At 40.7% G+C, this 118297-nt stretch overlaps 7 protein-coding genes, 1 long non-coding RNA gene, 1 other non-coding gene and 1 pseudogene across 12 annotated transcripts; 6 read left to right on the top strand and 4 right to left on the bottom strand.

The window, feature by feature from the left end:
• Positions 1 to 8590: 8590 nt before the first annotated feature.
• On the top strand, positions 8591 to 12956 carry LOC121744910 (hydroxymethylglutaryl-CoA synthase-like). Its single transcript, XM_042138615.1, has 12 exons — positions 8591 to 8918; positions 9359 to 9465; positions 10033 to 10165; positions 10600 to 10743; positions 10971 to 11129; positions 11335 to 11408; positions 11479 to 11554; positions 11666 to 11721; positions 11803 to 11890; positions 12005 to 12145; positions 12257 to 12406; positions 12509 to 12956. The coding sequence occupies exons 1-12, from the start codon at positions 8856 to 8858 to the stop codon at positions 12698 to 12700; spliced, it is 1383 nt and encodes a 460-aa protein (XP_041994549.1). The 5' UTR covers positions 8591 to 8855; the 3' UTR covers positions 12701 to 12956.
• Positions 12957 to 33954: 20998 nt separating this feature from the next.
• LOC121744952 lies at positions 33955 to 34944 on the bottom strand. The gene is made up of 2 exons (XR_006038726.1): positions 34638 to 34944; positions 33955 to 34576 (listed from the first exon to the last, which is right to left on the bottom strand). It is a non-coding gene; the product is annotated as an uncharacterized LOC121744952 (long non-coding RNA).
• LOC121744949 (cucumisin-like) lies at positions 34177 to 37344 on the top strand. Its single transcript, XM_042138661.1, has 10 exons — positions 34177 to 34254; positions 34330 to 34409; positions 34494 to 34591; positions 34668 to 34808; positions 34879 to 34978; positions 35077 to 35593; positions 35676 to 36007; positions 36088 to 36199; positions 36267 to 36480; positions 36550 to 37344. Exons 1-10 carry the CDS (start codon positions 34177 to 34179, stop codon positions 37182 to 37184), a joined length of 2307 nt encoding a protein of 768 aa, XP_041994595.1. The 3' UTR covers positions 37185 to 37344.
• A 1458-nt stretch (positions 37345 to 38802) lies between these two features.
• Positions 38803 to 42705, top strand: LOC121744913 (sucrose-phosphatase 1-like). Of its 3 annotated transcripts, none has more exons than XM_042138619.1 (9): positions 38803 to 38942; positions 39703 to 39786; positions 39864 to 40163; positions 40240 to 40341; positions 40571 to 40765; positions 40853 to 41143; positions 41527 to 41713; positions 42305 to 42351; positions 42432 to 42705. In XM_042138619.1, exons 2-9 carry the CDS (start codon positions 39727 to 39729, stop codon positions 42525 to 42527), a joined length of 1278 nt encoding a protein of 425 aa, XP_041994553.1. In that variant the 5' UTR covers positions 38803 to 38942; positions 39703 to 39726; the 3' UTR covers positions 42528 to 42705. The 3 variants fall into 3 exon arrangements, with proteins under 3 accessions (XP_041994553.1, XP_041994554.1, XP_041994555.1); XM_042138620.1 differs by lacking the exon at positions 38803 to 38942 and adding an exon at positions 38944 to 39024; XM_042138621.1 differs by lacking the exon at positions 38803 to 38942 and having other exon boundaries at positions 39034 to 39786; positions 39844 to 40163.
• A 901-nt stretch (positions 42706 to 43606) lies between these two features.
• On the bottom strand, positions 43607 to 48520 carry LOC121744884 (phospholipase D beta 1-like). Of its 2 annotated transcripts, XM_042138562.1 has the most exons (11): positions 47309 to 48520; positions 46962 to 47221; positions 46479 to 46592; positions 45879 to 46073; positions 45375 to 45617; positions 45238 to 45306; positions 45009 to 45156; positions 44761 to 44909; positions 44454 to 44630; positions 44164 to 44361; positions 43607 to 44017 (listed from the first exon to the last, which is right to left on the bottom strand). In XM_042138562.1, exons 1-11 carry the CDS (start codon positions 47889 to 47891, stop codon positions 43724 to 43726), a joined length of 2430 nt encoding a protein of 809 aa, XP_041994496.1. In that variant the 5' UTR covers positions 47892 to 48520; the 3' UTR covers positions 43607 to 43723. The 2 variants fall into 2 exon arrangements, with proteins under 2 accessions (XP_041994496.1, XP_041994495.1); XM_042138561.1 differs by having other exon boundaries at positions 46962 to 48520.
• Positions 48521 to 56430: 7910 nt separating this feature from the next.
• LOC121745992 lies at positions 56431 to 58210 on the bottom strand. The gene is made up of 3 exons (XM_042139936.1): positions 57298 to 58210; positions 56917 to 57158; positions 56431 to 56730 (listed from the first exon to the last, which is right to left on the bottom strand). Exons 1-3 carry the CDS (start codon positions 58208 to 58210, stop codon positions 56431 to 56433), a joined length of 1455 nt encoding a protein of 484 aa, XP_041995870.1.
• LOC121746301 lies at positions 57714 to 57820 on the top strand. The gene has a single exon (XR_006039000.1). It is a non-coding gene; the product is annotated as a small nucleolar RNA R71 (small nucleolar RNA).
• Positions 58211 to 77370: 19160 nt separating the features above from the next.
• On the top strand, positions 77371 to 79120 carry LOC121744930 (expansin-A7-like). The gene is made up of 3 exons (XM_042138643.1): positions 77371 to 77542; positions 78344 to 78659; positions 78808 to 79120. Exons 1-3 carry the CDS (start codon positions 77371 to 77373, stop codon positions 79118 to 79120), a joined length of 801 nt encoding a protein of 266 aa, XP_041994577.1.
• Positions 79121 to 79712: 592 nt separating this feature from the next.
• On the top strand, positions 79713 to 81109 carry LOC121745991. Its single transcript, XM_042139935.1, has one exon. It carries the CDS (start codon positions 80051 to 80053, stop codon positions 80951 to 80953), a length of 903 nt encoding a protein of 300 aa, XP_041995869.1. The 5' UTR covers positions 79713 to 80050; the 3' UTR covers positions 80954 to 81109.
• A 3159-nt stretch (positions 81110 to 84268) lies between these two features.
• LOC121745990 lies at positions 84269 to 108286 on the bottom strand (annotated as a pseudogene).
• Positions 108287 to 118297: the final 10011 nt, after the last annotated feature.

Genomic DNA, 118297 nt, shown 5'->3' with positions numbered 1-118297 from the left:
CATTTAATTGCGACAATCAAAGCAATAAATACAATCATCTTAGGGTTCGAAAAGTGGGGCGTTACAACCGTGGTGGTTCTAGGTCATTTACTGCTGTGTAACACCGCCCGCGTGGGTGAAGAAACAATATTTTACCTTGCTTTGTTTAGTTCTCGTTTTCTTAAGTACTTGTTGGTTTCAGCTTCGTAATTTCTGTTTCTGACTTGGATCAGTTGGAATCAAGCTTAGTTTTATATATTATGGAAGTTTCTGTTGGTTTTTGTTGGATCTCGTGAAGTTGATGTTTGTTTGTTGCTTTTCTATTTCGTTTTTGTTGTTTGTTGGATGTTTGGAGATGGGATCTGTTGGTTTGTTGTTGGAATTGTTGGATCTGATTATGGAGACGTTGGGATTTTGGAGAATCGTGGTGGATCTGGAGTTTGCTGTTTGAATTTTGCATGATTATGGCTGTTTACTGTTTGTTCTCGCATCTGCTAGGCCCAGTAGTTAGATCTGTCGAGTTTGGCCTTAAATTTCTTGTTTAGATTCAGATCTGGAACTTGCTCTGTTTTCATGGTGATTTATGCTCTGTTTTACTCTGTTATTCCCGTTGATTCATGAGGAAGGTGAAGTTTGTTGGTAGTTAGGATCAGATTTGTTCATGTTTGTGCTTTCTATTTGTCTTTTGTGCTTTCTGCAGCTTTCCAGAAGCAAGTCACTTGGGGAAATTTGGTCCCCATTTTCTGTGCTAGTTTGTTGGGCCATTTTAAGAAAGTCAGTTTAGTCTCCAGTTGTTGATTTTTCTCCCCAAGTTAATTTTTATGTTCGGAGTCATGCATGTGCCATACGTGCCCATTTCCTGGACCCAGTAGATAGTGTAGTCTAACTTTCATTTCCCAAGTCTAGTAGTTTAAATTCTCAACCCACTTGTTGCGTGGCAGTAGCCAAACCCCTCCCGAAACATCTTGAATGCAGTTTCGTAGCACATCCGTCCTCCTGGGATCGATCCTTTACTTCCCTATACTAGCCAATAGTATAGTGAGTTGAGGTTTTGAAGCAGAAAAAACGTATTCAACGACAATTTCTGATAGATTCATGATCTCCTAGACCCTGTGATCTAGTGAATCCTCTGGACCTACTGGATTGAGAAACATCAATTGCACACGCTCTTTCTAGCTACTTCAACCAACTAGATCAAATCGCCGATACATCCCTCGTGACTGGGAGGGAGCCCACGAAAGGCTCGTTGCCGACTATTTTTCCGACGAGCCGCGGTTTCCGAAAGATTACTTTCGGCGCCGTTTTCGCATGTCAAAACGGTTGTTTATGCGTATTGTCAGCACATTGTCCACCCGTGTTGAATACTTTAAATCACGTAGAGATGCAACCGGTTGGCAAAGTCTCTCGGCGTTGAAGAAGTGTACTTGTGCCATCCGACAACTTGCTACTGGGCAAACGGCTGACCTCTTCGATGAGTATTTGTATGTGGGTGAGTCAACTGGAATCGAATTCCACAAAAATTATTGCGACGGCGTTCATTCTGCTTTCGGTGAGGAATTCCTTCGGGCACCTACCACCGAATATTGTCAACGGTTGCTTCATCTTCACGAAACAGTTCACGAATTTCCCGGTATGCTTGGCAGCATTGCCTGCATGCATTGAAAGTGGAAGAATTGCCCAAATGCTTGGAGGGGGCAACACTTAAGCGGCCACAAAGGCGGCGGCCCAACGCTTATCCTTGAAGTGATCGCCGACTACTGCCTATGGATTTGACATGCATATTTTGGTGTTGCCGGATCCAACAACGACTTGAACGTGCTCTATTCTTCACCACTCTTCAATGATGTTTTAAATGGTGTAGCACCAGTGATCGACTTCACCGTCAACGGAAATCCATACCACATGGGTTACTATCTCACCGATGGTATCTACCCAAGGTGGTAGACTTTCGTGAAGACGCTCAACAATCCGCAAGACCTGAGACGGGTTCTTTATGCGCAGCGTCAAGAGGCTGCTCGGAAAGACGTCGAAAGAGCTTTTGGGGTCCTCCAAGGCCGATTCAACATTGTGAGGGCCCCGTCTCGGCTGTGGTACGTTAGGAATATTGCCGACGTCATGTACACGTGTATTATCTTGCAAAACATGATTATAGCTGACGAAGGACCGATGACGGCTAACTTTATCGGCGAGGATGAAGCCGGAAGCTCAACCGCAAGGTTTTCCCCACGCCGAGGTATGCATTCGACGGTGCGCGAGAGGATCCAAACAAGACACATTACGCGATACCAAAACCCACACTGAGCTACAAGATGACTTAATCAAACACATTTGGGCCAAATTCGGTAACGAGTAGTGGGTTTTTTAAATTTTTATGAATTTAATTATGTAATTTTTAATTTTTAGAATTTAAATTATGTAATTTTTATTTTTTAGACTTTATTATGAAAATTTTAATTTTTAAGCTTTTAATTATGTACTTTTTAATTTTTTAGTAATTAGTAATAGTATTTTGGATATTTTTAATGCATTTTAATATTGTGAAAATATTTTTATTTAAATTGAATAATAGAATGGTGGGACCCTTGAGCATGTCCTTGCGGAAGAGCATGGATGGGGGTGTTGTGCTCTTGGGGAAGAGCATGGAGTAAAAAATTAATAAATATGGGGTCATGCCCACATCCATGCTCTTTGGCAAAAGCATGATTGGGGATGCTCTAAGATGCATATTTGATAGGTGTGCATTTATTCTTAACCTAGGCTAACTACCTTAATTTGTTTCATCTTCTTAAGACTAAATGCGAGTAAGGCGGGAAACTCCTGTGCGAAGCTTAGAATGCGTGCAAAGTGAGTTTTATATCCAACACGTAGAGGGAGGATATAACTAATTACTACTCCCTCTGTCCCAAGTTACTTGAGTCGTATTATTTTTGGGTTCATTTCACTTTTTGGCTAAAAACAAAACATCTAATCTCACCTACTTTATTCTTTCTTTTTACTTTACTTTCTCTCATCTCTCTTACTTTATTCTCTCTTCTACTTTAGGCCATCCACAACGCTGTCTCTTATCCGTCTCTTAACTGTCTCATCTCTTCACTATTTATGGGCCCCACTGTACTTTTCACCCCATCTCCTAACTAAGAGACAACCCTGCATCCCTCCATCTCTTAACCATCTCTTAACCATCTCATCCCTTAACTATTCATTCAATTTCATTTTTATTTTTATTTCCAACAAATTCAATTAATAAAAACACACTTCATTAAATAAAATAAAATTACAACTTAAAATTCTAAAAAATAAAAAACTACATTAATAAAATCCTTAAAAAAATAAAAAATACATAATTTAAAATCTTCCGTCCACTCTCTCTAAATTCAAAATCTCAAAACTGAAAGAAGCAGAAGAAGATATCATCAGTTGCGACGTCTTATTCCGTGGGATCAAAGCTCGAGGCAACAAAAATTCGCAGTGATAGACTTGGGGAGGTGAAGGATTTTATTTCGAATTTGGGAGAGAGCTCCGACGAACTTTTAGTCTGTGGATTCCAACGATACTTGAAAATTCAGGGTCTTTGATTTTTTTTAATCGACGCATTTGCTCAAATGGATCCATGAATAGATTAAATTTGGGAGAAGAATAATGTTTTGAGATGAAGAATGTAGAGTTTTGAGTGAGAATAGAGAGTTTTTTATGGTGGATTAATTTGTGGGAATGATTTGATATTTATAGAAGTGATTGGGGACTAAAAAAATTAAACAAAAAATAAAAAATTTGCAAAAAATGGCTAAAACGGCTAGTATATTTTTTGGGATTTTTTTTAATTTTCGAAATTTTCCTGAATTTTTAAAAAAAAATAAAAAAAAATATTTTTTCGGATAAAAACGACGCCCACTCGCGGGCCGGCGAGTGGGCGTCACGGACGAACCGGAGCTCGCCACGTCGCCAACGCGCGTGGCGAGCTGTCTCGCGAAACTTCCCTCGCAGTGAGACAAGAGACGGGATGGGGACGGGCTGGGGACGAGACGGAGCCCACAACGCTGTCTCGATGCGGTCTCATCTCTCCGAGACGAGATAGAGCCCGCAACGAGACGCGTTGCGGGTGCCCTTATTTTACTTTATTTAACTCATTATACAAAACTTTCTTAAATCCCGTGACGAAAAGAAATGCCTCAAGTAATGTGGGACGGAGAGAGTATTAAAGATTAAAGATTAAAGATTTTAATTTTTCTTTAAAAACTTCCTCATAAGTTTGGTTCAAGTTATTGGCTTGCCATAAATGATTTGTTTTGAGATACTTGTCTGTTTGGCTATGTCAAAATGAATACAAATCCTACTCGATCTAGTGTACACCAAGATCGTGTGTCATCGAGAAGGTTGGCGGCCAGTGTGTCCATGGAAGGTGGTCTCTTTCCTGGCTCAAGGAGTTATGATATGATCTCAAGAAAAACATATAATTAAAAATGACAAAATTACCTATCGTGATTTGTATCAAATCCACTTTAAAAAGGGATGATTTTTTTGAGAAGATAGTATATAAAATGAAAGTGAAAACAAAGTTGTATGTATAAGGTCTTGAATTTGGAATAAAAGTAGGCCTGCTTAATCGGTTCTCCGGTTCTCGGGTACCCGGAATCGGAATCGAAACCGATCGGGTAATTGAGGAACCGGGAACCGGTTCTAATGTTTTCAAAATTTCCGGTTCTGGTTCTACCCGGAACCAATTGGTTCTTACCCGGAACCGAATAATAAATCAATTTTCAATTTTCAATTTTAGATTTTATAAGATATTAATTAGTATCCAATTATCTAATAGGGGTTGTGTGTGTATATGTCGTGTGCGTCTCTGTGTTGAGGCTGTGTGTGTGCATGGGGCTGTGTGTGCGTGTAACGTGTTGTGTATGTGTGTTTTAGGTGCTGTGTGTGTGTTTGTTTAAGGTGTTGTGTGTCTGTGTATAGTGTTGTGTATGTGTGTGTGTTTAACATGTTGTGTGTGTATTTTGTTTAGGTGTATACTTGTTACTCCCTCCGTCCCAATTTAAGAGTCACATTTTGTCATTTATGTCCGTCCCAGTTTAAGAGTCACATTTAGAATCTTCCATATTTGGACATAAAATTTTACCCCATTATTCATCAAAATTACACTCAAATGCTATTATTTACATAAAAATAAACAAAAAAATGAAAAACATAACATGCCCCCCCAACCCCCTTAAACGCCACCCCTCATTTGACTTTCATCTATCTCTCTCCACCTTCTCGTCTCTCCTCACTCTCATCCGGCGAAACCCTAATCGGCGCCTCCTATAATCTCCTCTCTATATCCGCCATTATTCCATCACCGTTCGATTCTCATGGCCGATGAATGGGATGCAACGCCGGATTTTGAATCGTTGCCATCTTTGGATACCATCGTCCCTGATACACCACAGGAGGTCATTGACAGGTGGGAAATTGAACGAGCTGTCGATTGGTACCACCGATCGGGAAATCCACAACCGTTTGGGGGCATTGACGGGTCTGAAACTCTTCCACCATCTGAGGTCGTCGACGGATCTGAAACTCTTCCACCGTCTAAGGTGTTCGACGGATCTGAAACCTAATCACCGTCTGAGGGCTTTCACGGATCTGAAAATCAACCACCGTTCCAGCCCTATGACGACTCTGAAACGCAGGCACCATCCCAGCCCTATGACGACTCTGAAACGCAGGCACCGTCCCTGCCCTTTGACGACTCTGAAACTCAACCACCGTTCCACCCCTTTGACGACTCTGAAACTCAACCATCGTCTTCATCAAAGGTGGAGTACACCGAGAATGAAAAAGCAATGTTGTTGATATTGTAGCCTAGTCTCAAGGATTTCATCTAATCTGCGAGTATTTTTTCAATTCTAACCCCCCTGTGTAGGGTTTGGAGGCTGTTATTAGGGAATTGATTGAGGGTCATTACTGCCTTGGCTATGTTGGTTTGTATGCTCCTCTATGATGAAGTTTTTCTGAGAGTAAAGCATGCTAATATATGTATTCTCTGCATTGGTTGGATTATTGTGAATTTAGCCACCCCTGTGATGGTTTGGAGGCTCTGACTTGCAATGTTTGTGGCCTTTGAATGGTTTGTTGGCTCTGATTTTGTGTTATTGCTCCTCTGTGATGAAGTTTTTCTAAGAGTAAAGCATGCTAATCCATGTATTCTATGCATTGGTTGGATTATTGTGAATTTAGCCACCCATGTGATGGTTTGGAGGCTCCGAGTTGCAATGTTTGTGGCCTTTGAATGGTTTGTTGGCTCTGATTTTGTGTTATTGCTCCTCTGTGATACAGTTTTTCTGAGAGTAAAGCATGTTAATCCATGTATTCTCTGCATTGGTTGGATTATTGTGAATTTAGCCACCCCTGTGATGGTTTGGAGGCTCTGATTTGCAATGTTTGTGGCCTTTGAATGGTTTGTGGCCTTTGAATGGTTTGTTGGCTCTGATGTTGTGTTTTTACTCCTCTGTGATGAAGTTTTTTTGATGATAAGCCACCCCTGTAATAGGTTTGGAGGCTTAAGCCATATGATGAAGCTTTTCTGATGGTTTTTAAACAAAAACACACACCTACATCACTTACACCTAGAATTCATACAAAATGCAGCTTATAGAGCTATAATGCAGCCTAGTTACCTTAACCCAGAATGCAGGCAATAATCCAAAAAACAAGTTTACATCCTAAACACCAACCTATTTTGATGTTTGTACAGTAAACCCCATGACCCAAATGGCCTATCTAGAAACCTAAAACATTGCTTAGATGCCCTATGTCATATGAAGCACCCACATCATTATCAGGGAATAGTAGATACTCTAAGCTTTCCCTTACCGAATTCTCTTCAACTTCAAGTGAGGTAGGAAGCCCCACTGTCCTACTCAACCTATCTTTGTTCAAGTGGGGGATTTTGTAGTTGTTGCCCTCATGGACTTCTAGGATTTTGCTGAAACAACTTTGCAATGTTAAGAAAACATTGTTCAGAGTTTGTGGTGTGAGTTCCTCAAAAGAACTTCAAACATTACCCAACAATTCATCTATATTGGTGGCTAGTTTGTCATCTTGTAGTGATTGTATGGCCCTAAAAAAGCCAAGGTCCAATACATTGGTGTCTGGGGAGTTGTGACATGCAAGTAAAATTGCTTCTTCAATTTTTTATATTAACTTTTTTTAAATTGAATAAAGTACTTTTCTTTAATAATAAAAATTGAATAAAGATCTTTTCTTGCATGTCACAAAATTAAATGATAATATTGAAGGTCAAATTATATTTAGAAAATTTGTCAAAAATATATTGTAAAGATATTTATAAAAAGATCTTTATTCAATTTTTTATTATTAAAGAAAAGTTCTTTATTCAATTTTTTTAAAAATAATATAAAAAATTGAAGAAGCAATTTTACTTGCATGTCACAAAATTAAGTGATAATACTTAAGGTAAAATTTTATTTAGAAAATTTGTCAAAAATATATTGTAAAGATATTTATAAAAAATATGAGTATATGATAAATTTATTAAAAATATATACACTTTAAGGTATTGAGGGTATTTTCGTCCAAAAAAACTTGGAAATAGTAAAAAGTACCTCAAATGATACTAACTCAAAGTTCATGGATCTAAAATGATAGTTTCAAAGTTCACCGACCTAAAATGATACTTTAGCAAAATTCGTGGACTAAAAATGATGTTCCCTCTTATACTTATGAAAGTAGGTACAATTAGCAATAAAATCATACATTTAGTATAAAACTTTTAATAAGAGCACAAAATAAGAAATTGACCCCCCAAGCTTCGCATTAAATGAGCGCTACCAATCAAAACTCTAGTGTGAATGTTTTAAGATTATGTTTTCAGTTACAACTCGAAAGAAAGGACAAACAAATGTTGAACAAAAAATTAATATAGCTTATCCAATATCTTTAAACTACCCTATTACAAATTATTTTGGAACAAATATTAAATTAGTTATTGTGATCTAAAAACTAATCACCATGATGGTTTTTACTTAGACCGTTGAACTTCAACAGAGAAGTAATAAAATCTCTTTCTTTAATAGTAAAAAAATTTAGAAATAAATATCTACGTCCTATTCTCCACAAAAGTAAATATGATAATTTTATAGACCTTTTTCTGTTTACCACCTCCCTTAAATTCGGCCACCATTAAGAATCTTGTTGACTCTACACTCATTTTATAATAATAATAATAATAATAATAATAAATAATTAAAATAAATAAAGGGTAAAATAAGAGAGAATAATATAGACATAGAGATATTAGGTCGAAATCAACGTAATATATCGTATTCTAAAATATTCTTTTCGTCTGATTACAAATGAATAACATTCTTTTTTCGATTGTTTTATAAGTGATCTATTTTATTTTTAACAAAAAATAATTTATTTATTACTTCTACTTTATTTTTTTCTCCAATTTGTACTCTTAACTTTTTTGCTATTTAATTCAATAAATTTTATTTTTATAATAATGTATTAAAAAACTCTATTACTCACGGTGTAATAAATACTCCATAAAAGAAAAAGAGAAATGGTAATAGAAAGAGAATGTTGGTAAAAGAAAGAATATAAAATGAATAATATGGTTGGTGAGTGGAAATTCACGAAGTCTGCATTTTGGGGCTGTGGAAGCAAAGAAATTCGGAAATACTGAATCCACCACCATCTCTTCCTCCCTATATATATTCACATACGCATCACCACCTTCCAATTCACATACGCCCCATTCTCTCTCTCTCTCTACTTCCTCTCTCTCTGATTGCTGAACCTCTGCTACTCCTGTGTGGCTGTTTAACTGATCCGCTATTTCCTTCATTTCCTCAACTTAAAAAATCGAGATGGCCAAGAATGTCGGGATCCTCGCCATGGAAATCTACTTCCCTCCCACTTGCATCCAGCAGGTTAGATACCTCTCCGAAATTCTCCCTTTTTTCACCATATTTTGATGCCTAAAGATTGCAGTTTGTTTCGTGTTCATAGTGCTTGCTCTCTACGTGTTTGTTTTTTTTGCGTGTGTATCTGTTTCTGGGTTTTTTAGTTATAGAAATTTGGGAGTTGTGCTGAAATGCGTCACTGTTTGTTTAGATTGATTTCTGTGATTGCTTATAGGGTGGAGTGGAGTGGGCCCACCTCTTAATTTCAAACTTTCTCTGCTCCAGCTCTCTTTCTCTATCTCAATCAATCTCTTTAGTTTCATTTTTATAGTATAAAAATTTAAACTTGAGGGTTTTAGATAAAAGCAAAATCTCAGATTCACTTGGGAGGAAAAACAGATCTTAGTTTAGAGACTCATCTGCAGAATTTATTTTGTTGACTTAAGGTGTTATATGATGCGTTGCAGGAGGTGTTGGAAGCTCATGATGGAGCAAGCAAAGGAAAGTACACAATTGGGCTTGGGCAAGATTGCATGGCATTTTGTTCCGAGGTCGAAGATGTCATTTCCATGAGGTAATTAATCTATATTTAATAAAAAATAGGGATTGAGCAGAATAACATTTCTTTATCGTTCTTCGTGTCTGGTTGATTGTATTATTATGCAACATGTATTGAGAGTTTATGGTTATCGTATTACAAATTACAATAGCCTTTTTTCGGTAGTTAAATGCTTTTGTGGCTTAAAACATGATATATCATCTGATTTCCTGTTGAAAAAGTGAATATTCACTATTGATCAATTAGGTAGTACATTGGTTACGATTAAGTTGGGAAGTATTCTGTGTTTTTTCCTTTTTTGCTCAATCTTGGTTCACAAAATTTTAAGTGTGTTCATCATAAACTTTATGTTCTCTGAATTTTTTATATATTGCTCAAACTCAAAATGTATCCGAATGGGTAAATACTTCACAAATCTATTGCATTAGTTAATAATTATGATCTGGGAAAGATCTGTAAGACTGTAACGCTTAGACTGAATATTCTGACTTTTCCACTTGCTTACTAACTCATCAAAGTATAGTAAATAGGAACTTGGTTACCTTGAATTTTCTAACTATTGTTAACCTTTTGAACTTTCAGCATGACGGCAGTAACTTCACTTCTAGAAAAGTACAATGTTGATCCTAAGCAGATTGGACGCCTTGAAGTTGGAAGTGAGACTGTACTCGACAAGAGCAAATCCATTAAGACATTTTTGATGCCGATCTTTGAGGTGCTTGGCTATTTTATCTGCACTTAAACTACAATAACATTTTCTATGGGTCTGCTTTATCATGTATATATGAGACGTTATATTATGGTGTAGCTGTGGGCATCCTAGAGTTAATAGAAAGGTTACATATCATCAATAAGCCCCCCTTGGCTTTTCTGTTGGAAATACCTTTCACCACAGTATGTTCATGGCAAATCTTAAGAGTCATTAGTAGTTCCATGACTGGATGTGACTATATCATTTACTTTCTATGTATTTTTTTGATTGATTAATATTCTAATTTCAATTCGATCAAAGCCTTTTTATATCCTTGCGGTCCATATCCGACTACTACCCTCGACAATTCTTTGCATTTACCATTTACTCTACATGTGCTGTTATAAATTTCTCTAACACAATAATGATTCTTATAATTTCTCCATGTGCATGAACAGAAATGTGGCAATACTGATATCGAAGGTGTTGACTCAAGCAATGCTTGCTATGGGGGGACCGCAGCACTATTTAACTGTGTCAATTGGGTGGAAAGTAGTTCTTGGGATGGAAGATATGGGCTTGTTGTCTGCACCGACAGCGCGGTATGATCATCATCTCTATAGCCATGTATATTTGGATTTAAAGTTGCTAAAGTGATGAAGTGATAAGTAAAAGGAGCCAAAAATAAATAGTTACGATTATGCTAATGAAGCAGGATCCTTTATATATTTTGATCTTTGTCTATCCCATCAATTAACATGGGTGCTGCTTTAGATTATATTAAACACAACATCTTGTTTAGATATTGACCCTTTTGCTTTGTTGACAGGTATATGCAGAGGGACCAGCTAGACCTACTGGTGGGGCTGCAGCCATTGCCATGCTAATAGGACCAAATGCGCCTGTTGCTTTTGAAAGCAAGCTTAGGTCGAGTCACATGGCTCATGTTTATGATTTTTACAAGCCCGACCTTGCCAGTGAATATCCAGTAATTTTCTTCTGAATCCCTTTTTTCTTACATGTTCTATTGTTGTCAATCATACCTTCAAAGTTGTGCTTAAGCATGTAGCGTTCTGTCATATATCTTTTATGATGGTTAAATTCTTGTAGCCAGTGTTATGAAAATGATGTCCTGCTACAATTCTCAATGCATTTTTTGTTTGTTTCACTTATGATCGAATCTATGCTTGTAGGTTGTTGATGGCAAGCTTTCACAGACTTGTTACCTCATGGCCCTGGATGCTTGTTACAAAGGCTTCTGTCAAAAGTAAGCTCAGTTGACAATTGATTTTGCACCTATGCTTTTTTATCACTGGTATTAACTTTTATGACAATAGGTTTGAGAAGCAGGAGGGCAAGCAGTTCTCGATCTTGGATGCTGACTACTTTGTATTCCATTCCCCATACAACAAGGTACTTGTGTAAACCAGGGTCCTGCCTAATAGGGTATAGAGTTTTCAATGTACCAGTTTTCTCCTACGAATAAAGAATAAGCATTGTTGACATTTTTCTTGAAACCTGCAGCTTGTACAAAAAAGTTTCTCAAGATTGTTGTTCAATGACTTTTCGAGGAATGCCAGGTGAGCATTATCATCATCTATACAGCATTGACTTACTTGTCACAAGTTTCTTCCTACCTGACTCTTTGGATGAATTTTCAGCTCCATCGACGAGGCTGCAAAAGAAAAGCTTGCACCATTTTCGTCATTAAGCAACGAGGAAAGCTACCAAAGTCGTGATCTTGAGAAGGTGTGAATCATCTTTCCCTTTTCTCAGTTTATGTTGGTGATATACTCTGTTGCTATACCATTCTTTGTGCTAAAGATACAAAAACTCTTTGGGCTAACAGTCATCTTTTCACAGGCATCTCAACAAGTCGCAAAACCTTTCTTTGATACCAAGGTGCAACCATCTACGCTCATCCCAAAACAAGTTGGGAACATGTATACCGCGTCACTCTATGCTGCATTTGCTTCTCTCATTCACAACAAAAGTAGCACTCTGGTAAACATCTGTTGATCGTATGGGATTGGCTTGCTCGGCTTTATGAATGATGTCAGACACAAAATATGAGATATTTTCTTGATGGATTTTTCCTTTATTTTATTAAATCAGGCTGGGCAGAGGGTCATCTTGTTTTCCTACGGGAGTGGTCTCGCAGCCACCATGTTCTCTCTCCGTTTCACCAAGGGAGAAAAACCTTTCAGCCTGTCCAACATTGCATCTGTTATGAATGTGTCAGAGAAGTTGAAGTCAAGGAATGAGGTACGTTGGAAGTGCAGTCTTCTTGGATTCCAGAAGCAGTGCTTGGTTAAATGTTTATTCTTGGTAGAGATTGTTGTTAATAAACACTCTCCCCTTATGCAGTTCCCGCCAGAAAAATTTGTCGAACTGATGCAGCTAATGGAGCACAGGTATGGAGGCAAAGACTTCATCACAAGCAAGGACTGCAGCCTTCTTGCACCAGGTACATACTATCTCACTGAAGTCGACTCCAAATACCGAAGATTCTATGCCAAGAAGGCTGTTACGAATGGAACTGTTGCAAATGGCCAGTGAAGATATCATATGCCGTAAAATTGGCTCTTCTTTTGTGTAGTTAATTCAGCACATAGACAAATAATCTATTATCATTGTTTGGTACAAGCATCTGAGTTTGTTTGAGAGATGAATTATTAGTAGTCAGAGTTTCATTTTCTGTCTTTCTATTTCTTGGATTCTGTAAAAGAAGCAGGTGTATTCAGTGTTCTGTTCTACATCTTAAAGAATTCAATTTAGCCCTAGCAGGCATACATCTTTACTTTCCTATTCTTAATCATATTGTGTTTTACTTTCAATCCAATTCTACTTACTCTTGTGGTGCAAATTGTGTTTTAGTTTCTATCCTAACACCACTTTATAGTCTAAGAATGGAGTGTTTTGAAGTAGCAAATGGTGGGACAAGCATCTCTCCAATTCCAGGTTGTTGAAGATTTTATATATTTCAGCCTTTAGATTCATGTTTCAGCTAAAAGTTAGTGCTGACAGAGTAAACATGTGTTGTCGTCCCAATTTTAGATGCCAATAATTGCAAAAAGCTAGAGATAAAAATGAGTATTTTGTCAAGGACTTACTTTTAACAAGGATGGAATGGAGATAAGATTGACATGATAATTTTTACATTTATTTCATTTAGTATGAAATTTTTGCTGCGATCTTATTCAATTTGTTTATAAACTAAAATATTTTTTGAATGAGTTATGATCAATGTCGAACCAATTTTAAAGACCGAACTAGAGATCGAATAGGGCCATTAGATCTAATTTTTTGATGAGATGTGCTGCTGTGTAAATTTTTTTCAGTCTTCATTACAAGTCCATTTTACTTCATTGTATTAGGTTTTTACTTCATTCCGTACGTAATACCTTGAAACTACAACATGTTTTTACTTGCTTCCAATAGGTTTTGAAATGATTCAACATATGCTTCATTCGAATTCATTGACCTGAGTTTTTACTTTATTCAATTTAAAAAATGCACTTTATTCAAGTGGATTTATTACTTCATTCAGAAACGTTATTAATTTATTGGATAAGGTTTTTTTACTTCATTCCAGTAGGACTTCAAATGCTCTACACATACTTCATTCAAATATTACATCATTCCATGTGTTATTACACCATATCAGTGTCGTGGCGGTGGTGATAGACATTGTAGAGAGAAAGAATGGTACGCGACGGTGAAACCGCATGTACGTACTGGAATGAAGTAATGATCCTAATGGAATGAAGTAATATATTCTGGAATGAAGTTAAATCTTCGTAACATGTTAGTATGACTTATTTGCCTTCGGATGAATTAAAATAGGCTGTGATGAAGGCGAAAATAATTTATAAATGTGTGTATCTCATCCATAAAAAACTAGATCTAAAAGCTCTAATTTAGTATGGTTCTGTGGTTCGGCAATAAGGAGTGGATTTGCATATAATGAGACTCTTTTTTAAATAACTTATTAATATTACTGATTAATAATTTATTTTCACTATTAAATTTACCTTTTATGTTAAAGAATAAAATAACAGAAATAAATATTACTCCTACTCCATAACTTATCATTTATAATTTTTAATAAAATACGAACAATGATTAAATTAATTTATATTACAAAATAAAGTGTATTTATATGTTCACAAAATATGATATAATAAAAATTATAACTTGGTAAAATTGTTCAAAGTAAATTATTTAAATACACAAACTATAACTTTTTATAAGATTAACATATAAATTGTATTTCATCATTATATGAAGATAGCAGCAATACACGAAATACTATTTCATCATATCATCATTCAATGCCTAACTTCATTCAATTCCGATATAATACTATTCATTTGCTAAAAGTAAAATGATTAATACTTGACTTGTTTGATAAAAAAATAAAAATGGGATATGAGAAGATATGTAAAATAATATAAGAAATAAGCTTAACAATGATATCAAACAATTAAAAATATTCATATATAATTCCCTATCTTAGTATTACTAACTTATCAAACACCTCCTTAGAGTTATTTATTATCACAGCCGCTAAGTATTTATAGCAAGGCACGGAAAACTACGAGTAGGGGTGAAGATTAAGAAGAAAAGATAGAAAGGAGAAAAATCAAGGATCAAACATTGGTATTGGAGGAACTTTCAAGATAGAGAAAAGAAGTGTTGGTGGAAAAGATGAAGACAATTTTCTCTTGTCTTCATTACTCAATGAAAGAATAGTTGAGTTGCCATGACTTTGTTGTCAAAATTAAGCCAAAAAAATTAGGCATCTCATTAATTTTATTATTTCTTCACTTGGGCATATGCATATTTATTTTGTCTCACATCATATTTTATTTGGACACGAACCAAATTTTACACAAATTAATACTTTGATATCTTTAATTGTAAGAGTGCATTATTTAATCATCTTTTTTATAAATTTTCCATGCTAAATTATTTCTAATGGTCATTTAATTAATGATAATCATTAGTTTTTTATTTTCTTAAACCTTCATTATTTCAAGTTCTGTTTCATATATTTCCAATTCCATTCCAATGTCAAAGTACGAAGCAGATTCTTAGTATTTTGGTGGAAATTCGCAACAATGTATGGGGCTATGGGTTGTTTAACGAGAAGTGATTTATATATTATAGGAAATAATTTTGAATGATTAGTATAGGAAGTTGAAAAATTTGCACAAAACTTAGAATAGAAACTTGGACTAAAAATTATATTTCCATACGCCAAATTGAGATGTAATTATCAAGTTTGAGCATCCAAATTTACATCAATTTGTCTGATCTTATTTCTCTAATAATCTCCTTACGTTTTTGTTTGAGTTGTTGCACTTGCCATTAGGCTCAAACTGTGATTAGAAATAATCTGTTATCTGTCATTAAAATACATGCCTTTCTTAGTTTATGATAAGGCTAAATTCATTCATCGGTCTAGGGGTTTTATTTCGTGAAATTACTGGGTCTAACGCATGTTTTAAGCCAGGTGTGTGAAGGTTTTCGCTAGATCCAGGAAAAGAAGAGGACGCTTGCATAGTCCTAGGAAACTGGCGAAAAAGTGGACATTATGAAAGACATTGCTTGACGGAGGAAGCCTCGGAGTTGAAGGGTAGAATAGGGATTTCTACGAAGACTCTAGAAGGCTATGTCCGCATCTATAAAAGGAAGAAGCATGCAAGCTGGAGGGACCTTCTCGGTGGAGGCCTCACGAACAGCCTGTTGCTCAGTTCACTTTTCACATACTTGGATCTAATTCGCGGAGGATCTCGGGTTCGCGCTGGGGTTCACATTTAGCTTTCCGATAGTGTTTGAGGGTTGTAACACCGTCCTTCTTTGGGGCGAAGAAACAATTTATTTCTTTTGTTTCTGCTGAATTCGCCGAGCTTCGCTGTTCGAAGCTCGGTCCACTTTTGTTTCTGGATATTTCTCTACTTTTATGCAAGTTTCGTTTTCGCTTACGTAGATCGTGATGATTTTCGTTGATTGATTGTGTTTACTTGAATTCTGGAGTTGGATTGTTGGAGTTAGGTGTTTTCGTGGTTAATTTCAGGATTATTGCAGGTTAATGGTGAGATCTGGAAGAATGGAGTTTGTTTGTGGATGAATCGGGGTTTTGTTTTGCTGACGTTGTGGAGTTGTTTGTGATTGTTGGAATTTGGAGTTGATCGGAGCAGATCTGTGAGAATCGGAGTTATGGAGTTGATTTTATTGGTTGTTGAGTTCGGATGGCTTGGATCCGGAGTGGATTAAGCGTCTGAAGTGATTCTGAGCAGGAGTGTTTTAATTTTATGCCTAGCTTACGTGTTTTCATTTCATTTCGCCTAGTTTATGTAGATCTGATGTATTTCCGATTCATAGCAAGTTTCCGGCGTCCAAATCTTTATATTCTGTTTGAATCTAGGTGTGTGCTCTGTTTTCTTCATCTGCGAGTTTAGTTAAGTTGCGAAGGTGCATGTCGTAGTTAGTTGGAGCAAGGGTTGGTTATCTGCAGCTTTTTACCGTACTTGCTATTTTTGGAGATATGGTCCCCACTGTTATTTGCTTACTGTTTAGCTAGATTAGGTAGTCGTTTGCTTAGTCTAGGGAGTAATTGTGTCTTTCGGTATTGATGTCTGAATCCAGTAAGTTTTCTGTGTTCTAGGTCTAGCGTTTACATTTCTTGCCTAGATCTAGTGGTAGTTTAAATCTCAACCCCTTTGCGTGGCAGCAGCCGTTTGTTTCCATAGTCTCTTAGCACTACTTTGCGAATCCATCTCTGTGGGATCGACCCCACTTCCCTATACTAATTCATAGTATTCGGGTTGAGGGATTTATTTTTTAAGGGGAGTCGAGTGTGTCCAACGACAAAAACACTGTAGTTCTCTAGAGTTCCTGGACCCAGTGATCCAGTGGATTTAAGGAGCGTTGTGTCTGGACCGAGCTTTGCATTAATTCTCAAATGTGCACACTCGCTTACTCCTGAGTCTAGTCATTCGACATTAGAGTCGAGGTAGACCCAACACTTCAAATGGCGCCGTTGCCGGGGATGGATGGCGTGCTTAGTGTTAGTGTTCAGAGTCTGTGGTGTAAATAGTTTTGATTTGTTTTCTTTCTCTTTTGTTTGCAGTTTATGATCAGAGGCTCAAGATCTACCTACTCGACCAACTCATCTGGGTGGAAACACGGTCAGTTTGGTTGGCAAGTTAAGGATACAGTCTCTACTGTGACCACCGGATCAGGGTTCACCACGGGAGGTCCGTTTCCGAGTGAATCCACTAGCGACGAATCTTGGACGTCATCAGGATGCGAAGATCCAGAATCACCACCCGAATCAAAAACAGAGTCAGAAACAGGGGAATCAGAGGAAGTAGTCATGGCGCAGGTGGTAGACCCGGATCCAGAAATCGGCTCTCTCACTGCCCATTTAGATGGAGAACCAGCTCAAGCTATAGTGATGAATCCACGCCAGAGGACTATCGAGATCAAGACAAATGTACTCGGCATCTTGCCGACGTTCTCTGGGCGTAGAAATGAGTGTCCGTATGAGTTCTTAAATGAATTCAGTAAGTTATGTGGTATTCAGAAGAGGCCGAATGATGCAACAGAGGAGGATTATCGCCTACGAGCGATTCCGTTTACCTTGAAGGGGGAAGCTAATACGTGGCTATTGAGGTTGCCTCCGGATTCTATCCGCACGTGGAGGGACTTCAAGTTAGAATTCTTAGATTATTTCTTCCCATCCAACAAGACGAATGCACTTAAGAAAGAAATACTAGAGTGTAAGCAAGATTACGATGAATCGTTGAGTCAGTATTGGTCGAGATTTAAGGGGTTGTTGGATGCATGCCCGAATCACCGAATGATAGAGGCAGAGACCTACTCTCTGTTTTACGAAGGAGCCACTCCCGAGTCAAAGGACTTAATGAACTCCTCGAGTGGGGGAAATTTCACAAGAAAAAGGGGAAGTGAGGCAAGAGAGATCCTAGGGAAGTTGATTGACGCTAAGAAGACGTACGATAACCCTAGGAATGCAGTGAGAAGAGGATCGGTGCATGCTGTGAGAGAACAAGAAGATGACAAAGTCGAAGCAAGGATTGATAGGCTCGAGAAGGCTCTTTTGAACGCGATTGAAAGGGCGATTCCACTGGCTTCACAAGGGAAGGAGAAATCTCCTGGTCCAGGAGATACTCAAATTCAACAATATTACGGGACCCAGGAAGGAGATTATCAGGTCCAGGTCAATGCAATGGGAAGTTGGAATCCCGATGGGAGCTGGAATCCAGGGAGACAGAGAGATGCGCCCTGGAGAAACCATCCAAATTTCAGATGGACTGACAATGAACAGAATCAGCCGGCACCGCAACAAAGTCAGCAGTTTGCACCTCAGCCCGAAAGACAAGGTAATTGGTCAGGAAGGAATCAAGAGGGGCAGGGCAACTGGATTAATCGGAACCAAGGAGACCACTCGAGCTGGGGAAACAGGAATCAGAGCAGTCAAGGGAACTCTTATGTACCCCCACACCAAAGGAATTTTCAGAACAATTACCAGGGCCAAGGAAATCAATACAATAACTCTTCAGGCGGCAAGGAAACGCTCGTCAGAATCAAGCAAGTGGACCGACTCTAAGTATCGGCCCAGGACCCAGTCAGCCACCGAAACCACCAAAAAGTATCGATGATATGGTGCACGACCTCGTCAGTTCTCAGCAACATATGCAAAACAACCTGCAATCGAACAATGACGTAGTGCACAAGCTTCAAGATGCTCAACAGGAGCAGAAAGCAGCCATGGATATGCTGGCTAAGCAATTGTCCCAGATAGCTACTTCTTTGTGTGATATGAGGGGAAATGAAGGGAAGATTCCCGCCTCCGTAAGGCCACCGGACAGAGCTAATATAAGTCAGATCACCTTGAGATCCGGGAAGGGATATGATGGGCCAGTGGTAAGAACAAAGGAGGTGGCAGATCCCAAGGAAGACAGAGAAAAAGAGGATACAATTTCTAGGCCAAGACACTTGGAGGGAGGAAGTCCCTTGGTCAAGGATGACCTTAAGACAGGAGATTTAGAGAAACCTTTGCCTAGATCAACTGAACCATTCTTCCTCGATCCAGAGCCGGATTTGGAAGATGAGGCAGTGGGAAAAGAAACTGGAGAGTTATCAGCTGAAAGTTCTACCGGAGCAGGGAAGCAACTGAAACCCTTTCCGAGTCGGGGGGAAGCCAAGAAACAGAAGGAGGAACCGGTAGACTTCATGGACATTTTTGGGAAGTTGGAAATCAATCTGCCATTCTTACAGGCCCTGAAGATGCCAGTATTTAGCAAGTTCATCAAGGAATTTATAGCTGGGAAGGTTAGGCCCAGTGGGAAAATTCTGATAGGCGAGAACGTCTCCGCAGTGATTCAGAAGAGGAAGATGCCTTCTAAATGCAATGACCCAGGTATGTTCACCTTGCCCATCTCTATTGGTGATGTGAGAATCGAGCACGCTATGTGTGATTTGGGTGCGTCGATAAATGTGTTACCACTTTCCATATACAAGAAATTAGTGGGGGTAGGCATGGTAGACACGAGGGTTGTGATTCAACTGGCGGACAGGTCATGCATCTGTCCTGAAGGGGTGCTTGAGAATGTGATTGTCAAGGTACATGACTTCTTGTACCCTGCTGATTTCCATGTGATTAAGATGAGTGATAATGAGTCTGCAGAGTCGGGCGGAGTACTTTTAGGGAGACCCTTCCTACGTACCGCTAGACTATCGTTGATGTTTTTGATGGAACAATTTGCCTTGATTACAATGGGGAGAAATACACATTCAGCATTGATGAGGCAATGAAGAAACCTCTTGACGTTGAAAATCTGCATGCTATAGATGTTATTAACCCTTTGGTCCAAGAATACCTTGAGACGGAATTAATGCAGGAACAGATTGAGAACTCCGGGATGAGTCATGCCATTGATAGAGAAGTGGTCAGTTGGTGTCAAGCAATGAACACAAGCGAGTTATCAGATGAGGAGCTAGCTGAAGCAATTCTAAAATTCTGTGCAAATCCGGAGCTAGCTAGGTCAAGGAATACACCTTATGTGGCGAGTGTGGAAGGTTCTGCTGGGTCGAGGAAGGGAATGACAACGGAAGTAACAGAGAAAAATCCCTCGCCCCAGGAAAAAGATGTTCCCAAGAAAGAGTTGAAAACACTTCCACCAGGCCTAAAGTATGCGTATCTAGAGGAGAACGAAACTTTCCCGGTGATTATCAACAGCAGCTTGACCGAGGAACAAGAAGAGGGACTGCTGAAGGTAATCCGAAGAAACAAGAAGGCTATTGGGTGGACACTCTCTGACTTGGTAGGAATTAGTCCAGATTTGTGCATGCATCACATCCGCTTGGAGGAAGGAGCAAAAGCCTGCAGAGATCCTCAACGCAAATTGAATCCTAACGTGAGGGAGGAAGTGCTGAAAGAAGTATTGAAACTACTCTTCCTAGGAATCATTTATTCCATACCCGACAGTGAATGGGTGAGTCCAGTCCATATGGTACCCAAGAAGTCAGGAATACAGGTGGTCAAGAACGACAAGAATGAATTGGTGCCCACCAGACTAGTTACTGGGTGGAGGATGTGCATCGATTATAGGAAGTTAAATGAAGCGACCAAGAAAGACCATTTCCCTCTACCTTTCATTGACCAGATGCTGGAGAGGCTAGCAGGCAAGCAATACTTCTGTTTCCTAGATGGGTATAGTGGGTATTTTCAAATCTATGTGGATCCCGAGGACCAGGAGAAGACAACTTTCACGTGTCCTTTCGGCACGTATGCTTACAGGAGGATGCCGTTTGGCCTGTGCAATGCGCCAGGCACTTTTCAGCGGTGTATGATGAGTATCTTCTCGGATCTTTTGGAGGACTGCATCGAGATTTTTATGGACGACTTCACTGTGTAAGGGAATTCATTTGACTCATGTTTGGCTAGTTTGGATATAGTATTGAGAAGGTGCCGGGAAAAACATTTGGTTTTGAACTTCGAGAAATGCCACTTTATGGTCCCTGAGGGAATTGTCCTAGGGCACGTAGTCTCGGAAAGAGGTATACAGGTAGACTAGACAAAGATTGAAGTGATCTCAAAACTGCCTTACCCAACGAATCAGAAGGAGGTGAGAGGATTCCTACGGAATGCAGGATTTTATAGGAGGTTCATAAAAGATTTCGCAAAAATTGCTCAGCCACTCACCCACTTGTTGCATAACGATGTTGATTTTGTCTTTGATGAGGAATGCAAAAAGGCGTTTCAGTTGTTAAAAGACAGGCTAGTATCTACGCCTATTATTAGAGCGCCCGACTGGAATCTACCCTTTGAGATTATGTGTGACGCAAGCGATTATGCCGTGGGAGCGGTGCTAGGTCAAAGAGTTGATGGGAAAAGCTATGTGATCTTTTATGCTTCAAAAACGCTAAATCAAGCTCAGAGAAATTATGACACTACTGAAAAAGAAATGCTGGCAGTAGTATACTCATTTGAGAAATTTCGCCCGTACTTGCTTGGGTCGAGGGTGATAGTCTTCACCGACCACGCGGCTATAAAGTACCTGTTGGCAAAGAAAGAATCCAAGCCGAGATTAATCCGATGGGTGTTGCTTTTGCAGGAATTCGATTGGGAAGTCAGAGACAAAAAATGAACAGAAAATGAAGTAGCCGACCATCTGAGCAGGATATTTCAAGGGGAGACCGAGGAAGCAATACTGGATGCATTCCCAGAGGAACATTTGTACTACGTAAAAAAAATTCCTCGACCTATCAGCTGGGAAGAGATTATGGTGTTAACAGGTCCAGGGGATGCCGAAAAAGGGAAATGTCATCAAAACGCTGAGCCATGGTTCGCAGACCTGGCAAATTACTTAGTCACTGGAGAGGTGCCCAGTTCGCAAGTAATTTCCCGGGCCCAGAAGATGAAATTGAAAAGCGAGGCCAAGAACTATTTCTGGGATGACCCGTATTTGTGGCGAATGAGAGCCGACCAAGTAATTCGGAGGTGTATTCCGGAGTGGGAACAGAGGGATGTGCTGAATCATTGCCATGCCCTAGCTTGTGGAGGTCACTTTGGACCTAGGAAGACCGCAAGAAAGGTGTTAGATAGTGGTTTTTACTGGCCTACATTGCATAAGGATGCGTTCGAGTTTTGTCAGAATTGTGAGAGGTGTCAACAGACTGGGGGAATCTCCAGAAGAGATGAAATGCCGCAAGTCCCGGTGATCGTTTGTGAAATGTTTGATGTTTGGGGAATGGACTTCATGGGTCCATTTCCATCTTCATACGGGAATACATACATACTAGTGGCAGTGGATTATGTTTCGAAATGGATAGAAGCCAAGGCGACCACATCTTGCGAAGCTAAGGAGGTATCGAAGTTTCTTAGAGCTAATATCTTCAATCGGTACGGAGTGCCCAGAGCTATAATATCTGACAATGGGACGCATTTCCGCAACCGGACTATTGAAGCTTTGATGAGAAAGTATGGCGTCCACCACCGACTGTCTACACCTTATCATCCTCAATCAACGGCCAGGCGGAAATATCCAACAGAGAGATAAAGGCTATACTGGAAAAGACGGTTAATCCGTCTAGAAAAGACTGGAGTAAGAGGCTTGGAGACGCACTATGGGCTTACCGGACGGCGTACAAGACGCCTATTGGGATGTCACCATATAGGCTTGTGTTCGGCAAAATGTGTCACTTGCCCGTGGGAGTAGAACACCGAGCATATTGGGCGGTCAAGGAGATAAACATGAGACCCGAATCTTGCGAGGAAGAGAGGAAATTGCAGCTGCAGGAGTTGGAGGAGCTAAGGCTGGAGTCATATGAATCGGCAATGTGGTACAAAGAGAAAACAAGACTTTGGCATGACAAGAACCTCCGAGTCAAGGAATTGCAAGTTGGGCAGAAAGTTCTCCTATTCCATTCCCGGCTCAAGTTGATGCCTGGTAAGCTGAAGTCCAAATGGGTCGGACCATACACTGTTGTGAGTCTTCGTGCAAATGGAGCAGTAGAGATCCAGGGAAGTGCTCCAAACTCTACTCCATTTCTTGTCAATGGCCATATGGTGAAGGTATTTAGGGATAATTCAGAGATGTGTGTAGTGGACGAAATGCCACTACGCGCACTCCCTGATATCGCCTAATCGGTCTGGGAAGTGAGTGTTCTTAGAGAATTTCCTAGGTCCTGTATCCAAGAAGTTTTAACATGTCCTGACCTAGGGAATCTTGAGAACACTTGAACATAAAATGTAAATATTTAATCGTTTTCTTTAAAATCAAGAAAAACCCAAACAAATCAGAAAAAAATAATCTTCCAAAAATATTTTCGAAATACTAGACTCCTTAAGGAATGTTTTTGATACTGTCATACCCTAGACCCGGGGAGTCTGGCGTTTCAATTTTTTTTTAGTTTAGTGTTTTTCTCTAAGTGTGATTTTGCAGAAGGAAGTTACTTAGGCAGGGAATTGAGAAGTAAAATTTTGGAGGGAGTTGGCACCGGCTCGGATTTCAAAGGACACCTTTATGGGAGGCGTACAGTCGCTGGCGTCATGCCTGCAACCCGCTTGCAAAATCGTCCTCGCCTATACTTATCGGATAATAACCGTGTTCTTTTATTTTTACTTACTTACTCTCTCTCTCTACATCCCAAACTCTCTCTAGGTTTTCTTTTCTAACCCTAATCAAAGAAGTTTCCATCCAAGTCTTTGTCGAAAAAAAAAAATTTCTGCAGAATTCTCCATGGATAACAAGCAAAGTGCCGGGAACACCTCAGGATCCGCCGATTCAAGTGCGGCGGTGTTTATGGAAGACATGCTACAAAAATTTGGGGGACCAGAAAAGGCGATGGAGGCGTTTGCCATGTTCGCGGCTGTAATGGGGAAATCCGTACCAACCGCCTCAACATCCTCCGCACCACCACCAGAGACCGTTCAAGAAACTACCGCTGAGCCGGAGGACGTCGCAGAACCCACTGCCTCCGTTTCAGAACCAACCGCTGCAGAAACTCGCGAAGACGAAGCAGATCTGGCCGCGGGGTTGGAGTTGTTGGCCGTAAGTGCACCCAGGTTAGGATCTGCCACTGAGGGGGAAACCCCTATTACTGATAGCCGTGTTGAGGGGGAAACCCCTGTTTTGGAGGAGTTTGTTGAGGGGGAAACCCCTGTTGATGGAGCTGAAATTCCAGAGGGCAACGAAGCCCTAGATGCTGAAAGAAATGTGGAGGGGGAAACCCCAGAAGTGGTTGGGGGTGACGAAGCCCTAATTACTGAGGAAGTTGTCAGAGAGGCGGAAACCCCTGAGAAGTCTGCGGGTACAGAAACCCACGTTGGAGAAGGCTTGGAGGGGATAGAGACCCCTGTTTATTTTTCAGGGGCAACCCCATTGTTGAACGAGGAAGGAGAAGCCCTCGGTGCTGAGAATGTCCAAGAACCCGTCGATGTCGGGTTGGATTTGATAGTGGATCTGACTGATGTCCCCGAAGGGACCGATTCACCGGTTAACGCTAGGGAAGCGCGGAGACAGGCTCGTCGGAGCCTGCTTGATGAGATCGATGAAACCGTCCAGCAGACGGAGGAAGAAATGCTGGGTCCAGAAGCCACAGCACCTGAGCAGGCAGAATCTCCCAGACCGAGTAGAGGGGAGAGTGATGCAGAGGAACGCCGCCACGCGGCCGAGAAAAAAAGGAAGGGGAAACAAATTGCTCCTTCCAAGACCAAGAAGGCGAAAGGGAAATCCACTGAATCCTCACTTCCTCGACCTGCCAAGGTACCATACGCTGCAGAGCCCGAGGATTCTGCTGTGTCTAGAGACTCTGAAGAAGAACAAGAAGAGGAGCTCAACTTTGAGCCAACTGAGATCTGGATTACAAGAGAGCTCCTGGACGATATGAGAAAGTTTAACGACCCGAAACGCGCAACCATCCACAAGGAGAAGAGTGCCCAGGGCAAGTACGCTAAGTCTGGAAAAATGTACAGCTCATCGGAGCTCAAGCAGATCGCTTGTAATGATGAATTCCGAACTTATATCGACGCAATCGGCTTTGATTGGCTGCTCAAGCACAGCACCGCCGAAGTTCCAATAGACCTGGCAAGGGAATTCTTCTCCACCTTCCGATTTAAGTCCACCACCGATCTGAATGCTGACTCCATCAAATTCCGGCTCTTCAATGAAGAGCATGTGATGAGCATCCGTGAATGGACTCTACGGATGGGACTGCTTACGCGCACAGAGGATGATGAGGGTTTGTGGAGCGAGAGAATGATTGGTCCGCCGAAGCTGACGCCGGGATTCAAGACGCAGAACGCATGGGAGTTTGTGGCTCACCCTAGGGTAGGTCAGTTCAAAACCAGCTGGTCGAAGGCCCACCATATTGAGAACAGGGTCCTGCGATTCGCCCAGACTTTCATTAGCTACAACCTGATGGGCACAGCCAACAACGCTCTGACGACCCCCGACTTGTACTTCACTTGGTGCATGGCCAAGGGAGTACGTGTTCACTTGGGCTATTGGTTAGCCCAAGCCTGCCATCAAGTAACAGCCAACCCTTCCCGACATCTTTACACATGCCACCTTCTAGGGGCTTACCTGCAACGCAACGTTATTATGAAAATCCACAAGTCCTGCAGAGAAGTGAAGATGTGTCTACCCCCGGAGGTGTTCAACGTGGACTACTTTTTCAATAAGGGGCTGCTCATTACACAGGGAAGGGACATGTGCTTTTATGAGGTTGGTCAGTCGGAGGCGCAGACGAAGCAGGAGCCTGAGATGGTGGAGGCGAAGGATACTGCTGACATGGAAGCCGGAGCCAGGATAGAAGTAGAACAAGTAAGGAAAAAGATTGGATGGATGAGGTCAGAGATGAAAATGGTCTTGGAGGGGATTGTGGCCCTACGGGGTAAAGGAAAGGACAGTGCTGAGGATGCAGAAGTCAGGAAGTTAGTTGAGGAAGTGAGAAACGAAGTAGAGAATGTGAGGAAGGAGGTAATCGGTGTACGAAAAGAAGTGACGGAGATACGGAGGGAAATGGGGAGAAGTAGAGAGGAGGTCGTAGCCTTGAAGGGGCGTATCACCGACCTAGTGGCAGAATCGTCAAGGCGTTCCGACAAGATGGCGGAGGCCGTCGCACTGATGATGAAGATGACGAAGTGGCTTCAAGCGAAGTTCCCCGAGACACCGATGGGACTTCCTGAACCTAGCGGCGGTTCCAAGACACCGGGTCAAGGGAGTCTAGCTGTGCAGAAGCCGCCACAAGCCCAAAGGCCTCAGACCACCCCGTCTTCCTCCAGGCCCGTGCTTTTGAAGAAAACCGTACCCCGACCCATAGAAGATCAGAAGGAGACGCCGGAGTCACCAGCACGAAAGAAAGTTAAAGTGACCCAACAGACAGTGTTTGTATGTATGGTGTTTGTGTTCTTTCTGTTTTAAGAGTTTTTAGGATTTGTGTTTCGCATGAGCTAGTGAGATAATAAGGCAGGTTTCCCTTAGTGAGAGCAATTGAAGAGAGAATACATGTCAACTTTGACACCTTCTTCCTTAATAAACCAAAGGCGGTCTGAATGAAGTTGGGACGATGGAAAAAGCCTTAGATAACCCAGCTGTGCAGCCCTACTATAAGAGCAAGTTATAAGCCTAAACACTTTTTTGTGCTAGCATGCAAATTGGGCTGCCACTTGATGCTTAGGGAGTAGAGTATGAAGGAGAAAAAATGGGTTTCAGAGGTATAAGCTGGACGAAGTCCAGGAAAAGGAGGTATAAGCTGGACGAAGTCCAGGAAATGGAGGTATAAGCTGGACGAAGTCCAGGGGAGAAATAAACTAAAAATTCGGAGGTATAAGCTGGACGAAGTCCAAGGGAAAAAATATATATATAAAAGGGGGAATAAAAAAAAAAGGGAATCTAAGGGCATGAAGCAATAGTAACCTGACCCAGGATTTAAAAGGAAAAAGGGGACTGTAGAAAGGAGAAACTCTCATAACCCAACGCATCAGTGGCATAACTTTAACTGGGGAGCGTTTTGATCCTAACATACCTGGTGAGGAATGAGTGATCGAGCGAACCTAACAGCTGGGGTGTCAATAGGCTATCTTGACGAACTGACGGACCGTTTAGGTAGAAGAGGGAAGGGGGAAGATTTGAAGACTGTAGACGATCGGATTGAACTTAAGCTTGTGGGGACGGTTGCCTAAAAGTCGAACCTGGTTCATGCTTGTTTGTGTTTTGATTCTTTGTGTTGTTTTCTTTTATAAGTCTGTTTTTTTTATTTTGCCAGTTGTCTAGGTCTAGGAGTCTGTTTTTGTTTTTGTTTGTAGAGTCGTTCTTGGGGACCGTGCATTGAAATTCACCTTATTTCTTTCTCTTGTCTTTTATACTTGAGGACAAGCATGGTTTAAGTGTGAGCAGTCAGGGGGGAGTAAGTATGGTGTTTGTGTTCTTTCTGTTTTAAGAGTTTTTAGGATTTGTGTTTCGCATGAGCTAGTGAGATAATAAGGCAGGTTTCCCTTAGTGAGAGCAATTGAAGAGAGAATACATGTCAACTTTGACACCTTCTTCCTTAATAAACCAAAGGCGGTCTGAATGAAGTTGGGACGATGGAAAAAGCCTTAGATAACCCAGCTGTGCAGCCCTACTATAAGAGCAACTTATAAGCCTAAATATTTTTTTGTGCTAACATGCAAATTGGGCTGCCACTTGATGCTTAGGGAGTAGAGTATGAAGGAGAAAAAATGGGTTTCGGAGGTATAAGCTGGACGAAGTCCAGGAAAAGGAGGTATAAGCTGGACGAAGTCCAGGAAATGGAGGTATAAGCTGGACGAAGTCCAGGGGAGAAATAAACTAAAAATTCGGAGGTATAAGCTGGACGAAGTCCAAGGGAAAAAATATATATATAAAAGGGGGAATAAAAAAAAAAGGGAATCTAAGGGCAGGAAGCAATAGTAACCTGACCCAGGATTTAAAAGGAAAAAGGGGACTGTAGAAAGGAGAAACTCTCATAACCCAACGCATCAGTGGCATAACTTTAAATGGGGAGCGTTTTGATCCTAACATACCTGGTGAGGAATGAGTGATCGAGCGAACCTAACAGCTGGGGTGTCAATAGGCTATCTTGACGAACTGACAGACCGTTTAGGTAGAAGAGGGAAGGGGGAAGATTTGAAGACTGTAGACGATCGGATTGAACTTAAGCTTGTGGGGACGGTTGCCTAAAAGTCGAACCTGGTTCATGCTTGTTTGTGTTTTGATTCTTTGTGTTGTTTTCTTTTATAAGTCTGTTTTTTTTTATTTTGCCAGTTGTCTAGGTCTAGGAGTCTGTTTTTGTTTTTGTTTGTAGAGTCGTTCTTGGGGACCGTGCATTGAAATTCACCTTATTTCTTTCTCTTGTCTTTTATACTTGAGGACAAGCATGGTTTAAGTGTGAGCAGTCAGGGGGGGAGTAAGTATGGTGTTTGTGTTCTTTCTGTTTTAAGAGTTTTTAGGATTTGTGTTTCGCATGAGCTAGTGAGATAATAAGGCAGGTTTCCCTTAGTGAGAGCAATTGAAGAGAGAATACATGTCAACTTTGACACCTTCTTCCTTAATAAACCAAAGGCGGTCTGAATGAAGTTGGGACGATGGAAAAAGCCTTAGATAACCCAGCTGTGCAGCCCTACTATAAGAGCAAGTTATAAGCCTAAACACTTTTTTGTGCTAACATGCAAATTGGGCTGCCACTTGATGCTTAGGGAGTAGAGTATGAAGGAGAAAAAATGGGTTTCGGAGGTATAAGCTGGACGAAGTCCAGGAAAAGGAGGTATAAGCTGGACGAAGTCCAGGAAATGGAGGTATAAGCTGGACGAAGTCCAGGGGAGAAATAAACTAAAAATTCGGAGGTATAAGCTGGACGAAGTCCAAGGGAAAAAATATATATATAAAAGGGGGAATAATAAAAAAAGGGAATCTAAGGGCAGGAAGCAATAGTAACCTGACCCAGGATTTAAAAGGAAAAAGGGGACTGTAGAAAGGAGAAACTCTCATAACCCAACGCATCAGTGGCATAACTTTAACTGGGGAGCGTTTTGATCCTAACATACCTGGTGAGGAATGAGTGATCGAGCGAACCTAACAGCTGGGGTGTCAATAGGCTATCTTGACGAACTGACGGACCGTTTAGGTAGAAGAGGGAAGGGGGAAGATTTGAAGACTGTAGACGATCGGATTGAACTTAAGCTTGTGGGGACGGTTGCCTAAAAGTCGAACCTGGTTCATGCTTGTTTGTGTTTTGATTCTTTGTGTTGTTTTCTTTTATAAGTCTGTTTTTTTTATTTTGCCATTTGTCTAGGTCTAGGAGTCTGTTTTTGTTTTTGTTTGTAGAGTCGTTCTTGGGGACCGTGCATTGAAATTCACCTTATTTCTTTCTCTTGTATTTTATACTTGAGGACAAGCATGGTTTAAGTGTGAGCAGTCAGGGGGGGAGTAAGTATGGTGTTTGTGTTCTTTCTGTTTTAAGAGTTTTTAGGATTTGTGTTTCGCATGAGCTAGTGAGATAATAAGGCAGGTTTCCCTTAGTGAGAGCAATTGAAGAGAGAATACATGTCAACTTTGACACCTTCTTCCTTAATAAACCAAAGGCGGTCTGAATGAAGTTGGGACGATGGAAAAAGCCTTAGATAACCCAGCTGTGCAGCCCTACTATAAGAGCAAGTTATAAGCCTAAACACTTTTTTGTGCTAACATGCAAATTGGGCTGCCACCTGATGCTTAGGGAGTAGAGTATGAAGGAGAAAAAATGGGTTTCGGAGGTATAAGCTGGACGAAGTCCAGGAAAAGGAGGTATAAGCTGGACGAAGTCCAGGAAATGGAGGTATAAGCTGGACGAAGTCCAGGGGAGAAATAAACTAAAAATTCGGAGGTATAAGCTGGACGAAGTCCAAGGGAAAAAATATATATATAAAAGGGGGAATAAAAAAAAAAAAGGGGAATCTAAGGGCAGGAAGCAATAGTAACCTGACCCAGGATTTAAAAGGAAAAATGAGACTGTAGAAAGGAGAAACTCTCATAACCCAACGCATCAGTGGCATAACTTTAACTGGGGAGCGTTTTGATCCTAACATACCTGGTGAGGAATGAGTGATCGAGCGAACCTAACAGCTGGGGTGTCAATAGGCTATCTTGACGAACTGACGGACCGTTTAAGTAGAAGAGGGAAGGGGGAAGATTTGAAGACTGTAGACGATCGGATTGAACTTAAGCTTGTGGGGACGGTTGCCTAAAAGTCGAACCTGGTTCATGCTTGTTTGTGTTTTGATTCTTTGTGTTGCTTTCTTTTATAAGTCTGTTTTTTTTATTTTGCCAGTTGTCTAGGTCTAGGAGTCTGTTTTTGTTTTTGTTTGTAGAGTCGTTCTTGGGGACCGTGCATTGAAATTCACCTTATTTCTTTCTCTTGTCTTTTATACTTGAGGACAAGCATGGTTTAAGTGTGAGCAGTTTGATAAGGCTAAATTCATGCATCGGTCTAGGGGTTTTATTTCGTGAAATTACTGGGTCTAACGCATGTTTTAAGCCAGGTGTGTGAAGGTTTTCGCTAGATCCAGGAAAAGAAGAGGACGCTTGCATAGTCCTAGGAAACTGGCGAAAAAGTGGACATTATGAAAGACATTGCTTGACGGAGGAAGCCTCGGAGTTGAAGGGTAGAATAGGGATTTCTACGAAGACTCTAGAAGGCTATGTCCGCATCTATAAAAGGAAGAAGCATGCAAGCTGGAGGGACCTTCTCGGTGGAGGCCTCACGAACAGCCTGTTGCTCAGTTCACTTTTCACATACTTGGATCTAATTCGCGGAGGATCTCGGGTTCGCGCTGGGGTTCACATTTAGCTTTCTGATAGTGTTTGAGGGTTGTAACACCGTCCTTCTTTGGGGCGAAGAAACAATTTATTTCTTTTGTTTCTGCTGAATTCGCCGAGCTTCGCTGTTCGAAGCTCGGTCCTCTTTTGTTTCTGGATATTTCTCTACTTTTATGCAAGTTTCGTTTTCGCTTGCGTAGATCGTGATGATTTTCGTTGATTGATTGTGTTTACTTGAATTCTGGAGTTGGATTGTTGGAGTTGGGTGTTTTCGTGGTTAATTTCAGGATTATTGCAGGTTAATGGTGAGATCTGGAAGAATGGAGTTTGTTTGTGGATGAATCGGGGTTTTGTTTTGCTGACGTTGTGGAGTTGTTTGTGATTGTTGGAATTTAGAGTTGATCGGAGCAGATCTGTAAGAATCGGAGTTATGGAGTTGATTTTGTTGGTTGTTGAGTTCGGATGGCTTGGATCCGGAGTGGATTAAGCGTCTGAAGTGATTCTGAGCAGGAGTGTTTTAATTTTATGCATAGCTTACGTGTTTTCATTTCATTTCGCCTAGTTTATGTAGATCTGATGTATTTCCGATTCATAGCAAGTTTCCGGCGTCCAAATCTTTATATTCTGTTTGAATCTAGGTGTGTGCTCTGTTTTCTTCATCTGCGAGTTTAGTTAAGTTGCGAAGGTGCATGTCGTAGTTAGTTGGAGCAAGGGTTGGTTATCTGCAGCTTTTTACCGTACTTGCTATTTTTGGAGATATGGTCCCCACTGTTATTTGCTTACTGTTTAGCTAGATTAGGTAGTCGTTTGCTTAGTCTAGGGAGTAATTGTGTCTTTCGGTATTGATGTCTGAATCCAGTAAGTTTTCTGTGTCCTAGGTCTAGCGTTTACATTTCTTGCCTAGATCTAGTGGTAGTTTAAATCTCAACCCCTTTGCGTGGCAGCAGCCGTTTGTTTCCATAGTCTCTTAGCACTACTTTGCGAATCCATCTTTGTGGGATCGACACCACTTCCCTATACTAATTCATAGTATTCGGGTTGAGGGATATATTTTTGAAGGGGAGTCGAGTGTGTCCAACGACAAAAACACTGTAGTTCTCTAGAGTTCCTGGACCCAGTGATCCAGTGGATTTAAGGAGCGTTGTGTCTGGACCGAGCTTTGCATTAATTCTCAAATGTGCACACTCGCTTACTCCTGAGTCTAGTCATTCGACATTAGAGTCGAGGTAGACACGACCCAACACTTCAGTTTCAAATGAACTAATGGTGGTTTATTAAGTAATGTTTCGTTTTACTCACAAATTTCACTAAACAAACCTCAAAGAAATTTTTTTGTCCAGAGCCTTTGTCCTAGCGGCAAGGGGCTTAGACATTATTGCATGAGGTGTCGAGTTTAATTTCCTACTCCTATCTATAGTATAGGAGTTTATTTGTAATTTGTAATCTCTTGACAAGTTTATTTGTAATTTGTAATCTCTTGACATCAGTGATAATTTCCCCCTATCTATAATTTCCTCCTATCTATAGTATAGGGATAAGAGTTTATTTGTAATTTGTAATCTCTTGACATCAGTTGTAATTTCCTCCTATCTATAATTTCCTCTTATCTATAGTATATGAGTTTATTTATAATTTGTAATTTCCTCCCTTATAGTATAGGAGTTTATTTGTAATTTGTAAATTCCTCCCTTATATAGGATATCTATAGTAAAGGAGTTTATTTGTGAGTTTATTTGTAATTTATAATTTCCTCCATTATATAGGATATCTATAGTATATGAGTTTATTTGTAATTTGTAATCTCTTGACATCAGTTGTAATTTCCTCCTATCTATAATTTCCTCATATCTATAGTATAGGAGTTTATTTGTAATTTATAATCTCTTGACATCAGTTGTAATTTCCTTGTAATTTGTAATCTCTTGACAAGTTTATTTGTAATTTGTAATCTCTTGACATCAGTTGTAATTTCCTCCTATCTATAATTTCCTCTTATCTATAGTATAGGAGTTTATTTGTAATTTGTAATTTCCTCCCTTATAGTATAGAAGTTTATTTGTAATTTGTAATCTCTTGACATCAGTTGTAATTTCCTCCTATCTATAATTTCCTCCTATGTATAGTATAGGAGTTTATTTGTAATTTGTAATTTCCTCCCTATAGGAGTTTATTTGTAATTTGTAATTTCCTCCCTTATATAGGATATCCTATCTATAGTATAGGAGTTTATTTGTAATTTGTAATTTCCTCCCTTCTATAGGATATCTATAGTATAGGAGTTTATATGTAATATGTAATCTCTTGACATCAGTTGTAATTTCCTCCTATCTATAATTTCCTCATATCTATAGTATATGAGTTTATTTGTAATTTGTAATTTCCTCCCTTATATAGGATATCTATAGTATATGAGTTTATTTGTAATTTGTAATCTCTTGACATCAGTTGTAATTTCCTCTTATCTATAGTATAAGAGTTTATTTGTAATTTGTAGGAGTTTATTTGTAATATCTATAGTGTAATTTCTTCCTATCTATAGTATAGGAGTTTATTTGTAATTTCTTTCCTTATATAGGAGTTAATTAAAAAAAAAACCTCAAAGAAATTTTTGTTATCACCACGTTCCAAGTAACAAGTGAGTAGCTTAATTTACTTACATAAAAACTTTCAAGAGAATCTTGGCTAACTTACACCTCACCTATCAATACTACTATTCAAATTGAATCAATTTTCTTATTTCTACTATATTAAGCTTAGAGATATTTCAACATCATCTCACATGCAAGTTAAAACAACACAATCTCCCAGTTGTTTGAGCACAAAAATATTAACCGCACATTTTCACAACGTCAACAGTATTCATAAACAATGCATATCTGATTAGGATTGTAATCACTAAAATATATGAGTTAAATTTTGTTAGAAACAAAGGAATCCAACCGCTCTTTTAGCAAAAGCTTATGCCCAAGAAAATCCTATATTTGGACATATTTGCTAATCATTGCCGCCAAAGATGTTGATGTTCATCAAACACAACAAATAGTTTAACAATGCAAGGCTATCATCTACTTCTGTCTTTTCTTCCTCACAACAATGCTAAGCGGAGAAAGCAATTCTCAAGCTAAACCATATAAAAACACTTGTATCTAAGATACTCTAACTACATTGCATTACCTCATCACAATGGCGAACGCCGTGACTTTGTACACCTTGCTTCTCGCGTGCTTCGTGCTCACCTGCCACTGTGACGATGAGCGCAAGGTACGTTAATTTTCTATTTGTCAGTTGCTCCTCATTCACCTAAGCACCTACCCTTATCTCCTTTTTCATGATTAGCTGCACGTCGTGTACATGGGGGACCGACCTCAAGATAGCGCTTCCACGCATCACAACATGCTGCAGAGTGTGCTAGGAAGGTTGCTCATATTCTTCTTGACTGGCATTGAAATCACTACTTGTTGAAAAATGAGTATAATTTATTAATTTTCCATTTTTTGCAGTGCTTCCGCAGCAGAGGGTTTATTGGTCCATAGTTATGGAAAGAGTTTCGATGGATTTGCAGCCAAGCTTAGTGAGGTTGAAGCTGCAACCATTGCAGGTATATAAGACTAGCTACAAGTTTACTTAAAAAAGAGTTCACTTACATTTACATATATGTATATGTCTGGTGGCAGAGATGGAAGGAGTTATCTCTGTATTCCCTAGCCGCAAGCTAAGCCTTCACACGACGCGATCATGGGACTTCATGGGATTCAGCGGAGGCGTGCTTGAGCCAGGGCAAGAAGGAAATGTCATTGTTGGATTAATAGACACCGGTGAATAATCAAATATACATAGTAAGTTATGATTAAATCAACGAGTTCTGATGCCTTACTCCATATGTAGGAGCCTGGCCGGAGCATCCTAGCTTCAACGACACAGGCTATGGCCCTCCACCACCCAAGTGGAAAGGGACATGCCAGACCAAAAATTTCACATGCAACAAGTATGCATAATCTTAATAAGTACTACTACTTACATTCTTTTGATCAAGAATAGCTCCTCACTCCTCCCTATATTTGAATCTTGTTTATGTCATGACAGCAAGCTCATTGGTGCGCGCTACTACAACAGTGACAATGACTACGATGATGGGGACATCCCATCTCCGAGAGACACTATAGGGCATGGCACCCACACGGCATCAACAGTTGCCGGCAATGAGATAGCTGGAACGAGCTTCCAGGGATTAGCGGAGGGCGTAGCAAGGGGTGGAGTTCCAAACGCGAGAATTGCAGTGTACAAAGTATGCTGGGAGGGTGGCTTCTGTGGCGATGCAGACATCCTTAAAGCCTTTGACGATGCAATTGCAGATGGAGTTGATGTACTATCAGTTTCGTTGGGGTACACGGGGATTTCTGATTACTTTGAAGACTCCGTTGCAATCGGATCTTTCCACGCCATGAGAAACGGGATCCTGACCTCATGTTCAGCTGGAAACGAAGGTCCTGATCCTGTTTCGCTCGCCAACTACGCGCCTTGGATCCTCACTGTTGCTGCAAGCACCATTGACAGGAAATTTGTTGCTAACTTAGCACTTGGAGATGGACAAATCTTGACAGTGTGCAACTTTTCTAATCACTACTTGACATTCTTCCTTATCATGCTATACTCCTACTAATGACTTTGTGTGTGAAATGAAGGGAATCGCGGTTAATAGCTTTGACCTGAATGGGACATCATATCCTTTGATGTGGGGAGGAGATGCCGTGAACTATACCTTTGGTTCGAGTCAAGCTTATGCTAGAAGTTGTGATGAAGAAGGGATCAACCTTGCCATGATACCGGGGAAGATAGTGATGTGTGAAGGTTACCGACAGGATGGGTCGACCATTCTGCTGTCGAAGGGTGTAGGAAGTGTTATAGTAGGTGAGGATGAGATAAACCCGGACTGCGCCTTCACGTATCCATTACCAGCAACGCTGATAAGCCCAGACGACGCCAAGAAGGTGATGGCCTACATAAGATCCACCAAGTGAGAAAAACTCGACTCGAGCTTCACACACCTCCATACTAATAGTACTAGTCTTGTGTTAAGATTTGATGCGTCTTCAGATATCCCATGGCGACCATCCTGGTTGGGGAGACGTGGAAGGACGCTGTTGCTCCAAAGGTGGTTTCATTTTCATCAAGAGGACCTAGCCCTGTCACCCCGGATATTCTCAAGGTTTGAAATTAAGCTTGCACATTCATCTTCATGAGCCTTGCTCTAACTATACTTGTGTATTTATTAGCCTGATGTTACCGGACCTGGTGTGAATATCCTTGCCGGGTGGTCCCCTCTGGCTTCACCTTCTTCCTACGACGGAGACACCAGAAGCGTCTTATTCAAACTGGTCTCCGGGACATCCATGGCGTGCCCCCACGCGAGCGGGACTGCAGCCTATGTTAAAGCAGCACACCCTGATTGGTCCCCTGCTGCCATCAAGTCTGCTATTATGACAACAGGTTTGTTAGTTTGTTAGTTACATTTCTAAACAGTTATTGGATTTATGGTTTGTTGATAATGTCAAACAGCTTATATAATGGATCCAAGACTAGAGAGTAGCCTTGAGTTCGCCTACGGCTCCGGCCACATCAACCCAAACGCCACACTTGATCCGGGGCTAGTCTTCAACGCATCCGAGACAGACTACATCAACCTACTCTGCAAGCAGGGCTACAACACGACGACATTGAGACTAGTGACGGGAGACAACAGCAGCTGCGCCACGACCACACCGGGGAGGGCATGGGATCTCAACTACCCGTCCTTCTCACTCTACGTGGAGGACGGGCAGCAGATCATGGCTACCTTCACCAGAACCGCAACCAACGTGGGGACGCCAAACTCGACATACACTGCCAGCATGCACATGCCGGCAATGATCAACACCAAAGTGGAGCCATCAGTCCTCACATTTTCGTCTAGCGGGGAGACGCAGGGGTTCACGGTCAGTGTGAGCGGACCGGCCATCACGCAGCAGCCAATCATGTCAGGCGCCATTACGTGGAGCGATGGGATACATTCAGTTAGGATGCCTCTGGTGGTCTACAACTACTACCCCGGGGCTCCTTACGTTACACATTCACAGAATTCTATCACCGTGCCGGGAAAGAGAGGCAAGCTGAACGCCTCCTCTTCCAAGCGTCACGTCAATGGAATGCTCTGATAAGCCTCTTCTGCTTGGAAAATAAAATACATATTTTAAAATAAGATGTAGGAGAATAGGAGATTGTTCACAAGGATGAGATAAAAAAATGGATGGGTTCCACTGCTGGAGATCGTGTGATTTAGAAATCACATAAGCTTGTGTCTTTTCACTAATAAAAGTCTAATGGTTGTCATCTGAAGCCAATCACAACTATACAAATATGGTGTAAATAAAGCACTGTCAATCCTATCCAAAGCATTCAAATGTATACAAAACCAAATTCACAATTGGATATTTTAATGAATATAACTCACTTTATACCCAAAAAATGAATATTTACAAGCCTAAACACAAAATTCAGCTTAGTTGTTTTTGGCCTAATTCATGCACATCATTCAAGATAGATATCTCTGTAAAAACTCCAAATAGTTCTTGCACAGAGAGATGCATAATGTTTTTGGAGCACTTAAAATCATGATAGCAATCACACAATCCGATTTAAGGAATGAAATTTTAGGCACATCGATCCAAATTCAATAATACTCCCTCCATTCCAATTAAGTTGAGTCGTATTCCTTCTTCAGATGCCCCAACTAAATTAAGTCATTTACTTTTTTTCACAAAATATAAATTCATTCACTCTCATCTATTTTGCTATCTCTTTATCTTTGATATTTTATTCCTCTTTCTTACTTTTCAACACAATTTGTTAATTTTTGCGCCCAAATTTTTTTACTCAACTTAATTAAAATGAAGGAAATAGAAAGAACGAAGAAAGTAGAAAACAATTACTTCATCCGTCCGCGAATAGGAGTCCCGGTCCACTTTTACCATAAATAATAATAGAGTCTCACGTTCCACTAACTCATTCCACTCACATTTTATTTAAACTAATATATACAAGTGAGACCCATATTCCACTAACTTTTTCCACTCAGTTTTCTTAACATATCTTAAAACTCGTGGCGCAAAGAAATGTGACTTCTAATGGCTGACGGAGGGAGTAAATGTCACCTAAACTTACTTTGTAGATTTCAAGTATGATTGATTGGCTGGATCTGAATAGTATTATACTCCCTCCGTCCCATAAAAATATGTGCATTGGATATGACATAGGAATTAAGATAAAATTGGTAAAGTAAGAGAGATGAAGAGAATGGTATGGTAAAGTAAGAGAGACGTAGAGAATGATAGTTAAAGTAGAGTTAGTGGATAGTGAGACCTACATTATTTAATTGATATAACTTTCCAAAAATGGAATGTACATATTTTTGTGGGACAAAAGAAAATAGAAAGTGCACGTACTTTTATGGGACATAGGGAGTACTAATAATACATTTTAAATAGTAATTTATTTTTCTAAAACAACTCCATAAATCAAAAGTACTCCTATCAAACATTATCAATTTTCAATTTTTATTAATATATTAAGTGTAAATCAAGATCACTCTCCGTTGCATCACATGCATTTTTCAGTCTTGGAATATATGCCAAAGATTTCTATTACTCCCTTCTCGGCTGAAGTTATTCGCATCATTTCTTTTGGATACCAATGATGCAAAAAAATGCAAAATGAAATATTATGAAAGTTACATATTTGTTAAAAAAATAAAATGTTTGAGAAATGGACAAATTTACATTTTCCTGAATAAATAAAATGAAAAGCATCAACTGCCAAACAAAAATTGAAAGGCCGAGATCCAAATTAACGGAATCATTACTCCTCTCTCAATTCTCATCACCTTTCCAACGCAGCGCGCATTTGTCAATTGTCAGGTATCACCATCGACGCCGCTTCTTCTTTCAATCTATTCCTTCTTCTCTCTCAATTTTATAAAGGAAAAGCCATTTATGTTAGGTGCTAATTGCTCATTCTCTTATGCAAATGTTTCAGATATTTGCCTTAATTATTTTTTTTTCTTCTTCCTCTTATTTTTCTGATCTCTGTCTCTACTTAAAAACCTTTAAACTTTTATTCCGCAAATTTCCCCTTTGCACATGTTGTAGATTTAGCAGATCTTAATCAATTCATACTTTTTTTATTTGTTTTATGTATTGTGTTTTAATTTTCCATGAGGATACCTCGCTGAAGAGAATACGCCAGTGATTTTACCTTATTATGATAAATATGATATGTTGCTGAAAAAGATGGTTATATTTTGTAGATAAATTCACAAGTTGCAATAAATTTCGTGCAATTTAAGCGATTTATGAAAATATCCCTAATAAACTGGACTGCTTTTAAACTACTGTTCTCAAACTGTGTTTCAATAATCTAGTGAATTGACACAGATAATTATGACTGTTCTGTTTCAGTGTTGTGTATGGAAAAATAAATGCTTCGTCTCTAAATCATATTTTGTGAAGCATGATTCGATTTGTCAAACCATACAGCTACAATTGAGCACTCATCTTGTTGTGCTTCTTCTACGTTATAGAAATTCTGTATATGTTAGGATGATCGTTGGCTAAATTGCTAAGCCGATCCCTTGTGATGTTTAACCAATAATATCAATGGATTATCGTTTCATTTCAGAGTGAATCGAGCCTTAGAAAAGCAATGGACCGGCTAACTGAGAATGCTAATCTCATGATTGTCTCTGATCTTGATCATACAATGGTGAGTTATAGAAGTTAATCTTGTCATTCTGTTCAGAGGGGCCGTACTAATGAGTAGTGAGTGACAATATGCTACAGGTAGATCATCATGATCTTGAGAATCTCTCCCTGCTTAGATTCAATGCCTTGTGGGAAGAAAATTACCGTAGTAACTCTTTGCTAGTTTTCTCCACTGGGAGGTCACCCACACTATACAAGGAATTGAGGAAAGAGAAGCCCATGCTAACCCCTGATATCACAATAATGTCTGTGGGAACTGAAATAACTTATGGTAACTCTATGGAACCAGATAACGGTTGGGTTGAATATTTAAATCAGAAATGGGATAGGAATATAGTTTTTGAAGAGACAAGCAAGATTTCAGAGCTTACTCTTCAGGTATGGCTATTGGAATATCTTACACCTTGGTTATTCCATATTTGATGACACTCTTTTATTCTATGACATGATGCAGTCTAAGACAGAGCAACGGCCACACAAAGCGAGCTTTTATGTTCAGAAAGACAAGGCTGAAGATATTACAAGATCTCTTTCGACTTGCTTAAAAGGACGTGGGGTATGAAGAGTCTTTACCCTTCCAGAATAATCGTGTAAACTTGCATGGTGTCATTTCTCTATCGTCTTGGTTTTTAGTCTCATTACCTGAAACTTTTCCATTTTGTGCTTGCTTTCAAATATACATCTATTACATTATAGTCATTTCTGCTAGTTAGCATGTCAGTCCCTACCTCGGGCTTTCTTTTCCTGGTCTCACTAGTTACAGCTTTTTCATGTTGATTTTTCAGTTGGATGTCAAAATAATATATAGTGGAGGTATGGACTTGGACATTTTGCCTCAAGGTGCTGGAAAAGGGCAAGCACTTGCTTATTTGCACGATAAGTTCAAGGCTGAGGGAAAATTACCTAAAAATACACTTGTTTGTGGTGACTCTGGAAATGATGCTGATCTGTTTACTGTCCCAGATGTACATGGTGTCATGGTTAGTATTTCACCTAAAGTTGTGGAGCAATCTTGTGTCATTCAGTAAAGGGATATTTTCCTAACCATCTTTTTTTTGAGTCTGAAGGTCAGTAATGCCCAGGAGGAATTACTGCAGTGGCATTCTATATATGCAAAAAACAATCCTAAAATAATTCATGCAAAGGAGAGATGTGCAGCGGGTATTATACAAGCCATCGGTCACTTTAATCTTGGTCCAAGTATATCTCCTAGAGATGTTACTGACTTATCTGATACTAAGTTGGAAAACTTTGACCCTGCGTATGAAGTTGTGAAGTTTTACTTGTTTTATGAGCGGTGGAGACTTGCTGAAGTTGAAAACTCGGAGCTTTATTTGGAAAACCTGAAGGCAGTTTGTGTATGTTTTGCTTTGTTATTCAATTTCAGTTTCTAGTCCAAATGCACACTCACATTATCCTTTTGAATTGCTGTTTTTCTGTGAAGTGTGAAAAAGAAGACCAATTTTATTAACCTTTTATCATGTGCAGTAGTTAAACTGTTTGATTCCTGTCATATACATACGTTGGAGCTCTGTGTCTTTACATGTTCTTTCAACATTATTACTTTAAAAGGAACTTATATTCTGTTTGTTTCTTCATTAGACCAATCCTGCTATGATAATTTTATTCAACTTATTCAAATTTGCAACTGACTTTAGTCTGCAAGATATTTCCTGCTTATTTAATGCTTTCGCTTTATAGTCCTATACCATAAGCTTCATCTTCAATTTTTTTCTTGCAGAGTAAGTCTGGGAATTTTGTTCACCCATCTGGAATTGAAAAGCAGCTTCATGACTGTGTGGACTCACTAAGACCCTCTTATGGGGACAAAAAAGGCCAGCCCTTTCGTGTTTGGGTAGATCAGGTCTTACCTGTTCAGGTTGGGTCAGACTCATGGCTGGTGAGATTTAAGAAATGGGAGCAATCAGGTGATCATTTGATCCTGTTGTGTTTGCACCAAATCCTTTCTCGAAAAGTGCTAGCCTTTTCTTCATAGCTGTTCAGTTATCTATGCTAAATATCCATGTATTCCCACACTCCACGTATTTTGACCATCACTCGAGTCTTCATCTGGAGCTTCTTGATGCAAGCCCCATCTTATTATAGAGCGTGTGAGGAAATGAAGGGTGTTGGCGTCAAACTCAACTTTAGACCGTCTCACATTTTCTGCTGTTTGTTGGTTTTCTTTATAATCATAGTTCTGGTTGACTGTACATAGCAGAGGTTCTTATTCATGCCAAAGTTATAGTAAAGGCCATTAGAAATCCTTAATTGTTTGTTCTAATACCTTATAGTATTATTCCCTTACTTCATGAACACAAATATCAGACAGATGCTTTAAAAATATATGAAGAGATATTTGTAAATCATAAAGCTGCGATATTCATAGGCATTAGGAACATACCTTTGAGATGAATATATATCTGAGATAACCAATAGGTGTTGGATGATATTGGCGCATTTTAGGTCTACAAATTCTTGAATGCTCATTGTTTTCATCTTCCCTTCATCTCTTGCAGGCGGAGAACGGCTATGCTGTTTGACCACTGCTTTATTAAGTTCAAAAGTAAGTTCGCTAATCTCATTCCGACCTTTATCTCTTTTGATATGCCTCAGCTTTCATTATTTTGTTATATTTGGGCTCAGGATGTGACTGTGGCCGATGGGTTAACCTGGGTGCATGTCCATCAAACATGGTTGAAAGAAGCAGGCCCAAGCAGTGACGCAGAGTGGTTGTTCTAGTCTGGCTCTCTCTCTCCAAATAAGTGCAAAAGATACACAATTATTTAGAGGTGTTAATTCCCTATTGCTATTGCTATTGCTGATGTTGATGTATTCAGTTATCCATTCAACCATGTGAGGATGGATTAACAGAAAATACGCTACTTTTCTATATACAGACTAAATAATTTACTCGGAAGTTGCCAACTCTTGCTTAGTTTTGTCTTTATTACTGATGGTTCACTTGTAACAACCACCAATGTGAAGATGGATAGACAATTATATCTACGTTTTCATTAGCTTTTTTGAGCTCAGCTGCTAGCCCTTGTTGGATTAGCATCGTTCGAATTTTCATCCACCATAGCCCAAAATCGTTTCCCCGGGTGAATTTCTCAGTTTCTAATCTTGACACCATAGCTTGTTGATCAATTCCTCTTTTCCAATCTGATCTTGAATCGCACTTCTTGTGCTTCACACACACGGTGCCACTGGTAGGTATAAACAAGGAATTGATACACACACAACAATGAAGAACTGATGACTAAGTTGAACACTTGGTTGAGAAAAGAATGAACAATTATTGAAAATGAACGCATAAACTCTCATGCTTGAGATGAACTACAAACTAAACTTATATGAGAGTGAAGGAAGTAGTAACCGCTCCACAACAAACTACACCACACACTTGAGCTCTAACTGCTCTATTTGCAAGTAACAGAAAATAACAAACTTGTCGGCGCTACTTCCTGGCCTAGCTGCACCGAGCTGCTGTGAGCACTCCTTCGAGCTGAGCTGCTCATTCAACTCTCACATTAAGAGAAAGAGTACCTTTAATATATGTTCAACAAAAATAAAAGTAATAATAAAAGATTTGTAGAACAGTAAAATATAGATATAAGCGGAAAAGTAAATAGACATAGTAGAGAAAGTAGTAGTGTATTTGGTGTACGTGTTGGTGTTGGTGTTGGTGTGGGACAGAGTACTAATATTCTTAACAAGATTAATAATAGCCTTACACTATCATAAGAATAAAAAGTGAATAAAGCCAAGAACTTGAGGCACATCAAATTCTTACACTAGACATGAATAAATGCATTTCTGTATCTTACAAATGAATATATATGTACACAAGCCTAAGTTTGACTAAGTATGAGATATGTTTGTTAGGAATAAGAAGAACAACAACAAAATTCCATTGCTAGCAAACAATGCCATGATCAAATTGTGAGATTTTCTTGAATCCCAGCGAATGTTCCGATTATTTTGCCACCCATGTCGGGGAATGTCTCACAGCCGGGGAGAGGAATGACCTTCCCTGTTGCATCTACTTGTACAGGATACTTCAGCAAATGACCTCTCAATGGGGTCATTTCCTCAGACTCAAACTCTTGCCAGTTGAGATGCCCCATCCATCTAATGCGTTTCACACATTCCAAACTCTCTGGATTCTCAAAGCACGGCTCCAAAGTACCCGTGTGCTCTGCCCAGAGTGACATTCTGTATCCATATATCTGCACCGAAAAGTTACCAACTTTGTATCACTGCCAAATGCTATATTAGCCTGATTTTTTTAGTCATGCTGATAGTTTAGAGAAGGTAGCTCAAGTGTTTTGTAAGATTGGATTATTTCCAGCCTACACAAAGAAGGTAGGTTTACCTGTGCTTTCGGGTGAGCTTGTTGGCTAGCCCATTTATGATTTGGCTGATATGCACCGATTGCGATTTCAGTATCTCTGGTTCCTTCCAACGATCGTTGATTGATGTTGGCAGAACCCAATATTACATATTCGTCATCCACTATCATTCCCTTTGAGTGGACATAGATCATGAAGCGACGGTTTCTCCGAGCTAGGGCCTGGGCAGTGATACATACATCCAGAAAATCAGAAGATAGGGCCTGAAGCACAGTAGCTTGAGTCATTACAATGTGAAGGATAGCTAGTGTACCTGTGGAGTATTACCAGAGGTGTTTTTGATATTTGATGACTCCCGCCGACCATAATCGGGTTCACGATTGCCAAGGCAAAAGAAATTCAAATAGTCCTGAGGCTCTTGCTCTTTGTCAAGCCCTACTTCTACTAAAGCATTGTAGATTGTTTCATACATCATTTGCATTGTATTATACTGCAATGATGTAGAGCGTGTGAGACGAAATGCAAACCGACCAAGTAAAACCTTAGAATTACAGATAATATTAGCATTACATAAACATTTAAAGAATCATAAACCTTTTATATTGGATACAAGAGCCCACCTGCCAAAAGAGAATTCTTTGGGTGGCCGTGCTGGAGGGAACTCCTTCGGGCCACATTGGAATGACAATGTACACAGCGAACCTCTCCTTTGCTCGGATCTTCTTAGCAATCTTCAGAGCAATTTCCATAGGAATTAGATTGTTTGCACCTAAAAAAGGAGAAACTGATTCATCTTGTACTTGCTGATAGACAAAAGATGTAGAGATGAATACACAACCCTTTTTCACTGCCACAATGAGTTCCTTACCCAAGTTCTTGTAAGTAGCCCAATTGTATGATGACCCAAGGAAGTACTGGTTCTCAATGTAAATGAAGTGTTGAGCAGCACGAATTGCCTTTACGTAGGCTGTATGTATACTCATGTCTATAAATACATTCTTCCCGCATACTAGGTTCTGTTTAATGGAATCAACTATTAATTCTTTCATTACAACCATGGTTGGAAAGATAATAAATAAGACTAAGATATTGTTTACCTTTTCTGTGGCCTTTCTTGGATCCTTGGGGAATCCTCTAACAGAGTTGGAGTCAATCGAACGGAAAACCTATATACGTGGTAAATTTAGCTCCATCGTGGGATACAAAAAGACCTCATAATGTAATTTTGTCCTACCTGGACGTTCCAAGCCTCTGGATCGCCTTCTGTAACTTTGGCGGACTCTTCTAATCCTAAGATATCCGGAATTCGTTTAAGCTTGAGTAAAGAATCATCATGTGAAAGCTTCAGTTGGCCATGGCGCTTTGAGGCCTTTAACCATCGTTCTTCAAAGTTTCTCAAGATGTCACATGCTGCTTGACCATCAAACCTGCAATGTAAATCATGCCATGCCTCTCTTGGACAACCCAAAGTAGGTCCCTGTTTAATTATATGAAACATTCATAATGAAATGAAGAATACAGAGGAACTATATTTCAATTAGAAAAGTTAATTTCTTCTACCTCCCTTAATCTTTTGTCACTTAATCCCTTTTGAGATTAAGTACCAGTTACTTATTTTATCAGAAAAATATACGTTCGGTGTTTCAACCTCCATACATATGCACTACCGAACTAATATGCATTTGCAAAGTTGAAAAAGATAATATGCTGTAAATAAATGATTAGAGAAAGCAATTACCACAAAATTAGGATTGTGGTAGTCATCTTTGTGAATACTTAGCAATGTGCTAAATATTGGGTGTTGTGGAGTATCATATCTTCCCTTGCATAAGTCAAGTCCCCCAACAAATGCTATTATCTTTCTTCTATTATCACCAGCGACAGCATCTACGATCACACTTTTCTGGTGATGAGTATAGATTGTTTCTGTTTCCTAATGATATAACAAAACATTCAAGTCACACTTGATTCGGAATCTTAGGATGAACACAAGTGTAGAAAATGTTCATTTTATGAAAACTTGAGCACTTTTTTTGCTTTTAAAATAATCTCACATGTATTAAGATCTCAAAACACACAACCTCAAGCTAACATCAACAGGAAAAATGGTGTATAAAAAATTCCATTTGCAGGCATATGAGATCAGTAGTTCGGAAGAACCAGATTTATAGCTTTCTCTACCGAAATTATTTCTTTTTGACTCAGAAAAATTCTAGCTCCGGACTGTAAGTGTACCAAAGGTCTTGCAAGGAAACTCTTCTTATATGGCTCACAACTTTTTACAGATGAAAGTTTAGGAATCAAGTCATTATCAGCAGAGTAGGATTCAGAAACCAACCTGCTTTTTGGCCCAGCTACCTCTCCCAGCACTTCTTGGACATAATAGTACTTTCACGCATGAATGCTTAAAATAGCGGCGCGTTTCATCATCCCCGGTATTCATTACCCCTTCCTGTTGTAATAAGCAGTAAATAAAGTTATGATGTTTAAACTAGAAGCTTGAAAATTCATCATTAGATTTATGCATATTACCAAATACATAAATTCATAGAGCATTGAACTTCTGAATCATGGAACACCTTTAAACTAGAAGCTTGAAAATTCATCATTAAAGTAATGCACATTAACAAATGCATAAATTTATAGAGCATTGAACTTCTGAATCAAGGAACACCTCGATTTAGTTTAAGTTATCAAAACATGGCAAAAAATATGTGCTATGAATAGCATGACAAGAAAACAGTAAGCCATTTCACCCCTGACACCCACTAATATTATCTTGAAATACAAACATAAGTACACAACAGAGATGGTTCCTTACAGTTTTATACCCCAATATGGTCGTAGAAGTAGGATCATCCCATACAAGGAGCAGTATTCTCACCCCTTCTTGAGACTTGGATTTAAGAAGCTCTCCCAAGCTACTGTTTGTTACAAGAGGATCGTCCCTAACTAGTTGAACTAGGTGATAAACAGACCATCCTGTGATATAAACTAGCCAGCGAGCTTGAGATATCGCATCATATATATCGCGCCAGCAACTACCATTTTTATATGTCGTTCCATCACTCAACACCACATCTGAAAGTGTACCATTATGCACATGAGCATCTTGGTACAGTGTGACAGTTCCACCTATCCTAAGAGGAAAATAGGTACCGGCCACACCTTCATTCTTAAGGTTTGATCCCACTCCATCATGATAAATTGACATATTCTCCATCGGTATATACTGAATCCATAGGCTCAAAGCAGCCCCCTTGTTACACGGCTTCCCGTTTGCACCGATGATTGGATAAGTTCCACTCATTCTAGTCCCAGAGGTTAACTGCTCCATAGGGATCCCAACAGCCCCTATGATCTCAGATCCCAGGAAATCGTTGTCTTTAACAATAAACTGCACCTCTGTACCATAATGTGCTACTGGGACATTAAAATGCTGGTCCCAAACAGGATTTTCATCATCTCTAATCACGAAAGTCCTACAAATTACAGCACCAGATATTGCAATTGTGACATAAGGGTCACTTGTTTGTATTTTCCCCGACAAAGTCCCTATCATATCACCTATGCTATTGTTCAATAAATCCATATTAGGAAGATTCTTGGCTCCCTCCACACAAATCTCCAAATTCCCGTGCAACAAAAGCATCTGCAACGACGTCGTTGAGGTCTTGAACGGGACAATCTGCACTCCCTGACAATGGTGTGAGCCATCACCCATTGAACCAGAATAGGTTAAGTGAGCCATGTTGGCTATTGCTCTCTACTTCAATAGTCCAACGCCTAAAAAGACTGTGACTTCATATCCCCAAATACACTAAACGAAGAGGGCCTTTTTCTAACAGCCATAAAACTCAAATCATGATTCAATCATTTGGGTTCAATAACTTCACACAAACTATCTGCTGATCATTCCCTACTTAAATATCAAATCCCCAACATAAATATAAACATATATTTAGGTGAAAATGAGACTTTCTGCTACAGGGAGTTAAGAAACCCATAATAATCCTTTAAATGAATACAAAGAAGAAATTGCAACTCTCCAATTAAACATAATTGGCAACAAATCAAATCCAAATAAATGCAACTCAAAGAAAATGTAATGGTGGAAGGTATGGTGCTGAATCTTTTCCTTTAAAGTCAGGGAAAACTAGGTGAAGAACAAATATTCAGAATACGTAAAAAAAAGCCTAAACTCAATCGTGGTCAAATGGAAATGAAAATTAGATTCTTGATCGAGAAAAAGGGTATTAGATTATGCAGAAAAGGTTGTTCAGATTTACGTATTTCGACATGGGAAGAGGAGGATACATTTTGCCCACGAGAAGTTCTGAAAGCTTCTGAGGTGATGATGGGAGGACCGTTGTAATCGGAATTTATTCAATCGCATTGGGATATATTGATAGTATGAAACCATTTGGTCAATTTATAACTTGAAAATCATGAAATCATTTGCATGCTTTGGATGAAAAATATCAATATAAGAGTATTATATTTACGTGATCAATTTTTTTTTGAATTACAAAAATGGTCCATAAATTGTAGGTTTATATCGTCAATAGTATGTGGACTTTAAAAAAATATCTACAGTAGTCCCTGCACTAAGGGTTTATTTCAAAATTGATCATTTTGACATTTTTTCACCCGAAAATACCATTTTGGGCTGCTGGGCAATTTCGACTTTTCACAATCAATAATGTATAAAATCTGTATTTTAAAATTATCTTCTTCTTCCCTTTACTATCCTTTATTTTATTTTATTTTTAAATATCAGATTTAATTTTATAAAATTAAATAAATGCAGCCAACTCACACAAAACTTTTTTATAATAAAATACATAAATTAATAATTTTAATTAAAATAATTTAGATATTTAGAATATTATGTTTACGTGATCAATTTTTTTGAATACAAAAATGGTACCCGAACTATAGACTTATCTCGCCAATAGTTGCTGGATTTTAAAAATATCTACAGTAGTCCCTGGACTAAGGGTTTATTTCAAAATTGGTCCTTTTAACATTTTTCCACCCGAAAATGCCCTTTTGGGCTGCTAGATTTGACTTTAAACATTTTTTACTTTTTCAATCTGATATTATTTCAATGATCTGCTAAATCGGATATTATTTTAAAATTAACTTCTTCTTCTTCCATTTTCCATCCTTCATTTTGTTTCTTTTTTTAAATATGAGATTTTAATTTTATAAAGTTAAATTTAAAATTTATATTTTTAAATATCTAAATTATTTTAATTAAAATTATTAATTTATGTATTCTATTATAAAAATGTTTTGTGTGAGCCGACTGCATTTATTTAATTTTATAAAATTAAATCTGATATTTAAAAAATGAAAAAAAATGAAGGATGACAAAGGGAAGAAAAAATAATTATAAACTAATATCAGATTTTATACATCATTGAAATAATATCAGATTAAAAAAGTAAAAAATATAATAAGTCGAAACTTCCTAGTAGCCCAAAAAGGCATTTTCGAGTGGAAAAATGCCAAAATGACCAATTTTGAAATAATTACCCTTAGTCCAGGGACTATTGCAGATATTTTTAAAGTCGAGATACTATTGTCGGAATGTTGGCGTGAACTTCTTCCTTTTCTTCTTCCTCCTCTCTTTCTCCATTTTTTCTCCTTTTTCCTCTCTGGAATTCCTCTCGTCTGATTCTTTTTTCTTCTTTTTTTACCTCTTCAACTGCCGAGTAAACTGCCAATAAGTGGTTGAAGCTCCGAAACGCCCGACCGGGCGAAATTAAAAAGGAAATTCGCCCGACCGGGCGAACTGCTACTGGGTGCATCGCGGAAAACGGGTACCGGGTGATTTGGTGATGTCAGAACACCCGACCGGGTGTTCTCTCTAGACTCCTCCGGCCTTACTGAAATCGCCCGACCGGGCGTTTCGTACCACAAAATCGCCCGACCGGGCGAAGTTTCTGGACACCGAATGCTTTCTACATTTCACTCGACCGGGTGTTGTGTTGGAGCTAAAACACCCGACCGGGTGTTTGTTCTGGAATCCTCAAGTGTGCACTTTCGACAACCTTCCCGCTTTAACATCCTAAACTTCAATAAAAGCACTCTTTGATGAGTTATAATTTACATAAAAATGTATAGTCTAAGGGGGAAAAGTATAGGAAATATGCTTCGCATCAAATACCCCCAAACTTGAGCTTTTGCTCGCCCTCGAGCAAGGTGTATTTTAAGCACAATAACTCAACAAAGTTTAACCCACAAAAACAAAATTTTCATCACAAAGAATCATGTAGGGACGTGAATGACACAATCTAAACCCCCAAAAATTCCAATCAAGATTTCCCACTCTCAAGAAAAATCACTCATCACCCTAGAACTTCAAGTCAAGGTGCATTTCAAAGTAAGTCCAAGCATAAGATCATACAACTCAAACCGTCGTCATCGACTCGTCAAACATTACTAATCACATAGACTCACGGATTTCAAATCAAACTTCTTCAACTCTACCAAGCTATTTACAAAACATCCACAATGTATCAACAATAAGGTCCAAGGTCTTTGATAAAAGGTTGTAATGGGCGGGCGAATTGCTACTGGGTGCATCGCGGGAAACACCCGACCGGGTGATTTGGTGATGTCAGAACACCCGACCGGGTGTTCTCTCTGGACTCCTCCTGCCTTACTGAAATCGCCCGACCGGGCGTTTCGTACCACAAAATCGCCCGACTGGGCAAAGTTTCTGGACTCCGAATGCTTTCTACATTTCACCCGACTGGGTGTTGTGTTGGAGCTAAAACACCCGACCGGGTGTTAGTTCTGGAATCCTCAAGTGTGCACTTCCGACAACCTTCCCGCTTTAACATCCTAAACTTCAATAAAAGTACTCTTTGATGAGTTATAATTTACATAAAAATGTATAGTCTAAGGGGGAAAAGTATAGGAAATATGTTTCGCATCAAATACCCCCAAACTTGAGCTCTTGCTCGCCCTCGAGCAAGGTGTATTTTAAGCACAATAACTCAACAAAGTTTAACCCACAAAAACAAAATTTTCATCACAAAGAATCATGTAGGGACGTGAATGACACAATCTAAACCCCCAACAATTCCAATCAAGATTTCCCACTCTCAAGAACAATCACTCATCACCCTAGAACTTCAAGTCAAGGTGCATTTCAAAGTAAGTCCAAGCATAAGATCATACAACTCAAACCGTCGTCATCGACTCGTCAAGCATTACTAATCACATAGACTCGCGGATTTCAAATCAAACTTCTTCAACTCTACCAAGCTATTTACAAAACATTCACAATGTATCAACAATAAGCTCCAAGGTCTTTGATAAAAGGTTGTAATGGGGCTAGGGATGAGGTAGGATAAATATGGATAGTGAGCTCAAAGGCTACACATTTGAGTGCCAAATTCTTCCCCCTACAACTTCCTTCCAAAGATCAAACAACAAGATTTTACAACCAAACTCTCACTCCCCCAAACTTGAGATCCATTCTAGACAAGATTACATCTTTCAAATATAGAAGCTCTAACTTTATTTCATCAAACTTTTTTCTTCCATTTTTTTATAAGACCTCGACTTTTGCAAATTTGGAGGTCGTCTTTTTTTTTCTTTTTTTTTCTACGAACTTCATTCTTTTCACCTATGCATTACATCAAGTCTCAAAATGTCTACAGTTTTACAAGACACCACCCAACACTCAAAACTCAAACCACAAAGCTCAAACTTGTATTTAGCACCCAAATAGTAGCAAGGTCTATTGATAAGGCTAAAATGAGGCTTATTTAAGTAGCTAAGTGATCGGCTAAGTGTTTACACAAACAATAGGGAATTAAGCTCAAAGTGGCTTCTAGGGGATCATTTGTTGGACTAGGCATGTGATCATTTGGACATGGGGTTCATCCTAGTGCCTTATCCTCCCAAATCATTAACACAAATGAATGAAAGCACTTCACTCGATAAAGCAAATCAATCCAAGATAATTTCCACAAGACATGTGACTTTCATACTCTCCCCAACCCAAGAAATCGGAAGTAATCACAACATGCTCTTTCAAATAAATTCATGCACCAATTCCATCCATCCTAAGCTTCAAAGATCAAGTAAAATCAAGCAAGATTTTTCAACCAGAAAGCCGAAGATCTAGCATGCACCCGCCAAATACATAGATTCAAAACATCTTTATTATACAATACACCCAAAAAAAACATGCATCATGCATAAAAATAATTGAAACTCAAACAACCCCCCAAACTTGAATGTTTCATTGTCCTCAATGCATGCAAAGAAGAACATATAAAGTAAAGGGAAAGAAAACTCCCCCAAACTTGGCATGAAATCTATAGTGCATTCGGGGTGGGAGGGTGGGTGTATATTCCTTTGTGGGTGTGCTTCCTCCTAAGCTCCAAATGAGTCCTATCTCCAAGTTGCTCCTACAAAAAGAAACAAAACCTACAAAAAGAAACACTCAATTCAAAATAAATGTTAGAGGAAAGAATTGAGCAAACAAAACCTCCAACATAAGAAATCAAAAGTAAAAGAAAAATAAAAACTTGGGCTGCCTCCCAATCAGCGCCTTTGTTTATAGTCGTTGACTCGATTTTCTTCATCCTTGATCTACATCTTTGGCTCCACTAGAGAAGCCACTTCTCTTGCCTCCATGTCACCTTCAACTCCAACATAGGCCTTCAAGCGTTGGCCATTCACCTTCCAAAGAATGTATTTTTCTGATCTCGGATATCAACAGCACCGTAGGGGTATACCTTGTGCACCACATAAGGACCCCACCATCTTGACTTGAGCTTGCCCGGAAAAAGTTTCAGCCGAGAGTTGTATAAAAGGACCAGCTGTCCCTCCTTGAATTGACGAGGCTTAATGGCTGCATCATGTATCCTCTTAGCACACTCCTTGTAGAGATCAACGCTCTCATATGCATGAAGCCTAAACTCATCCATCTCATTCATGTCAAACATTCTCTTCTCGGCTGCAACATCATAATCCAAATTAAGCTTTTGCAAAGCCCAATAAGCTTTACGCTCAAGTTCTACCGGCAAATGACAAGCTTTTCCGAAGACCAACTTGTATGGAGAAGTTCCAATCGGGGTCTTATATGCCGTTCGATATGCCCACAACGCATCATCTAGCTTTTGAGCCCAATCCTTTCGAGACGGCTTCACAACTTTCTCAAGCACCCGTTTTATCTCTATTGGAGACTTCAACTTGGCCACTAGTTTGGGGATGATAAGGGGTAGCAACCTTGTTTTGGACACCATACTTTCCTATGAGGTTTTCAAACAACTTGTTACAAAAATGAGTTCCTCCATCACTGATAATAGCTCGTGGTGTCCCAAAACGGTTAAAGATGTGATTCTTGATAAACTTCAACACCACTTTGGCATCATTGGTTGCCGAGGCCACTGCCTCTACCCATTTAGATACATAGTCGACCGCTACAAGAATGTATTGTTGTCCATTAGACTTGGGAAACAGTCCCATGAAGTCTATTCCCCAAACATCAAAGAGTTCTACCTTATGAATGTTATTCATTGGCATTTCATTTCTCCACGAGATATTGTCGGATCTTTGGCAACTGTCACATCTCTCTACATAGGCTTTTGCATCCTTGAAGATCGATGGCCAAAAGAATCCGGACTGAAGCACTTTAAATGCAGTTCGACGTGCTCCAAAGTGGCCGCCATACACAGAATCATGGCATGCAGACAAAATCTGAAGGTGCTCATGCTCTCCCACACACCTTCGAATGACTCCATCACTACAAATACGGAAGAGAAACGGATCTTCCCAAGCATACGTGAGGGTATCACTAAAAAATTTCTTCTTTTGGTTAGACGACAACCCTTCGGGTATAATGCCCGTGACAAGGTAGTTTGCCAAATTAGCAAACCACGACACATATGTTTCCCGAGCTTCCACTTGCAACACTTGCTTGTCGGGAAATTTTTCGTTGATCCTCTTCTTTTTCTCATCTTCCGTCTCTTCCAAGCCCTCTAGCCTAGAAAGATGACCAGCTACCAAATTCTCGGTCCCCTTTTTGTCTTTAATTTCCACTTCAAATTCTTGTAATAATAGGATCCATCTCACCAACCGAGGCTTTGCATCTTTCTTATTCATCAAATACTTGATAATTGAATGGTCCGTGAACACTACCACTTTCGTGCCAAGTAAGTATGCACGAAACTTCTCAAAAGCGTACACAACTGCTAACATTTCCTTCTCCATCGTGGTGTAATTCAATTGAGCTTCATTGAGTACTTTTCTACCATAGTAGATGGCATGTAGGACCTTGTCTCTTTTTTAGCCTAAAACGACCCCCACAGCATAGTCCGAAGCATCACACATCAACTCAAATGGTTTCGACCAATCAGGTGTGATAATAATAAGAGCTTCAACTAGCTTTTTCTTAAGCAATTCAAATGCCTCAAGGCATTTATCATCAAAGACGATTTTGGCATCCTTCTCGAGTAAGTTGCAAAGTGGCTTTGCAATCTTTGAAAAATCTTTTATAAATCTTCGGTAGAATCCCGCATGACCAAGGAAACTACGGATGCCCTTCACATTCGTTAGGGGAGGTAACTTAGAGATCACATCAATCTTCGGCTTATCCATCTCCAATCCCAACTCCGACACCTTGTGTCCCAAAACTAGGCCTTCTTTGACCATGAATTGACACTTCTCCCAATTAAGCACGAGATTCGATTCTTCACATCTTTGCAAGACCCGTCTCAAATTTTCTAAGCAAAGGTCAAATGAGGATCCAAAGACGGAGAAATCATCCATAAAGATCTCCATAATGTCTTCATTCATGTCAGAAAATATTGCCATCATGCAACGTTGCAACGTTGAAACGTAGCCGGTGCATTGCACAAACCAAAAGGCATCCGACGGAAGGCATAAGTACCAATAGGACATGTGAATGTCGTCTTTTCTTGATCTTCCGGGGCAATTGCAATCTGATTATACCCCGAGTATCCATCTAAGAAGCAATAGTGAGAATAACCCGCAATCCTATCAAGCATCTGATCTAGAAGTGGCAACGGAAAGTGATCTTTTCTTGTCGCCTTGTTCAATCTTCTATAGTTCATGCAAACTCTAGTTTACCAATCGAGTTGCTAAGACTTAATTCTTTTCATTGACTGTCACGGTTATTCCTCCTTTCTTCGGTACACATTGCACCGGGCTAACCCACTCACTATCGGATATGTGATAGATCATCCCAAATTTCAACAATTTCTTCACTTCCTTTTCCACCACTTCTTGCATAAGTGGGTTCAACCGTCTTTGTCTCTCTCTTACCTGCTTAGCTCAATCTTCCATCAAAATTTTATGCTTGCATATTGCGGGGCTGATTCCTTTGATATCGGCGATGGACCATTCTAGAGCTTGCTTGTGCGACTTCAGCAACTCTATTAACTTGGATTCCTCCTCATCATTCAACATAGCCGATACTACTACCGGTAGAGTTTCATCCTCACCAAGGAAGACATATTTCAGGTTTGTCGGAAGTGGCTTCAATTCAAGCTTTGGTGGTACTTCTATTGAAGATTTCACATCCGCCATGAAAGTATCCACCACACATTCATTTTCGAAACTTGGTTGATCAACTTGAGAATCCTCTATTTCATCAAAATTTACTTTGATTGTTGAACCACAGTCTCTTTCCAAGCTCACTTTGTCATATACGCTTCCTTCTATTCTTGCCGAGCAACACATCTTGTCAAATATGCCTTTATCGAGGACATCAACTCTAAAGCACGCTTTTGCATCACTAGGGTGCTTCATTGCCTTCTCTACATTAATGGTCACTTGCTCACCATTAATTCTGAACGTGACAGAGTTGTCTTTTGCTCCAAGCAACACATCTCCCGTGGCAAGAAATGGTCTACCAAACAGGATTGGTACCTCTTTGTCCTCGGGCATGTCCAAGACTATGAAATCAACAGGGATGACGAATTTGTCGACTTTGACCAGGACATCCTCTACTATTCCAGTGGGCTTCATTATTGAATGATCAGCCAATTGTAGAGCAATGTCAATAGGCTCCATTCTATCCTCTAGACCAATGGCACGTGCAGTTTTCAGAGCCATCAGTGAGATCCCCGATCCTTGATTTAATAAGCATTTTGTGAAGATTGTATTGCAGATCTCACAAGGAATCACACAACTTCCGGGGTCCCTCTTCTTCATTGGCATCATTCCAGAAATCAGTTGTGAGCAATTCATGCTCAAAGCCACTATCCCCTCGTCTTGTAGTTTCTCCTTGTTTGCCATCATGTCCTTGAAGAACTTGGAGAACTTGGGAAAGTTAGTGAAGAGGTCACTAATGAAACATCCACATTCACTTTTCGAATCACATTTATCATCCACTCAAAACTTTTCTCTTTTGGGGCCCTCTTCTTCCTCTTGGGTGGATATGGTGGAGGAGGAACATGATCAGAGAAATTGAACTTGCTTTTCGGATCTTGTGCCGGACTTGTCATCATTTCTACTGTCTTTTTTCCTTTCTCTTCTGCAGAAAACTTTCCACTTGACTCGGATTCTTCACCATGTTCCTTGCTGCCGGATGCAGCCTGTTCTTAACCATGTTGGGCCCCATGCACCAACGCGGGACTTCCCTTACATGCCTCGTCCGCCCCTGCATGCGAGGAATGCAAGCCTAACATCTCATCCGCCCCTGCGTGTGAGATGCCGGAAGTACCTTGGCCGTCCATTAATGGTGTCGAATCCAACTCACGACCACTTCTCAAAGTCACTACCTTACACTGTTCATTGCCTTTAGGATTGGGCACTGTATTACTCGGGATTGTATTAGGAATTCTTGTATGAGATGCTGTAGCAAGCTGCCCAATCTGAGTCTCAAGATTCCTCATTGTAGCCTCCATCTGTCCAAACTTTTCCACTGTTCTTTCCTTGAAATTCTCATTCTCCTTTTGACTTTTATTCATAAAAGAGAAAATCTGACCCAATTGATCCTCAACTGATGACTTCTTCTCAAAACCTGGGGGTTGAGTGTTGTTCCTCCATTGATTACCCGAGGTGTTGCTAGGACCAGCTTGATTCCAGTTTGTTTGTCGAGGCCTCCAATTCTGCTTATTGTTGTATTGATTGCCTTGGTTGAACCCCTTGACGATTGTTACCAATGTAGTTCACGTCCTCCACTGATGGTCCTTGAAGACTTGGACATTGATCCGTATGATGTCCTCCTTGGCACAATCCACACTTCAAAACAGCAAATGCTTGAGGTTGAGGAGTCAGTTGAAGAGATTTAACTGCCTTTGTCATCGAAGACATTTGAGTGCTTATGTCTGCCAATTGAGCCTCTATTGCTGCCACTCTTTCTGTATCTTTTGTAGCACCAAATGTATCTCCTGCCTTCTCAGCCGCTCTTCTTGGATTATTCCAATTCCTTTGATTATTTGCCAATCTTTGGAATACGGCTCTAACCTCATCGTGAGTTAGATCATCTAAGTTCCCATTTGAGCCTGCAGTGACTAATCCCATGCCTTCATTATTGAGCCCCTTGTAGAATTTCAGAAGGTCATGCCCCGGAGCTAAACCATGACTTGGGCATTTCCTTAGCATTTCTGTGAATCTCTTCCATGCTTCTGCGAAGGACTCATCATATTTCTGTCGGAAGGAAGTGATCTCCTCTCTCAATTTCTCGATCTTCATTGGAGAGTTGTATTCCAAAAGAAACAACGACTTCAACTCTTGGAATGTCGCTATGTTGTAGCCCGGTAATGAATCATACCACGCTCTTGCTTTCTCCCTCAATGAGAAAGGAAATAATGCCCTCTTAATCCGATGATGCTCCACATTTGGAGGTCTATGAGAATTGGTCAATTCATAAAAGGCATTAAGATGACTCACCGGATCTTCATCATCCCGTCCGTGGAAAAGATTTCCTCCATTCACCAAACTAATGTAGTGAGGTGGAATGTTGACGTTATCATTTGCATAAGCGAACTCCCCCGGATACTCAATTCCTGACCTAAGAGTGTCGCCAAGCCTTCCCACGGGTGGTGGAATCTCATTGTTGTTATCTGCCATTGTTTCAACGTCTGATTCTTGATCCCTTTCTTCCCTTAACCCAAACTGTATGTTTCTTCTGATTGGACTTGGATAGTCCGGAAAGATCTCACTTGTTGAACCTCTAAACCTTCTCCTTCTTCGAAAACAGAGTAATCCAAACGGTGGTGTACCCTGTGATCGCATGTGCATTCACTATTTTTTTATTTTTATTTTTATTTTATAACCTGCGCAACGGAAAAGAAACCAAGCACACACACAATATATTTCCTAATACCGAAAGCGAGACCTCTCGACAACTTCGGGGTAAGTCCTATAAAAAGTGTGTGCTTAAAAGAAAACTAAGCTACCAAATTACTACCCTAAGAATTAGAGAAAATATAACCTAGAAAAATATACTCCTTCGTCTTCAAGTCCAGATGTGGTAGATGGCTATCAGCTCCCAAAAAAACGAAATGAGTACCTACAAGAATAAAAAGAAAGATCAAATAAAACACAAAACACAAGCTAGAAGTTAAACAATCTATTGCCTTCCCCGGCAACGGTGCCAAAACATGATGTGTAAATTTCGATTTCAATTATCAAGTGTACGATCACACAAGTTTAATAAAATAGCTCTAATATTACAGCAATACTGCAAGAATACAACGTCGAATGTAATACATCGACTGTCGATCCACATGGAAGGAATTGATTATTTAACTCTAAAACAAAGGAAAGACATACAAAAAAGGTGAATTGTTTTGAAGGTTTTGATTTCCAAAAGTTAATGACAAAATAAAGCTACAAGTTAACTAAAGAAAGACTATTCGAAAGGGAAAATGTGTCACTCCAAGTTGCTCACTAGGCTTGTATTGTTCTACACCTTTAACAATGAAACATATGAAGGGATTAAAACATCAACCTAATCACATACACTGAACATGTACACGATGAGTAGTTCCCAATTAGCTGAACACATAACCTACAAACCAATCTTCAATGTTTATAAACTCCTACGAAGCGCTAGAGAAATAAACATCTACTATGATCACCTACTTAATCCACTATCAAACTATCCTTTGAACAATTATAATTCAATAGCAATCCAACAATCAAACATTCCTAAACTATGTTAAAGAGACAATAGCAAAGGAAATAACAACACTAAATTATTAGCCAAAAACATAATGAATAACTTTAAGCACATTGTTGGTAACAAACATATGAGTTCAATGGTGTAAAAACATCTATACAAAGCCTAGATTACAACTTGGAGCAACATAAAGAGCTTATCCTAAACACATAGTGATTCGCAATAAATACCATAGGAAGGATGCTCTCGTTGAGTGGAATTGTGGTTTGGAGACGGATCGTCAGAATGTTGGCCGGAACTTCTTCCTTTTCTTCTTCCTCCTCTCTTTATCCCTTTTCTCTCTTTTTTCCTCTCTGGAATTCCTCTCGTCTGATTCTTTTTTCTTCTTTTTTCCCTCTTCAACTGCCGAGTAAACTGCCAATAAGTGGTTGAAGCTCCGAAACGCCCGACCGGGCGAAATTAAAAAGGAAATTTGCCCGACCGGGCGAACTGCTACTGGGTGCATCGCGGGAAACACCCGACCGGGTGATTTGGTGATGTCAGAACACCCGACCGGGTGTTCTCTCTGGACTCCTCCTACCTTACTGAAATCGCCCGACCGGGTGTTAGTTCTGGAATCCTCAAGTGTGCACTTCCGACAACCTTCCCGCTTTAAAATCCTAAACTTCAATAAAAGCACTCTTTGATGAGTTATAATTTACATAAAAATGTATAGTCTAAGGGGAAAAAATATAGGAAATATGCTTCGTATCACTCCACCTGGTCGGGTGAATATTCTATGGTTCCCGGCCGGGTGTCAACACTAAGCTTGAAGAAGTCTAGTGAGTGCCGAATTTGCTAGACCCGACTGGGTGATTTTCGTGGGCAATAATTCCACCCGGCCGGGAGGTTCTTCTATAACGTGGAGAGTCCAGAAACTTCCACCCGGCCGGGTCTGTCAATCTTGCGTTTTTCTGAGTCCAACACGATTTTAGAAGAGGAGAATAAGAGGAAAGATTTAGGTCAATTCTTGACATTCAGTTCCAGCCGCCTTAGACACACTTTCTCTCTCTGAAGAACTTTTGGAAGAAGATTGAAGACTCAAGCTTCGATTCCTCCGCCAATTGTAATTCGTATCATGTTTCTCTTTGTTTTTCTTAGTTTTGGTTTGTTTTCTACCATGAACATGAGTAGCTAAACTCTTTGTGTAGAATTCTGGGTGAAAATGCATTGATTCATAGTTTTAATCCAATTGACTTCGTTTAATCTTGTTCTTGCAATTGTTTGAATTATTCATGTGTTTTTCCTATCAATTGCTTGATCACCAATTGGGAGTGTTAGAGTTTATTAGAGTAATCGGGAGATGAAATAATTAATCTTGAAAGAAGAATAATTCACACCTTAATTCAATAGAACTCGGGAGAGTTGAGATTCTAAGTGGGATCATTAATCTAATCAAACCATTGGGATTTAGATCTAAGAATTAGAAGGGGACTTCAATTATTACACCTAATTTACAGATTTTTCACCTCAGGAGGGGGTTTAATCTATAATTGTGATTGATTCAATAATTCTGGAGACTTCAAATGGTAAATCTATTTCAATTGGGTTAGACTATGAGTTGTGCATCGGATCCCTGAATTCTGCATATTTCTCCATCATCTTACACAACTTGCTTAATTGCTTTCTTGTTTAAGTGCTTTAATTTAATCTCTGAATTTATATGCTTCTATTAGTTTGTCTGGATAGTAATTGAAATTCGTTTGTGGTACTTAGGTTTACACTTAATTGTCTCTGTGGGATACAAATTACTCTTGCTTGCTAAATGTTACAATCCGTACACATGCTGGTATTAATTGGGTAAAATAAAGTTGAGTCAAGTTTTTGGCGACGTTACCGGGGACAATTTTTGTAATATATAGGTTAATATCGTGATGATAATCAAGATTACTACTTCTAATTTTATTGCTTTATTTTTCTTTAAATTTTTCGAGTTCACACATTTGTGTTTCTTTTCTAGGTGCATGCACACACGTTATAAAGGCCAGCCTCTAGAACCTTTTGATCATGAGATTGAAGCAACAAACCGGAAGATGAACGCATATAGGAGACTCAAAAAGAAAATTCAAGATTATTTGCCTAACCGCATATGAGCATCTCAGTTCATAGGGATCTTTCCCTATCACCAGTTCAGGACCGTATTCAGTTTGATTCGGAACCTCCTAGTCTGATGGAGGGGGCAGAAGATAACAACGATCAACCACACCCTCCTTCCACTAATGCCGAGCTTCTCCGGCAGCTGGAGGAGTTGCGCAACCTGGTTAATCGTAGACCAGCGGTGGTGCCTGTGCAGAATCAATATGCCTATCATGGAGTGGCACAACCGCCTATCAATAAAATCGATGCCAACAATTTTGAGCTGAGGAGAGGTCTAATTCAGATAGCGGAGAACATTGCTTTTAGGGGCAAATCCACAGATCACCAAGTTCATTCAGGTCTGCAACACTATGAAGTTGAATGGAGTGACAGATGGGCATTTTCGACTGAGGTTGTTTCCCTTTTCCTTAGATGATTCAGTAAAGGACTGGTTGGAGAGTTTGGAGTCGGGGTCTATTAGAACATGGGATGTTATGGTGGAAAAGTTTTTGGAAAAGTTTTACCCCCTAGTGAGGCTATTAAGAGGCAACATGAGATCATTTCCTTTCAGATGAACCCTGTGGAGAATATCAGGGAAGCATGAGCGAGATTCAAAGCCCTGATGAAGCAATGTTCCAATCATGGGCTAACCTCGACAGCTCAAGTCATTACATTCTTCAAGGGGTGTGTGCTTGAAGCACAACGGGAATTGAATTTGAGCTCAGGAGGAATTCTTCTCAAGAAGGCAGTAAATGAAGCTATGGAAGTAATTGAGGAGCTCGCTTCTAATGATGAAGGATGGAGTAATGAGAAGAGTAAGGTGCACAGAGCGGCTTCCACTACAGATAATGATCAATTTGGCACCTTATCCGACAAGTTGGATGCTCTGACTATGAAATTTTATTGCATGGCAATGGGGCAGCCCTCTCAACAGCCCCAAGGAGGTGTAGAAGACGTGAACTACGTGCATCAAGAGGGCAACAGCAGGTACTATAATAACTCCCGCCCCAACTATCAGGGTGGAGGTTATAATCAGTACGGAAACAAGGGGCATCCCAACCTTTCCTATGGGAACCCCAATAATGCTCTGCAACCACCCCCGGGATTCACAGTTACTGATGGAATGGTCTATGATCAGAAGAAGATGACCACAGAAGACATATTCAAGTCCTTCATGATTCAGACGAACAAGATCATGGATCAGAAAAACCAAAGGATGGAGAAGGTTGAATCAGACATGCAAGGTATGGCCACACATTTGAAGAACATTGACACGCAGATAAGTCAGATTTCCCAAACTGTGAGTGCTAACACTCAACCGGGAAAATTCCCTTCAAACATCATCATAAATCCCAAGGACTGCAAAGTTGTGCAATTAAGAAGTGGAGCAAGTTACGAGGGACTGAATGAGCAGGTTTTTGTCAGGTGTCGTGTCGAGCACAGGATGTATCCTACTGATCAGGATGGAACCCCAGGTATGCCTGAACCTGGTATCAATAATTCCTCAACCCACTTCTACTGACTAGTATAGTGGACGTAAGGGTCGAATCCCACAGAGATGAATGCGCTTTGGGAATTGTGATGATATTCTGGAGAGGTTTAGTTAGCTACCACGCTTTGGGTTGAGACTTATCTAGGCTGGAATTTAAGATGGTACTCTACTGACTAGGAGGTGTGAAAGATGTTTGACAGACATTTGTGTACGTGAGAGTGGGGAACATGATGTTTAGGAATATGTGGAAGGTACGAGTTTACTATAAAAGGCTAAACGGAATATCAGAGGGAAAAGGTAGTTAGGTGACTAGGCCTACAGATCTGAAAAAGTAACAGCTGAAAAGTAAAGGACAAAAGTAAAAAGTGGTTAAAAAGCAAAAGTGGTCCCAAAGTTGGATGGAGATGTTATCTTCTTCAAAATGAATCAAATCAAATCAGCGAATCCAGAATTATCACCATAGAAACACAGATTAACAACTTCATGAACACAGATCTACAATTAAAACCTCAAATCAAAAGATCAAATACCGAAACTGCAACTAAACTAACTGGGTGACATGCAAGGTGGCAGAAATCACGTAAACTAGGCTTTCACACTTATCCATTTCAGATCTAAAATCTAACAACTATCTAGACTTGCACACTCAGAGAGATTAACTACAGAAATGAAAACATGCGACTCAACACTGGAAATTACCGTAACGATTAGATCTAAGCTATCTAGGCAGAAAAGAATGAAATCAAACAAGAACCGATGCACAAAAACAACTTCGTATCATAGAAACGTTGGATCACAACTAAGACTTCAAAGTAAGCAAGTATTGAAAGTGCAACAAATCCAACGTAAGAAAACAAAGTGCGATTAACTAAGAAAGCAATAAAGATTGTTTTGCCACTCCGGGCGATGAAACTGTTAACACTACGAAGCGTGCTGACTGGAACGAGAGAATGGAACTTCGGCGAACTGATGATCTTCAAGTGACCATGGCTGTGGCGAGGAACGAGAATATGAAAGATAATGCTGAAGGATTGATCTACCGAAGAGAGATTGCTAACTAAGTGTAGGAGTTGATGAACTAATTTTTCATTCTCTCTCCAAGTGGCTTCCTTTTATAGGGAGGCCTCCCTTGATTTTTAGGGTAGACTTCAAACATGAAATTACTCTTTTACCCCCTTGCTTGTGGCTAATCTTCCCAGCTATCCTTCTTCTCCATCTCGAGCCTTTTTAGCATGCATAATGGTCAGGATAGCAACATCCTGACGCCCTTTTCACCTGAATTCTCCTAACATTCCCATACTGGCTAGAACACTTCCTTACACACTTTAGCAACTGTTTTGCAGATATATTCCACTTATGCACATTATACTGACCAGTAACCAAGGCCTAGAATACGACTTATCAGGGACCTTCAATGCCATCAGAGAATAGAGTAGCAGAAAAGAGAGCTGAAGAGGAGGAATTGGTTGAAGAAGATGAGACAATGCAGATTTCTACTGCACCTAAGGAGAACACGGCTATACCTTCACCTACACCACCTACAGCTCGTACTCCAGCTGAAGTGAGGATCATTTATCCTTAACGTGTTCAGAAGAAGAAGACAAATGCTCAATTTTCGAGGTTCTTGGACATATTTAGGAAGGTGCAGATAAACATCCCACTAGTGGAGGCATTACCGCAGATGCCTAGTTATGCCAAATTTCTCAAGGATGTGGTCTCCAACAAGAGTAGATGGATGGAGTACGAGCTGTGAATATGACTGAAAATTGCAGCGCCATCATTTAAAAGAAGTTGCCAGCTAAACTGAAAGATCCAGGAAGTTTTACCATCTCTTGCATAGTGGGAGGTAGCCAAGAGGGCAGAGCTCTATGTGATCTGGGGGCAAGCATTAATCTGATGCCTTATTCTTTGTTCCAGAAATTGAAGATTGGATAGCTCAGGCCCACTACTATATCACTGTAGATTGTTGACAAAACAATGTCTTATCCTAAAGGGATTGTGGAGGATATACTTATCAAGGTCGGGGAATTTATTTTTTCGACAGACTTTGTAGTGCTTGATATGGAGGAAGATAGGCATGTTCCACTCCTTCTAGGCAGACCCTTCTTAGCTACGGGGAGAGCACTGATTGATGTGCACTAAGGAGAACTCATTCTCCGATTGAATGAAGAGAGTATCACATTCTCCATCTATGATGTGATGTAGAGATATGATGATGAGGATGCTTGGAGGTTTAAGCAATGCAACATGATAGAAGTGATCAATGATTATGTGAGAGAGGTAGCCCACATTATCTCTTATCAAGACAGACCGGAGCGATGCCTATCGCAGTGTTTACTCTCTTCGGACAATCTGCAAGTGTCTGAGCATATTGAGGAGCTACTTCATTTTGTGGGCGCTCTTAATTCTGGTGTAGAGATTCCAAGAAGGAACAACAAGTTCTTGCCTCTTAAAGATCCGGCAGATGAGGAAGAAAAAGATGAGAAGAAAGAGGAACTCAAGCCGTTGCCTTCACACCTCAAATATGCATTTCTTGAGGAGAATGAGACTTTTCCGGTAACTGTCTCTTCATCACTTTCTCCTACCGAACTTGATAAATTATTTAGAGTACTTAGGAAGTACAAGGAAGCTATTGGGTGGTCTATTTCCGACCTTCAGGTTATCAGCCCTATAGTCTGCATGCACAGAATTCTGCTAGAAGAGGGGTCCAAGCCTAAAGCTCAGAACCAGTGGAGGCTCAATCAAATAATGCAAAATGTGGTGAGAAATGAGGTATTGAAGTGGTTGAAAGCCGGGATCATATATGATATCTCTGACAGTGATTGAGTGAGCCCTACCCACGTAGTAGGAAAAAGGGTGGAATGACTGTGATACAAGGTGGCAATGACGAGATGATAGCCACTAGACTGGTGACAAGATGACGAGTTTGCATTGACTACAAAACACTTAATGCAGCCACGAGGAAGGACCATTTCCCTCTACCGTTTATTGATCAGATGCTCGACAGATTGGGGGAATATGAGCACTACTGCTTCCTCGATGGCTATTCTGGATACAATCAGATCTTGATCGCCCCAGAAGACCAATATAAATTGGCCTTTATTTGCATGTATGGTGTTTATGCCTTTTGGAGGATGTCCTTTGGGCTGTGCAACGCCCCTGCCACATTTCAGAGGTGTATGATGTCTATTTTCCACGACATGGTGGAAGACATAATGGAAGTCTTCATGGATGACTTCTTGGTTTTCGGGTCCTCCTTTGATCACTGCTTGGATAATTTGACTAGAGTTTTGCAGAGGTGCGAGGAGACTAACTTGTTGCTCAACTGGGAGAAGTGTCATTTTAAGGTGAGTGATGGTATTGTGCTTGGGCACAAGATCTCTGCTGCGGGACTTGAAGTTGATAGGGCCAAGATCTTGGCTATTGAGCTGATGCCACCACCATCTAGTGAGAAAGCCACGAGGAGCTTTTGGGGCACGCTGGGTTTTACAGCCGATTTATCAAAGATTTCTCCCAAATAGCTCGTCCCTTTTCCAACCTGCTAGCCAAGGATGTCAAGTTCAACTTTTTTGCAGAATGTTTGCAAGCCTTTGTAAATTTGAAGAAGGTGTTGGTGAGTGCTCCCGTAGTTAATTCCCAGATTGGTCACAGCCTTTCGAGATTATGTGTGATGCTAGTGACGTGACCGTGGGTTCAGCGTTAGGGCAGAAAAGAGATAAGGTGTTCAGGGTGATTTATTATACAAGCTGGACTTTAGATCCAGCTCAGGCAAATTACACCACCACGGAGAAGGAGATGTTGGCCGTGGTGTATTCCTTCGATAAATTTTGCCCATACCTCATTGGAGCAAAAACCATTGTGTTTACGGATCACGCCACCATTCGCTACCTGTTTGCCAAGGTGGACACCAAGCCTAGATTGATTCGTTGGGTTCTTCTGCTCCAAGAATTCGACTTGGAAATCCGGGACCGAAAGGGGTGTGAGAATGTGGTAGCTGACCACTTATCTAGATTGGAGCACTGTTTTGAAGGGGAGAACTTGAAGAAGCCTATAAATGAGGAGCTTCCTGATGAGCATCTCTTCTATGCTCAAAGCTCATCGCCATGGTTTGCAGATATTGTGAACTTCCTTGTAGCCAAGGTGGTTCCAGAGGGCCTCAACAAGCATCAAAAGGAGGAAGTTCTTTCATGACATCAAGTTCTATTTTTGGGATGAGCCACTCCTATTTAGAAGGTGCGTGTACATGGTGATTAGAAGATGTACTCCTGATGAGCAATGGGAAGCGGTGATCAGAAATTGCCACTCTATGTCCTAGCGGAGGACATTTTAGAGCTAATCGGACGACAATGAAAGTGTTCTGTCAGAATTTCTTTCTCCACTGCAATGAATTCCAAAGGATGGGGGTGTCTCCAAGAAGAAAGAAATGCCGATGACTACTATTATAGAGATAGAGCTCTTTGATGTGTGGGGGATCGACTTTATGAGCCCCTTCCCACCTTCCTCTGGCTATCAGTACATTCTTCTGGCGATTGATTATGTCTCCCGATGGGTGGAAGCTATCCCTACTTTGGTTAATTCTTCCAAGGTAGTGATCAACTTTGTGAAAAAGAACATCTTCACGAGGTTCGGGGCGCCGAGAGCCTTACTTAGTGATGATGGATCCCACTTCAAGAATAAATGGTTGGAAGTTGTGTTGAGCAAATATGGTGTTAAGTATCGAATCACTTTGCTGTACCATCCTCAAGCCAATGGTCAAACTGAGTTGGCCAATAGGGAAATCAAAGGCGTCTTGGAGAAAACTGTGAACGCCAACAGAAAAGATTTGGCGTTGAAGCTCGACGATGCACTTTGGGCATACAAAACAGCCTATAAAACGCCAATCGGCATGTCAGCGTACCAACTAGTGTTTGGGAAATCTTGCCATCTTCCGGTGGAGCTTGAGCATAAGTCATATTGGGCCGTGAAGCAGTTAAATGCCAATTACTACAAGGCGGGGAAGGAGAGACAATCTTATCTGAACTTCCTTGATGAGTTCCGGAATGAGGCGCTTGAGCGTCTCAAAACCTATCATGATAAGATGATCGAGAAGAGGGAATTCTTCCCAGGAGATTTGGTGTTGTAGTTCAATGCAAGGATGAAACTCTTCCCCGAAAACCTCAATTCAAGGTGTTCCGGCCCTTTCAAAGTTAAAACTGTGATGAAGAATGGAGCTTTGGAGCTTGAAGCTGATGATGGGTGAGTTTCACGGCCAATGGTCAGAATGTGAAGAAATTTCATACTATGGAACAGAAGGAGGAGGTATTCCGGCTCTCTTTGGAGCCCCAATGAACCACTATGGAGATGTCGAGCTAACGACTTTAACCAAAAGCGCTTTAGGGGAGGCAACCCCTAGTAGGTAACTTTATCACTTTTTGTGTGATTTTTTAGTATGAGTTTTGATTTATTTTTCTTGGCATGTTTGAGTCATTTCTTCTTTTGGGTGTATGCATGTCTGCTTTCATTTTTTCCTTTAGTCTTTTTGTCCCTAAGTTGTCCCATTAGATTGTGGAGTTGGTTGTGTTTGGGAGCTGACCCTCTGCAGGAATTAGCTGAAGAAATTGGCCAAAAAGGGGCGCAGAATCAGAATCTGCTGGAAAATATGCCCCGAAAGTGTCACCCGACTGGGTGATATTTCGGTTGCTAAATTGGACCCAGTCGGGTCGGTGAAATTGTGAAGAGACAGTACAGAGAGTTTTGCCCGGCCGGGTGAATTTTTTGTATACTATTTGCACCCGGTCGGGTCATCCAGTTTGTGAAGAAAAAGGTCTGTGGATTTCACCCGTCCGGGTATTTTTCTTGTTCAATAATTCCACCCTGCTGGGTCCGCTGCAAACCCTAGATTTAAATACTAGGTACCCGCCTCTCTCCTACTCTCACACCCGACGCCCCCCTTCTTCTTCCCTCCTTCGATTTTTCTACAATACACACAAATTCACACTAATCTCATACACCCACCACAAATTCATTCTACTCTTCCACTAATTTCACCACATTGAAGAATTGTGTTCGATTAGTTTGAGAAATTTTGGAGTTTTTCAACCTTGCTTGCAAAGGGAAGAGGAAACTCAATATTTCTTTCATCTTAAACATGAAAAGTATGCTCTTCCTCTTCTAGACTTGAATTTTTGGGTTTATTGTCGAATTTTGAGTATGAAGTTCATGTGGTGTGCTTTAAATTTGAAGTTGGAGGTTTTGCCTAGTGTTGCTATAGTGGAGCTCGAAATTTTGGTGTCCAAGGCATGCAATTGTCGAGACTTCTATGAGTAGAGTAGGCCTTGTGTGATTATGCTCTTGGTTTCTATGAATTTGAGTGATGTTTTTTGTTGTTTTGGTATAGGGATTGAGTCTATCTCCCTTGTTATTGAGAATTGTGTGGATTATGTGTTAAGTATGATGTGCAATGGGGGGGGAACACAAATTTTGATGATTGGGGTGATGAACGTGGAAAGGATTGAGTCTATCTCCTTGCTAATGTGTGTGATGAAAGTGATTGTAGGAATCGAGTCTATCTACTTAATTGTTTTTGCTTTACTTGCTTGTTTATATGCTATGCATAGGGATTGAGTCTATCTCCCTATTGTTTTGCTTGTGGTGCTTTTGATTTTAGAAATTGAGTCTATCTTCCTAATGTCTCATTGTCTTGCTTGTGATGCTTGCCTTTCATAAATCTTTGATTGTGAACTTAAGTTTGGGGGAGTTCGGGAGCTTTATTGATTACTATGTTGTAAAGAACGAACTTGCCCTAATATTCCTCTTTCCAGGTACAATTTCCATGGCCCCAACCATTCTCAAGGCTCATAAGGTCGGTGTCACCCTTCGGAGAGGGGAGTCAAAGAGATGGGAAACCCTAGCTGCACTAGATAACGTACATTCGCGGTGCCCCAATTGGAGCACAATCAATGGTTTAGGTATCCAACGTTCTTAGGACCACCTTTTGGAAGCGGGGCACCTTACGTATCTCTTCACGAAGAAGTTTGGGTCTTACAAGGCCCTCACTGTAGAGTTCCTCACTACCCTTCATGTGGAAACCGCGGGCAAAGAGATAGAGTCGCTTTCTTTCCGACTCGTGAATGAAGAACACACCCTTACATTAGCGGAGTTCAACGATCTCTTCAAATTGATGGGTGAGGTGGAAGAAGGTTATACTGAGGAGCCTGCAGAGTACGACCGTGACGATTTCTGGAGAAAGATCACACTCAATGAGGAGAGCTCTAGTACCGGCCAGACATTCATTCCGTCTAGAGCCAAGATCCACTCGATTAGAAACCCGGTCTTAAGGTACATGATGAAGGCCTTGGTGTACTTTTCGTTTGGCCACACGGAAGCCGGAAGCTGTTCAACAGAAATGCTCTTCATTTTGTGGGGGGTGTTAAGTCGACGGCGAGTCAACACAGGTCACTATATGATAAAGCATTTGGAGAGGCATGCAAGGAAGAAGACTGGCAAGCTCTGTTGTGGGGGAGTGATAGCTGCATTGGCTTACAAGCTCGAGGTTAGCTTTGACAATCGGGAAGCCGATCAAGGCTCCATGGTATTAGACTAGGAATCACTCAAGAAGGAGAACATGATCATGGTCGATAGGCGGGGTGCATGATACTTCAAGTTGGATGCAAGTACATCCATCAGATTCCCCGACCCATAACTCTTCGCAGTCGGAGGATGGGGTTACCAAGTAAATTGGAACATGAACTCCCAAGCCCATAGGAACAAAATCGAGAGTGACCCACCTCAAGGGAAATGCCCTCCAGATGCTAGGTCGGTATACGTAGACCCGAACTATTTGCCACAACCCCATATCCCCGAGGAGCCTATGCAGATCCAAAATGCTCCGGCAACCATGGATGAGGATGATGATGACGTCGCCTCTGAGTTTGAAGTAGGTCAGGGCAGTCAGGCCAAGAGGGGCCAACCATGGGGGCGACCATCCAGAGATAGCTACTTGGCGGAGATAGCTGCAGAGGTCAGAGCACTTCAGGTTAGGCAAGCACAGCAGGAGGCCCAGGCACGACAATGGAATGCAGATGCTGCAATGTGGAGGGACCTGTACGACACTCGGTTAGACCAATTTGGGGACCGGATCCAGCACTTGGAAACTCGGATCGATGCTAGTGACGCGGAGCATCAGGCCTTCTACCAGGCCAATTATGCGAGGTTCCTACCGTCGTCTGACTAGAGGTATCCCAACCATCCACTCTTCTTCAAACTTATTCTATCATATGTCTTGAATAAGTTTAGGGGGGTTCTGACGTGGATTGGTTGCATATTTCTCCATTTGATCTAAGGGATATGTACTTGAAACTATTTTTTTTGCTTTTATTTTGATTTGATTTGTGTCATTTGGTGTAAGTCCCGCATGTGGAACTTGAATTTGAATATGGATGAATGTAAGATAATTCGTGCTGAGCAGTGGATTGGTAGCTTATGATGATAATTGTTTTGACTTAAAAAAAATTGGTTAGAATGGTTAGGAACTTACTTGATCAACCCATGATTTAACTGCGAATGAAGTGCTTGTTTGCTTGGTCAATACTAATCTCTGTGAGATTTTGAGCCATAATCCTTTCGTGTGTGATTTGATTGAGTACTTGCTTTTGTTTCTAGAACTTGCTCCTCGTCATATCGAATCTACATAGTGGGTGTGAACTTAAGGGATGAAGTTAGGCATTCTTTGATTATCCTCATACACTGGTAAATTCCCTAGTTAGCCTTCGTAGCCTAAAAATTTGTTTGATAGTTGTAAAGCAATGTTTTAAATCACTCTTTAAAGTGAAATCCTACAAAAATGGGAAGCACACTATCATAAGTTTTCAAGGAAGGGGAAGTTTTCAAGGAAGGGGTGAAATTAGAGAATAAAAGAAAAAGGAGGTATAAGCTAGACGAAGTCTAGAAGAAAAACAAAATAATAAAAGAAATAAAAATAAATAAAAATAAATAAAAATAAAATGTGATGTTGGGGATATTAATAAGTGGGTCTTGGAAGTTAGAAGGAAGCTTGATGAATTAAAGCTTATCTGAGTTTTGTTTTGGTGAATGGTTATTGTTGGATATGTGTGCTTCATTTATATTCTTTAGTCACTATAGCCTAAATGTTCCCTACCGTCCAAAGAGCCTACATTACAACCCGAATAAAGATCTTTCTGATCTTAGGTTCCCTTTCACATCTGAGTTGAGGAGATGTTTGACGTTGAGCAAGCCTATGGTAAGCATTACATGTTACTTGATTTGAGTGCTTATATTACCTCTTTATACACTTGAGTGAGAGGGAAAAATGAAAAAGGGAGAAAATCACACTCCCTGAACCTTGTGAGAGCATTGACATCAAGTGATATACGAGACAGTAACTCCAATTAATATTTCAATGATTTTTGTATGTTTCATCCATTCGGACTTGTTTTGAAAAATTTTCTGAAGCAGTACATCAATTTGTCCTTCATGATTTCTTATTCTTATTTGAGGACAAACAAGAGTCTAAGTTTGAGGGAGTTGACAAACTCGTATTTGTAGTGTTGTGATTGGTATGTTGATGTGCATAATTGTTGAGTTTTTGTGCTCAAAATGGTTATTTCCAGCCAATTACTATATGTTTTGGAGTTCACGTGTTTATTGAGTGTTTTGGGCAAAAATAGGTGAAAATGGAGTAAAAAGAGCTCCACCCGGTCGGGTGAATATTCTATGGTTAAATTCCACCCGGCCGGGTGTCAACACAAAGCTTGAAGAAGTCCAGTGAGTACCGAATTCGCTAGACTCGGCCGGGTGATTTTTGTGGGAAATAATTCCACCCGGCCGGGTGGTTCTTCTATAACGTGGAGACTCCAGAAACTTCTACCCTGTGTTTTTCTGGTGGATTAATTCCACCCGGCCGGGTTCGCCAATTTGGCATTTTTCTGAGTCCAACGCGATTTTTAGAAAAATGAGAATAAGAGGAAAGATTTAGGTCAATTCTTGACATTTAGTTCCAGCCGCCTTAGACACACTTTATCTCTCTGGAGAACTTTTGGAAGAAGATTGAAGATTCCAGCTTCGATTCCTCGGCCAATTATAATTTGTATCATGTTTCTCTATGTTTTTCTTAGCTTTGGTTTGTTTTCTACAATGAACATGAGTAGCTAAACTCTTTGTGTAGAATTCTTAGTGAAGATGCATTGATTCATAGTTTTAATCCAATTGACTTCGTTTTATCTTGTTTGAATTATTCTTGTGCTTTTCCTATCAATTGCTTGATCCCCAATTGGGAGTGTTAGAGTTTATTAGAGTAATCGGGAGATGAAATAATTAATCTTGAAAGATGAATAATTCACACCTTAATTCAATAGAACCCGGGAGAGTTGAGATTCTGAGTGGGATCATTAATCTAATCAAACTATTAGGAGTTATGTCTAAGAATTAGAATGTGGCTTCAATTATTACACTGAATCTACATATTTCTCTCCTCGGGAGGGGATTTAATCTATAATTGTGATTGATTCAACAATTCTGGAGACTTCAAATGGTAAATCTATTTCAATTGGGTTAGACTATGAGTTGTGCATCAGATCCCTGAATTCTGCATATTTCTCCATCATCTTACACAACTTGCTTAATTGCTTTCTTGTTTAAGTGCTTTAATTTAATCTATGAATTTATATGCTTCTAGTAGTTGTTAGTTTCAAAACTCAAAAATTTTCTGATTGTCTGGATAGTACTTGAAATTTGTTTGTGGTACTTAGGTTTACACTTAATTGTCTCTGTGGGATACGATATACTCTTGCTTGCTAAAGGCTACAATAACCCCGTACACTTGTGGGTATTATTTGGGTAAAATAAAGTTGAGTCACCATCTGTCTCCAAAGATTATGCACCTTGAGTTCGGCACGGATTTTAATGCAAAATTGGTAAAGTAATAGAGAGGTAGATAGAAAAAGTAATTAAAGTATTGTTAGTGTAGAATGAGTCCCACCTAATTAGAAGGAAATGAGTTTTCTAAATTGGAAAGTGCATATTCTTGTGGGACGGACTAGAAAGGAAAGAATGCATAATCTTGTGGCACGGAGGGAGTATATAATAATGACTAAAATATCCGTAGGGTGAATTAAATGAGTCATCACATCTTATCCATCAAAATTTAAATTTAATAGTTAATATTTGGTCACTAGTTCTACACGGAGGCTGGGATTACATATAATGGACCCTGATACATCAGCCTATCTTGGTCTCTCACAACCCTTACTTACCAATTCGACTTAAGTCATGGATTCATATCAGTTTAGATTTCATCAAAGGTTTGCCTATTTCTTCCGGCAAATTAGTTAATACTATTTAGTAATGGATGATAGATTTATTGAATATATGCTCACTTCATCGGATTGCGCCACCCTTATACGGCCTTTCAATTAGCAACTGTGATACAACTGGAAGTAGAAGAAGTTAGAAATGCGACAAAAATGAAATCGTGATACAACTGATGGTAGAATTACAAAATGCAACAAGAAGGAAGTGGAAAAAGGACTTTTAAGTAGTTAGGTGGTTAAACCATTAGACGACGTGATCCTAAAAAATAATTGAATAAATGGTATTTCCGACTTCTATTACTTTTCAGATTTCCATAATATTAGTTGAGTTAGAGCATCCGCAGCGGTGACACCACGTCGTCCGGTCGTCCGGTCGTCCGTGCCAGGGGCGTGGCGCACCGCTGCTCGCCGCTGCGCTCTTGCCGCTGGCGCGGCGTGGCTCGATGCATCGAGCACGTCCGTGCCAGCGAGCAGCACACGTGTCAACGCCTGATTGACCAATGGCAATGCTGTTGGAATTTCCTTTTTTTTAAAAATAAAAAAAATATTTTCTCACTTCCCAAAAAATTATATCTGTTTTCTCTCCACTTTTAATTTATTTTTCAATATCTTTTCCCCAAAAATTCACATTTTCATCTATAAATACCCCCACTTCGATACAAAAAATTTAATACCTTACTACACAATTCTCATCTAAATTCTCTCATTTCCATTCTTACAATTCTCAATCTTTCTTTCACTCTTACAACAAAAAAATGTCCGGCTCCGGTGATCACCCCTTCGACTCCCGCGGTTGGAACCACGAATGGTTCGGCTCGCAATCATTTCCTAGTCCGGAAACGGAATTTTCGGCCCCTCCTCAAACCCAAAGTTCGCAAGCTCTGAGTGGCTATCAGCCTTACCCGGTGGACGACCAAGATGCCCCCGATGAGCAATACGGGTGGGCACCCAAACCACCCGTACCTAGAGCGGGAGGGAGCGACAGCTCTCAAACTCCTCATCTTCCTACTCGTGGTATCCGCACCCCGTACACTCCGGGGGAGATGGATCAATTATTCAAATTGTTTTTGTCTATCTCCGAAGATACGGAGATTGGCACGAACCAATCTGGGGACCATTTTTGGTGGCGCGTCTGTCGCCGGTACAATCAAAACCGGCCGGCTGGAACAATCGAGCGCAACGAGAGTATGGTGCGCAATGCCATATACAGAGCCAACGAAGAAATCCAAAAGTTTCAGGGGTATTACCTCCAGGAAGAGCGATCGGCGGGGAGCGGCAGAAGCGAGGTCGACATCATAGTGCTGCGTTGGCGACCTACCAATCCCAACACTACAAACCGTTCAACTACCTCAATGTTTGGCAGGAGGTGCGTGTGTATCGGAAGTATAGGGGAGGCGTATCATCCTCCTCTAGCTCCTCCAGCAAACGGTCGAGGTCGGTATCCCTATCCGACGCCGGCTCCGATGAGGTGTCCACCCAGCTCGCCGGAGCTAACTTTGGTAGCCCCGACGCCGGCCCAAGTAGTTCCCAACGCCGGCCGCAAGGAAGAGAGAAGTCGACGGCCAACCGTCATCTCGCCGCGACTCCATCCGCCCCCGCTCCCGCTCCCGATCCCGATCCCGCCCCCGCTCCCGCTCCCTTTGTGCCACCTCAAACCCCCACCAACTCGTTTTGGGGGGTTTTGGCCCAACTCAATTTGGCCGATATGTCAACTATGACCCCCGAGCAACTTCGATCGCATGTGGCATTGATACGGGGTCTCCAAAGAATATTGGGGGTAGAGCTAGATGAATAGTCTTCCACGGGGGTATTTTTAGCCTTTAATTATGTAATTTTAATCTTTTAGGAGTTTAATTATGTAATTTTTATTTTTTAGGAGTTTAATTATGTAATTTTAAATTTTTAGGATTTTAATTATGTAATTTTTTTTTATAATTTGTAATAGTATTACGGGTAATTTTAATGCATTTTAATATGTGGAAATATTTTTATTTAAATTGAATAATAGAATGTTGGGACCCTTGAGCCTGTCCTTGCGGAAGAGCACGGATGTGGGTGTTGTGCTCTTACCTAAGGACATGGAGTAGAAGTGGGTCCCGGCCTACATCCATGCCGTTGGCAAGAGCACTAATGAGGATGCTCTTATTTTTTATTTTATTTTTTGACAAAAACTTTACTTTTTTTCATATATTATTTTTTTTTTCTACTTTATTCTTTCATTTTAATTTTTAAATATTAATTTCTTAAACTTTGTGAAAAAAATTTGTGTCAACTCTACATGGAATCTTTAAATGTCAATTTCTTAAACTTGCGAAAAAAATGTGTCAACTCTACAGGTGGAGCATTGCATTTTTTCCATTTATGAACAAATTATCAATTACTATCAATTATGAGTATTAAGGCAAGATCACACGTGGCAAAAGCAGAAAAAGTTCAAGAGCAACTCATATTAGGGAGGGTAAGAGTATAAAATGCTTTGAATATGAGTTTGAGGACAAAAACATATAGGAACGAAGGGCAGGCGCATTCTTTGTTGATAAGGGAAAGTAAACGAAAGTCGGAATATTTAAAAAAACTAAGTGTACATAATTGGGAAACAGACCCAACTTAATTTATAGGTCGAGTCGCATATCTAATTTCATTTCAACAGAATATATAAATAAAATATCATAACATTTCATAATAAAAGGATAGCAAACATACTCTTCATTTTATTAGAGGCCATAACTATATTAAATCCTTGTCTACCTTATCGTTTGCTCCAATTCTATTATATATCCGGTTGCGCCGTCCCATAAATATGTAATTAGGAGACTAAATTTCGTGTGCAATTTTCTATATTATAGTAATATACATACATTGAACTTCTAGTATTCTAACCAACCAAAAAAGTCATAGTAGCAACCGACAAGAAGACATGCCCACACGTCTACATAGAATTTATGGTATAAAATAAATTCTTGCGGTTTGACTGTGTTAGAAGATAAATCAATTATTCCTCCATCCAACTTCTAGAATATAAAATTAGAACGTTTGAGTCGGAATTGCATGTTTGTGAAGCTCACGTAGTGTACACAATGTACATGGCCAAAACTATATAAACATCTCATTTCCAAGTCAATTAGGCATCACAACACAAATCTAGTATAGAAGAAGCTAATTAAAAGGTAGCAAAACTAAGCTAAGTAAAACAATGGCTTCTTTCCTTGATTCATGGACGCTCATCTTCTTGTTCTTGGCGGTGGCACTGGCAGCCATGGGCAAGGCTGTCGCAGCCGGATACACTTCGCCGGTGTTTCGTCCGACTCCTTGGAAACTTGCTTATGCCACATTTTATGGCGATGAGACAGCTGCGGAAACTATGGGTACTGCGTTCATATTTTATACTATCATAAATTATGTGTTTATAAACAAGAAATTAACGTTGGAATATATATTCCTTTAATTACCTCAAGAAAAATGAATATATATATATATATATATATATATATATATATATATATATATATATATATATATATATATATATATATAGTTCATTCTTCCATTCAAAATCCTTTTTAATACTTACCCTCCTTGTTTCATTTACATAGTCCATTTTTTTTAATTTAACGCACGTTTAGCGTTGCTCGTTTTCTCTATTATTTCAAATAAATTAATAACATAACAAATCGAGTTTTGATTTTTATGAATTTTGTGAAATTAAAAATTGCATTAACATTTTTTTATGTATTAGAATTAAACTAAATATATAAATCAAAACGAACAATGATAAACGTGGGTTAAACAAGAGTGGTGCTCACATAAGGTTATGTAGCATATCATTCCTCTATATATATAACAATAAAAGATTGTTACATCACCGTGGAAAATAGTTATCGCAGAGTAGAGTTTGATGGTATCTCAATTTTGTCACATTTTAGGAAATTATATTGTCTATTTTGATAACTCTTTACATATAAATTACTAGTAGTATTATACTAGGGCCAACAATTTTTTCAGATGCAACGTCTACTGGTTATAATTGATAAATATAAAACAATCCAACATTGAAAAGATTGCTATGCTATATAATGCCAAATATACAAAACTCTATATTTTGAACAAATAAAAAGAAAGGTGAAATACATGTATATTAAGAAAAGACATTGGATGCACGATGGCAGGAGGAGCTTGTGGGTACGGAAACTTGTTCAACAGTGGATACGGCACCGACACGGCGGCGCTGAGCTCAGTGCTATTCAACAACGGCTACGGCTGCGGGCAGTGCTTTCAGCTTCGGTGCGCTAAATCACAGTATTGCTATAAGAATTCTCCGATCACCACCATCACCGCCACCAATCTCTGCCCTCCCAACTGGTCCCAGGATTCTAACAACGGCGGCTGGTGCAACCCTCCTCGCACCCACTTCGACATGTCCAAGCCCGCCTTCATGAAGATCGCTCAGTGGAAGGCTGGCATCGTACCTGTCCTCTTCCGCAGGTATGTAACCAGAATTAGTCTCATTTTGTCATTTTAGTCAATACTAAAAAATCAGTTCACTTTATACTTTTTAAAACTTTCCACCACACATTATCACACTACTATTAAAATGGGTCAACTATACAATGATGTGATTGTATGATTTAAGGGTGACGTGCGTGCGCAAGGGTGGAGTGCGCCTGATGCTCCAGGGGAACGGGTATTGGCTGCTGGTGTACGTGATGAATGTGGGGGGAGGCGGGGACATAGCCAACATGTGGGTGAAGGGCAGCAAGACCGGGTGGATAAGCATGAGCCACAACTGGGGCGCCTCGTACCAGGCTTTCGCGACTCTTGGAGGCCAGTCGCTTTCGTTCAAGTTAACCTCATACACTTCTCATGAAACTATCATTGCTTACAACGTTGCACCTTCTAACTGGCGTGCTGGAATGACATATGGTTCCAACGTCAACTTCCATTGATCCTTCATTCCTTTTTTTTTTGTCATCTAATGTAAGCCATATAGATTTTTACCTTTCCTTCTCTGTGATGAGTAGTTAGTTTTCTATGGGAATGGCTCTCTCACTCATCGTGTCAAGAAATAGTGCCCATTTTCAATGTCGTTAAAATTATGAACAACGACATTTGAAGCCTTAATAAGAGATCTATATTGTGCTTTCTTAATTTAGCATTGATTCCCTTCCTAATATTGCGAAAATAAGTTACAGATAGAAGGCGCAGCAACGGATATATATATGAAATGATTAACATTCCTAAGATTTATTGTAGGATGCTAAGAAATAATTAAAATCAGTGGTCGCAAAGAAAGTAGTACTCCAGTATATCTACTACTACTAATTAACTATTGGAAGGAAAATAATTAAGCAAGAATGGTCCCCCTTAGAATAAGCAATGTAATGATTATAGTAGCCCACAAAGTGGTTGGAGCGGGAGACATGTAATCAAACCATACAATCATAGTACTTATTAATTAGTAAATGTGGTGTGTGTATATATTGATCATTTACATCTCCAAACATAGAAGAAGTGAGACTACTTCATCTTCACTCTCACCATGTTATCATTCCTTTTTCCTTCCCACTTTTGAATCAATTATAATAACAAACCCACGCTCCCTTAATCATCCCCCAAGACCTCCCAAGTCATGCCCTGCATTTTAAGGCTAGCATCCATTCAAAAAATTAAAAGAGAGAGAATCAAATAATTTCCTACTTAATTAGGGGTAAATTTTGTTGCTTATATATAATTCAATGCATAATTGCGATCTACACCTTTAACCAAGTAGCCCCTAGCTAGTTCCAACACTAATTACCCCGCAATTTCTCATAAATTAGTTTATTCCCCCAAAAAATTCAAAACGAGAAAGCTCAGTTTCCTCTCCATCTCTATCAATGGCGTCTCCCGCCACAATCGCTCTGATCATTTTTCTGTTACATTCGTTTAGAATTGAAGCGGAAGAGATAAAATCGGCGCGCCTCCTCGATCTCATGATCCGCGACTACACGTTCAAATCCTACACCAAGAGTTTCCGCACTGGAAAGCTCCATAAGATCAACCTTCCTTCTAATCTCTCCGGCATACACGTGGACACGGTCCGGCTCCGCTGCGGTAGCCTGCGCCGTTACGGAGCCACGATAAAGGAATTCGAGCTCAGCGCAGGCACATACGCCCGCCCCTGCTCGAAAAGAATTTTAATAATCCGCCAAAAGCTGGGATCGAACTGGTCGTCGCTGTATTACTCGAACTACGAGCTCTCCGGGTACGAGCTCATATCCCCGGTGCTAGGCCTGCTGGCCTACAACATCGGGGCGGCCGCGGAGGTCCGGATCCAGGCCGGGATGAGGCCGATCAAGATCGACTTCAGCGGCGCGAATGAGAAGAATGGGATGATCCCGATGTGTGCGAGGTTCGAGGAGGACGGGAGGGTGAGCCTGTGGAGGCAGCCGCGGGCGAACGTGTGCGTGGCGACGGGGCAGGGGCACTTCGGGGTGGTGGTGGAGTCGCCGCTGGTGCCGCTGAGGAGGAGGGAGAGCCAGTGGAGGATGGCGGTGGGGGGAGCCATCGGGGCGGGGGTGGGGGTGTTTCTGCTGAGCCTGCTGGCGAGGGCGGTGCTGGTGAAGGCGAAGAAGAAGGCGAGGATGGAGGAGATGGAGCGGAGGGCGTATGAGGAGGAGGCGCTGCAGGTGTCCATGGTGGGCCATGTGAGGGCGGTTACTGCTTCGGGGACGAGGACTATGCCCATCATCCACCACCACCATGACTCTCGACCTCCTCATCGGCCTTCCAGTTCCTAGACTTCTTTTTTTTTTTTGTCAATTAGGATTATTGATGATTTAATTATATCTGCAATAGGTTGATAGTTGCAGCAGAGGAGTTAGACAGGTAGATTCTGATACTAGAATAGAATTTCTGTTTATCACTTTGTGCAGATTTTGAGAATAGAATTTCTGTTTTAGAAGGATGTTTTTAAATTCTAGTAGATCTATATACTACCTCTCATCCGTTCTATAGTAGACGTCATACTTTCCTTTTTAATTTGTCCCATAAAAAATGTTACATTTCCTCTTTTGGAAAAATTTCCTCTCACATCAATTATAAAATTATATTTTCTCTCACCACTTAACGCACAAAACAACATCTCCTAAAATTTTGTGTCATTTTCCAAATGTGTCATCTTCTTTGGCACAGAGGGAGTACTATAAATTAGTTTTACTAGTTGGCTGTTTTCGCAAATATTTGGTATATGATCCCACTAATTTAATTCAAAATAAATGGGCAACTGGTCGCTATATCTCAGCCTTTTGTTCGAACTGTATATTTTCCCACTAAAACTTGATCATAAAAATTATTAAAAGAATAAATGGGCAAAGAGACAAAAACAATATAGTACTCCCTCGTGATTAAATGTCTCATATTTGACCGGCACATGTTTTAATAAATTGTTTTGACTATATATAATAAAATAAGTTGAAAAGTTAGTGAAATGTATGGTCTATTTTTATATATTAGTTTTATAAAAAAATGTGAGTAGAACGAGTTATATGGGAACAATCACATGGATGTATCACATTTAGCTTGCAATTTTGGAGCTATAACTTATTGAGAATATGAGATTTACATTTATATGCGTATGTTAACATGTTTGTCCTTAAAATCTACTGTAGAATAAGTCTGATGGATTACTTACCGCTGTACGGCTGTAGTAATGTGATATTCGAGATTATTCAGCTAACATAAGGTGCCACATGTTTAATCAAATGGATTTAGCTTTCTCACATCTCTCACTTGATTTGTGTTCCTTCGAAATTCTTTTTTGTTCTGACACCGGGTGTTTTGTATCTGTCACTATGGTTTTCCTCTGAGCTAGGGGGCTACCAATGTAGGATTTGGATCCCCTGCGGCTGTGGCTGATAGCATAGCAGGGGATGCTGTTACATACATCCCATTATTTTAATTCAAAATTATAATAATAAAATATTAATATATTTTATTATAGAATAATATATTGTGTGTGCAAATATTGGCACAACCCTTGCTGTGCACAGCAGGGGATCCTTGCCCACCAATGCATGTCATCTTAATCTGCAATAGAAATCACAATTGTTATTTATTAATCAGTCACTGAATCCAAATATGGCATGGGGAACTTGCATGACCCAGGTGATATTTCCTTTTCTTTTTATCAATGTTTGCTCTCAATAACTGCATTTGATAGATATGAAATTTAAAACATGTAGTTTTGATGTTAGTAGTATTTATCATTAGTGGAGTTTCAGTGGTAGGACCTTTTTGCTGTATACCTGTTCAAAGTCATTATTTATCCAGTAGAATCGTCAGTTGTTTGGGCTATTAATATGTAGGCGTCCGAAGTGAAGCCAGCTAAATGCAGGTTCCCTGCAAATCACTCTCTTAAATGTAGAACTAGAGATGTAAATATGGCCCTTTGATCAAAGTTTTGATGGATGATATGAGATATACAAATAATTTTCGTCATTCATACGAAGAGGCAATTTACTTCATCCCAGAAGCTATTTAGTCATAATACATTACTATAAGTTATTTTCATTTCTCGGGTGAAGTTATTTGATTATACGATGAAGCAATGTGATTATAAGATGAAGAAATTATATCATAAGATGAAGTTATTTATTTTGGACTGTTCAAATTTGATTCATTTTAATCGAAATGTTTTCATTACTCGGGTAAAGTTATTTCATTATAAGCTGAAACAATGTGATTATAAGATAAAGTGATTGCATACCTTAATTTCTAATTTCATTAATTGTTTAGTTTATTTAGTGGTGAGTTCTAATTTCTCAGTGATTTTCAAGATATGAGTTTTGATTTGTTTGATGGTTCAAATTTGATTCATTTTAACTATGTACTGTGAATTAATTACATTATAAGATTAAGTCATTTCGTGAAAAGATGAAGTAATTATATCATAAGATGAAGTTATTTATTTTGGACTGTTCAAGTTTGGTTCATTTTACCGAAATGTTTCCATTTATCAGATGAAGTTATTTCATTGTAAGATGAAGCAATGTCATTATAAAATGAAGCGATTGAACGACGACAATGTAGCAGCAGCGGCAGTGGCACACTACATTGGGGGCGAGTTGCGGGTGAATTTCAACCCGGGACTGACCTCGAGTCGGTCCCCGAACAAAAACGTTGAACCGCGAGTAGGGAGGGCAGAGGCGATCGTCTAAAATGGTAAAATTAGACAATCAAAGTATTTTTTTTAAAAAAATTTCATATTCAGACTTTGTCTAATTTTAGGAAATCATCTAAAATGGTAAAATTAGTCTATTTTTTTTGGGGATTGAGGTAGTATATAAAGGTGGAGTCCACATTCTAATAACTTTTTCTACCTACTTTCCTTCACAAAGTTAAATAATTTCTTAAAACTCACAACGGTCAAATATGAGACATTTAATAGGACTGAAGGGAGTAATACACTAACACTCAATACAGATTCAATTTAACTCAACCCTCTAACAACTTAATAATTATGTATTTTCTATTCCATCTGTCCATGAAAATTTGACGGTTATTTCTATTTTCATTATTCTCTAAAAATTTATCACCTTTTACTTTTATAATATTTGGGGGTGGATCTCACATTCCACTAACTCATTCTCACTCAGATTTTATAACTATAAAATTAATATATAATTGTATGGCCCACATACCACTAACTTTTTCAGCCTTACTTTCGATTATATTTCTTAAAATTCGTGTCGGATCAAGTGGTGACAAATTATTAGTGACGGAGGAGTATCAAATATTAATAACATCTATACTTGAAGCAATCCCTCTCCCAAGCTCACGGGCTATACATAAGTATTGTAAGAGATCGATGAATTGGTGTACCAAAATATTCGTGATTGATGTTAGTTTTTAGTAAAAAACTTGAAATAATTTTTTTCATATTTTTGCCAAATTTGACAACACCAATAGCAAAATACAAGAACGAAGGAATGATTGTTTAAAATATGTAAAGGAAACAGCAAAACAAACAATAGCTAACAAACATTCCTATTCAAGACTTGATAAACAATCGAAATTAATGAGAATAAAATAAACAGGTTTCCATAGTTGTGCATTCACCGCAGTATTCCGGCAATAGGACTCCTAACAGAGTGCTTGGAAGATACCCATTTCAGGTAGCCTTGAACGTGCCCAAGCACCGTCGAATTTAATCTAACAAATGTCACATTATATTCCAGCTTCTGCTTAACCCCATAGAAATCGAGCTTCGCAGGCTCCACACGCACCTCAATCCCGGCCGGCGCCGCGGTCTCGACAACGTAAGACGAGCTCGCCTCGCCCACATTCGTGACAGTTCTCGTATACGTCTGAGAAGACGAGGATTCAAAACTACTAAAAGTAACCGCGAAGGAAGGGTAGTTTAGGTCCCCTTCTCGTATACTTGATTCTGCAGCGCATCTGACTCTGCTCTGCAGAATCACTCCAACTTCCTTGTCTGTGTAGTTGAGGCCGCACAGATAGGGAATGTAGTCCTCTGGTTGTAATCTCTAGCTCAACGCAATCAAACTCAGATCTCGAGCACAACCAAGATCAACACTCGGAACGAATAATAAGAACAACAACAACACAATTGATCGAAATGAATAATCAAGAACACTAAGAACTCAAGAAGAAATGGTGGAGAACTTTTATTCAATGTATGGAAGAATTCTCACTAACACAAGGTGAAAACTCTTATTTCTCTCTGCTAGCTACAGCTTGATTCCAGAAGTGAAAAATTCTAACTAACTCCCTCTCTTTTCATACTCAATATTTGGGAGGGAAATTCAAACAGAAAATTACAAGAATTTGCATATTAGTCCCTGAGCTATTGCATATCAGTCCCTCAACTTCATTAGTTGTTAAGTTGTGCCCAACTCCATAACAAATCTCCACCTTGAGACATAACTGGACAATCATCAGAGGACTTTCATTCACTTCAGCTGGATTAGATTCACCAAATCCATACAATATTTCAGTTTTGAACCGGGTAGCACTTTTGTGAGCATATCAGACGCATTGTGCTCAGTTGCCACCTTTTCAATGTTCACCGAGCCTTTATCAACCTCATCTCTCACAAAATGTAACTTGACATCCACATGCTTGCTCCTCTCATGGAAAGTTTGATGTTTTGATAGACATATGGCACTATTTGAATCACATAACACTGCCACAGTTTTCTGATCAACTCCAAATTCAGAGCAGATCCCTTTCAGCCACATGCTCTCTTTTACAGCCTCAGCCATGGAAATGTACTCAGCTTCAGTTGTTGAGAGAGCCACCACAGATTGCAAACTTGACCTCCAACTGACTGCAGCACCATACAAACAGAATACATAACCAGATTGGGACTTCCTTGTATCTATATTGGTTGCAAAATCAGAATCACATTATCCCATCAGAGGCTGCTCTCCAGTTTCCTTACTCCCATCAAACAATATTCCATATTCCTGAGTTCCATTGAGGTATCTCAGTATCCATTTCAGAGCATGCCAATGCTCCAGACCTGGATCAGCCATGTATCTGCTCACAACACTTATTGCTTGGCTGATATCTAGCCTTGTACACACCATGGTGTACATGATACTTCCCACTATGCTTGCATATGGGATCTTATCCATTTCTCTTCTCTGTTCATCATCCTTAGGGCTCTGGTTCACACTTAGCTTGAATTGTTAACTCAAAGGCATAGCCACTGGTCTGCTATGACTCATTTGAAATCTCTGAATGACATCCTTGATGTAATCTTTCTGAGTCAGCCATATCCTTTTCTTATTTCTATCCCTTATGATTTCCATCCCAAGGATTTTCTTTGCTTCCCCAAGATCTTTCATGTCAAACTCAGCTTTCAATTCTGCTTTCACCAGCTCCACCTCTTCCTTATGCTCGGCTGAGACTAGCATATCATCCACATACAATAACAGATATGCCACAGCAACTCCATCCCTTCTCCTAATGTAAACACAATGATCATATAGGGATTTCTCAAAGTCAATTTTCTGAATAAATGCATTGAATCTCAGATACCATTGTCTAGAGCTTTGCCTAAGACCATACAAGCTTCTCTTCAACAAACACACCATTCCTTCATTTCCTGGTTGAATAAAACCAGGAGGTTGTACCATGAAAATCTTCTCTTCAAGCTCTCCATGAAGAAATGCTGTTTTAACATCGAGTTGCTCTAATTCCCAATTTCTCTGGGCAACAATGGCAAGAAGAACTCTGATGGAGCTATGTTTTACCACGGGGGAGAATATCTCATTATAATCCACTCCTTCCTTTTGTGTGAAGCCTTTAGCCACTAATCTAGCCTTAAATCTGACTTGATTGTTGTTGAAGGCCTCGATTTTCTTCTTGAAAATCCATTTACATCCAACCGTTTGCTGATCAGTTGGCCTTAACACCAAAATCCATGTGTGGTTCTTGTATAAGCTATCAATCTCCTCTTGCATAGCTAATAGCCACTGATCCTTTTCTGGGCTTCTTATTGCTTCCTTGTAAGTTGAAGGCTCATGATAGTCCATCTCCTCAGCTATAGCCAATGCATAGTGCGTCATATCAAAATCCTGAAATCTGGAGGGAAGCTTGATTCTTCTTCTGGTTCTGTCTTTTGCAATCAGTCTCTGTGGAGTCTTGTTGTTACTCTCATGTTCAAAAGGTCCACCAACATTGGTTTCTGGTGAACTTCGCATAGCATCTGATGAACTTCTCACAGCATCTGATGGAGACTCCTTCTGACCCTCCACCTCAAACTCAACTGTCTGAACTTGCTTATTGAGGAAGGGCATCTCAGATTCCCTGAAAATAACATCTCTACTTATCACCACTTTCTTATTTCCTTCCTCACAGCACCATAATCTGTAACCTTTAACTCCACTCTGATAGCCTATCATCACACATCTGAGAGCCCTTGGCTCCAACTTTCCTTGTTTGATATGAGCATATGCTCTACACCCAAATGGCCTCAATCTGGAATAGTCTCCACAAGATCCATAATATCCACTGTCTGGAGTCTGATTTTCAATAGCAACAGAGGGACATTTGTTGATTAAAGCAACAGCAGTGGAGGCTGCTTCACCCCAAAATGGTTTTGACATTCCAGATGCTATCAACATGCATCTTACCCTTTCAAGAATGGTTCTATTGATTCTCTCAGCAACCCCATTTTGTAGTGGGTTGTGAGGGACTGTCCTATGCCTTTTAATTCCCTTTCTCTTACAAAATTCATCAAACTCATGGGACAAGAATTCCAGCCCATTGTCAGTTCTAAGACACCTCAAAGGCTTTCCCTTCTCTAACTCAACTGCAGTGCACCATTCCTGAAATCTCTGGAATGTCTCTGACTTTTCTTTCATGATCATTATCCAAACCTTTCTTGAGAAATCATCAACAAAGGATAAGAAATATCTGCCTCCTCCAATGCTATTTACTGGTGCAGGGCCCCATATATCACTGTGAACATATTGGAGAGGCTCAGTTGAGTTGTGTTTGCCTACTCCATATGGTAGCTTCTTGCTTTTTCCAAGAATGCACTCTTCACATGATCCAATGGCTCTTTGTATCTCTGATTCAGCCATCTGAATAATGCCTTGCTTTACCAGCTGCATCAGCCCAGTGTCTCCCACATGGCCCAGCCTAGCATGCCAATTGATGGTCTGTTGAGTGGAGTTAGCCGATCCAGCAACTGCCTCAGCCTGTAGATAATAGAGCACATTGTTTCTTACAGCCTTCATGATCACCTGGCCATCCTTTGTGACAAGCATCTCTCCACTAAATAGAGTCAATCTATAGCCATTCTTCTCAAGAAGGCCCAAGGATATTATATTCCTTTTGATGGATGGAATGTATCTCACATCAGTGAGAGTTCTCAAAGATCCATCATCCATCCTCAAACATATCTTCCCCACACCCTTTACATCACAAACGTGATCATCTCCTAGCAATACTGAGCCATCTGACTTTTTCATGTCCATGAACCACTCAAGATTTGAGGACATGTGGAAGCTGCAACCCGAATCCATGATCTACAACTTGGACATTGGACTGCTTTGGACCACATTCAGTGCTCTTGCTTCTTCTATTTCTTCAGTGAGAGCTGCTGTGCCTTCTTCTTTATGACTTTCGGCTTGCTTTTTCTTCCAAGCAAAGCAATTTTGTTTGATGTGTCCTGGCTTTTTACACCAGAAGCAGCTCCTAGATTCTTTCTGATCTCCATCCTTTGATGATCTTGGCTTCCACTTATCATGCGATGGTTTCTTGAACTTGAAGGGTTTCTTTGATGCTGCTTTCACATTTAGGCTCTCAGCGGCTTGATCAATTGGCTTGCTGACTGATTTTTGAATTCCCTTCAATTTTAGTGCAGAATACACCTCCTCCAAGGCCACCTTGGAATCTCTCCCCAGAAGTATGGAATCCTTGAATTGTTCAAAATTCTGAGGCAGAGCATTCAACAGCATCAAAGCTTTATCTTCATCCTTCATAGGATCATCCACACCTTCAAGATCATCTATACACTTTCGAAAATCTTCCAGCTGATCCGCCAGATTCTTGGAGTCAGAAAATCTAAAGTTGAACAATCTTTGCTTGAGATGCAACCTATTCGAAATCGACTTCTCCATATAGATCTTTTCCAATTTCTCTCACATTCCTGCGGCATTATCTTCTTTCTGGACTTCCCTCAAAACCCTATCACTGAGGCATAAGACGATCGAGCTATACCCCTTATATTCCAGCTCCTGCGATTTCGCCGCATCCACCCCTTGAAGTTCCGTCTTATCCGTCTTGGATTTCACATAATCCCAGACACCTTGCTGCATTAGAACAGCTCTCATTTTCAATCTCCACAGGCCGAAATCATTTTTGCCGGTGAACCGCTCAACATCAAATTTCGCGGTAGACATTGTCGTATGCGTCGTCTTCTCTTGTTCCCACAGACGGCGCCAATTTGTAATCTCTAGCTCAACGCAATCAAACTCAGATCTCGAGCACAACCAAGATCAACACTCGGAACGAATAATAAGAACAACAACAACACAATTGATCGAAATGAATAATCAAGAACACTAAAAACTCAAGAAGAAATGGTGGAGAACTTTTATTCAATGTGTGGAAGAATTCTCACTAACACAAGGTGAAAACGCTTATTTCTCTTTGCTAGCTACAGCTTGATTCCAGAAGTGAAAAATTCTAACTAACTCCCTCTCTTTTCATACTCAATATTTGGGAGGGAAATTCAAACAGAAAATTACAAGAATTTGCATATTAGTCCCTGAGCTATTGCATATCAGTCCCTCAACTTCATTAGTTGTTCAGTTGTGCCCAACTCCATAACAAATCTCCACCTTGGGACATAACTGGACAATCATCAGAGGACTTTCATTCACTTCAGCTGGATTAGATTCACCAAATCCATACAATATTTCAGTTTTGAACCGGGTAGCACTTTTGTGAGCATATCAGGCGCATTGTGCTCAGTTGCCACCTTTTCAATGTTCACCGAGCCTTTATCAACCTCATCTCTCACAAAATGTAACTTGACATCCACATGCTTGCTCCTCTCATGGAAAGTTTGATGTTTTGATAGACATATGGCACTATTTGAATCACATAACACTGCCACAGTTTTCTGATCAACTCCAAATTCAGAGCAGATCCCTTTCAGCCACATGCTCTCTTTTACAGCCTCAGCCATGGAAATGTACTCACCTTATGTTGTTGAGAGAGCCACCACAGATTGCAAACTTGACCTCCAACTGACTGCAGCACCATACAAACAGAATACATAACCAGATTGGGACTTCCTTGTATCTATATTGGTTGCAAAATCAGAATCACAATATCCCATCAGAGGCTGCTCTCCAGTTTCCTTACTCCCATCAAACAATATTCCATATTCCTGAGTTCCATTGAGGTATCTCAGTATCCATTTCAGAGCATGCCAATGCTCCAGACATGGATCAGCCATGTATCTGCTCACAACACTTATTGCTTGGCTGATATCTAGCCTTGTACACACCATGGTGTACATGATACTTCCCACTATGCTTGCATATGGGATCTTATCCATTTCTCTTCTCTGTTCATCATCCTTAGGGCTCTGGTTCACACTTAGCTTGAATTGTTAACTCAAAGGCATAGCCACTGGTCTGCTATGACTCATTTGAAATCTCTGAATGACATCCTTGATGTAATCTTTCTGAGTCAGCCATATCCTTTTCTTATTTCTATCCCTTATGATTTCCATCCCAAGGATTTTCTTTGCTTCCCCAAGATCTTTCATGTCAAACTCAGCTTTCAATTCTGCTTTCACCAGCTCCACCTCTTCCTTATGCTCGGCTGAGACTAGCATATCATCCACATACAATAACAGATATGCCACAGCAACTCCATCTCTTCTCCTAATGTTAACACAATGATCATATAGGGATTTCTCAAAGTCAATTTTCTGCATAAATGCATTGAATCTCAGATACCATTGTCTAGAGCTTTGCCTAAGACCATACAAGCTTCTCTTCAACAAACACACCATTCCTTCATTTCCTGGTTGAATAAAACTAGGAGGTTGTACCATGAAAATCTTCTCTTCAAGCTCTCCATGAAGAAATGCTGTTTTAACATCGAGTTGCTCTAATTCCCAATTTCTCTGGGCAACAATGGCAAGAAGAACTCTGATGGAGCTATGTTTTACCACGGGGGAGAATATCTCATTATAATCCACTCCTTCCTTTTGTGTGAAGCCTTTAGCCACTAATCTAGCCTTAAATCTGACTTGATTGTTGTTGAAGGCCTCGATTTTCTTCTTGAAAATCCATTTACATCCAACCGTTTGCTGATCAGTTGGCCTTAACACCAAAATCCATGTGTGGTTCTTGTATAAGCTATCAATCTCCTCTTGCATAGCTAATAGCCACTGATCCTTTTCTGGGCTTCTTATTGCTTCCTTGTAAGTTGAAGGCTCATGATAGTCCATCTCCTCAGCTATAGCCAATGCATAGTGCGTCATATCAAAATCCTGAAATCTGGAGGGAAGCTTGATTCTTCTTCTGGTTCTGTCTTTTGCAATCAGTCTCTGTGGAGTCTTGTTGTTACTCTCATGTTCAAAAGGTCCACCAACATTGGTTTCTGGTGAACTTCGCATAGCATCTGATGAACTTCTCACAGCATCTGATGGAGACTGTAATAGCCGGGACTTAAATTCTCGAGAATTTTGAAATTTAATGCTAGAATTTCGTTAAAGAATGAAGGAGTATTTTATTTCTTGAATAAGAGTATTAATACAAAATTCAGAAATTTCAAAGCTAACACATTACAAATGCTTGAAATTAAAATACACACCAACTAACATCGAACTTTTCGTACATGTTGGGAAGTAAGTTGAACTATACTACTACATGGTTGAAGCCCTAGCAACTATGTCGTTTTCGTCAATAGGCCGCCTCGGCCCAGATTTCAGAGATGCCCAAATGAGCGAGACATCGAAGGAGCACCCTCTCCGCGGCTAGCCACACAAGGCTGCCCACACCTAGCGAAAAGACCAGAGACACACATTAGGTGGAAATTTTGGGATGCATAATGACCATGTATTAGAAAAAGGAAAAGGGAACCTTACCTTCCGGAAAGGTAAGGCAGAGCTGGGCCGAGAAGGGTAAGATTCAGCCAGCAAATCCCTCACCAACAACTGCACACTGCAAGGCTGCAGTTAACAGCTTGTACCACCTCCATTCAGACCTGCCATGGTCAAAGAATCAGTCATGAGATGCTCCCTCCTGTGTGCACCTGTCATAGACCAACAGGAACAATAAATAAACCAAGTACTAAACCCCATATAGAGACGAATGTTGTTAGATGGGCAGCAGGGGAGTATGAAAAGAAAGCATCAATTTCAGTGGTAGCATCAGAACACAATGAGGAGCCTTAGGCTCAAACATCTCACGGGTACACCCTGAGATTTCATGCAGAGTACAGCCACTACCATTTAACACCAGAATCAGTTATGAAAGAGGCCAAGGGACCAGGGTAAGTGCTCTGCAGAGGTGCAGAGAGAAAGAGCAGCCAGCTGCACAGCCTGTAAATCCTTTTTCCCAGCCAACACTCAGCTTCTTCAGCTTTCAGTTACATACTATCCTATATATAGGATATAACCCCATCCCTGCCTCCCTCACCATCACAAATCAATCTCATTACAGTGAGTCCCAGAGTGAGAGAGACCGAGGCAGAGGGAGGGAGTAAAGGGGAGCAAGGCTGAGACCAAGGGCTGGAACCGAGAGACATAGATCAAGCGCCGTGTTACAACCCAACGGTAAATCTCAGCAGGTAACTCATCCAACAACCAAGATCTAAGCTCATGTTACTCATAAGCATCATGTTTACCCACGAGCATGCTAAGATTTATATCATTTCAGAACCCAACATGATGAAAACCATAGATAAAGAACGGTAACAACACCATATGCTACCAAACTCTCGAGCCACTGCCTAAATTTTGATTATGGATGAGTTAACCATAGATTTGTAGTAGAACTCAACAACCAAATCCAAACTACAACACCATCGGTTGAACATAGCAAATCTACCGCAAGAACTTAAAGAGATTAAGAACTTGGCTTCTGCCGAATAGGACCCATAACAAAAGCTAAGTAACGAATGAAAAGGGGGCTTAGCTTTAGGGGCTGTCGGAGATGGCGGTGAAGACGGAAAGGCGCCGGCTGAGGGAATCCCGCGGCGAGATTCCAGAAGCAGCAGTGACGCCTGCCCTGCCAAGTCCGAGCCGCTAAATGGCGTGGATGGCGGCGACGCCGTACGCCTCAAACCAGCAGCGAATCAGCGGCGACGGCGGGAGCCTCGCGAGGCACTGCTACTGCCGGAGCCTCACCTCGAAGCACGCCGAACCGCGGCCGAGTTCCAGCTCGATGTCGAAACTCCAGCCGAGGTAAGGCGTTGACGGAGGGGAGCGTGATGGTGACGACAGAACGCCGGTGGTTGACTCCGCGACGGAGATAGAGCGGCGTGAAGAGGAAGAGGTGTCGCTGATTTCGTGTGGTGAGATTGGGGTTTTTGAGTTGATCTGGAATTGGGAATTTGGAGAGAAGGAGATGAGGACCGATGCATATGGGAGAAATAAAACACTTGGGCCTGGAATTAATTAAGTTGGGCCAGATTCAACAGAAATTAAAATGGGCCACTGCCCCTCTTTAATTAGTTTGGACCACAAAGCTTAATTTTGGTTGGAACCATTATCTTAGATTAATTCCAAGAGTTAATGGAATTAATTCCTTAAGCCACGGAAGAAAAGAACTTATAAGCCGTGAGTGAAATAAAAGCCAATAAATAATTAAGCGGACTTTAATAGTCACAAAAAGTATTTTAAAAATACTTAAGAATAATCCGGGAATATATATTATACCCAAACAGATCAGTCGGTTTCGGAACAAATTAAATCGCCGATTTAATTAAAGATTTTAGATCTCTAATATTTAGAAAGAAAGAGATAAAATAAAAGATCACGCTTAGGCATGCATTCATGCAAGATCAATGATTACTTAAAGCCTAATTTAAGTATATTATTTTTGAAAAGGGACGTCGTCGCTCGACGAGTAATCTCAGGACAAGGAAAACACCCGTTTTGCAAGAGTTTAAGCAATTGAGGTGGGGTTTCTCTTCCTTCTTTTAAAGCATGCTTTATGTGAAAATATGATTATTTGAATGAGTTGTCATGCCATGTTTTATTTTATGATTGCCTATCTGTTGGCTATGCCAACCCAGTTAAATCGAATTCGGGTCCCAGTAGGTCAGTAAATCCTACTCGGACTAGTGTACACATAGGGACCGTGAGCTAGCGCTAGGTTGGCCGGTCCGTGGGTCGTGAGCTAGCGCCAGGTTGGCCGGCCCAGTGGTCGTGGAATGTGGCCACATTCCCGATTCACGCAGCTGATATGGCATATCATCAGAAGTTTAAATGACTACAGTCTATTTTCAGAAAGAAATAACAGATTTTAGTGACCGGGATAGATTTTCAGTAAAACCCCGCGTTCACTCAGCTTGGCTGACAACTAAAAGAAAAACAGTTTTCGGCATGAGCCCACTGAGTGCATCAAGTACTCAGCCCTGCATTTTGTTTTCCTTAATGTGCAGGTTGATTGTTGTCGAAGCCGAGGAGGTGTTGGGACAGAAGACCAAATAAGTAGGAAGGTAGCGGGTGTAGTATGTCTTCATACATATTACATCTGTCTTGGTACTCTTCCGTTGCGCAAATTCAGAACATTCATTTAACAACGACAATTTCCCATAACTACTCTGATTCAGCATGATTTGTACCCTCAACACACTTCAGGCAATGTTTCTTTTGATTTAAGCATCTTATGACGAGTTAAGACAGTTCAGTATGTTAGTCGCGAAATAGCTACACTTTCTTTGACTAGGGAGATGTGGTCGTGACAGAGTGGTATCAGAGCACTTTTCTTTCGCTCTGACCCAAGAACCTTCTTTCTAAGCCTCAGTCCAGAACAGTAGCACTAGGCTAGAAGGTGAACAGAATGATCAGTACAAGATCCCAACACCTCAGCTCGACACGATCAACTGCACCAGAAACAGGGGTCGACGCCCGCTCGTCCAGAAAAGAGAATTTTAAAGAAAGAAAATATTTTTTTTCGTTTTGAGAAGAAAAATGAAATTTTCTAAGCTTCCAGAAAAAGAAAAGAATTTTCATAGCCCTAAATGGGAACGAAAATGTTTATTTGAAATGTTTGCGTGAGGCAACGTGATAGCTGATACTTTGCAAAAGATATGCTTAATGTATCTGTGATTTATTTTCAAAGAGCTTGACAGAAATGTATAGCTGTCATGTGGGCCCATGTATGCGAACCTAGAGTGCTTTAGAAAAGTATCTTAGGTGAGACACATGCGACTAAGTACTAGCAGAACGAGAATTTGTTACCGCCTTCCAGGGTGACGAGACCAACTAAAACCCATCAGTTTGGGCAAGCTTCAAATTCCAAGGAATTATGAGAAAGAAAAGACGAGCCAAAAAGTACTATTGTACTACTTATAGACAGCAATTAAAGGAAGTCCATTCTTTTAAGCACACAGATAGTATACATATATATATGTATACTAGACGATGAACCAAGAAGTTCCCAATGTCTTTACAAAGACCAAGTTATAACGAAAATAGTTTACTTTCAAGCCTGTTCGGGAGATGCATCCCTACACGGAAAGAGATCGTACCCGCGATCTAGTAAAGTGATCTAATGTGGCGTAACAAGCCCAAGTGGCTACGTGATCCAGAAGCGATACTTATAGCGTGCTACGAAGCACGATGGAGAATGTAATGTTTTACCAGAATCAGCGTTCTAAGTTATCGAGAACGATATGAAAGTATGACCTCCAGCTGCGGTTATCAGTTTAACAGCACGAGGAACCCCATCTTGGAATGTATGGTTTCCCAGAACGCGGTTGTCATGTGCGAGCTCCACAAGAAAAACAAGGGAGTGTCACATAACTAGAACCGATGATTATAATCAATAGTACTTACTTGGATTCCCAATGAAATTCTTTCTAAGAGTCCTCCCAAAGGACGATATCCCCGTCTGATCAGACTTTAGTTTGACTCCCAAGTAACATGTCAGTATTTCTTTTTCTATGCGAGGTAAGACTCACTTCCAGTTTATGGACTGCAGCCCTTTGACTCATCGTTCATAAAGAGTAAAGTTTTGACTGTGTAAGCTCCGGTCATAAATTCTAAGTTGCTTTTATCTATTACCTTCAGAATAAGCTTATTTTTTCAGACATCGTCTATGGAGACTTCTGATTGACTCACGTTTTACAAGTAGTACGCCACTTTCATTCGTTCACGAAAGCGGTAACCCAGTTTCAGTCCCCAAATTTGGGATACTTCTACGTTTCAAGCATCGCTATTTGTTGATTGTCCCTTTTGAGCCACAATATAGGGGATCTATATCCCGATTTCTTGGACTCGTGCAATGAAATTTCATTCTTATGATGCTTACAGTTCCGACCCCCAGAATGGTCGCGCCTTTTAAATATTTTCTCAGCGCATTTCATATTGTGTTGGCACTCTTGTTCACCTCCCTATTTTAAAACTGTGTTGTAGCAATATTTTTCCTACGGAGGTGAAATTATTCCATCCCAGTTCCAATACATGCATTATTCCTAGTCTCAGAATTTTTCTGCAGTTTGAAGTTAAGGCAAGCATATTGTACTTTTCCCTAACGAGTTTGGCATAGCTGATTTTTCTGAATAGTTCATTTCAGTGTATTGCCTTATTGAACCTATGAAATCATTGATGTGATTTTGTTATTCCATATCAAGATGCCTTTGAAGCATGATCAATGTTCCTTCATTGCAATCGCCTACGTTTCTAAATTTTCGCGGTTGACCATCTTAGGCGGTGACATGTTTGAACCACTATCCTTGATGCTCATATCCTTTCAGTTTAATTGGACAACAGTACTGTCTTATTTGGCAGCTCACTATGGAAATTTACAGTTGATTCATTTCCATCCAGTTTTCATGACCTATCTCATGATTATTTCTAGCTCCCATCAAGGGTGGGCTTCAACTTCTATGAGTTCATTTGAAACTAGTTGAGCCCATAGTTCTTTGAATGGACAAGATAAACTCCATTGAACTCAGTACTTGCCTTCAAGGTAAAATATCGACGAAAATTCATGAGTTGAGCAAGGGATGTTATTCTTGTCCAATCAGGCATTCTGGAGCCCTCCAAATTTTCAGTCATACTTCTTCTGTATGATGTCAGTTCCTATCCAAGTTAAGACTATTAGATTAATCATCGAGTTCGTGACACAAGGCTAGCGGGAAAGACACAGTCCTAATCCCTTTCAGATACGCATGATAAAAACGTCTCTATTGAGACACGTGCAGAAAATGATGCACCAACCAGAAGCGTCGCATAACCGACGACACAGAGCGTTAAATATTTCACATCTATGTACCGCTTGTAACAAGCCGGTAGGAAAAAAAAAATCGAATATTTTGTTGTATAAAGAAGCAACTAACCTTGAGTAGAGAAATATCAAGGAATATATGTGGATTAAATGACGCCCGAAGACGTACAAGACCTATACGACAGTTTAATCGAACGAAATGCTTATTCCGAGTAGGATAAGTAAGCCACCAGAACAAAGACTCAATCATGGGTATGTAATGAAAGCCATGGAGAAAATGCAAATACTTTCGTAGCTTATCTATGACGAAGCAAATCCCATCAGCAAGAGGGGTTCGTCTAAGAGGTGGCCAGGAAAAGCTAAAACTGGAGAGACATTCGGGAAAGAGGAAAGCTTGATAGCATCGCTACCCTCACAATCCCTACTGTGAAAGGAAGAACCAAAATTCTCCTTTAAAGAGTTATCGGAGAAGAACCGATTGGGAGCCCTATAATACAGAGCAAGGGCAAACGTTAGCAGTAAAACGGGAAGAAGTATTCTACGATTTGCCACACCTCAGTTAAGCGGCTCAGAAAGGAGCTGTCGATAGAATTTTGTGTTAATCTAGACACGAGATCTAGACCATGTTGGAAATTCGTGCTAGATTATCTCACCACGAATCACTTAGTCGAACCAAAAGGGCATGGAGACAGTAGCGTTGGGAGAAAGAAGCCAACACCTCCACATGCACCGGTCCAGTATTCAAGGATTAACGCGAGTAGAACAAAGTTTGTGCTAGATCATGACGAAAGAGTCGCGATAGGCACAAAAGCACCTTGGAAGTGGTGAAAGTAGACTACCTCAGCTAAGCGAGAGGTTACGAGGTCAATATGCAAGCTCAATGACTACGATTACGATCGATGCAAGCATTTGAGAACTCAATATCTGACGATGAAACCTAAGATTAGAAATGGCTTCATCAGCCAGACGAAATGAAACGTCTAATGGACGACTTGAATCAGTCATATTATCTCAGTCACCAGATAGAATGACGCTTAAGGAACAAACAAGAACTTAAGACCCAGTTACAAGAATAAGTAGACCTGGATTCATCTGACTCAGTGTATCGCTTTTGGGCGCAACAGTACTCTTCGTGAAGAAGAAGGATGGAACTTTGCGAATGTGTGTCGACTAACGAGAGCTGAACAAGTTAACCCTCAAGAACAAGTACCTTTACTAAGAATCGACGACCTCTTCGACCAGCTGCGAGGAGGTGGTGTATTCTCGAGGATGCACTTGAGGACCACCTTAGAGACGTTAAGAGCCGAGAAACTCTATGCTAAGTTTAGCAAGTGTGAGTTCTGGCTTAACGAAGTGAACTTCCTTAGACACAAAGTGACAGCAGAAGGGATCCGAGTGAACCCTGCTAAAGTTGAAGTCGTGCAACATTGGCAGTCACCAGCGACGCCCAGTTAAATTCGGAGCTTCCTAGCACTGGCAGGATACTACCGACGATTCATGGAAGGATTTTCTAAGATAGCAAGGCCAATGACTCAACAGCTCAAGAAAAGAGTTAAAGTCGATTGGACCCCAGAATGTGAAGCAAGCTTCCAACTGCTAAAGGAAAAGTTGACCACAAGACCAGTTCGACTATGTGGTGTATACAGATGCATCGAAGGTCGGACTCGGGTGCGTGCTGATGTAGAAGGGCAAAGTGATAGCATATGCGTCACGCCAGCTAAGGTCGCACGAGTTGAACTACTCGACGCACGACTTGGAATTGGCGGCAGTGGTACATGCATTGAAGATTTAAAGACATCATCTCTATGGAGTTCGATGTGAGATCTTCACAGATCATAAGAGTCTCAAGTACTTCTTTGAGCAGAAGGATCTAAACATGAGACAGCGCAGATGGCTAGAGTTAGTCAAGGACTACGAATGCGGTATAAATTACCACCCAGGCAAAGCCAACGTGGTAGCAGATGCTTTGAGCAGAAAGACTGCGCCCCAAGAAGCTACTTTCCTCACACAAGAGGAAGAGCTTCTCCGTGAATTCGCCAAGATGCGACTGGAGATAGTAAGAACCCCGGAAACGGTGGACAGCAGAATTTTCACTTTGGTCATAAAACCAGACTTAAGGGCCAGAATCATCGACGCCCAGAGATGCCACGAGGCGTTAGAAAAGATCCGTCTCAGAGTGAGGACCGGAAATGGAGACAGTTACCGCGATGAGGCGGCTAACGCTCTCACTTTCGAAGGAAGACTATGCGTACCCAACGAGGAGGCACTTAGGAACGAGATCATGAGTGAAGCTCATGAGACGCCCTACACTGCCCATCCTGGAAGTACGAAGATGTATCAGGACTTGAAGAAGCAATATTGGTGGAATGGCATGGAGAGAAGCATAGCTTCGTTTGTAGAAAGATGTCTGGCTTGCCAGCAAGTGAAGGCTTTACATCAACGACCCTATGGGAAGTTGCAGCCTCTCGAGAATCCAGAATGGAAATGGGAGCATACAGCAATGGATTTTGTGACAGGATTGCCAAAATCACAGCGAGGAAACACTGCCATCTGGGTGATTATAGATCGCCTCACCAAAAGTGCTAACTTCCTACCGATTCGTATCACTTCCGGATCAGACAAACTGGCACAGATTTATGTGCAAGAGATCGTGCGCCTGCATGGTGTACCAGTAACGATCACTCCAGATCGAGATTCAAAGTTTACTTCTAGATTTTGGATAAGCCTACAACGAGAGTTAGGCACTCAGCTGAATTTCAGCACAACATTCCATACCCCACGGACGGTCCGAAAGGATGATCCAGACATTAGAGGATATGTTAAGAGTCGTAGTGCTCGACCGTGGAGTAAGCTGGGAGTCAGTACTCCCACTTATAGAGTTTGCTTACAACAACAGTTACCAGGCAACTATTGATATGGCCCCGTATGAGGCACTCTATGGAAAAAAGTGTAGATCACCACTTTACTGGGATGAAGTTGGTGAGAGAAGGATTCTCGGACCAGACTCGGTAGAGGAAATGACAGAAATTGTTCGACAGATCCGAGGAAGAATCAAAGAAGCTCAAGATAGACAGAAGTCCTATACAGATGCCCGCAGAACGGATTTGCAGTTCAAAGCAGGGGACAAGGTCTTTCTGAAAGTGTCCCCATCGAAAGGAATAACCAGATTTGGCGTCAAGGGCAAGCAAAAAAAAAAACCGCGTTTTATCGGACCTTACGAGATCCTAGAAACAGTCGGCCCTGTGGTGTACAGATTACCGCTCCCGCCAAGCTTCGGGAATGTTCACAATGTTATTCATGTATCGCAGTTGAGAAAGTATGTGTTTGACCCCAAACACATAGTACACCAAGAAGAAATGGTGTTAGAACTAGATTTGAGCTATGAAGAAAATCCAGGAGCAATTCTGGACAGAAAAGTTAAAGAGTTGAGAAATAAAACTATTGTAACAGTGAAAGTCCTATGGAAGCACCACGGCCGCGAGGAGACGACGTGGGAGCTCAAGGACCAGATGAAAGAGAAGTACCCACAACTTTTTGCCTAACCGAGACAAAATTTCGGGATGAAATTTTTGTTAAGGGGGGTAGAATGTAATAGCCGGGACTTAAATTCTCGAGAATTTTGAAATTTAATGCTAGAATTTCGTTAAAGAATGAAGGAGTATTTTATTTCTTGAATAAGAGTATTAATACAAAATTCAGAAATTTCAAAGCTAACACATTACAAATGCTTGAAATTAAAATACACACCAACTAACATCGAACTTTTCGTACATGTTGGGAAATAAGTTGAACTATACTACTACATGGTTGAAGCCCTAGCAACTATGTCGTTTTCATCAATAGGCCGCCTCGGCCCAGATTTCAGAGATGCCCAAATGAGCGAGACATCGAAGGAGCACCCTCTCCGCGGCTAGCCACACAAGGCTGCCCACACCTAGCGAAAAGACCAGAGACACACATTAGGTGGAAATTTTGGGATGCATAATGACCATGTATTAGAAAAAGGAAAAGGGAACCTTACCTTCCGGAAAGGTAAGGCAGAGCTGGGCCGAGAAGGGTAAGATTCAGCCAGCAAATCCCTCACCAACAACTGCACACTGCAAGGCTGCAGTTAACAGCTTGTACCACCTCCATTCAGACCTGCCATGGTCAAAGAATCAGTCATGAGATGCTCCCTCCTGTGTGCACCTGTCATAGACCAACAGGAACAATAAATAAACCAAGTACTAAACCCCATATAGAGACGAATGTTGTTAGATGGGCAGCAGGGGAGTATGAAAAGAAAGCATCAATTTCAGTGGTAGCATCAGAACACAATGAGGAGCCTTAGGCTCAAACATCTCACGGGTACACCCTGAGATTTCATGCAGAGTACAGCCACTACCATTTAACACCAGAATCAGTTATGAAAGAGGCCAAGGGACCAGGGTAAGTGCTCTGCAGAGGTGCAGAGAGAAAGAGCAGCCAGCTGCACAGCCTGTAAATCCTTTTTCCCAGCCAACACTCAGCTTCTTCAGCTTTCAGTTACATACTATCCTATATATAGGATATAACCCCATCCCTGCCTCCCTCACCATCACAAATCAATCTCATTACAGTGAGTCCCAGAGTGAGAGAGACCGAGGCAGAGGGAGGGAGTAAAGGGGAGCAAGGCTGAGACCAAGGGCTGGAACCGAGAGACATAGATCAAGCGCCGTGTTACAACCCAACGGTAAATCTCAGCAGGTAACTCATCCAACAACCAAGATCTAAGCTCATGTTACTCATAAGCATCATGTTTACCCACGAGCATGCTAAGATTTATATCATTTCAGAACCCAACATGATGAAAACCATAGATAAAGAACGGTAACAACACCATATGCTACCAAACTCTCGAGCCACTGCCTAAATTTTGATTATGGATGAGTTAACCATAGATTTGTAGTAGAACTCAACAACCAAATCCAAACTACAACACCATCGGTTGAACATAGCAAATCTACCGCAAGAACTTAAAGAGATTAAGAACTTGGCTTCTGCCGAATAGGACCCATAACAAAAGCTAAGTAACGAATGAAAAGGGGGCTTAGCTTTAGGGGCTGTCGGAGATGGCGGTGAAGACGGAAAGGCGCCGGCTGAGGGAATCCCGCGGCGAGATTCCAGAAGCAGCAGTGACGCCTGCCCTGCCAAGTCCGAGCCGCTAAATGGCGTGGATGGCGGCGACGCCGTACGCCTCAAACCAGCAGCGAATCAGCGGCGACGGCGGGAGCCTCGCGAGGCACTGCTACTGCCGGAGCCTCACCTCGAAGCACGCCGAACCGCGGCCGAGTTCCAGCTCGATGTCGATACTCCAGCCGAGGTAAGGCGTTGACGGAGGGGAGCGTGATGGTGACGACAGAACGCCGGTGGTTGACTCCGCGACGGAGATAGAGCGGCGTGAAGAGGAAGAGGTGTCGCTGATTTCGTGTGGTGAGATTGGGGTTTTTGAGTTGATCTGGAATTGGGAATTTGGAGAGAAGGAGATGAGGACCGATGCATATGGGAGAAATAAAACACTTGGGCCTGGAATTAATTAAGTTGGGCCAGATTCAACAGAAATTAAAATGGGCCACTGCCCCTCTTTAATTAGTTTGGACCACAAAGCTTAATTTTAGTTGGAACCATTATCTTAGATTAATTCCAAGAGTTAATGGAATTAATTCCTTAAGCCACGGAAGAAAAGAACTTATAAGCCGTGAGTGAAATAAAAGCCAATAAATAATTAAGCGGACTTTAATAGTCACAAAAAGTATTTTAAAAATACTTAAGAATAATCCGGGAATATATATTATACCCAAACAGATCAGTCGGTTTCGGAACAAATTAAATCGCCGATTTAATTAAAGATTTTAGATCTCTAATATTTAGAAAGAAAGAGATAAAATAAAAGATCACGCTTAGGCATGCATTCATGCAAGATCAATGATTACTTAAAGCCTAATTTAAGTATATTATTTTTGAAAAGGGACGTCGTCGCTCGACGAGTAATCTCAGGACAAGGAAAACACCCGTTTTGCAAGAGTTTAAGCAATTGAGGTGGGGTTTCTCTTCCTTCTTTTAAAGCATGCTTTATGTGAAAATATGATTATTTGAATGAGTTGTCATGCCATGTTTTGTTTTATGATTGCCTATCTGTTGGCTATGCCAACCCAGTTAAATCGAATTCGGGTCCCAGTAGGTCAGTAAATCCTACTCGGACTAGTGTACACATAGGGACCGTGAGCTAGCGCTAGGTTGGCCGGTCCGTGGGTCGTGAGCTAGCGCCAGGTTGGCCGGCCCAGTGGTCGTGGAATGTGGCCACATTCCCGATTCACGCAGCTGATATGGCATATCATCAGAAGTTTAAATGACTGCAGTCTATTTTCAGAAAGAAATAACAGATTTTAGTGACCGGGATAGATTTTCAGTAAAACCCCGCGTTCACTCAGCTTGGCTGACAACTAAAAGAAAAACAGTTTTCGGCATGAGCCCACTGAGTGCATCAAGTACTCAGCCCTGCATTTTGTTTTCCTTAATGTGCAGGTTGATTGTTGTCGAAGCTGAGGAGGTGTTGGGACAGAAGACCAAATAAGTAGGAAGGTAGCGGGTGTAGTATGTCTTCATACATATTACATCTGTCTTGGTACTCTTCCGTTGCGCAAATTCAGAACATTCATTTAACAAAGACAATTTCCCATAACTACTCTGATTCAGCATGATTTGTACCCTCAACACACTTCAGGCAATGTTTCTTTTGATTTAAGCATCTTATGACGAGTTAAGACAGTTCAGTATGTTAGTCGCGAAATAGCTACACTTTCTTTGACTAGGGAGATGTGGTCGTGACAGAGACTCCTTCTGACCCTCCACCTCAAACTCAACTGTCTGAACTTGCTTATTGAGGAAGGGCATCTCAGATTCCCTGAAAATAACATCTCTACTTATCACCACTTTCTTATTTCCTTCCTCACAGCACCATAATCTGTAACCTTTAACTCCACTCTGATAGCCTATCATCACACATCTGAGAGCCCTTGGCTCCAACTTTCCTTGTTTGATATGAGCATATGCTCTACACCCAAATGGCCTCAATCTGGAATAGTCTCCACAAGATCCATAATATCCACTGTCTGGAGTCTGATTTTCAATAGCAACAGAGGGACATTTGTTGATTAAAGCAACAGCAGTGGAGGCTGCTTCACCCCAAAATGGTTTTGACATTCCAGATGCTATCAACATGCATCTTACCCTTTCAAGAATGGTTCTATTGATTCTCTCAGCAACCCCATTTTGTAGTGGGTTGTGAGGGACTGTCCTATGCCTTTTAATTCCCTTTCTCTTACAAAATTCATCAAACTCATGGGACAAGAATTCCAGCCCATTGTCAGTTCTAAGGCACCTCAAAGGCTTTCCCTTCTCTAACTCAACTGCAGTGCACCATTCCTGAAATCGCTGGAATGTCTCTGACTTTTCTTTCATGATCATTATCCAAACCTTTCTTGAGAAATCATCAACAAAGGATAAGAAATATCTGCCTCCTCCAATGCTATTTACTGGTGCAGGGCCCCATATATCACTGTGAACATATTGGAGAGGCTCAGTTGAGTTGTGTTTGCCTACTCCATATGGTAGCTTCTTGCTTTTTCCAAGAATGCACTCTTCACATGATCCAATGGCTCTTTGTATCTCTGATTCAGCCATCTGAATAATGCCTTGCTTTACCAGCTGCATCAGCCCAGTGTCTCCCACATGGCCCAGCCTAGCATGCCAATTGATGGTCTGTTGAGTGGAGTTAGCCGATCCAGCAATTGCCTCAGCCTGTAGATAATAGAGCACATTGTTTCTTACAGCCTTCATGATCACCTGGCCATCCTTTGTGACAAGCATCTCTCCACTAAATAGAGTCAATCTATAGCCATTCTTCTCAAGAAGGCCCAAGGATATTATATTCCTTTTGATGGATGGAATGTATCTCACATCAGTGAGAGTTCTCAAAGATCCATCATCCATCCTCAAACATATCTTCCCCACACCCTTTACATCACAAACGTGATCATCTCCTAGCAATACTGAGCCATCTGACTTTTTCATGTCCATGAACCACTCAAGATTTGAGGACATGTGGAAGCTGCAACCCGAATACATGATCCACAACTTGGACATTGGACTGCTTTGGACCACATTCAGTGCTCTTGCTTCTTCTATTTCTTCAGTGAGAGCTGCTGTGCCTTCTTCTTTATGACTTTCGGCTTGCTTTTTCTTCCAAGCAAAGCAATTTTGTTTGATGTGTCCTGGCTTTTTACACCAGAAGCAGCTCCTATATTCTTTCTGATCTCCATCCTTTGATGATCTTGGCTTCCACTTATCATGCGATGGTTTCTTGAACTTGAAGGGTTTCTTTGATGCTGCTTTCACATTTAGGCTCTCAGCGGCTTGATCAATTGGCTTGCTGACTGATTTTTGAATTCCCTTCAATTTTAGTGCAGAATACACCTCCTCCAAGGCCACCTTGGAATCTCTCCCCAGAAGTATGGAATCCTTGAATTGTTCAAAATTCCGAGGCAGAGCATTCAACAGCATCAAAGCTTTATCTTCATCCTTCATAGGATCATCCACACCTTCAAGATCATCTATACACTTTCGAAAATCTTCCAGCTGATCCGCCAGATTCTTGGAGTCAGAAAATCTAAAGTTGAACAATCTTTGCTTGAGATGCAACCTATTCGAAATCGACTTCTCCATATAGATCTTTTCCAATTTCTCTCACATTCCTGCGGCATTATCTTCTTTCTGGACTTCCCTCAAAACCCTATCACTGAGGCATAAGACGATCGAGCTATACGCCTTATATTCCAGCTCCTGCGATTTCGCCTCATCCACCCCTTGAAGTTCCGTCTTATCCGTCTTGGATTTCACATAATCCCAGACACCTTGCTGCATTAGAACAGCTCTCATTTTCAATCTCCACAGACCGAAATCATTTTCGCCGGTGAACCGCTCAACATCAAATTTCGCGGTAGACATTGTCGTATGCGTCGTCTTCTCTCGTTCCCACAGACGGCGCCAATTTGTAATCTCTAGCTCAACGCAATCAAACTCAGATCTCGAGCACAACCAAGATCAACACTCGGAACGAATAATAAGATCAGCAACAACACAATTGATCGAAATGAATAATCAATAACACTAAGAACTCAAGAAGAAATGGTGGAGAACTTTTATTCAATGTGTGGAAGAATTCTCACTAACACAAGGTGAAAACGCTTATTTCTCTTTGCTAGCTACAGCTTGATTCCAGAAGTGAAAAATTCTAACTAACTCCCTCTCTTTTCATACTCAATATTTGAGAGGGAAATTCAAACAGAAAATTACAAGAATTTGCATATTAGTCCCTGAGCTATTGCATATCAGTCCCTCAACTTCATTAGTTGTTCAGTTGTGCCCAACTCCATAACACTGGTTTGAGGTCGTAAACCAGCCCCGGGTCACTCGCTCTGGATGGGTTCACATGGCCCGACCCAGTACCGAATACCGAGGCCGGGACGAACCTCTCATCCTCGATCGGATTGTTGGCTAGGTTCGCCATTTCAGCGGTGGTCATGATGGCAGACTTGACTGCGGCAGGGGACCAGTCAAGGTGCACGCTCCTCAGAGCGCCGCGACGCCGCTGAGGTGCGGGCACGACATCGAGGTCCCGGAGATCATGTTGAACGTGGCCGATCTAGTGCTGGTGTCGTTCTCCACCGAGACCGGCCACGCCGCCAAGATGTTCACCCTGGGGCCTAGAATGTCGGGTTTCAGGATCCCGAGGCTCGTAAAATTCGGGCCCCGGGACGAGAATGCAGCCACCATGGGGGCGCGGTCGTCGCCGATGACGGTTCCTTTGAACACGATCGCCGCCGCCGCGGTGGAGTTGATGTAGGCCTTGATCTTCAGCCGGTCCGCGTAGCACACGTGCGTCGCCAGGAGCACGTGAGCCTCCGAGAGGGTGAGGTTTCCGTACGCAACGGGGTTTACCAAAATCATGGCGGCGCCGCCGCTGTTCTTGACGGCGATCCTTTGTCGATTCTCGTTATGAGCCCCCCACTTCGCAGACCACGACCTTCCCTTGCAAGTCGGTTTTGTTGAGCTACGCCTCGCCGCAGAACCGGATTTGGGAGTCGGTTGCGTTGAGCATTCCTGCGTAAACCAGCGGCAGCTGCGTCGCCGGAAAATCAGCCGGCTGGAAAGCTGACTCGCCGTCGAAAGTCAAGTTGTTTCCCAGCACGGCAGTTGCTCGTATCTTCCTGTCGATGGTGCTCGCACCGACGGTGAGAATCCACGGCGCCTCTTTCGATAACGAGAAGTTCGAATGCCCGCTGTTACCGGCAGAGCAACTGACCAAAATGCCCTTCTCCATCGCAGAGTAAGCTCCGAGGGCAATAGGGTCATCATGAAGATTCAAAGAAAGCGCACCTGAACGAAGAAATGAACATAAGTAAGTGCACCTGAACGAAGAAATGACCAAAATGAACGAAGAAATTTTCAACATTTTACTTCAACTAATGATATGTATAAAATATGAATAAATTTTAAAAGTTTATAACTGAAAAAAATTATAAAAAATGAATTCACTAGAGGCTAAAGCCCCTTCTCAAGTATACCTAGTGAAAAAGAGTGAATGTCGACATCATCATCCACAGCAGCATCCATAGCAGCAAGTATGTCGCTCTCCAAGCAGGAAATCCCACAAACCTTGTAGATAGCAAGGTGCGCCATCGGGGCAATCCCAACAGCCGTGCCGTTCGCATTGCCGAAAATGTTAGCTCCTTTCACGAACCTTCCCGCAGCAGTGCTCGCAGTGTCTGTGCCATGGCCGTCTTCGTCTAAAGGGGTGTCACCTGAAGTTGTGAAGGTTCTTGCTCCGATGATCTTGTTGTTGCACGAGGTGTGGTTGAATTCGCACTTCCCCTTCCACTTAGCAGGCGGGGGTGGCATCCCTTCGTCGCTGAATGAAGGGTGCTCTGGGAGAATCCCAGTGTCCAGGACTCCGATGATGACACCCCGGCCATACCTGGAGATTTGCCAGAACCCGGTGTTCTGGTGAAGCCCTACGAAGTTGGGGGAATTGGTGGTGTGGAGGGATATTTTTCTTTCGAGGCGTGCGGAGACGAACCCGGGCTTCGTCTCCATCTCTTTCACTTCAGGTGATTTGTACATCACATTCTATTACATTAAGGACCGATGTTTTCTTTACATTATTTTGACAAGAAATACTACATTATGGTGATCTATTTGTACGTTACCTCACTATGATGTTTTACATTTCTAATACATTATTTGGAGTATATCTTACATTAAGCAAATGTATATTATTTAACCAAAGATTTACATGATTTGATGTGGTACATTATTGTCTGTTATACATTTAGAATGTATTAATACACATTTTGAGTTACCTTGTTAATGTAAGCTCTAATTCGCCGGTAATGTAATTATGTAGTAACCAGTAATGGAATACCATTTTAACTAATAAATGTATATGTTTCTGAATAGGTACAAAGAGGGTCGGAGTCGATTACGATGATGACTTCGACGATGACATGTTCATTGCATTAGCACATCGGCTGCAACAAGAAATGCGTGAAAAAATGGAGGACGATGATGTGGCAGAACCTACAACTACCCGTAGGGAACCCAGTGGACTGAACTTAATTCTCATCTCATAGGGTTAAGCTATCCTTGGGGTTAGGGCATGGTACCAACCCAGACATTAAAGTTCGTGTTGGACTTAATGTATGAGCATCAAATAAATAATGTAGCATTTCCGAACAAATAATGTATGATATCGATGCCCAATTTTATAGAAATACGCGCCTACTCATTTGCATTTCAGGACATTTAGCTATAATAAAAATAGTAAAAAAATACTTGAATCAGTTGGACATAAAAAAAATACTTATCAAATAATATACATTATTATGTAAGGTTATTTTACATTAAAACAATTAATATGTATATTATAAAATGTGTAAAACAAACAAAACTTAATTGAGAATTGACATTTGCTAGCTGGGTGGGTACTATACCCTAGCCCCAAGGATAAGTTAATCCTGAGAGAATGGAAGTATACTCTAGTTTACTGGGTTTGTACTATGCCCTACCCCCATAGACTGCTAAACTCTTGGAGAATGGATTTAACTTCTGGTCCTTAGCGAACAAATAGAAATCTACATTACTCAGGAAAAAACATATACATTAAGTGACTATATTCGTACATTAGAATCAGTATGAATTCAAGTAATGTACAATTACTTCTAAATAATGTATAAATACAGTTACATAGTTTTATATGTGCAACATGCTTAATGTACAAAATTTACATAACTTTATAGGCAGGTAGGTGCTGGTAATATGCCCTCATCCGATGGATTGCTAAACCCTAGGGGAAAAGATTTATTTTCCTACCCTTGGTGAAGGTTTCGTTAATGAGTCGGTACTACAACCTAGCCCAATGGATTGCTAAACTCAAATTGTATGGATTCAACTTAACCCATACATTAAACTACATTTTTCGTACATTATTCAGAAAGGGCATATACCTTAAAATATCGTGTTCGTAGATTAAGTTCTGAATGAAACCAAAAACAAAAAGTAAAAACACAAATTATAGAATCATCATATTGTAATTAAAATTCTCATTGTATGATTATTATTACTCCATTATACAATAATAATAAACCGAGATAGATGTACTACTAACAATAAAAATTAAAAATATGACATTTGGGCATTATCTAAAAAATCATTACAATGATAATAACTTTTCATTATTTACTCTTAAATTGATGAGTAATAATTTGATATCTTTACCTGACAAAAATTGTCTCGATGGAGATAAAAGAAATTTGTAAATAGAGAAATAGATGAAATGGAAAATATGTATATGAATATCTCTCCGTAATGAGTGAATAAAGTAATGAAGTTAAGTATTATATCTTAAATCAAATTATAATACGGTAGTTATGATTTAAATAAGGAAAATAATCACGGCATCTATTTTATAGGAGAGCATAACCGTGTATGTTGTGCAAAATATGTAGAATGGACTTTTCAATTTTTTATTGTTTATTTAATAATTCCACCCGGCTTCATTATAAGCGTTAGATTTAAATATCCAAGGGTTTGAATTAGGGTTGCGTTTTCCAAATATTTAATGTAAGGACGTGGGGATGTATTCACATTCTCACAAATAATTGTAAAATAGAAAACTAATCTCAAGCTTTTGATTTTTTCCGCTGATTTTTATGCCATGTCTAATTAATAAAATTATTAAAAAATTTTGAAAAGGTTAAATTAGGGAAATCCCTTATGTAGCAATTATACTCTTCCCTTAATTATCTCCTTCCATGTAGACGTGTATTTCATGGTTGATATGATATGATTTTATTTCCTTTTTTAATCTCCTACCTACAGAAATCACGCAGACGAAGATTTATATATTTATTCCACTAACGAAACTCATTGAAGTCGACAGAAAACTCATCAAAATCGACAAAGCTCAAATTGGCATATTCCTATACGTACAGAAACTCAACGAACTCAATCAATGATGAAATAAGGTAATGTCAATTTTATATTTACAAATACATAGATGAATTTGGTGAATCTCGGTTTTGTTGTTTGTTTGTTGCGCTTAGAAATTATTGTTATCTGATGTAGAAGTTGGGAATTGTGTTTTGTTGTATTACACTTTGTGGGGTTTTCTCTTTTTTTTTAGGTGTCATGTGTCACTCGTAAGTTTCTAGAAACTAATGTACTATTTTTCTTAGGTAATGTAGGTATACCACATGTGATGATGTTGTAGCTTATGCATAGTCATGTGCCGATTATGTTCGGCGAAAGTTGAATCTATATCCTTTTGGTTTAGCACATGTGATGATGTTTTAGCTTATGCATAGTCATGTGTCGATTATGTTTGGCGGAAGTTGAATCCATATCCTTTGGGTTTAGCAATTCATGAGGCTAGGTTGTAGTACTCGCTCACAAAATGAAACCATCACCAAGGGTAGGGAGTTTGAATCATTCCCCTATGCTTTAGCAATCCATTAGGCTAGGGAATAGTACTCATGTCACATGCATTGAGTTTTGTTTTTATGTGTTTTGGATTTCATATAGTAAATAATGTATGAAAAATTGCCTTTAATGTGCATATGTAATAGTATATGATGTACATGTGTAAGGATTTAACATTTGGCGGGAGTTGAATCCATACCCTTTGGGTTTAGCAATCCATGGGGTTAGGTTGTAGTACCCACTCACAAACTAAATCATCATCAATGGTAGGGAGTTAGAATCATTCCCCTAGGGTTTAGCAATCAATGGGGATATGACATATGACCAACACAAGCATAAAATTTCACTTTCTAATGTGTGTTTTGGATTTTATACATGAAATAATGTATGAATATAGTCTTATAAAATACATTCCTAACAGTGAATAGTGTACAAAAGTAATCGTATAATGTATATTGTTTTATATTCTGTTTGGTGGCAATTATATGTGTTTTTTGTGTACATATGCTAGTCCTATGATCTCCCATATGGAAAAGGCTATAAAGGAGGCGAACAGACCACTTCGAAAGTATAGGACATGTGGTGCTATCTGTCATCATGAGTCGAGATCATGTCAAGAAAAATATACAGCTATAGGCAAAGAGAAGCGTAACAGGAAGAAGAAATCTTGATATTTTTTCGTTTGTTTTCCAAACATATTGTTTCTAATAGCTGCTTTGAGATCAACATTATTTACTACTGAATGATTACATTATTAATGAGTTTTCGTACATTATTCACTAGTGAATGACTACATTAGTTATGTATTTTATGTACATCATTTGTTTAGGCAGTAAATGACTAGGGGTGTGTTACGGACTCAATTCCCACATCGGTTGTGAAAACAACTGATGTGGGGTATATAAACTAAATGGGTTCTCTCTCCTAACAGGCTAGTCTTTTGGAATGAGTTCTCCCGTTTGGTCTGTGAAGTTTGAGGATGTAATCGCTCGACTCTAATGTCGAATGACTAGACTCAGGAGTAAGCGAGTGTGCACATATAAGAATTAATGCAAAGCTCGGTCCAGACACAACGCTCCTTAAATCCAATGGATCACTGGGTCCAGGAACTCTAGAGAACTACAGTGTTTTTATCGTTGGACACACTCGACTCCTCTTCAAAAATAAATCCCTCAACCCGAATACTATGAATTAGTATAGGGAAGTGGGGTCGATCCCACAGAGATGGATTCGCAAAGTAGTGCTAAGAGACTATGGGAACAAACGGTTGCTGCCACACAAAGGGGTTGAGATTTAAACTACCACTAGATTTAGGCAAGAAATGTAAACGCTAGACCTAGGACACAGAAAACTTACTGGAGTCAAACATCAATACCGACAGACCCAATTACCCCCTAGACTGAGTAAACGACTACCTAATCTAGCTAAACAGTAAGCAACTAACAGTGGGGACCATCCTTCCAAAAATAGCAAGTACGGTAAAAAGCTGCAGATAACAAACCCATGCTCCAGCTAACTACGACATGCACCTTCGCAACTAAATTAAACTCGCAGATGAAGAAAACAGAGCACACTCCTAAATTCAAACAGAATATAAAGATTTGGACTCCGGAAACTTGCTATGAACCGGAAATACATCAGATCTACGTAAACTAGGTGAAATGAAATGAAAACACGTAAGCTAGGCATAAAATTAAAACACTCCTGCTCAGAATTACTTCAGACGCTCAATCCACTCCGGATCCAAGCCATCCGAACTCAACAACCAACAAAATCAACTCCATAACTCCGATTCTCACAGATCTGCTCCGATCAACTCCAGATTCCACAATCACAAACAACTCCACAATATCAGCCAAACAAAACCCCGATTCATCCACAAAATAACCACGAAAATAACCAACTCCAACAATCCAACTCCAAAATTCAAGTAAACACAATCAATCATCAAAAGTCATCACGATCTACGTAAGCGAAAATGAAACTTGCATAAAAGTAGAGAAATATCCAGAAACAAAAGAGGACCGAGCTTCGAACAGCGAAGCTCGGCGAATTCAGCAGAAACGAAAAGAAAACAGAAATAAATTGTTTCTTCGCCCCAGAGAAGGACGGTGTTACAACCACAACACTATCGAAAAGCTAAATATGAACCCCAGCGCGAATTAGAACCAAGTATGTGAAGAGCGAACTTAGCAACAGGCTGTTCGTGAGGCCTCCACCGAGAAGGTCCCTCCAGCTTGCATGCTTCTTCCTTTTATAGATGCGGACATAGCCTTCTAGAGTCTTCGTAGAAATCCCTATTCTACCCTTCAACTCCGAGGCTTCCTCCGTCAAGCAATTTCTTTCATAATGTCCGCTCTTTCGCCATTCTCCTAGGACTATGCAAGCGTCCTCTTCTTTTCCTGGATCTAGCGAAAACCTTCACACACCTGGCTTAAAACATGCGTTAGACCCAGTAATTTCACGAAATAAAACCCCTAGACCGATGCATGAAATTAGCCTTATCAAACTGCTCACACTTAAACCATGCTTGTCCTCAAGTATGAAAGACAAGAGAAAGAAATAAGGCGAATTTCAATGCACGGTCCCCAAGAACGACTCTACAAACAAAAACAAAACAGACTCCTGGACCTAGACAACTTGGCAAAATAAAAAAAAACAGACTTATAAAAGAAAACAACACAAAGAATCAAAACACAAACAAGCATGAACTAGGTTCGACTTTTAGGCAACCGTCCCCACAAGCTTAAGTTCAATCCGATCGTCTATAGTCTTCAAATCTTCCCCCTTCCCTCTTCTACCTAAACGGTCCGTCAGTTCGTCAAGATAGCCTATTGACACCCCAGCTGTTAGGTTCGCTCGATCACTCATTCCTCACCAGGTATGTTAGGATCAAAACGCTCCCCAGTTAAAGTTATGCCACTGATGCGTTGGGTTATGAGAGTTTTACCCTTCTTACTTCTCTTTTCCTTTTAATTCCTGGGTCAGGTTACTATTCCTTCCTGCCCTTAGAAATTTTTTTTTTCTTCCCCCTTCTATATATTTTTCCCCTGGACTTCGTCCAACTTATGCCTCCAATTTCAATTTATTTCTCCCCCTGGACTTCGTCCAGCTTATACCTCCATTTCCTGGACTTCGTCCAGCTTATACCTCCAAAACCCTCTTTTTCTTCATACTCTACTCCCTAAGCATCAAGTGGCAGCCCAATTTACATGTTAGCACAAAAAAAGTGTTTAGGCTTATAACTCGCTCTTATAGTAGGGCTGCACAGCTGGTTATCTAGGGCTTTTTCCATCGTCCCAACTTCATTCAGACCGCCTTTGGTTTATTAAGGAAGAAGGTGTCAAAGTTGACATGCATTCTCTCTTCAATCGTTCTCACTAAGGGAAACCTGCCTTATTATCTCACTAGCTCATGCGAAACACACATCCTAAAGACTCTTAAAACAGAAAGGACACGAACACCATACTTACTCCCCACCCTCCCACTTCACTCAAGCTTGTCCCCAAGCTATCCTAGTGAAGGGGGGAAAGGAAGTAAGAACAGCAGACAACAGACACAAACGCAAACAAAGCACAAAAACAAAACAAAACTTCTCACACTTAGACCGAACATCGGGCTAAGTGGGAGAAAGCGCAACATACAAAACCAAAACAAGCAACCCCTTCTCACACTTAGACCAAAAATTGGGCTAAGTGTAGGAAGGTATAACACATATATACAGAACGATTCATGCTGGCACATAAAAACACAAGCGAACGAAAAAACGAAAAGTAAAAGACAGAAAAGTAAAAGTTACTTGGTTCTGGGGGAAATTCACTTCGGGTTCTGGCCCCCGCGGGAGCCAGACTTGGGTGGCACTGTCTGTGGGGTCACTTTAGCTTTCTTTCTTACCGGTGACTCCGGCATCTCCTTCTGATCTTCTGTGGGTCGGGGTACGGTTTTCCTCAAAAGTACAGGCCTGGAGGAAGACGGGGAGGTCTGAGGCCTTTGGGCTTGTGGCGGCTTCTGTACAGCTAGACTCCCTTGACCCGGCGTCTTGGAACCGCCGCTAGGTTCAGGAAGTCCCATCGGTGTATCGGGGAACTTCGCTTGAAGCCACTTCGTCATCTTCATCATCAGTGCGACGGCCTCCGCCATCCTGTCGGAACGCCTTGACGATTCTGCCACTAAGTCGGTGATACGCCCCTTCAGGGCTACGACCTTCTCTCTACTTCTCCCCATTTCCCTCCGTATCTACGTCACTTCTTTTCGTACACCGATTACCTCCGTCCTCACATTCTCTACGTCGCTTCTCACTTCCTCGACTAACTTTCTGACTTCTGCATCCTCAGCACGGTCCCTTCTTTTACCCCGTAGGGCCACAATCCCCTCCAAAACCATTTTCATCTCTAACCTCATCCATCCAACCTCTTTTCTTACTTCTTCTACTTCTATCCTGGCTCCGGCTTCCTTGTCAGCAGTATCCTTCGCCTCCACCATCTCAGGCTCCTGCTTCATCTGCGCCTCCGACTGACCAACCTCATAAAAGCACAAGTCCTTTCCTTGTGTAATGAGCAGCCCCTTATTGAAAAAATAGTCCACGTTGAACACCTCCGGGGGTAGACACATCTTCACTTCTCTGCAGGACTTGTGGATTTTCATAATAACGTTGCGTTGCAGGTAAGCCCCTAGAAGGTGGCATGTGTAAAGTTGTCGGGAAGGGTTGGCTGTCACTTGATGGCAGGCTTGGGCTAACCAATAGCCCAAGTGAACACGTACTCCCTTGGCCATGCACCAAGTAAAGTACAAGTCGGGGGTCGTCAGAGCGTTGTTAGCTGTGCCCATCAGGTTGTAGCTAATGAAGGTCTGGGCGAATCGCAGGACCCTGTTCTCAATATGGTGGGCCTTCGACTAGCTGGTTTTGAACTGACCGACCCTAGGGTGAGCCACAAACTCCCATGCGTTCTGTGTCTTGAATCCCGGCGTCAGCTTCGACGGACCAATCATTCTCTCACTCCACAAACCCTCATCATCCTCTGTGCGCGTAAGCAGTCCCATCCGTAGAGTCCATTCACGGGTGCTCATCACATGCTCTTCATTGAAAAGCCGGAATTTGATGGAGTCAGCATCCAGATCGGTGGTGGACTTAAATCGGAAGGTGGAGAAGAATTCCCTTGCCTGGTCGATTGGAACTTCGGCGGTGTTGTGCTTGAGCAACCAATCAAAGCCGATTGCGTCGATATAAGTTCGGAATTCATCATTGTAAGCGATCTGCTTGAGCTCCGATAAGCTGTACATTTTTCCAGACTTAGCGTACTTGCCCTGTGCACTCTTCTCCTTGTGGATGGTTGCGCGTTTCGGGTCGTCAAACTTTCTCATCTCGTCCAGGAGCTTGCTTGTAATCCAGATCTCAGTTGGCTCAAAGTTGAACTCATCTTCTTGTTCTTCTTTAGACTCACTAGACCCAGCAGAATCATCGGGCTCTGCAGCGTATGATACCTTGGCAGGTCGAGGAAGTGGGGATTCAGTGGATTTCCCTTTCGCCTTCTTGGTCTTGGAAGGAGTAATTTGTTTCCCCTTCCTTTTCTTCTCGGCCGCGTAGCGGCGTTCCTCTGCATCACTCTCCCCTCTGCTCGGTCTGGGAGATTCTGCCGGTTCAGGTGCTGTGGCCTCTGGACCCAGCATTTCTTCCTCCGTCTGCCGGACGGTTTCATCTATCTCATCAAGCAGGCTCCGACGAGCCTGTCTCCGCGCTTCCCTTGCGTTAACCGGTGAATCGGTCCCTTCGTGGACATCAGTCAGATCCACTATCAATTCCAACCCGACATCGACGGGTTCTTGGACAGTCTCAGCACCGAGGGCTTTTCCTTCCTCGTTCAACAATGGGGTTGCCCCTGCAAAATAAACAGGGGTCTCTATCCCCTCCGAACCTTCTCCAACGTGGGTTTCTATACCCGCAGACTTCTCAGGGGTTTCCCCCTCTCTGACATCTTCCTCAGTAATTAGGGCTTCGTCGCCCCCAACCACTTCTGGGGTTTCCCCCTCCACATTTCTTTCAGCATCTAGGGCTTCGTTGCCCTCTGGAATTTTATCTCCATCAACAGGGGTTTCCCCCTCAACACGGCTATCAGTAACCGGGGTTTCCTCCTCAGAAACACCAACCACTCTATCCTCTAAAATAGGGGTTCCCCCCTCAGTGGCAGATCCTAACCTGGGTGCACTCACGGCCAACAACTCCAACCCCGCGGCCAGTTCTGCTTCGTCTTCGCGAGTTTCTGCAGCGGTTGGTTCTGAAACGGTGGTAGTGGGTTCTGCGACCGCCTCCGGCTCAGCGGTGGTTTCTTGAACGGTCTCTGGTGGTGGTGCGGAGGATGTTGAGGCGGTTGGTACGGATTTCCCCATTACAGCCGCGAACATGGCAAACGCCTCCATCGCCTTTTCTGGTCCCCCAAATTTCTATAGCATGTCTGCCATAAACGCCGCCGCACTTGAATCGGCGGATCCTGAGGTGTTCCCTGCACTTTGCTTGTTATCCATGGAGAATTCTGCAAAATTTTTTTACAAAGACTTGGGCGGAAACTTCTTCGATTAGGGTTAGAAAAGAAAACCTAGAGAGAAATTGGGATGTAGAGAGAGAGAGTAAGTAAGTAAAAATAAAAGAACACGGTATTATCCGATAAGTATGGGCGAGGACTGTTTCTGCAGGTGGGTTGCAGGCATGACGCCAGCGACTGTACGCCTCCCATAAAGGTGTCTTTTGAAATCCGAACCGGTGCCAACTCCCTCCAAAATTTTACTTCTCAATTCCCTGCCAAGTAACTTCCTTCTGCAAAATCACACTTAGAGAAAAACATTAAACTAAAAATTGAAACGCCAGACTCCCCGGGTCTAGGGTATGACAGTATCAAAAACATTCCTTAAGGAGTCTAGTATTTCGAAAATATTTTTGGAAGATTATTATTTTTTTCTGATTTGTTTGGGTTTTTCTTGATTTTAAAGAAAGCGATTAAATATTTACATTTTATGTTCAAGTGTTCTCAAGATTCCCTAGGTCAGGACATGTTAAAACTTCTTGGATGCTGGACCTAGGAAATTCTCTAAGAACACTTACTTCCCAGACCGATTAGGCGATATCAGGGAGTGCGC

Source organism: Salvia splendens, chromosome 8, assembly GCF_004379255.2.
Source record: "Salvia splendens isolate huo1 chromosome 8, SspV2, whole genome shotgun sequence".
NCBI lineage: Eukaryota > Viridiplantae > Streptophyta > Magnoliopsida > Lamiales > Lamiaceae > Salvia > Salvia splendens.
This window is presented reverse-complemented; position numbering and strand designations above follow the sequence as displayed.

Excerpts from the sequence above, each read along its gene's own strand:
- LOC121744910 (XM_042138615.1), top strand. The coding sequence starts at position 8,856 with ATGGCCAAGAATGTCGGGATCCTCGCCATGGAAATCTACTTCCCTCCC. Across the intron at positions 8,919-9,358 it reads CTCCCACTTGCATCCAGCAG|GAGGTGTTGGAAGCTCATGA; the intron begins GTTAGATACCTC and ends GATGCGTTGCAG. Across the intron at positions 11,722-11,802 it reads GACTTTTCGAGGAATGCCAG|CTCCATCGACGAGGCTGCAA; the intron begins GTGAGCATTATC and ends ATGAATTTTCAG.
- LOC121744949 (XM_042138661.1), top strand. The coding sequence starts at position 34,177 with ATGGCGAACGCCGTGACTTTGTACACCTTGCTTCTCGCGTGCTTCGTG. Across the intron at positions 34,809-34,878 it reads TGTTGGATTAATAGACACCG|GAGCCTGGCCGGAGCATCCT; the intron begins GTGAATAATCAA and ends CTCCATATGTAG. Across the intron at positions 36,481-36,549 it reads GTCTGCTATTATGACAACAG|CTTATATAATGGATCCAAGA; the intron begins GTTTGTTAGTTT and ends AATGTCAAACAG.
- LOC121744913 (XM_042138619.1), top strand. The coding sequence starts at position 39,727 with ATGGACCGGCTAACTGAGAATGCTAATCTCATGATTGTCTCTGATCTT. Across the intron at positions 41,714-42,304 it reads TAAGAAATGGGAGCAATCAG|GCGGAGAACGGCTATGCTGT; the intron begins GTGATCATTTGA and ends CATCTCTTGCAG. Across the intron at positions 42,352-42,431 it reads CTGCTTTATTAAGTTCAAAA|GATGTGACTGTGGCCGATGG; the intron begins GTAAGTTCGCTA and ends ATTTGGGCTCAG.
- LOC121744884 (XM_042138561.1), bottom strand. The coding sequence starts at position 47,891 with ATGGCTCACTTAACCTATTCTGGTTCAATGGGTGATGGCTCACACCAT. Across the intron at positions 46,074-46,478 it reads GTAGCTGGGCCAAAAAGCAG|GAAACAGAAACAATCTATAC; the intron begins GTTGGTTTCTGA and ends TTATATCATTAG. Across the intron at positions 44,018-44,163 it reads AAGCTCACCCGAAAGCACAG|ATATATGGATACAGAATGTC; the intron begins GTAAACCTACCT and ends TTTTCGGTGCAG.
- LOC121745992 (XM_042139936.1), bottom strand. The coding sequence starts at position 58,210 with ATGGCAGATAACAACAATGAGATTCCACCACCCGTGGGAAGGCTTGGC. Across the intron at positions 57,159-57,297 it reads GGAGGACGTGAACTACATTG|GTTTTGAGAAGAAGTCATCA; the intron begins GTAACAATCGTC and ends CTCAACCCCCAG. Across the intron at positions 56,731-56,916 it reads AAGGCAATGAACAGTGTAAG|GCTGCATCCGGCAGCAAGGA; the intron begins GTAGTGACTTTG and ends GGTTAAGAACAG.
- LOC121744930 (XM_042138643.1), top strand. The coding sequence starts at position 77,371 with ATGGCTTCTTTCCTTGATTCATGGACGCTCATCTTCTTGTTCTTGGCG. Across the intron at positions 77,543-78,343 it reads GACAGCTGCGGAAACTATGG|GAGGAGCTTGTGGGTACGGA; the intron begins GTACTGCGTTCA and ends GCACGATGGCAG. Across the intron at positions 78,660-78,807 it reads GTACCTGTCCTCTTCCGCAG|GGTGACGTGCGTGCGCAAGG; the intron begins GTATGTAACCAG and ends GTATGATTTAAG.
- LOC121745991 (XM_042139935.1), top strand. The coding sequence starts at position 80,051 with ATGGCGTCTCCCGCCACAATCGCTCTGATCATTTTTCTGTTACATTCG.